Raw genomic sequence first — 121,896 nt, 5'->3', positions numbered from 1 at the left:
ACCACAGCTGCCAACTCCTTTAGCACTCTCGGAGGCAATGCATCCAGCCCCATGGACTTGTGCACGTCCAGCTTTTCTAAATAGTCTCGAACCACCTCTTTCTCCACAGAGGGCTGGCCACCTACTCCCCATGCTGTGTTGCCCAGCGCAGCAGTCTGGGAGCTGACCTTGTTTGTGAAGACAGAGGCAAAAAAAGCATTGAGTACATTAGCTTTTTGCACATCCTCTGTCACTAGGTTGCCTCCCTCATTCAGTAAGGGGCCCACACTTTCCTTGGCTTTCTTCTTGTTGCCAACATACCTGAAGAAACCCTTCTTGTTACTCTTATATAACACCAGCATCGATCCAGTATGTATGTTTCATTAAAAATGATGCAGCCATTTGTCCAATGTAACTGCTTGGTTTTGCTCTGTGCTAGAACATAGGGTTATAAGGTTAAGAACATTTTACATCCTCACAGTACAGCTAGCAGTGCATCCCCACTCGGTACTTTGAAAATCTATCCTTAGAATGCAAAAAAAAAAAAATAATTTTTTTTTTACCCCAACAAATATTGCTGAGTCCATGACATTGGCCAATAAGAGCCACCACTAGGAGTTTTCTAACTATTCAAATAGACAGGCAAGCTCACCTATGGTTAGGGGACACTTCCTTTCAATAAAGCCAATGGCAATCTTATGGATGTTTTTGTCCATGTCATATCAGCTATTTAATTAAGGGCAAACGTTAAGTAAATGAAAAATGCACTTGTTTTTCCTCCTGGCCCAAAATCAAAAGGCAGGAAATTCCCAGGGAAGAACAACCTTAGCTTGCTCCCCTTTACCTATATACAGCACTAGACTGGGTAAACATGTGAGAAGGGTCTGCATACTATCTTTATTCTGTACTTAGAATCAACAAAGTGAATTGAGGACAGGGTAGCAGTGAGTGAACAACAGATTCTGAGCTTTAACCTTAAATATCCTGGCTTGAATGCAGCCATGCAAAATTGCATCTTAAGGGGCCTTTGCCAAACGGTGGCAGATTTCAAAGTGCAATGGGCCTGAACCATGGAGTTCAGATTCAGATTTTCCAAAGTGTTCGGATTCAGGGCTCCTCGTCCAGGGGGACTGGACAGGGAACCAGTATTCACTGATACACAGGAATCTATGCAGAGATGGGAAAGGAAAGTACGAAACAAACTACACTCCAGCTTAATGGGGGTTTGGTCCAGCCTTAGTAATTTTAAAGTTTGCCTGAGAGTGGCCTGGACCCTTCAACTGCATTTTACTGTAAAGCAGTACATGTACTGTAACAAATTCCAGCTTCCCAGAACTTCAGGGTCGTCACTGTTACACTGTGGCCATTCGGAACTTCGGAAGGACAGAACTCTTGTCCACAGGGCCCTGTCATTTGAGTTAAGAAAGAATCTCCTTTAGCTGTTAGCAGTACAGGGACTACATACAAGCAACTGAACAATTCTGATTCTATCCAGCAGAGAGCTGTGGTACACACACGTGCACTGCAGTACATTACAACACATTCTTCTAACAAAAGCTCTATTGAAAGAATGATACGTGAAACAAACTGATGAAAGCAAGGAAAGGAACAATGACATGCACAGTTTCTTAGTGGAAAGGAGTGTGCGGGATGGGTGGTGTGGGTTAGAGCAGTGGTTCTCAATCTTTCCAGATTACTGTACCCCTTTCAGGAGTCTGATTTGCCTGGTGTATTCCCCAAGTTTCATCTCCCTTAAAAACTACTTGCTTACATAATCAGGCATAAAAATACAAGTGTCACAGCATGCTATTACTGAAAAATTGCTGATTTTCCATTTTTACCATATAATAATAAAATAAATCAATTGGAATATAAATATTGTACTTACATTTCAGTGTACAGTATATAGAGCAGTATAAACAAGTCATTGTCTGTATGAAATTTTAGTTTGTATTGACTTCACTAGTGCTTTTTATGTAGTCTGTTGTAAAACTAGACAAATATCTAGATGAGTTGATGTAGCCACTGGAAGACCTCTGCATACCCCCAGGGGTATGGGTACCCCTGTTTGAGAACCACTGGATGTTTGGAAATACAAAGCAGTGGTTCTCAACCTTTTTGGGCTTAGAACCCATTTGTCAATGTTTATGGCCTGTCACGACTCAGTAAATAGTCTGGGGGTGGAGGCCCTGGGGTGGTTTCAGCAGGTCCTGTCGCCCGAGTGGGTTGGGCACTCACCCCACAGTGGCAGCTCCTGTGCCGTGGGGCCGGCTGGGCTTGGCTCTCCACTCCAAGCATTGCAACCTCCAGGGTTGCAGCACTGCTCAGGATTGGCCCCACTCTCAGACTGGATCAGATTTGTCTGAGTGGAGTTTTGACCTGGCTCACGGGGTTGCAGTGCGATTCACTCAAATTTGGCCTACACAGACTCCTGTCATCATGACAGCTGGGCTAAACCTCAGTGGCACTGGGACCCCATAGGTTGCAGGGCCTGGAGTTGGGAGGCGAGCCCAGCCAGCCCTGTGGGACAGGAGTCACAGGAGCTGCCACGCCACCCTTTGAAACATTCTAGCAACCCAATTTTGGGTCCCGACCTACAGGTTAAGAAACCCGACATTAGAGCTTGCCAGGACTACTGACTTTATTGTGGGGGAAGGTGAATTGAAAACTGACTCACATAACTTGGGCCAGGGAGAGTAACACAGAAATGATCTATTATTCCTAGAAACTAGGGGCAGCTGCCATCCTTCTGCCAAGGTACACTCCAGTCCAGAACCTGTTAACTGCAGATTCCTTCCCCTGCTCCACCTTCCATTGTCAGGGCAACACTCCCCGGCGTTGACGTCAAAACTGCCTTTTGTTCGCTTGAACAGTCTTTCCCTTCTGCTGACTTGTCGGGCTGAGGCACAGAGACAGCTGTGTAGCAAACTCTAATTTGTATTTCCAAACACACCCCAGTGCTTGGGAGAAAAGTCTCCTTCCCATCCCAAGAATTTCAAGATTTCCAAATGAAAATTCAAAGTGTCTCTCCACCTGAATAAATGCTCTTCCACCGCTCCTTGCATCATTAATCATCTCCTTATGACCCCTTTCTGAATTCTTGCCCTGTATCTTATCTAGTGTTCATTTGTCTTGAATTATTTAGATGGCAAGATCAAGGGCAGGAACGGCCTCTCTTTCCTGGCGTGTGACATACAGCATAGACCTATTGCTATGTCAGGGATACTAGGAGAGAAAAAACCCTGCCTGCCTGCAGAAACAATGTTGCATTTGGGGATGGATCTCCACATGTGCCAGTGTAACTCTCAGTGATGCTGGAGAAGTGGGGGAGGGAGGAGATTAGGTGGTACTATGACACCTTTCCAACTCCTTCAACCTGGTGCAGCCAGGGGCCAAACTGGTTTAAGAGACTAAACTCAGCAGGACTGCTGTGCCACACAGGATCACAGCTGGGCACATTGTGCTTCACTCTTTCCCCTTTTGCTGTTCCCATACTCACCACCCCTGGAATGTTTCTTATTTTAGGGGAAACAGGGGTATGGGCTGGGCTGGCTATGTCAACTCGGGATAGCCTCAGTTTCTGCTTTAACTACGGCACTTGGGAGGGGGCCCAGTATCTGGCCCTTTAAGTTTAGGTTAGTGCAGGCAGAATAAGGCTGTAGACCAGGGGTAGGCAAGCTATGGCACGTGTGCCAAAGGTGGCACGTGAGCTGATGTCCAGTGGCACTCACACTGCCTGGGTCCTGGCCACTGGTCCGGGGAGCTCTGCATTTTAATTTAATTTTAAAGGAAGCTTCTTAAACATTTTAAAAGCCTTATTTACTTTATATACAACAATAGTTTAGTTATATATTATAGACTTATAGAAAGAGACCTTCTAAAAATGTTAAAATGTATTACTGGTGCGTGAAACCTTAAATTAGAGTAAATAAATGAAGACTCAGCACACCTCTTCTGAAACGTTGCTGACCCTTGCTGTAGACAGACATTACAAGCTGGAATCAAACCATCCATTGCAACTTCTAACTTTTGCCTTTAAATGCCCAAGGCTCAAAAAGGAATCAGAATAAAGTGCAATGACAGCGTCACATATGCATGTAGGGACTGACAGGATAACTAGCTGTTGAGAGCTCTCCCAGTTTGAGACGCCTACAGTCGCTGGCTGTTGGAATTAGAATCTGCCTACATTTTGAATTCCTGGCTTTTACAGCAATGCCCTGGGCACTTGCTATAGGGAATTCCCTCCCTTGCTGATGCTCCACTCTCAGGTGTACCACAATGATTCTTCTATTCTTGAAGTGGGACACAAGGCTCTGGGTTCCATTCTCCAAATATAGGAGTATATAAGACAGAAGTTGGGGGTGTCTTTACCCTTCTTAGGAATCTGAAATTAATATATGGCTTCATAGAGAATGACTCCCAAGGGCAGGGCTACTTTTGTTTGAACACTTCTGTGACAGCCCTGCTTACTTTGTAAAACCATAACTGGATGGAATGCAGGACAATTATCTCCATACTGAGACATGGGGTCATCACCACTGGCTAGTGGAGTTTTTGAGCTATTAGCAGTTACCAAGTCAGAGGAGAACACACTCCTGCTGGATGGCAAATAGCCCTTTCCTCTATCATCTCTGCTGCCAGAGTGGCAGAACACTATAACCTCACCCTAGGCCAAAGTCTACTCTGATTCCCAGTAACATGTAATCTGAAAGTTAGAATAGGACTGCCAGTACTTAAACTCACAGCTTGGTCACCACACTTAAATAGAGAAAGCTGAACTTCCTGGAAAACTAAACCAGGTCACTACTTATTACCTGGGTAGTGTGAGGAAATCTTTACTCAAGAACTTACTCTTCTGAGGCTGGGAAAAAAAAAAAAGTACTCAATGAAGACTCTGAATATAATGCTACTGCCTGCTCATGTTCTTCAGCCAACATACAAGCAAACTCACAAAAGAAGCAGCTGGGCATGTTGTTCATTCTCCAGCTCTTTCCTTAAGATCCTTCCAGTGTTCTCAGATAAGTACTGAATGTACTCCCTCCTGCTCTGTTAAGTTAGACTTTAACACATCAGAAAGGATGTTCCATTTTGCCAACTCTCTTATAATGAATTCTGAGACAGGAAGAACTGAACTACCCTGAGCCCTGGCTTCATGATGCAAAATTTACAAGAACACCTGGGGTGTGTCTATAGTGACAATGGTTGGGAAATCTCCCGCTACAGCCTATGCTATGATAGCAATAGTGGGAGTGCTATGCAGACAGGGCTTAGGAGATTTTATCATGTTTCATATATTCCAAGGCAAGGAGGGATGATTGTGCTCATCTAGTCTGACGTTCTGTATCGCACAGGCCGTAGAACTTCCCCACAATAACTCCTAGAGCAGACTTTTTAGAAAACTATCCAGTCTTGTTTTAAAAATTGACAGTGATGAAGAATCCACCATGAACCTTGGTAAATTATTCCAATGGTTAATTGCTCTAATTGCTAAAAACATGTGCCTTATTTCCAGCCTGAATTTGCCAGGCTTCTCAAAGCAAGTCTGGATAACATGATGGCAAAAACACCAGGGGCCTGCCTGTACTAGTGTTCCCACTGGTGGGAGATTCCATAAAACTGCCAGTGTAAACAATGTGTGTAGGCCCCACCCAGGTTCTTCCTGCAACACAAAGCCATCACACAGCCATGCCTACATTCTTTTCTCTGGTTTCAGAGACTAACCAATTTATTTGAGCATAAGCTTTCGTGAGCTACAGCTCACTTCATCCGATGAAGTGAGCTGTAGCTCACAAAAGCTTATGCTCAAATAAATTCTTTTCTCTGTAATCATAAGGGCTTGAAATATCTTTTTATATATATATATATATATATATAATAAAAATGAAAGCTGAGATTCTCACCTAATCACATGAGTCCAGGAGCTGGGGCTTTAAGAAAAATACCAAAGAGCGACAGCAACTCCAACAGACACTGCACCACTCACTGCTACAGAGTGATGCTCTGTGTCAATGCTAGGTACTTGCAGATGCTGTGTCAACAGAGGTAGCGGTGTAGGAAGGCACTCTTTACTGACCATCCATACAAGCCATTATTACCTGCTGAGAGGTGTGCGTGTGTCTGGCAAGAGCCTGGCTCAGTTTGCATGCCTGAGCCCCTGATATCACACCAAATGCAGTCCCTTGTGGAACCTGACCTTCTTTCTCCAGTTCCACTCATCATGCTATATCCAGATTATGCAGGATGATGACTCTGTTAATAAACTTCCTGTCCTAAAGTGTGTGCCTTTGTGTGCATTATAATTTTGGGGTGTGTACAGGGCTATTTCCGAGTAAAAAGAATAGGAGAAAATTTTCAGCTAGCTCCTGTTAGTTCCCATAGGCCGACCAACAATCTTTACTGCCTTCCACAACGTGCGATCAATGAACGGGTCTGTTGTGTACTGGCTCCCGGGGGACTGGTTCTCCACTTAAAATCAATGGGGACAAATAGGAGGATTTTAGTGGAGCCTGTTGGAATTTCCATTCTGGTTTAAAGCCCCAGCTGCCTTTACATCTCTGTCTCTGTTGTGCTTGCACTGGGGTATCTGGCTACAGAGATGTAAGAAAGCAGCACTCCTGTGAGAGGATGTGAGTCAAGGAACCTGCACTGTTTCAGGGGGAAGTGTGACTCAGTGCATGTAGTGCTAGTCTTGTTCTCCAAGGCCTTGCGGGAGGTGATAAGATTGTGTAATCCCCAAGACAGCTCACTGAACATCTTAATTCTGCTGATTCTCCCAGGGGAGGGGTGCCTCTACTGAGTACTGTATGTTAGCTGATTTCTTAGAATAAACGACCACAGCTCCTGGTGAGCTCATCAAGTGGGAGTCAGGATGCTGGGCTGCCTGCCATGCTGCCAGACGAACAAGGAGCAGCAGAAACATTGAATTTATCAAGAGCTCTGCAACTATTTGGCAGAAGCCTCTTGTTTAGTCTACTTGCTCCTTCTCGGTTGCACAGGGGACACAAGTGCAAAGGCCATAGTGAAAAGCAGTCAGAAGGGGGGTTAAGGGGAGAGAGCAGAGAGACTGCTGAAGGGTGGGAGAGAAAGGGAAAAGAGAGGGAACAAGAGACTATTCAAGGGGGTGAGGCATGAAAGGGATGAGAAGGAAAGACAGGGAGTAAGGGACATCCAGAGTGGCTGGGAGAGATGGGAGAGCAGGGAGACGAGGGGAACTGGGTCGGGGGGAGAGAGATGGGAAGCACTGAAGGGGTTGGTGGAAGAAGAAAACATTAGAGGGAGCAAGAGAAACTTTGGAGGGAAGCAGGGAGGGGATGAGGAGAGCCCAAAAGAGCAGGAGGGGAATGAGCGAAACTGAGGGTTTTGGAGGGTGGAGGGAAAATAGAAGAAATTGTCTGCTGAGGACAGGCAGAGAAAGAGCAGGAAGGGAGCAGGCAGCTGCCTGAGGGAGGACCCCTCTTCATTCTCAGCACAGCCCTAAAGCCAGGGATTTCTAGGTGTTGGGTTTCTAGGGTATTTACTATTTCATGCCTGTTCACCACAAAGTTGGGCACTGGGGGAATCTCACGTGGTATTATTAGCTCCAGCAAGATTCCCCACCTGGTCCAGAGCCAGTTCTCTGGGCTTGTGCTGCATTTGTGTAGCACCTACCACAGCAGGGTCCTGGCCCATGACTGGGGCTCCTGGGTGCTACAGTATTACTAATCTTACTACTACTAACTGCTGCAGGAAGCTTTCAGACATCTTCACAAGCTCAAAACTGGCAGACCATGTTTCCATCATTAAAAACAAAACAACAACCAACCAACCATCTCCCCCCACAAACTATTCTCCTCTGGGCCAAGACCAGGCCTGGAAAATTCCTGCCCCAAAGGAATCTGTGCAATGTCTGAGCGATTTGAAAAGAGAGATTGGTTGTGAAAATTGTCAAGTGCTCACTGCCCCTGAACACAGTAATATTCCTGTGCTGGTGAGAATGCAAGTATGTTTCTGCTGTTTCTCAGCAGGTCCCCCAAACCTGTCACGAGCACTTTTATAAAGGCACCTTTTATTCTCTCTTTCCCAGTTTATCTGTCTTAAAACCCACAGGAAAACCCATGATACAGTGGGAGGTGGGAAAATCCAGGCCTTGCTGCATGGAAAGTTAGCTTTTAATAGGTATATTTTCTAGAGAGGTCTTCCCAGAGAGCATGGCTTTGCTATAGATTTTCAAAGAGGGGTGTGCACAAGTGGTCTTTAGCTCAAGCTGTAGAAGGCTTGTGATTTTTGGAACTGGAGGGCTGAGTTCTAGTCCCACTTGCCCTGGAGTTCTGAGTGCTTGTGATATGCCGCTGAGCAGCTGTAGCAAAGACCGATGCCTGCAGATTTGCTACAATATTTATGCTTTGAGGTGGGAGGAGATGAATCTTCAGTTTCTGTGCTCTTTAGAAACCCACTCTAACTCTACATTGCGAGGTGGTGTTGATACTAAACTGGCTGGCTCCCTGGAGCCCTGGGTTCCAGTCCTGTTTCTGCCACTAGGCTGCTATATCACCTCAAGCAAATAGCTTCTCTGCTTTGGGCATGTCTTAGGGCTGTGGGGAGCAAATCTCCAAGCCTGAGGAGACAGGCTCAAGGTATTATGCTACAAATAGCAGCAGTGGATAGTTAACTGGAGTGACGGCTCAGGCTAACCACTGGTGCTCAGACCCACCTGTCCCCCTGGGTCTGAGGTCAGGTGGCTAGTCAGTGCTGTGATGGCCACACTGCTATTTTTAGCTCTTGTCTGTCTGCTTGGCTCCCAGCTGCAGAGTAGACATACCCCAACTGCCTTGTTTCCCCTCCCATCATTTCTCTTTCTTGCCTATTTGGAATGTAAGAGCTTTGGGCACAGTATGTGTCTATGTGCCCCAGTCTCTGTAGGGTACTCTAGGTGCTCCTCTAATATCAGTCATAATAAAAGCTCTCTGCTTGATATTTCTAAGATTCATTTCAAGGCAGTATGAAAGAGGCTCTTCTGGACTAGCGTTATGGGGCCATGCCTTCTATGAAAGAGAATACTGTAGCAGTGTTTTAGTCTCAGCAGGGAGCAACTGATTCCAGAGTTTCTATTAACAAAAAAACAAAAAAAGTTGATTTTAATCCACATACCCAACCACCCCTGAAAAATGAGAAATGACAACTCATTCAAAATTCTCTAGGCATTTCAGTTGGTTGGAATTCTTTGCTCGGCTTTGTGAACAGTGTCACTGGTTTAGCGGTGTGGTGAGTGTGTGTGTGCATGTTAAGCTCTCGCTAACTGGTAGAAGGGCAAGCAGAGGTCAGAGACTGTTACTCAGCAATAAGGAGCAGCAACATGTTGTTACCATAGGCAACATGTGAGATCACAGACCTGCAGGGAAATCCTAGTTAGTATGCTACTTTGGACAGGCACTGTCATGCTGCCCCCTACCTTCCCCTCCCCTTCCCATGGTGATGGCATCTGGATGAAGCTGCCTCTGGAGCGGAGTGTAGGGATGGGTGGATTTTTCTGAGTTAGCTGTTTTCTATGAGTTTGACTCAGCTGCCAGCACCTCTTCACCACACAGGATGTCTCAGCTCATCTTGCACTGCTCTGGTTTTCCCTTTGCAGCAACGTTTATAGGAACGCATCAAGTGGAAGTGTGCTTATTTTTCTGGTTAGTGTTTTTTCAAGCTGCTGCCTGGCCTGAGCCGATTCCAGGAATCGAGGCAGCCGAAGAGAGAAACTTGAAAGGCTCCTCAACACCACAGTCAGTGCTGTGTCAGGGTCCCAACGAAGCGCATCAAGAGCAAGAATTCACACAGACCCAGAGGAAGCTGCACGTAACAGGAGGGCTGAGCCATACAGTCAAAGAACAAACAGAGCCTGAGACGAAGCCCGGTCTGACATGGCACCTTCTCCGCTGCTCAGTGGAACCCAAGTATGGCAGCAACAGCAGACGTTTGAGGCTGTCAGCATCGTAATGCAAATGCCACCGGCTGGGCCATACACACATCCCCAGAGCACAGGGAAGGGCAAAAAGTTTGCTATTGCCCCAGCCCGCAGAGCCTGCTCTCTGGTAATGGGCCATACAGAGGGCAGAAGGAGAAAGGGGTATCCATGCAACTGGTTCTCTGTGTTCTGGGGAAGGGCTTCCAGAGCACAGAGAATGTTTGTTTGGTGCAGCTTTACACCATCAGGTTTGGGGACTGCTGAAAGTAAAGCCTTAACTTGAATGTCTGCAAGTTCCCATGTTGACAGTGTGTGGGGGGGGGGGGAGGGAGGGGAGGGGTGACGAAGTATTAAGCATATAAAATTAAACCAGAGTGGGTTTTCTCCCTCTTGAACACGGACCTTCCCATCAACTAATCCCGGAGTGAATGATATGGCAATACCTCCTAGGCTCTTCTTCTGCAGACCAAGGAAGGCAGCAATGAGAGTATTCACAGATGGTCCCTCATTCTACACCACAGCTAACCAAGCCAGGGTATCTGCCATAGTTTGCCCCAGAGCAATTTCCAGCCCATCAGTCCCCCAGCTGGCCTGAATGCCCCAGCTTAGATGTCTGGAAAGCCACACACTTCAGCAGGGCTCTCTCTGTCTTTCCTGTTCTTGGCTCTCCTTAACCTTCCATCGAAGACTAGCCTTCCCAAGAGAAGACAATTTTTTGTCTTTAGTCTGTCTCGGGGTTTTGTACTGCCCATCCATCACCGCAGTATCTGAGTGCCAGATTCTCCTGTCCATCAGGACTTGTTGCAGACTCGCTACCTTAGGAAAAATGTCCTCATACCCCAACTACTAGACCTGTTCCTGCCAGACTCTATTCCAGGAACTAAGGAATCTATTGCTCTAGCTTTAACTTCCTCACTGATCACTCATTTTAAAGCTTTCTCTGCCACCACTCTGTATTGAAGTTAAAAAGAGCATAGCACATCAGGGACAGAGTGTGAGACTGGACTGCAGATCCCTCACATGGCTGCTCAATTAGAGCACTGGGCTAGCCTGAAGAGAGAGCTCTTCTATCCCTGACTCTGAACTGAGCAGCCTCGCAGGGAGCACCTCCCAAGTGGCATAGTAATAATTTGTATTTCTATAGTTCTTTCCCTCTGAGGACCTTCCAGACATTAATAAAGCCTCACTGTCCCCCCTGCAAGGTAGTTCTGTATCATTATGCCCATTTTACAAATGGGGAAACTGAAGCAACAGGTGATGCTATGATTTGCCCAAGGTCACACAACAAGTCTGTGGCACAGTCAGGAAAAAAACCCAGGCCACATGACTCCCCAAACCATCCACCTATCTATGGGCCAAATTCAGACCTGATAGAAGTGATTATAACTTCATTTGATTCAATGGAGTTTGCAGTCAGTCACTCACACCAGGTCTGGATATGGCCCTAATAGCCTGGTATGAAGTAGCATTAATATCTTTTGTGTCCTCAAGTAGCATTAACATTTGAATACCCTCCTCTCCAGTATCCCCAGGGCATAGTCACAATGGAACTGTCTGTTACAAGACGAGTCCACCTCCTGGGGTAGTCACATTCGAATGGCCCCTTGCTCCACCTGTTCTGGGTTGCAAGGCAAGGTCTCTCTTCAAACACAGACTCTGTGGAATAGTTGGCTGATAGATCATGTGGACTGGCTGAATAGCTGATGTTACTTCAATTTGCTAAACAAAGAAAAAAATTGGCCCTGGTGGAACTCTACTGAACTTGCTGGAATTACACCAGAGATGAATTGGGTACATGATGTTACATTATAGTCTGAATATGCTAATTGCTCCCAAATTCCAGGCTTATGGGAGAGAGCCCTGTACATTTTTTGAGGACCCTGTGAACAACTATGTGGTCTCTTTTGATGCAGAGTTTTATACGTGCACTAGTGAGGCAGAAGGATTCAGAGTTGCTCGTTTTTTCTGTGCAAGCAGTTCCTGACAGCAGAGAATGCTCAGATCTCAGTTACTTCCAGGAACAATGAGCTAAACTCAGCTGCTCTTCCCAGCACCAGCTGAGGAGGCGGCAGGCAATGGAACACTGTGTTGTTCTTGGAAGGCAGAGGAAAATAAGGCGTTGGCAGGGCTGTATGAGCACTCCTTCCTTGCCAGCTCTGCAACTCCTTGCTCTAAAGCTGGGCTCGTTCCTTTTATCAAATAACTTCCTGGACATTGTAAGAAGCTCACAAGCAGAAAGAGGCTGAATTCATCAAACCACCAAAGATCAGATCACTGGGTGAGTGATCATTCCCTCCGTTTCCCCACCACCACCGCACGGCCTGTTCAGTTATAGTGTGACCTACTGTATTTTTTAAACTTTTCCCAGAAATAAATACAGAACCCTCCAACATCACCCAGCTTATGGAAGCTATTTTGGACTATTTTATCAACATGCAATACAAATTCCAAAAGCTGACTGGAAATTGGGCTCATTCCCAGCAGAGCTGTCCATGGAGGGAGTTTACAATAACCCTTACCCGGTAGTCTCCAGTGAAAACTTCTATAGAAAGGGACGTCTCCATTTTTAAAGGCAATAATCTGGTTCATAGGTGAAGTATGCTGAGAGTGACAAGGAGCAAGTGACTGCCCACGGTGCCACTCAGAGCAGAGACAAATAGCAGCGCTCAGCATACGAATGGGAGAGACACAAAGGGAAAATAAAAATCAGATTGAGTCTACTTTACTCTTCCGGGAGCTAGCTATGAAACTCAGGAGGGGTGGTAATGAGCCAAGACAAAAGGGAGCTCTGTTGGAGAGGCTAGTGTCTGGGCAGCTTGCCAGGATGAGGCATTACACAACCTTTCACCTTAAAGCCCTGGTTCAACCCCAACCTTGGCTAGCAGTGACTGCAAGTCATTATTGTCTGAAAGTTATTAGCCAAGGTGAACTGAGTGGGTGGGTCTCAACGGGGTTCCTAGTAGACCAGTGTCCTTCTTGAGAGTTTCAGCAGAGAGGCCAATGATTGAATGGTCTGTAGAGCACATCAGCCCTACAGGTGACCACCTGGTGAGGGCCAAGACAACTTTCTACTGAGAAAGATGTACAAGCAGCTTCCATTGCTGTTCCCTATGATGCAGAGTAACTGGTCAGTTGGCAAGTGAGAAGACTTCAGGTTCCAGGGCTATTGGTCCATCACAAGTGCTAGCCACATAAAATATTTCCTTAGCTCCAACGGAGCAGGATGTAAATGAGTCTGGTCATGAGGCTTCTGCAAAGTTCTCTGCACTGCCAGATCTGTCTCTCAGGTTTCACAGCTTGAGGGGAATATATTTTTATTACCTTTAGCTGGCTTCAGCATTGCTCTGTTGCAAAAAGGAGGACAGGACCTCCATCAGAGTGAGCAATGCAAAGTCGTCAGCAAACCACTGGGCTGGTTTGCATGTAAATAAGCATTTTCAACTCACCCAAGTTATGATTTCAGAGTTCTCAGACACCAAACGCGACCCAAAAGGTTTAATTGCCCTGCTGCTCCTTAGAGAGTTCTATTCCCCATTGACCTGAGGCATTATTCAGTATTGCCATCTTAACACTGGAATCAGGAACCGAAGAAGCTAGGCTTTTTGCAGCCACTCGGATCGCCATTGGACCAAATACGCACCTGGTGTAAATGCTGAGGTATATCAGGTGAGGATCTGGCCCATTAGCTTTAATTAGAGATGGGCCCAAGCAACAAAATTTAAATTTGGGCAAGGATCTCAAGCACCCCCATAACCCGGGATCTAGGGTTTTGATTTGGACTCATGTCTATATTTAGTATACTGTACTGTAACTGAAGCACTAAAAATAGATTAGTTTCCGAGCATTTAATCAAGGACCTATTCCTAGAATCACGGAGAGCTGAAATTAAGGCAACGGAATTCATGGTAATCAGCCTGATGGAAAGAGAAGGAACCTCACATCAGTTTAAACTGCAAACACCCATTCTGGTCAGCTAAACATATTTCAGTTTGAGCCAGATGTAGCTGCACCAGGGCCCAAAGATCTAGAATTGCATGAAACACTTGTGAGCTATCAGAAAGTAAACTCAGGAGGCTGCAGTTAATGCACAAGGAATTACTGAGCGTGGTCTAATTCCAAGAGGACTAACTGTACTTGGCAAACTTTCAATCAGTTTGAAGAACACTGATCCCCCCAGGCTCAGAGGCTGTGGTCACTTTGTCCCATAACTCCTTCCAGGTTTACTGGAACACTCCATGGACGGATTGTACTGTAAACTGGCAGGCACAGCATGTCCTTTGAATGTTATGTCATGGTAGTCAGCCATATTTTTGTGTATTTATAGCTAACACTCAGGCTTTCCCATCTGAGTGGGTCTCCTGAAATCCCAGGCCCTCTAGGTAATGATGCAGTTTCGATGCATGGATCTTCATTTTCTTTCCTAAACCTCTAGGTAACTATGAGCCACCAGCTCATGCCAAGGCCCCCAGGCCTCACTGAACACTGATAAAAGCATAGTGAGAAACCAGTTTGGCTCATCTGTGTGCTAGCATTGTTAACATAGATGTTAATTTGCTAAGAATGTGTTGAGTGTTTAGTCTTGATGAAATGCTTGTAGGATGCAGCATGTATTGATCTCACTTGGTATGGTTATGGTTGGACCATGGTATGAAGTTATATGGAGTGTTTGCTTTGTAAACCTCTGTAATCGTGTAACTCACCAAACAGGAAAGAAGTGTTAATTAATGTAAAGCATTGGTCCTGCACACAAGAAGGCCAACTGAAACCCCATAAGTCATAGCGAAACATCAAAGGACACTGGCAGTGAAGATCGCCCTCCCACGCCCCGCACACCCATGAAGAGGAGGCAGGCACCAATACTTGGTGCATCCATGTGAGCTCTGGGGGAAGGGAATAAAAGTCCCTGACCAGTCGGAACTGTACCACTGTGGAATTTGGAGAAGGCAATATTTCTAAGCATAAGCAAGGGATCCCAAAGCTGCTCAGCTTGGGTTAGCCATAAGGAACATATGGAGTTTGCATATTACAGCAGCTTCTATTGCCTTTTGAAACCTAAGACTGTAACTCATTTGTATGGGTATATATGTTTACCTGCTTTAACCTTGTAATTAACTCTCAATTTTTTTTCCTAGTTAACAAATCTTTAGTTGGTTTATTAGAGGATTAGCTACAGGTGCTGTCTTTGGGGAGAGATCTAAGGTACAACTGACCTGGGGTAAGTGACTGGGAGTAACCTGAATATTGTTATGATTTTTGGTATAAGAGACCATCTATCACAAAGGCAAGCTTGCGTAGGTGTCTAGATAGACCCGAGTGCCCAAAGGGACTGTCTGTGACTCCATGTTAATGGCTGTTGTAGTGCTTGAGGAGTTCATACTTGATACTTGGTTGATGAAATCTAAATATAGAACACACAACCATCTGGGATCTGTGCCCTGTTCCTTAACAGTCTGTGCTAAGCTTGGCACTCATGGTCATAAGCCACTCTAGTTAGCTTGACAGTAACGTTATTGTAATGTTTTTTCTAGCCCAATGGTGACTGTGTTCAGTGTTGGATAAAGTGATGTTTGTGAACATGTACAGAGCAAAGTTCTCTCCTGAGACTTGAGATCATGCCATGGCATTAACTATAGCTGTATGGACACTGTGGGTCAGACTGGAGCTCAGGCTCTGAAGCCCAGGGTGGGGGGTGGCATCCCTCACCATAGGCTTCAGAACCCAAGCTCCGCCTGAGCCACAATTTAAAAGCATTGTCTACACAGCTATTTTTAGCGCAAGCCTCAGTCTGTCGATCTAGACGTGGAGGCTCATGGTCACTGGCTGTGTAGACATACCCAGTGGGTACTCAGCACTTCTGAAAACTTAGTTGGGGGTAAAAATTTCCAAAGCACCGAACTGACTCAGGAGCTTATATCCCACTGAAAGGCTCCTAAGTCAGTTGGGCTCTTGGTGAATTTTACTCTAGGAGCCTAACTTTAAGCCTCTCTTTTTGAAAATCATGGCCAACTACCCCACATGATTCTCTGCAGCCTTCTCTCCCTCAACTTGTTACTCAGCCTCTTTAGAATGAGATGAAAGTTTCTCCTACACTGATACTATGGTGATGAGAACATATAAAAACCTAGATATACCGATTGGTATCAGCTGGGAGACTGTGCCAGCCACCTCTCTCTTTGCTTTGCACTGGATTCTCTGTTCTACCCCGTAACACAGGCAGCCCTCGAATTCTCTCCTCCATTGGGAACGTGACCCATTCTTAGCACTGCTCACAATCAAGGTGCCAAGGCTCTTTTTTAAACCTCCCACCTATGCAGGTATGAATCCAGTTGACTCAGATCACCATAAAAGACACTCAGCAAGAACGAGCACCAGGAGAGGTGTCTGTCTCAGCTGCTGCCAAGCTCTGTGCGTGCTTCACTGTTTGCTTTATGCAGCAGTCACAAAAAGCCTCAGTCTGTGCATATATGATTAGATATTTTACATCTTTCCCGCCTCTTTAATTTACGATGAAACACAACGAGACTTTCATGTAACAGAGCAGGGAGGGGGAGGACTGTGCTTACAGACCACATTTAGCGCAAGATCATTCCGTGTAAACACAGTGCTTGTGCTTCAGAGGGCTCCATGCAAAAAGCAAGAGTTCTGAAACAGCACACGCTTAACCCATTGGTCTGGAGCTATAAGCCCTTGCTTCTCTCCTCTCAGGAGCTACACTCAGCATGTTTCCAGGAGCACCCTGACCAGGTACTTTTCCTCCCAGAAGCTGCACCCAGAACCCATTCAGTTCCTGTTCTTCTCCAAACAGGATGGGTCATTTCAGAATAAATCACTTAATGCAAACACATTTGGAAAAAAAACTATTAAGCAGAAGAGAAATAGAGAGAAAAACTTAAAAACCTTAGTGATAAATTTAGCTCTGTCTTCCTTAACCAGCTTCAATTTAAATGTAAACCCTTGGAGATTTATACAGTACATGGTGCTGTAGCGTGCAGTCAAAGACTTATTAGCACAAATTTAGGATGGCTGCATTATTCACAAACATCAAAGCCACAAGAGAATGAGTTATGCAAATCATCCCAAATGAATGCTGAGACAACCTTTATCCCACTCTACTACGTTGTGTGCATATACCACATTTTACAAATGAGCTAGTTTAGAAATATTTGAGAGAGGTATTTTTGTTAAGACTGTTTTTTAACTCCCTCTGCATGTAAAGCTAAGGGGCTTTAATACCCCATGGGCAACTGTAGAGGGCTTGGAGGTAGAGGAAAAGGATAATTTTAGAAACCTGTAAAAATACCATTGGTGTGCGTATGTTGGTGGTGGTCTCACTGTATTTGTACTTGTACAGCTCCCTGGCATGAACAATAGCTGGAGAACGTAGGATTCTCCGGATGGCATGTGCTGGCAGAGAGTGGTCAACTGACCATTATGAATGTCCTGGAAAATTACGATGAAATGCCCAATCCTTCTTACTTCACTCATCAGCTTTACAGTCTGCTGCCTATCAGGGAGGCTGGATGAGTCTGGTTGATAGGTAATGAGTCACAGAGCACCACTCACTTGAAGGGCACCAGAACAAATCTGGCCTGAGTTTATGGTGACGACCTATCTGAAAGGAGCTGGTCTCAGCCCTAGAGTTAAAAAAGTTAAAAAAGCTCCCTTTTTCCAGGTGGCCAAACAGATTTTGAACAAGCTAAATGGGCCTGTTTGTCTTCCACTGAATTGTTCAATGGAAGCCAAATGAACAATTCAAAAAGAACCTTCTGGAATTTCCACTAGGGTATCCATTTTCTTGTGGACAGAAGCAGCATTACAAAAGTGCACCAGTCAAATAATTGTTGGCAAACTCAGTAGGAAGGCAGAGGACCGAATGGACTTGAAAAAGTGAATAACACTCTGTCTCCTAAAGCAGTGGTTCTCAACCAGGGGTACACGTACCCGTGGGGGTATGCAGAGGTCTTCCAGGGAATACATCAACTCATCTAGATATTTGCCTAGTTTTACAACAGGTGACATAAAAAGCACTACCGAAGTCAGTATAAACTAAAATTTCATACACACAATGACTTGTTTATACTGCTCTGTATACTATACCCTGAACTGTAAGTACAATATTTATATTCCAATTGATTTATTTTATAATTATATGGTAAAAATGAGAAAGTCGGCAAGTTTTCAGTAGTAGTGTGCTGTGATACTTTTGTATTTTTATGTCTGATTTTGTAAGCAAGTAATTTTTAAGGAAGGTGAAACTTGGAGTATGCAAGACAAATCAGACTCCTGAAAGGGGTATAGTAGTCTGGAAAGATTGAGAACCACTGCCCTAGAGAAGATTCCTGAAGGTTCAGGACACCTCAGCAACGTGGTGCAGACAAGCCTGGACTGTTGTTGCTCATGCTATACTTACTTTGCGGGGATAGACAAAGGGCTGCAGTCGCAAGAGCTGTTCATCCGGCACCTTCCACTTCATCTGCAAGAAGAAAAAGAAAAAGAAAAAAAAAGGGCTCAGAAATCCACATTCTAGCACAGATATATGTGGTATTATTTGCAATCTGTGTGGGATCCTCCTTCTGACCAGAATATGCTTAACTTGCAAATCCAGGACTATCATTCAAGAGAAAAAATATCAGTTTTTATTTGGACTCCATAGTACACACTGAATACGCTAGGGTGAATTTGGCACATTGCCTTGAAACCCTAACCCATATTTACTTTTACAGAGATTTTGTTTTTCCCGATACTCTCAGAACTGTTGAGTTTTTACATCTCTGCTGTAATTTGATCCAGCTCGTGCCTGTCATGTGACTGGCTCAATTTTTGTTATTTAAAGAACAAAAGACTAATATTTTCCACTCTCTCTTGTACCTCTTATTAGATAAAAAAATAGACTGGAGATCTTATCTTAACTAACCATTGCCACTCTGAAATGGGTAGTGGAGCACAGAGACTTTTAGCTCCTCTCTGAAGGATCTATTCCAGGGGTTCCCAAACTTCATTGCATTGCGGCCCCCTTCTGACAACAAAAATTACTACACAACCCCAGGAGGGGAGATGGAAGCCAAGCCTGTCCAAGCCCCGCCACCCCTGGTGTGGGGGGCCAAAGTCCACGCCCAAGAGCTCCATCCCTAGGCAGGGGGCCTGTAACCTGAGCCCTGCCACCCCAGCAAATTTAAAACAGCCCTGGTGACCCCATTAAAACAGGGTCATGACCCACTTTGGGGTCCCGACCCACAATTTGAGAACTGCTGATTTATTCTACAATAACTAACTCACATGTATTAGGTACTCATAGTGCCTAATATGCTGTTAGAGCGACACACAATTAATAATGAGGAGCAGAGCTATGAAATGAAAAATAGAAATGACCAAAATGAAAATTTTCAAATTTTCAGGGTTGTTTTTGTTTTTTTTTGGTTGATTTGTTTTCAGGTTTTTTGCAAGGGAAAAAATGGCATTTTTAACTTTGTCTAATAAGGATCTTACCTTCTTATATCTAACAAAATGAATATTTTTATATTACTTTGGGGTCAGACTTTTCAAAAGCAGTCAGTGTTGGTCTAACTTTGCTCCCATGGAAATGAAGGGCAGTTTTATCACTGATTTAATTGGGATTAGAGTTAAGCCAATGCTAAGTGCATTCAAAATCCCATTTTTAGCATACATCAGCCAGCAAGACTATTTTTATTGAACACATGATCTGAAGACAGACAAAGCAAAAAGTCTCCCATGCTGACACAGCCATCCTATCAAGATCATAGTATATTCATACATATTGACATAATAAAGCAGCAAGAAAAGTTGGATGTGGGGGGAAGTTATTTCTACACTTGTAGTGTTTCAGAATGTCGTGCAATTAACCACAACTGAAAAAAAGGAAGAAAATTATGCACTTTTCTACACTTTTCTCTCCCCTGCTCTTTATACATGATGGGAATACCATAGGAAGAATTAGGAATACAATTCAACAAACTTAATATAGCCCCTATTACCACCTGGCTCAGTCCATCTCTGTTTGGGTGGACACCAATCTGTGATGGCAACTGCTGAATCTCAAGTGCTGTTAGGTGACTGGTCACTATCCCTAGCTCTGGGTCTCTCAGGCAAACACCAGATACATAGCCCAGTGTCTGAGACCCTTCTTGGACAGTGGAACCCCACAGCCCAGCTGCCAAGATCCTGGAACCAGTGTCTCAGCCCTCCTCAGCCTCCAGTTGCTTAGGCACGTTCCTTCCAGTGCAGAATGGAGAAATGGAAACTTGATTGCATTTGGCTGTGAAGAAATGTGTCCAGTGAGGCCCTAGTCTGGCAGTGAGCCACAAAAGGCTGTACTGTGTTGTCTACACAGCAAAGATCTGAGTGGCAGATGATACCTGCCGTCGATGAAATTCTGACCCCTTGGGGGAGGGATAGCTCAGTGGTTTGAGCATTGGCTTGCTAAACCCAGGGTTGTGAGTTCAATCCTTGAGGGGGCCATTTAGGGATCTGGGGCAAAAATTGGAGATTAGCCCTGCTTTGAGCAGGGGGTTGGACTAGATGATCTCCTGAGGTCCCTGATAGTCTATGATTCTATGAAATAAATGGAAAAACTCCCACTGATTTCAATGGTGGCTAGGATTTCACTCCATGTACATGGGCAGCATAGGAAGGGTTAAAGACAGAGTGGCATCCCTGACTTGTGGGGTTTATCTCAGAATCTTACATTGTTTTAGTTGACTTCTGCTGGGCCTGATCTCCTGCCAGGCACCACCCTGTGCTCCAAACCCAGACCCTTCCTGGTTTCCACTGCCACGTCCCCTCCTTCCACTGTGCATCTATTTGTCAGTATAATTTTAGTGCAGTGAGAAGCCTGTGTCCTAGCTTTACTTGTCCTGAGACATTAAAAGGAAATCTGGTCATTTTGGGGACATTTCTGTTGCCAGCAGGGGCATCCATCCTCTTCACTGGTCTCCTGACACCAATCAGCAGTGCGCCTCTGCGGTAAGACAGCTTCTCCAGTCAATCCTTTGAAGAGCCAGACACAGGGGTAAGAGGCCACTCGGGGTCAAATCCAGTGCAAGTATCTTGTCTGGGCACTGGGACTGTCTGCTGGGGATGGTGGTTGTCAGAAGGTTTCCTCCAATCCATGTGGGAGAAGAGCAGGGTAACCTTAGTGGGCCTAGCACCCTTTACTCAGTTCATTTTGTCAGCTCACCCTCCCACCCCCTTTGTCTATTCTGTTCGCCTCTTGAGTCCAGTCGGACACCCTATGCTGTGAGCACTCCGGGGGTCCTGATTGAACTGATTCTGCTACCAACAGTCCTTCCACATCCAGCAAGCTATGGGCAGAATCTGCCCCTCCAGGCCAGACTCTGCTCCTAGCCATGGTGGAATCTGGCCGTCTGGTGAGAGCAAAAGGTGAAATGACTAAAGGATAGCATTACGTCACTTGATGCTGAGCCAAGCAAAAGGGATTGGGTCTGGGTGTTGCTGCGTTCCCTCCCCTGCAGGAGCAATAAAAGGGGTATTTATAACCTGTTGTGGCTGGCTCATCTTTCAGGGAAAGCTGCAAGATCCAGTCTGCTAGTCCTTTGAGTAGAGATCCAGTCTGCAAGGGAGGAGAGGAAGAGGAGAGGCACAAAGCTCCTTGTGCCTTCCTGATGATGGCAGAGCTCCTTTTCGGCCATAACCTTTTCTCCAGGACGGCAGGGTGCCTGGCTCTCTGCAAGCAATCACACTATAGTGATCTCCCTCTGAAAGTGGCCTCAGTTGCTAGGGCTGACAGAGGTGACATTCAGCAAATGCGAAGGGTTTTAGAATGATAGAAAGAGAGAAAGAGGGGTTCTCTTAAATCAATGTCCATTCAAACCTGGCTTCTCCTGTCCTGTCTATCAGGGGTTGCCCAGCACCACCTGGGGGACACAGCCTCTCCTGGGTGAAGAGAGGAATTCACTCTTCGGGATTACTCAACACAGGGATTCCCCTTGACTGTTCTTGAGGGGGTAGGACTGCACTTGTGTGTGGGAAAACTCATCTGTTGATTTAAAAAACCTCCTTATTTCTTTCAACATGACCATCTTGGTTAGCTACCCAACTAGCTTCCAGTTTCCTTTTATTGGAGAAAACTGATCGGGTAGCTCCGGGAACATTTATTCTTCCAACAGCTTGGTGGTGAGGGCTGGCCCCATGCCATCATGTCACTGGGACAGCTCCTGTGAACATGGTTGTGTGATTGATTGTGTTGCCACTTGCCTGCATTAGCCTACTCTGCACTGAGCATCTGAGGAACCCTGGGCACCACAAAGGAGAGGTTACCCATTTTTGTGACTATTTCATCAACCTAAAGTGGGAAAACAAAGCCACACAAGAATATGTTAATAGGAGACCTAGCTGAGCCCACTGCTGTGTCTCAGATGAAGTCTGGTCCTGCGGCTAAAGCATACGACCAGTAGCCAGAAGATGCGAGTTTTATTCCTGGCTCTGACACTGACTTTGGACATGACACTTGAGACTTTTTCCAAGTAGCTAATGATTTGGGAGAATTGTTGTGTTTGGTGCCCAATCTGAGCTCTACTGATCATGAGTTATAGGATTGCTGAGCACCTGCAAATTCCACTGGCTTCAAGTAGTAGCAGACTTGTAACTGTGGAAACTCAGCACGCGTGAAAAACAGCTGCATGGTGCTCAGACACTTTGCAGGAACTCATGCTGCAAAAGTGGGCACAGGGCTTAGGAAAAATAAAAAGGGAATGATACTTTTCCCTAAAGCTCATTTAAAGTTTCCTCTCAAAATATTGCCTATGGGTCGATCCTGTGCACCTCTGAAATTGACAGTGTTGCCGATTACTTAAATGGAAGCAGGGTCAGGTTTTCAGAGCCCCAAACATTCTGCCCGTTGTGGATTACTCTGAAGCAGTTTCTAAACCTTTATAAGGAGTGCATGAGGACAGAAGTGGAAACATCAGCTAAGTGCAAACTAAAAAACAACATTCAACATACTGGAAGGGCAAAGAGTGCCATACACATAGCCAAAGACAACCGACACTAACACGACAGACAAGTGGATCATGCGCCATGCTAGTTACTCCGTACCTGCTTCTCCTTTGCACAGATGTAAAGAACTGCCCAAGAGGCAGAGCAAAGGGGATGTGAAAAATGACCATTCTGATTGGGTGTAAATAGCTACACAAAGTGTAGGACAACTGAGAATTGGGCCTTCTGTCTTCACCATTGCTATTTGCTGGGTTACTGATCGAGATGCCAGGAAGATACGTAAGGGTTTGTCTACATACAGAAGTTTAACAATTTAACTAACAGAGTTTACAAACCAATTTGGTTGAATCAATATAAGGCACTCAAACTGATTTAACTTAAGCTGTCAGAGAGAGTGGAGTAGCAAAGGAAGAGAGAGAAATAGAAAGGTTAAGGGGATAGAGAGCTATAGAAGTGTGATTTCACTACTCCTTGGTACATGCTGTACAGCCTACACTGTGAAAGTTTGTAGAAGCTCTTAGAAGAGAGAGAATTTCTCCAGGTTACTTTTCTTACCTATGAGGAAAATGTTCTCTATTCAAAGTACTGAGTAGATCCTCTGCTCCCATTCACTTAAAGAGAGGATCTTGATCTTTCATATGGCATGTAAACTCATTGCTGCTCAGGCAGGTTTTCTAAACTACACTGGAACAGGGCTACTAGGCAGCATTTGGCCAAGTGGATGAGGGGGCAGCATCTTCTGATACAGAGGCAAACAAAATTAAATCATTCTCAGAGAGACCAAACTGTTCGCACCTTCCAAATGAAGCTAAAATGAAATCTCTGCTACCCAAGGATTACAGATCCAGGCCCTCCACACATGAATCTCAGCTGTGAACGTCTTGCAAGCAGACAGAAATGCACCCAGACTCCACACCTTGGCATCTTGGTATCTAGAATGCTTAGAACCCCAAACTACAAAGGTGAGATAATTATTCTCTCTTGACAAATTCAGAGCTGCTAGAGCTGACAGTCTCCAACTGGTGAGGAACACTCCTTGTCTTTCAGTAACTGTTAATACTGCTGGCCTTCAAGTGCTGGTGACAGGGCTGTGAAATGCAGAGCTGTGAAGGCTGCTCTCAATAGGCTGTGCTCATTGTACTCCTTGCTCATCTTTGTGTGTGTGTAAAATGAGACTTAGGCTTCAGTTCTGTCTCTTTGCCTTTACAGTATGTGGAAGAGGGCACTGGGGAGATCACAGAGAAACATGGGAGAATGTTTCTAAAAGCCTGGCAGCTGGAGAGGGTACTGCAAAGAGCCAGCCAGCAGGGGCAAGCAATGCTCTGGAAGGTACTGGAGCTCCTCACCAACGTCTAGCTTCCCCAGGTCACTCATGTACAACCACAGTAATACGATGGAGGGAAAAGAATTGCACTGAAACCAAAGGATCAAATCAATACCTGCCTTGAGAGTGAACTTTACTCCAACAGAGAGAAGTGCTCCAAGGTCTCTGGGCCCTAAGGTGTGTGCTTCCTGGGAGTGGAGGTAAGGGAGATGGACCATTGGTTGGGTTGAAGAGGACAGCAGTTTGTTAACTAGTGGAGCCTCTATCAGATCATGCTGGGCTCAGCCCGCAGGATTCCCCCGCACTGAAACTCTGATTCTAACAGAAAGAGCTTTTGAAAACATGGAGACAGTATGACTCAGGGAGGTGGCGAAAAGCAAGACTGACAAGGCCAGATTACCTTTCCCTCTGATACATTATTACCAGAATTCTTGAGTTCCACCCAAGCCTCCTGGGAGGTGTGGAATATTTCCCAGTCACTTTCTCCCTTAGCATCTCTCCCTCTGGCTTGTATCAGCCATTAATGGCAACTTTTAAGCTGCTTTGCTTATGCAATTTGTCTTACTGCCAAGCCAGTATCAGGCATGAGACCAAACAGCTTGTGTCTGCTCATGAGTCACAGAGAAAGCACGCAAGGAAGTGAAAATTAAGCAGAGCTGCATGATGGACATTTTAGCAGGATCCAAGAGAAAAGCAGATTGTTGCCAGATGAGCAACTTTTTCTCCAGCCTCCCTTGACATGCTCGTGATGCCCTCTGGGTCAACTCTTAGTTGCACATCCCTTTACAGTCCTCGGGGCCAGAATCCCCCCCACCCATCCACCCACCGAGAAAGAGGCTACTCCTGTGAGGTGCTGAGCATCCTCAACTCCAGTTGACTTCAGTGGGAGATGAGAGAAACTGAGCACTCTGCAGTAACTTGTACTCGGTACTTGGGGGAAATGGGAAGCAAAGTATTTGCCCTGGACACTAAAATTTGTCACTGGGAACTGAGGCAGCCACCTGCTCCATATACTGGTCCTTCCTCCACTGCCCATGTTCTTCTCCCAGTCACATACGGGGGCAGTGCTTCCTTTTTGCAACCCTTCTATTTCTGTGCTAATTCTGTCTCCTAACAAATTTGTTGGCATTCTCAGTAACACCTCTTTACCTTTTTGTACTGGGAGCTAGTTCTTCTGGCTTGGCTGTTCACATTTCCCTTCCATTTTCTGTCATCCAAAGGTTCAGATTATCCTACAGGAGAATGTTTGTGGCACTCAAAGCAACACCCAGGAACCCCCATATTCACCACTATCATATAATTATGATATGTTTTGTACACAGTATGCCTTGTGAGGTATCATTTTAAAAGTCCTGATCTGTTGAACATTAACATCCTGTTGGATTGAATGTGCTATCATTGTATGTGAGGTTATGAAATATTGCTGTATAAGTTACTGAAATACGTTGTGAGTTTGGGAACATCCACATCCAGCCTTTCAGGTACAACAGTGGAGTAGCCAGATGTACTGATGGCCCATTAAAGAGAATCCACTATCCCAGGAACTATATACAATGGAAACTTCTCAGGGAGAGCACGTAGACAATGGAGACTGCTTGACCAACCTCATAGCAAAACATCTTTCCAACAAACTGGAAGAAATTATAAAGAGGGGAAGCGACATCATGACTTGGCCTCATTCCCCCCATAACTCAACACCTGGAAAAACATCTGGAGGACAAAGACTGAACTGGAGTGGGTGGTCCCGGGCTGGAAGGCAGTTCCAGCCTGTGTATTGAAGATCAGCGACCTATTTATACCATCTATCAGGATGACACACTGCTTTATTCAAATCCTGTTTCATTTATAGAACTCAGACTGGAAATTTACTTTTATATCTTAGGTAACCAACTTGCATTTCTATGCTTACTACCTTTAATCACTTAAAATCTTTCTGTACTTAGTAAATCTGTTTTATAGTTTACCTAAATCAGTGCATTTTGGCTGAAGTGCAAAGGCTAATGTGTGTCCACTCCACACCAAAGGAGGGGCAGACTGGGTAATGAACTTACACTGGTCAGGCTTCTGACATTCCCAATGTCGCACTGCAGATCCTCACAAGAACAGAACAGAAACCAGGGGTGGAATCCTGGCCCCACTGAAGTCAGTGATGTAAGAGCATGAATGGGGGTGGAGGATTTCAATCGATCACAGTGACAAAACTCCCACGGACTACACTGGAGCCAGAGTTTTACCCCAGGTCTCCTGAATTTCAGTCCTATGTCCTCTGCACTTCACCTCCTCTGAGAATTGGTTTTCTACTGGTGTTTGAAACTTCTGCTTTTAGCCAAAACCCAAAGAAAAATGGCGCAATAATTAAATACATACATACAGTGGATGCTGCTTAACAGCAGTCCCAATATTAACACCTTTTATCAGGAACTGATCCCGTCCCACTGAATCTAATGTTAATGGGATCCACAATGATTTTTTGGAAGAAAGGTCCCAGCAGGAGGCAGGTTTGTGGGGCTGCCGCCAGGACAAGAAATGCTGGGACGTGCAGACCGAACAGGCCCCTGGGCTTTCTTCCCTGGCTGCAGCCTCACAAACATAACTTTCCCTTATTGGCAACTCTTCGATAATAGCAACTTTCTGCTGGGAACTGAAAATGTTGCTACTAAGTACAATCCACTGTAGTTTAAAGACAAGTGAAAACATTTTCCTGTTTGGATGTGGTTAAACTCTGAACAAAGGTCTGGGGAGAAAAAAATTCTTATATTATTCATACCCCAATTTGCTCTCATGAAAAAGGCAACAAAGAACACATGCTGTTTTGTGGAAAGTGAATCTGGTTGAGCACACTCCTGGGAATAGGTCTTGGGCTATTTTATTAGCATAGGTTCAGCAGCTGCTCCTATAGGCTGGCTCCCCCCATGCACTTCTCCCTGGTCCAGGCAGTGGAACCAGGTTTTTATGTTATAAGTATATACTAGCCTTGACTCAAACGCTGCCATCTTTTTCCTCCTCCTACGTGCCAGGTCCTGCTGTTACCAGGTCTTTAACTGGAGCTCATTCCTGTCTAGCTGTTGGCATTTCCATTCCTCCTTGTTGCAGGTCTTTGCCTGATGGATCAGCCCTCTCTCTAGCACAATAGAGTCCCCTATGCTAGTACCATTGAAAAAGCTTTTCACGTATTTATAGCATTGAGAAACTGGCAACCCTGGCTGGATAAGGCCAGGCCAGCACAAGCAGACACAATACAAGCTTCCCCAAGATTCTTTATAGCTTTAAAGCACTGGTGTGCTTATTGTGCAAAAGGAGATGAGAAATGGAATGGTTTTTCACTACAGAATCCTAGTCTGCCCAACCCTGCTGCCATCCCAGTCCTGAGCTGCACCATAGCACTGTCAAAGCACCCGCAGCTCCTTCAATATTTTAGTCGTGGTGCCAATGCACCTCACTCCAGACCTGCTGTTCCACCAGCTATTCCAGTCCTGGGCCTTTCTTGAATAAAAGTGATAATCACTGAAAGGTAACTTCATAAAGAGCTCCCACCATATCAGCAGCAAACAAGTGACACAATAGCGAAGTATCAAATTACAACACATTCACCCCAAGGCATGATGGGAAAGGAAACTCTTTGGTCTATCAATTACTGCAGCCTCCAAACCATGTGTGGCATCCCCAGCTTTCCGGCCACCCTTGTATTTTATTTTCTGGAATGCATTTGTCTTGCTTGTTTGGGCAGTACCTGTCAGTGGCCTGGAAAGAGAGGGACAGAATCTTCTAAGTTCTCTACCTTCCTGAGTTCTGAGATACCATGATTATGAAACCTGGGGGTGAGAGCACGCAGTCCCCTCTCCAAGTTAGGGGCACAAAGAATCTGAAGACCATGCTCCTGCCACAGGATAACAAGAGTTTATCTCACAGTAACCAATGCCAGGGAAGATATGAGACATTACAAGCAGCGCTAAAATACATTGTGGAGGGCAGAGGAAAGAGATGACCAATGCAGTGGATGAGTGCACTAGTCGTGCACTAGCCCTTCACTAGAACCCAGGCTTAAATCCTGACGCAGACCAGAAATGAAAATCAGACTGGTTGTCTAGGTCCGGTATGTTCATATCACAAACCCTCTGTGGCACCATTGTCAGTCCCTTTGCTGGAGGGGCCCAGGAGCTAGAATGACACTGGTTAGCAGTGAGGAGCACTGGCCGAACGTTTCTAAGGACACACGGCAGGAATTAATAAGTGATGCTGAGGATCAGGACTGAGGTATTTATGTAGGGATCCAAGACTTGAATACCAAGGGTTGTTACAGCGCAGGTAGAAGTGAATCAGCAGAGTGGATGGAGGAAGGGGGAGAAGTCAAGTACTGGACTAGCAGGGAACTACAGGTCAGGACTGAAGTGCATTAGAAGAGCCTTGTGGTAGGGGTGGGAGGAAGATTCCAGGACTAGAACAGCAGGTGGAGATGCTAGTCAAGATGGAGCTGCAATGGCAAAAGTGTGTGGCACTATGTCCATGTCAAAGCAGCACTGAGAGTGTCACACTTTCACAAGCACTAAAGTTACCCCCACATTAGCAGCAACTGGAGTAATTTGTAGCTATTGATGAGGGTAGGTTTTTGTGATAGTGGGGAGGTCACCCGGTGCACCCCCTTTCAGTCAGGCATGGCACTGCAGGTAAGCCCTGCCAACATTTCTCCTCACAGGAAGCCAATAACTCTACTTTGGGCCCTTTTGAGTCAATAATACCCTCCTTGGGGCTGGTATATTACAAAACCCCACATAAACAGTCCTGGAAAGTCCCAAATAAGCAAATGATCCTTGTGGCTTTCAGGGCTCCTCTGAAGCCTGCCTTCCGAGCTCTGTTCCCAGCCCTCTGTCTCTCCTTAGAGCAGGAGTCCCAGCCCTCCTGGAGCTCGGCAATTATCATCTCTCTCCTTAAACTACAAATCTCCAGCTCTCCTTCTGGAGTTGGACTGTAATTTCGCCCACTGTAGGGCTTTAGCCAGCTTCTCCCTAGCTGGCCCTTTCTTCCCCCATTAGTCCTCAAGGGTGCAAAGCAGGCCCATCTTCTCCTGCTGGTGTCTGCCTCGCTAAGAAGAAGGCAGCATTTATGCTGGTCCCTGTCTCCCAGCTCATCCCCAATTGGCTGGGGGAGAGGAGAACCTTGCCCCATGCTCTCTGCAAGGCTACTGGCCCCAGCTCCTTAAAGAAGCAGGAACAGAATTTTCCTTCTGAACACTTCTTACTCCCAGGACCACTTCCTCTCTCCCAATATTTCCCAGGTCTTTATATATGTAGTCGGACCATCGAGACTCTTAAAGGGCCATGCCACATGATGGAGTGGGCTGGCCATTAGGCTCCACCACCCTTAAGGGGCAGACTACCTCATCACAGTTTTATTCTGCCTTTCTCCCCTGCAGGCAAACCAGCAGCCTTCTCTGTTCTCGCAGCTACCACCAAAGCAGCAGCAACTCTAAGCTCCCTTTATACAGGAAAGGTCACACCCTTTGCGTGGGAGACTGAGCATTTCATCTGTCTCATGTGCCTGAAACTAAAATGTTAAATCCCACACACGCCTCTGCAGAACAGACCTATCCTCTTCAGGGGTGGGCAGGAATCCCTCCTCCTCCTCAACACACAGACAGTGCCTTTCCCCCTGATGATTTCCACCTGCCTTGCTCCTGTCTGGAACTTTAGGTATAGGCTATTAGCAATGGTAAATACCCAGGCAAAATCCAGAATTTACCCATGCAAAGCCTGGAGACCGGAAGCTCACACTGTAGGATCAGAGAAGGCCTTGAGTTCCAGTCTTGGATCAGGAACTAGAGGATGTTGTGCCCTTTTAATCCACTCCTTATCCCTGTCTCTCCCCTTGTAAGAGAGGGAAGAACTTACTACTGCCACAGGCCCTGGCTGGGAAGAAGGAAACCTTTCCGAAGAGAGGGAGTCTATTCTCCCCCTTTCTCCCACATTGGCTTCTATCTCCTATCACAGTCAGTCCAAATAGAGGGACATGCCCTGGGACAGTCAGTTCTGTTCTCCTGGCATTGCCATTACTGACCAACAAGTACGACATGCTCAAACAGTGTCTGAAATTACACAAGTTACAAAATAACAGCTTAAGGCACTACCCGAATTAAAACTGTGGACTTTGCTGGTACAAATAAACAAACACACAAACACAAAATCACTGACCTAGCAGTTGAAGCACAAGACCTGTTCGCAGCCTGAGGACCCCTGCCCACGTGGATGGATGGAAGAGATCTCATTCAAGCAAGATATGATCTTAATCTGCTATGTATGAGCATGAAGAGCATGAGTGCTGGTAAGCTGTTGGCAGCACAGCTCCAATCCCAGCAAGCCCCATCCCTAGCATAACCACATCAAGGGCAATGCAACGCTTTCTTTGGTAGAGCTTTTTGTACAAAACATATCCTCAAATTATCTAGGGTTAAGAGATACACTTATCCAGTCCAATCATAAACAGTGAGAGCAGGGGAGATATGAGAGGAGACACTGGCAAGGGAGAAATGACAAGTCTTCTCTGGAAACTTGAAGAAAGATGGAAGGCGAACAAAGAGGAGAGAGCTAGGAAGGCAATTCCAGATGTCAGGAGCCGCAGAGAAGGGTCTTACAACAGCAGCAGGAAACAGGCTGTCAAAAGGGAGAGATAATGTCTGTGAGGTCAGCTGGGGCAAGTCCGCAGACGTGTTCTAAAACAAGAGCAGGGTGGTTACTTCATCCTGCTGTGGGCCAAATTCAAATGTGGAGCAGGAAGATGCAGCTCCACTGAAGGCAATGGAGTTGCACCCACTTATACCCGCTCTGAATTTGGTCCTGGAACATCAAAGGCATCATGCAAACATCGCTAATTAACCATAACTCAAATGATAGCTGGGAATGTTGCAATTTCTGCCAACATCTCTATACACCAGAGTTAGGCAACAACACCAACAGCCTTGTTGATGGCACTCAGACAAACCTCAGTAACAGACACTGAGAAGCTACAGTGGGGAAGCCGGTCTTCTGTTGGTTATCATTATTTACTATTTCTATGATGGCTGAGCCTGAGGATCCCAGCACAGGAACGAGGCCCCATTGTACTAGGCACGATGCAAACAAACCACCACACAGAGAGGCTGTGCCCCAGAGAGCTCACAATATAGCTTTTAGACAGTCATAAGTGGTGCAGAAACTGACAAAGGGAGTGTAGAGGGAGGAAACAAAGTAACCTAAGGACAGGTGTGTTTGCATAAGATTTAGTAAGCATAGCAGCCTGCCAGGAGAAGATTGCTTAAGACACCACATCATTAAGTACAAGGTGGTCCCTGCTGAGGAAAGGTTATCTGCTGAATCTCATACAGCCTGCCAAGAACCAATGCCAACAATGCAATAGCTGCTTACAGAAATGAAACACAGTGCTCCCATGCCTTCGCTGATCCCAGGGGAACAGATGACACCAACCCCCATGATGTTGTGCTGTGTCTGCCATGGGGCTCTCTTCCTGTTTAAAACCTAGGCCAAGTTGCCAGTCTAACAGGACGAGGGGACTGGTTCCCTCCTTTGCACATCGTTCACCATAAGGGGTTAATGGGGTGGGGCACTCATCTCCAATATGTGGTCTTCAGTTTGTGGGACCCAAAGCCCTCCCTGCATCATCTCTGGGAAGCAGAGAAGGAATACATTCTAAGGTTGCCAATTTTGGTTGGACGTATTCCTGGGGGTTTCATCACATGACAGTCCTGGAGGGTTGGCAACCCTAAATACATTAGAGTGGGAAACCTCTTCCAAACCCCTAATACATCACAAATGCCAGCATTTCCTAAAGCGGCTTGGCCTTCTCCGTAGTGATCATGTGCCTTGTTCTTACCACCAGTTCCTTTCCCCTTCTATCATGTGACAAAATGAGGAAACCTGCTCTTCCCATTTTTGTCTGTTTAGATCCGGGGGCATTTGGCAGTGGCTCTCATAGCAATCCATGCTGCAAAAGGCATTCTTATAACAAATACTGAGAGCAAGGGATGCGATGATACTCGACATGTCTTTGAGTGATAAATTCTCCCATTTTCCTTAAATAAAGAGGAGTAAGAATGAGATTCTCCTGCTTCCACAGCACTATCATCCTCCCAAAATAGCAGGTCCCGGGTGACAAATGGCAAGGAATACCCAAATGCACTGCTTTAACAAAGGACTTGAAAATAGCATAGAAGACGATCCAGTAGGTAGGGCACTAAACTGGTAGTGCTCTGTTCCGAGCCATGAACCTCTTGGGTGACTTTGGGTCACTTCCTTTGTAGTGTCATCCCACTCTTTGTTTGTCTTATCTATTTAGATTGTACAACTCTTTAGGTCAGGGATCACCTCTAATTACATGTTTGTACAGTGCCTAGAGCAGCTGGGCTTGGAACCTTCAGGCACTATTCTAGACCACACAATAATGAGGCATCAAACCTTCATGACAGTATTTACACACTATAAAGCGCACATGAACGCCTGTATGTGGCTGTATATTGATTTGCTTACGCCAGATCTAATTTCCTGCATACAAGTCAGGTGACAGATATTCTAATTGACAGTGAGGCAAATCCAAACCTGGGATCTGACGATCCCCCTGGTTTGTCAGTCTCTTATATCCTCACAAATAATGCAGTTTGTGGAACTGGAATTCAGCTGATGCTTTTGTTGATTACAATGTGTGAGGCAGAATAGACTCTAGCTCATTGTCCCATTACAGGGCTGTAAGGCACCGTTTTGTAGGTAAACAGGGAGACACTCAGAGTCAGAAGGTACCACTTTAACATTGTTACTTTTCTGACTATAACCACACACGAGTGCTAGACAGACCACACTGTGTACCAGTACTTCTCTTAACTGTTATTTATACCAATGAGATATTAGACAAACGGGTTTATGTACTGTAAAAACACCACTGTTTTTGTGAACAGGATGTAGGCTCAACTTTCTCAGCACTAGGCAGTAGGCTGGTTTATGTCTGCATGTCGTGTTCTCATGCACTTACAGAAAGATAATTGCTTTAGAAAAGCAAGCGGTGACAAGACAACTTGCTCCCACAGCCTTTGGTTTTGCATTGGCATACAAAACATTTCTTGGAGTTAGCACAGCAATGATGTACCATTCATGACCCCATCTCTGCAGCTGGGCATGCATAGGACACTGGTCAGCACAAGAGACTTATTTATTTAACGAGGGTTAGATTATGCCCAGGCCTGTATGGACATGCAGTAAGGGAGGATGGTTAATAGGTACGGTCAAGGCCCTTTTGGTCTGTCTATATAAGGTACTTATGTGCCCCTCGTTATCGTAGCAGCTGACCGCTTTCCAATCTTTAATGTACTAAAACAACATCACAACATCCCTGTATGGAAGGGCAGAGCTATTATTCCCACAGTACAGATGGGGAAACTGAGGCAAAGAAAGGCTAAGTGACTTGTCCAAAGTCACACAGGAAGTCTCTGGAGAAGCAAGCAACTGAGCCCAGGTTTGCTGAGTGCCAGGCTAGCACACTAACCATCATCCCTCTCACTTTGATCTCACCTCCTGAGGTCTGTCAAGTCTAGGGCAGATAGCAGAGTTAAACTTCACAAGAGAAACAAAGAAGGGCCAGTGGTCATGCCTCCCTTCTGCACCATCTGGCGGGATCGGGGAGTGCAAGCTACACTCTGTTACTGGTTGGAGCAAGGCCCACTCAGGCACAAGTTGCTCATGTCAGGGAGCTGCTGCCAGTGGGTAATGGCTTAAAGCCACAGTCTTTTCTCCAGCATATTACTTGTCTGAGCACTGAAACACAGCAATACGTGCTGAACTGTAAAACAAACTGCCACTTAGAAAAAGACTGGCCTTTTTAAAAAAGGCTCAGAACTAGCAGTCACCAGGATGAAACTTTAAGCTAGGCATTTAAATGGGACAGGTTACCTGCCTCATTACAAACACTGACACTTAACATTCTTTAACCAGACCTTCTCTTCTCTGACACTTACCTGATTGGGATAGCATGTGTTTTGGTCCACATCTTTCAGGTACACATTATTTTTGTAATCCAATATTGTTGATATGTTGTCATTTACGTAGAAGAACAAGTCAAGAGCTAATAGAATGGCATGAAATAAATTAATAAACCACCAATTAAAAATTCAGCAACTGGCATGTGCTATTCTAGCCCCTTCTGAATGCAACTCAGGTGATCACAATTTGTCAGTCACACATAGAAGCTACTCAACATAGACATTTTTAAATAGACAAGGTGGGTGATGTAAACATTTTTAAATCAGCGGGTCCAGATAGCTTGCATCCAAGAGTTTTAAAAGACCTGGCTGAGGAGTTCGCTGGACCATTAATGTTGATTTTCAATAAGAAAGCTAAAGTTGTGCCAATTTTTGAAAAGAGTAAGCTGGGTGACTCGGGTAATTATAGGCCTGTCAGCCTGACATTGATCCCAGGCAAGATAATGGAGGGGCTGACAGAGCACTCGATTAATAGAACTAAGAAGAACTAATGGAGGGTAAAGTAATTAATGCAAATCAACATGGATTTATGGAAAATACATCCTGTCAAACTAACTTGATATCTTTGTTTGATGAGATTACAAGCTTGGCTGATAAAGATAATAGTATTGACACAACATACTTAGACTTCTGTAAGGTGTCTGACTTAGTACCACACAACATTTTGATTAAAAAACTAGAATGATATAAAAGTAAACATGCCACACATTAAATGGATTAAAAAGTGGCTAACTGATAGATCTCAAAACATAGCTGTAAATGGACAATCATCCATCAAATAGGTGTATTTCCAGTGTGGTCCTGGAAGGATAGGTTTTTGGCCCTATGCTACTTAACATTTTTATTAATGATCTGGAAGAAAACATAAAATCATCAACGATAAAGTTTGCAGACGACACAAAAACTGGGGAAGTGGTAAATAATGAAGAGGTCAAGTTACTGATTCTGCGCCATCTAGATTGCTTGGTAAACTGGGCATAAGCAAACAATGTGTGTTTTAATATGGCTAAATGTAAATGTATATATCTAGGAACAAAGAACGCAGGCCATACTTAGAAGATGGGGGACCCGTTCCTGGGAAGCAGTGACTCTGAAAAAGATATGGGGGCAAATAATCAGCTGAACAGGAGCTCCCAGTGTGACACTGTGGCAATCCTGGGAGACATAAACAGGGGAATCTCAAGTAGGTGTAGAGAGGTTATTTTATGTGTGTCTTTGGCACTAGTGCGATCGCTGCCAGAATACTGTGTCTGGTTCTGGTGCTCACAATTCAAGAAGGATGTTGATAAATTGGAGAGGGTTCAGAGAAGAACCACGAGACCAGTTAAAGGATTAGAAAACCTGCCTTATAGTGATAGACTCAAGGCGCTCAATCTGCATTTCTTAACAAAGAGAAGGTTAAGGGATGACTTGATTGTAGTCTTTAAGTACCTACATGGGGAACAAATATTTAATAATAGGCTCTTCAGTCTAGCAGAGAAATGTATAACATGATTAATGGCTAGAAGTTGAAGCTAGACAAATTCAGACTGGAAACAAAGTGTAAATTTTTAATGGTGAGAGTGACAAACATTGGAACAACTTACCAAGAGTCGTGGTGGATTCTCTGTCACTGACAATGTTTAAAACAAGACTGGATGTTCTTCTAAAGGCTCTACTCTAGGGATTATTTTGGAGAAGTTCTCTGGCCAGTGCTATGCAGGAGGTCAGACTAGATGATCACAATGGTGTCTTCGGGCCTTGGAATCTAGGAATCTGTGTGTTCTCAGGGCACAGCAGCAGCCAGCACATCAAGAGCAGTGACCTGTGACGTTATTGACTTGAACTGGGACCGCATAGATCATTGTTGCAACCAAGGTCCCATAGTGGCACCAAATATTGTACAAAGGTTGTTGTGTGAGGTGTCTATGGGAAAGTTATGATTGGCTGGTTATAATTATGCTATCTGTGTATGTGTATCATTTTGTAGTTGAAGTTATGAATATTGTCTCTATGCTGTCTGTATTTCAAACTTATGCTATGCTTCTGGGTGACACCCCCGACAAGTTGGTGTCAGCTCTGCCTAGCCTGTTTTGATGGCCCACTAAGGACCACCAGTTATGCAACTGACCCACTGAGAGAAGGCACACACATCTTGTGACTCAGCAAGGTATGCAGGGACATGCCTATGGACAGAACTCTGAGGTTTTTCCATGTCATGTGATGGGCAGCTTGTCTTTGGAACAAAGAAAGACAGACCAGATGGCAAGAGAATATAAAAAGCTGCTGCAGCTCCTCCATCTTGTCTTCAATCCTGCTTCATACCTCTGGGGGGACTTTGCTACACTGAAGCTTTGAACCAAGGACTGAAAGACCCATCCCAGCGGTGGATGTACTCCAGAGACTTAATTTGAACCTGCAGTTTATTCCATCACTGCTACAAGCCTGAACCAAGAACTTTGCCATTACTATATGTAATTGATTCCATGTAACCAATTCTAGCTCTCATCTATATCTTTTTCCTTTTATGAATAAACCTTTAGATTTTAGATTCCAAAGAATTGGCATCAGCGTGATTTGTGGGTAAGATCTGATTTGTATATTGACCTGGGTCTGGGGCTTGGTCCTCTGGGATTGAGAGAATCTTTTTTTTCTTTTACTGGGGTATTAGTTTTCATAACCATTCGTCCCCATAATGAGTGGCACTGGTGGTGATACTGGGAAACTGGAGTGTCTAAGGCAATTGCTTGTGTGACTTGTGGTTAGCCAGTGAGGTAAAACCAAAGTCCTCTCTGTCTGGCTGGTTTGGTTTGCCCTAGAGGTGGAAAAACCCCAGCCTTGGGCTGTAACTGCCCTGCTTTAAGCAATTTGTCCTGAATTGGAACTCTCAGTTGGGTCCCACCAGAACCAGCATCGTTACACCTGTAAACCACTCTCTCGCCACCAGCAGGTGCAGATGAAAGAGACAAGCCTCTGACAAAGGGCAAACCTCAAAGAGGTTTGAAGACCCAGATTCTCTGCTATAGCCAAAATCTGCTTGGTATAGTTAGGGATTCAGGGATGGGGCATGGGGCAGCTGGTTATTGTTCCTTGGGTCCCTACCTGGCTTCATCCCAGCCACAGCACATGCTAGAGTGCCCTGGAGGTCACCGCAGCCCCTGGCAAGCCTCAGAAGGACAGCCTCTCAGCTGGGGACAGCTTGTACACAGCATGTTCTGGCCATGTTCCCAACACTTGGGCTGCAAGAGGCAGGTGTTGTAAGAGCAGCTATGCTGGCCCTAAACCCTCTGGGGACTCCTCCAAGCTGGGGAGATGCAGGCAGTTTCAACTGTAAGGGACTGGAGCAGGACTGTACCTCTGGCCCTCCCCTCAGGTTGCAGAAGCATCTGAAAGTCCAGATGCCCATCCAAAGAGCATCTGAACCTCTCTGAAAGAGACATTGGGCTGGACAGATCAGACTTTCTTGAGATTTCCAGCACTCTCTGGTTTGGGCACCCAAGGAAAGCTAACCTCACTGTATTTCAGTATCCCAGCCTCTGGACGCAGGCTGGAGCACAAGCAGGGCACAGAAATGGTCTTTTAAACAAAATTAAACCCAACTTTTCAAACCTCAAAGAGAAAGCAGTTTGGGGTTGGCTCTTACTGTTCACGAAATGGCTCATCCCTAAGGCTAAGATTTTGTCATGGTTATTTTTAGTAAAAGTCACAGACAGGTCACTGGCAATAAATAAAAATTCACAGAAACCTGTGACCTGTCCCTGACTTTTACTAAAAATAACTGTGACAAAATAGGGAAGGAGGAGGGTCCAGCAGCCACCGCAGCTAGGGCTCCGGGGTCCCCCCTGATGCTCACGGTGGCTGAGAGTCCTGGATTAATGACTATCAGGTACTCAAATAGCCCTCATCACTGTAGTATCTAGATTAGAATGCTATAAACAAAGATAGTGTCTGTATTTCAGAACAGACTTTTCAGAAAACATGGTGACTCTGAAACAAATAACAATGCATCCGATGAAGCGAGCTGTAGTTCATGAAAGCTTATGCTCAAATAAATTTGTTAGTCTCTAAGGTGCCACAACTACTCCTTTTCTTTTAACAATCCTGTAGTGAGGGTTGCCAATGTTGATTGGATGCATTCCTGGAGGTTTCATCACATGGCATATCCTTTAATTAAATAATCTTTAATTCCTGGAGACTCCAGGACAATCCTGGAAGATTGGCAACCATACCTGTAACCAGAATGGTTCTCCCTCTACATCTGTATCTTCCTGCTTAAGAGCAGTCACCAACACCAATGCAGGATCACAGCGCCACCTACTGGGCCATGCAGTTTGCAGCCCCTATTCCAGGAAATGGTCCCAGCAGATACGTCAACAGCCCCTAAAAAAAGAACCTCCAACCCCCACAGAAAAAAAAAAAAACAAACCTCTGCAAATGTTGTTTCAGAAAAACAAGCCACCTCCTTGATAAGACTCCATGGAATTAAAGCATGTGCCAAGTAACTGAGAATGAGCCCCAATAAGTTACTTGATTGTGTAAAATGTAAGCAGAAATGTTAGCCTTCTTGCAGCTTCATTAATCAATTGCAAACTTCTCAGAGAGCTAATCTCAAACCCTAAAGTTTACATGTTAGCATCATCCCTCTCTGGGTGGATAACTGCCCAGCCCTCTAGGAAAGCAAGAATTCTGGGAGTGTCAGTGGCTCCTTCACAGCTGTCACAGCCGTTTTGAAAAGTTTCTGCACCAAAAAGAGTTTGGCCAAAGGAGTATCAAGCACTGTGGAACACACTAGACAAACACGTTCCCTGAGCTGGGACATGCTGGCCAGTAAACCCAGCCACATCAGGGATAGAACAGGATTTCTCCCCACTCCTGTCCTTAAGAGAAGATCAGCAGTGTCACATGAACTTCTGTACCACAGAATCACAATACAATGGCTGTGATGTAATCAGTTTTCTAAAAAAGAGAGACAAATGTTGGAAGATAGTAGTTGCCCTGCTGGATTAGACCATGACCCTGCCTAGTACAGTGTCCTGTTCTTGGCTGAGGCCAGTAATCAATGATTCAGAGGAAAATAACGCTCCTTGCCACCCGTTCATTTATCTGCACAGGGGCAGCTTGTTCTGGACTGCTGCAGGTGACCACTTACGCCTAGAAGAATGCGGTATGATGATATTGAAGCCTCATCTAGTCATTAAATCACCCAGTCATTAAATCATGCTTTTAAAAATCCTGCTGGAGTGAGTTATAGGTTGTCTATATGCTCCATAAATAAGTACCATCTAGTGGCTGCACCCATTGCTGAGTCTGAGAACTCCATTGAAACTCAGTTTAAAAAGACAGTTTTAGGTCTCCATTTAGGTGGAAGTGGTTTTTTTGTTGTTTTTTTAAACAGCTTGGTCTCTCCCTCACTGGGCTGCAAAACTGCTAAGAATCATCTCAGCTGGAATGGGGGTAAAACTAAGACAAAACATGGTTCCCCAACTCACAAACCCTGGGTGAGCATCACTGCAGATGCAGCCCTGCTGCTCTTTCGTTAAATTTCTCTTAGCATGTTCACATTAAGTAGGGTCCTTTTCTATTTTGAAGGCTTTTGGATACCGGATGCACTTTTGGGGGAAAGAAGGGGCAGGGACATGATTGTGCAATAGGCAACAGCGGGACCGAGGTAAAGGCTGGGTTGTGAGTGATGGTGGGGTGGCTCTGGCTGGGATCCAGGCTGGGGTTTGGGCATTGGCACATCAGTCAGGATTGAGGTGACTTGCAAAGTTGCGTGCAAGACTCCAGAGGGAAAATGAGAATGAAGGAGCGGGCAAGAGTGAAAGAGTGATTATGAAAGCAGCAGAGAGAGAGAGGGAGGATGAGAGTGTGCTGCTGTTTAGTAAAGTCCTTGGAATCTGGTGGTGCTTTCTAAACAGCCTCACACGTATTTGCTGAGGCTTGATGTAGGCAGCACTGACGCAGGTCCCAACTAAGTGTCTGGGAAGGCACTCACAGCCCAGCCTTGGAGGATATCCCAGCAGCATGTCCTCCTGTGCTCAGAGACCGCAGAGGTCATCAGCTGGATATTTCCATCCCATGAGTGTGCGGTCCATTCTGATGACCTCTAGGAGCTTTCCTCTGAGACCAGCTCAGACTCCTTGACTTGGCTATTCCTTCCTGCTGGCCAGGAAAGGAGCTACTGACTGCGAAACAAGAAAGCAACTTGGCTTTAAATCCTTCCATTACTTATAACAGACTGCTCTGGCTCTCCACTCCAGTGAATTCTTCCCCTGCTCTTTCAGGCATCTCTACTGCTTGAGTCACTTCCCCTGATAGAACAAGAAAATAAACCTTCGCTATTCCAGCTGCACTGCTTGAGGAGCCAGGAGACCTGGCTGCTATTCCAGGCTAAGCCACTGGCCTGTTGCATGACCTTGGGCAAATCACTTCTCCCTGTGACTAAGTTTCCCCACCTGTAAAATGGGGATAATGCTTGTGACCTCCTTGGTAAAGTGCTTTGAGATCTATGGGTAAAACATGCTACATTGGAGCTAGGTATTATCATCTGATGGGGAGTGTGGATGAGGGTTTTGATTCGGGCCCACTGCAATACGTAAAAGAATTATTTTACTCTTTACCAGCAATTCTTGTGTGTGATGGTTTGAACTGAGGCTCATTTCCATCTACAGAACATGCAGCACTGGTTTTATTAGGTTTTTATATTTGTTACCTGTAACATTCACAATGTGCTAGGTGTTATATAAACAGAAAGCTCAAACTGAATATCGGAAGCTTTTCTCCCAGTCCTCTAGAGCAGTGGTTCTCAAAGCTGGTCCGCCACTTGTTCAGGGAAGGGAGGCCAGCACGCCCCTTGGCCCGCAGCCCCCACTGGTCTGGAGCAGCGAACCGCGGCCAGTGGAAGCTGCGATTGGCCGAACCTGCGGACACGGCAGGTAAACAAACTGATCCAACCCGCCAGGGGCTTTTCCTAGAGCAGTGGTCACCAACCAGTCGATCACAATCGACTGGTCGATCCTAGAGGAACTCCCAGTCGATTGCAATCTCCGGCAGCAGTGCAGTGTGGCTGCCGCTAAGGCAGATTCCCTGCCTACCCCGGTCCCACAGAAGCTCCCAGAAGCGGCCACTGCAGCCCCACGGCCCTGGGGTCTCCCTCCACGCGCTGCTCCTGCCTGCAAGCATCGCCCCTGCAGCTCCCATTGGTAAAGCTGCGGGGACGGTGCTTGCAGAGAGAGGCAGCATGTGGAGCCACGTGCCCCTCCACCTCCCGCACCCCAGGGGCCACAGAGGCATGTTGGCCCCTTCCAGGAGTGGTGTGGAGCCAGGGTAGGCAGGGAGCCTGCCTTAGCCTTGCTGCACCTGCCACCAACCAGGAGCTACTGGAAGTAAGTGCTGACTGGCGGGAAGCCACACCCCAACCCCCATCCCTGAGCCCCCTCCTGGAGCCAGCACCCCATACCCCCTCCGGTACCCCAAGCCCCATCCCTGACCCCCCTCCCCGAGCCAGCACCCCATACCCCCTCCTGCACCCCAACTCCCGCCTCAGCCCTGACCCCCCTTCCAGAGCTGGCACCCTGTACCTCCTCCTGCACCCCAACACTCTGCCCAAGCCCGGAGCCCCATCCTGCACCCAAACTCCCTCCTAGAGCTTGCACCCTCACCCCCTTCTACACCCCAACCTCCTGCCCCACACTCCGTCCAGAGCCCCCTCTCACACTGTGAATCCCTCGACCCCAGCCCAGAGCCCGCACCCCCTTCTGAACCCCAACCCCTTGCCCCAGTGAAAGTGAGTGAGGGTGGGAGAGTGAGTAGAGCAGGTCTCTGGGGCCTCGGGGAAGGGGCGGGGTAGATCCTGGGTTGCCCTTAGATTCAAAAAGTGATCTTTGGAGTAAAAAGGTTGGAGACCACTGCTCTAGAGCTAAAATAACAGGACCTAAAGTAACAGGACTCTGGAAATAAACCAAGGATGGCAGAAAGAGCTACTCTTTCTAAAGTATCAGGGGGTAGCCATGTTAGTCTGTATCCACAAAAACAACAAGGAGTCCGGTGGCACCTTAAAGACTAAACAGATTTATTTGAGCATAAGCTTTCGTAGGTAAAAACCCCACTTCTTCAGATGCATGGAGTGAAAATTACAGATGCAGACATAAATATACTGACACACGAAGAGAAGGGAGTTACCTCACAACTGGAGAATCAGTGTTGACAGGGCCAATTCGATCAGGGTGGATGTAGTCCACTCCCAGCAATAGATGAGGAGGTGTAATGAGCCAGCCACTCCCAGTCCCTATTCAAGCCCAAATTAATGGTGTTAAATTTGCATATTAATTTTATTTCTGCTGTTTCTCTTTAAGTCTGTTTCTGAAGTTTTTTTATTCAAGTATAGCTACTTTCACGTCTGTTATAGAATGTCCAGGAAGATTGAAGTGTTCTCTCACTGGCTTTTGTATGTTACCATTCTTGATGTCCAATGTGTGTTCATTTATTATTTTACATAGGGACTGTCCGGTTTGGCCAATGTACATGGCAGAGGGGCATTGCTAGCACATGATGGCATATATCATATTAGTAGATGTGCAAGTGAATGAGCCTCTGATGGTGTGGCTGATGTGGCTGGGTCCTCTGATGGTGTCGCTGGAGTAGATATGGGGACACAGTAGGCAACGAGGTTTGCTACAGGGATTGGTTCCTGGGTTAGTGTTTCTGTGGTGTGGTGTGTAGTTGCTGGTGAGTATTTGCTTCAGGTTGCGGGTTTGTCTGTAAGCGAGGACTGGCCTGTCTCCCAAGGTCTGTGAGAGTGAGGATCATTTTCCAGGATAGGTTGTAGATCGTTGATAATGTGCTGGAGAGGTTTGTGCTGGGGGCTTTACGTGATGGCCAGTGGTGTTCTGTTATTTTCCTTGTGGGGCCTGTCCCGTAGTAGGTGATTTCTGGGTACCCGTCTCGCTCTGTCAGTCTGTTTCCCCACTTCCCCAGGTGGGCACTGTAGTTTTAAGGATGCTTGATAAAGGTCTTGTAGGTGTTTGTCTCTGTCTGAGGGATTGGAGCAAATTCAGTTGTATCTTAGGGCTTGGCTGTAGACAATGGATTGTGTGATGTGTCCTGGATGAAAGCAAGAAGCATGCAGGTAAGTATAGCAGTCAGTAGGTTTCTGGTATAGGATGGTGTTTATGTGACCATCACTTATTTGCACTGTATGTCCAGGAAGTGGATCTCTTGTGTGGACTGGTCCAGGCTGAGGTTGATGGTGGGGTTGAAACTGTTGAAATCCAGGTGGAATTCTTCAAGGGCCTCCTTCCCATGGGTCCATGTGATGAAGATGTCATCAATGTAGCACAAGTAGAAGAGGGGCGGTAGGGGACGAGAGCTGAGGAAGCGTTGTTCTAAGTCAGCCATGAAAATGTTGGCATACTATGGGGCCATGCGGGTACCCATAGCAGTGCCACTTACTTGAAGGTATAAGTTGTCCCCAAATCTGAAATGGTTGTGGGTGAGGACAAAGTCACAAAGCTCAGCCACCAGGTGTGCCATGGCCTCATCAGGGATACTATTCTTTACAGCTTGTAGTCCATTCTCATGTGGAATATTGGTATAAAGAGCTTCTACATCCATGGTGGCCAGGATGGTGTTTTCGGGAAGATTACCAATGCATTGTAGTTTTCTCAGAAAGTCGGTGGTGTCTCGAAGATAGCTAGGAGTGCTGGTAGCATAGAGTCTGAGGAGAGAGTCCAAATAGCCAGATAATCTTGATGTAAGAGTGCCAATGCCTGAGATGATGGGGTGTCCAGTCCTCAAGTCTTCAGATACAAGGCCTTCCCCTTCCTGTCTAAAACAAGATTTGCCAAAGAAAGGAGTCTATTACCACTAAATTCTGGTTTAAACCCATCCCACATCCTCCTCACAAAGCATTCCATTATGGATCCCATTGTCTGAGATGAAAAATACTGCCTGTTTGGGAATAATGGCTGCACATGTGCTGGTTTGTTACTGAAAGGTCACTCCGGAGGGCAAGACTGTGCATGCTGGCTTGTTGTTGGAGGGCTGCTCAGAAGCAACAGGCTGCACTCGGTGCTTTGTCATGGTAAGATCACTCAGGAACAACAGGGGTTGCTGGGACAGAACTAAATCTGAAGCATTCGTTCTGGAATCTCCGAGCATACCCGCCAAAAAAATTCATAGGCTTTGAAAGTGGAGGTTTAAAAAAAAATAATTAAAAAGAAGCAGACCTACCAACAACCTTAAGTTCTTTTTCCAGAGCAAGACCTAAGCTGTTCATTATGAACTAAAAGTGCCATCCGATGCATGGAGAAGTTGTATTTTTATCATATGTATTTGCAGCATCAACAAAAATGAGATGCTTGGAATTGAGATTCCCTCTATGCTAGGTTCTCATACTTATTTCTTGCTTTAGCTGACTGAGCTAATAATCGGTGTCGGACCATCCATGGGAGCTGAAACACCTCTGCAGACTCAGACCTCTGCCCCACCTCCTTTCTAGTGCCCCACCTCCTTTCAAGTAAAATCCTCTGTCAGCAATGGATGCACCAGTGACCATCTGCAGAGATCGGAATGCTGGGAAATGCAGTGGAGGGTCCGGTTCCTATTGCTGTGCAGGGATCCCATAGACGACTCAGCAAAAAACTCAAGGGAGATGAACACTGGATCAAGCAAAGCTGTTCTTGTTGATGCAGTCACCTGCTTTATGCTTTTGGATGTGTAGGAACCTCGGCCTGTTGGGAACAAGAATGAACATGGCATTGCATTTTGTCAGGGAGAATATGAATCCACACCCACCATATAAAGCCACAATTTTCCATGAACGGTAATCCCATCAGATAATGTCAACACTAAGATATGTCAGGAATGCTTGGCAGTGCCCCCACTTCAAGGTAAACTAGAAGTTTGCGGAGTTCAAAGAATGCAGGTGTTTAGGAAGGGGGTGCACTAAGTTGGTGACTGAGTCCCTCTGAGTTTAACCTCAAGACACGAGGATGCAGAGGGCAACTGTACCCAGGGCTGGATGCAATTGCATAAAGTTGAAGGGAACAGTCGGTGAAAGAGAAAACACTTACTTGCCAAAGAAATCCTTGTGGATGGCAGAGACAGAAAGAGACAGGTCAGGGTGACTCTGCAGCCAGTTCTCCACCATCTCTGGGTGTCTGGGATCAACTTCTAGAAACACACTCCTGAAAACATGTGTGTGGGGATGTGGAGGGGAAACAAACACATTTTGTTTGACCAGCTTGGAAATATAGACTCTCTCTATAAAGACACCAGACTCTCTTTCCTAGGATGGTCCAGATGTCTTCATAACTCAGCCTGATAGAATCACCCTCATAAAATGACCAATTATAAGAACACACGAACGGCCATACTGGGTCAGACCAAAGATCCATCGAGCCCAGTATCCTGTCTTCCGACAGTGGCCAATGCCAGGTGCTTCAGAGGGAATGAACAGAGGAGGTAATCATCAAGTGATCCATCCCCTGTCGCCCATTCCCAGCTTCTGGCAAACCGCGGCTAGGGACACCATACGTGCCCACCCTAGCTAATAGCCACTGATGGATCTATTCTCCAAGAATTAATCTAGTTCTTTTTTTAACCCTGTTATAGTCTTGGCCTTCACAACATCCTCTGGCAAAGAGTTCTACAGGTTGAACACATAGCAGGGGATCGTACAAAGGAGAGAGGGGGACAGGGAAAGGATCTAGATAGGAGGAAGGATGGTCTAGGGGTTAGGCCGCTAGCCTGGGACTTGGGAGACTGCGGAAAATTCCCTTTTTTGCCATGGACTCTGTGTGACATTGGGCAAGTCTCTCTGGGCAAGTCTCTCAGTCCCCCTTCTCTAAAAAGGGGATGGGAGTCCTGCCCCGCCTCACTAGCACTCGGATACTATGGTAATGGGGACCATCTAAGTACCTAACAGACAGAGATGAGGCTAAAAGGGAGCGCGTGATGATGGAGGCCACTGCAGTATGAACGACTGTGATCCTGAAGCACTAGCATGAGTGGAGAGGGCTGGCCAGACCTGAGGTACACAGGTGTCTGAGTCCCCTCTCACAGCACCTTCACACCAGGGTAGCAACACTGAGGGAAATGGTGTCACACCACCAGTGTGACAGGAGCCTATATCTCCAGGCTGCTTGTCTGAATCTGGTCACCTGACAAGTGGTGCTCTACGCATGATGTGGTGTTGGTCTCAGTCCAGTTCCTATTGGACAGGGACCCAACTCAAAAAAGCCACCACCTCGCCAGATGGCCCCCTTGCCGGATGTCTCAGCAGAGAGGCCAAAGACTAGCTGGGCCTGGACTCTATACTCTACATTGCATCCATTGATGTAGGTGCTGCAGGTTGCACATGACTCACATCAGCAGGGAATGACACTGCAGGTTTGTGCTGCTGCTGCTCATACTGTTCCAGCTTGGTGAATACTTAGGGCACATCAGTTTCCAGAACTGTCAACCCAGCAGCTTTCAGCAGCTGTAAATTCACTCCAGTATCAAACTAGGGACCTAGGAATATATAGCTTTCCATGTACACAGGTAGTGCTATCACTGAACTATCTGAATTCACCCCTAGTCTTCTGGAACTGATTACAGCTTTTGGCAGTTTCGTAGGCTATACCAAACTGCAAAAAAAGAGCCAAACCCCAACCATATGCTCCTCTGAAAATCCCCAAACCTTCCCACACTGAACACTTTCTTTACCTCAGCCAAATTAATTACATGCCTGGATTTGGATCTCATTCCTGACCTTAAAAACTCCCATCAACATTGGCTCTACCTTAAAATACAAAATAAGCACTCTACAGAGCTTAATCCTGTGAAACTCTGAAGAGGATTTTGTGCTTTAGTGGTCACATCAAAGCTCTAAGAATGAATATGGCTCCATGTCTGCACCCCTATAGCACAATGACACTGAATATTCCTGTTCCAACATTGCACAACAGGATATTTTCAATGAATTCTCTTGGGCTGGTGAAAAGTCAGGACTGACACAGAAGACACTTAGAATGTCCTGGCTAAGTGGAGGGCTACAGTGCTGATCTCTAGTATCTCATGAGGGACATCACAAGGTAGTGAATGGAAGCAGGAAATCTCCTTGTCATTTATCATGGAGAAGATTAATCCCTCAAGAAACAACCCCTGGGATCAGAGTAGCAGCCGTGTTAGTCTGTATCCGCAAAAAGAAAAGAAGTACTTGTGGCACTTTAGAGACTAACAAATTTATCTGAGCATAAGCTTTCGTGACCTACAGCTCACTGCATCCGATGAAGTGAGCTATAGCTCACAAAAGCTTACGCTCAAATAAATTTGTTAGTCTCTAAGGTAACACAAGTACTCCTTTTCTTTTAACCCCTGGGATGTTTTTTTCCCCCTCCTGGGGTGTTTTATAAGATATCTTACCACAGTCCATAAATATCAGTGACCCAGGGGTGTCTATAGTGCTTGTCTCTCCAGATATCTCTCCGCTTAACCGTTTTCTTCTTTTCTGCTCTCCCTTTTCATCTCTTCCCCTGCTATTCTCTTCTCTCTGCTTTTCCTCACTTCTTTAAGTTTCAGGTACCCACTTAAATAATGACCAAGCAACAATACCAAGCAGATGGGGTCACCAGCATGGTGCATAATCCCCTGGCTGATTGTATTAATATCAGTAATTCTTTACTAATGCACGTGACATTCTTATGTTAAGAGGGAATGGCTTTTTTCCCTCTTTTCTTATGTGCATTTGACTCCCCCTCGTATTTGCTTATATTTCTGATCATAAAAAAGTGTGAGGTGGGAACAGGCAGAAGATATGAAAAGTCAAATGTAGACAGGCATTAGGATTTTAGTTATGTATCAGCGCTTACCCATGATCCTTCAGGATACAAGGAGCCAGAGCCAGAATTTTTTTGATCACTGTCATCCCATCATTTCCCCCATCCAGGGCACCAAGGTCCTCATAGCTGGAGGTTGAAGACAAGGGATGAAATCTCTCCATTACCCATCATTACACACAGCAGTAAAATGTGTTGTTAGTAGCATCTCCCACTGGGAACAAGCACTAGAGGGGTCTCTGGGCACATGGCACATGAAAGCGATCGCTTGTGGGGCTGCGTCCCAGTGGAAAAGTCACAGTAACTTTGGAATCTGTAAAGAGGGAAGATTGTAAGACCCCTCTGGTGACTCAGATGGGTGGTATGTGTAATAGAGGAAGTTATTCAGAGATTGCTACCGTGACTAGGCTGAGAGAGTCTTGGGGCAAACATCATCAGGCATTCCTGATCTCCTGTTGACAGCTATAGCACTGCTCCTGCCGGTCACGTTTAATAACAACAGTAGCAGTAATTCTTAGCTTTGGCACAGGCCTTTTCCTCTCAGAGTGCTTCACAAAGGTGGATAAATGTTTTACTCCCATTTTACTTTGAGTAAACTGAGGGGGGAAGAGGTTAAATGATTTGTTTCAGGTGCCACAGCATATTCAGGGCGGAACGTGGACTAGAAACCAGGTCTCCTCACTTGCCATCTGGTGCCCACCACGCTGCCTCCTCAGCTTAAGGGCGCTCACCAGAACTGCAACTCACTTGGCCAGTAAGTGGCATTATTATTATTCAGTGCTTCAATTGGGCTGCTAGGTGCAATTATATCAATCCATACTTCTCATTGGTGCCAGTTGGAAGGGAAAAGTGGGTGGGTGAGTAGGCAGCAGGGCAACGTATCACTTTTTCCCCAGGCTCAAGCACTGCCAACAGCCAAGTTGAGCTGCCATCTAACCTAACACACTGTGGTACAATACAGAAGGATCTACTTAGTTCAGAAAAGTTTGAATTTGCACATCATTATGACAGGAAGTTTCCACCTTTCAGGGATGGGGGTGATTTGTTTTTGTTATGGGGGGGGAGGGAATACCTGGCATCATGCCAGACGTTGGGCTCAGGAACCAGTTCTAACCTCCAGTTAAATAAATTTTGTGGGAAACAGGCAAAGAGGAAGGTGATGTATCGCATCACATCATAGGTCCAGCTACTGTCCCCAAATGGCCTTACTCAGAGCTTTTTCATTAGACAAAAGCCTTGTAACAGATGGTGGCTCTTGTTATAGCTATCAGTGGAAAGCAAGTCAGTTCTAAGCTCTTGCCCCTCTGAGCTGCAGCCTGATTACTACAACTGGTCCACTGAACCCTGAGGGGAACACTACCCAGGAGACATTAGGGAGTGTACTACGGTGAGTTAGCACGGGAATTTGCCAGGCATTCAACACCACTCCTGCTCTCCCAGAAACAAGGGAAAGTGTTTCCAGCTCACAGACCCTTTCTCTAAGTCATGTAGCGTTTTCACATGTCTTCTGCCCAATTCCTCACAGTATCAGAAAGAGGCAAGCTCACCAGGGAACAAATGGGCCAAGAGGGAATCTCTGAACTAGGTCTGAAGGAGAGAAAATACCAAGATCCTCAGTTTGTGCAGGAATTAAAGGGACGGGCTTCCAAATAAGTGTATAGGCAGGTGGTTGCCCTTCTTGGACTGCATTCCGCCACTCCCCATCCCCGACGGATATCTCCTAACTTGTTAGTACTAGATACCTGAAACTTCTCTACAGAGAACAGAAGAGGGTGAAATAATGCATGGGAAAGAGAAAGATAGAAAGGTCTTATCTGACCACCTGAGGATCTCTTCAGCCAGGTGAGTCATGTCTCCATGGAAGACATAAGGTGGGTTACTGACTATAGTGTCCACAGGACCCCAGGGGAGGAGCTGCTCCCAGGAACCTAGAGCAGAAAAAGAATGAAAACCAAATCTCAGCCATAACTATGTACCTTCAAAACTCATCACTCAAGTAAGATCTTGATAACAGTGACTCTATAGGCACAGGTTTGTCTCTCTCTCTATGGACAGGATTTAATTTCACATTTTTGTTAGACTAACCTGAATTGGTCCACCTTCCCACCTTAATTTAAAGGGCATGTCTACATTGCAATCCCAGGTGATGGCATCTTGGGTAGACAAGTCTGTGCTTGCTTCATCTATGTTAGCATTGCTAAAAATAGAAGTGTAGACATGGTGGCATGGGCTTCAGTGCAGGCTAGCAATGAGAGTATGTCCCCAAGGTCCTGGGTGGGATTGCACAACCTATGCTGAAGCCCATGCCACCATGTCTGGCCTGCTATTTTTAGCAATGCTAGAGTAGGTCTGTCCACCCAAGCTGTAAATGCACCATAGGCTGCTGTGTAGACATACCCACAGAATACGATAACAGAGAGCTAAGCACATGGAAAGAACCAATCATTCACACAAACAATGTGCTGCAACACAATGCCTTGATGTAGTCAAGATATCAAATCCATCTGGATCCAGAGTGAAGAATACCATACTCATCTGGATAGGATGCAAATGTTAAGCGCACAGTTGTGCACACATTCTCCTCTGTACACCGGTGCCTCTGCAAACTGAAAGTACGGCCAGGAGAGCTTTGAAGATACAAGCTTGTACTGAAGAGGCTGACTCTCAGTTCTCACAATATGTTTCCTCTGCTACTTCAATACTGTACTGACACCTGACATTCCACAGCAGCATAGGGACCTGTGCCCCTCTCAGGTGCACAGTGTGTTACCAGCTTGCAGTCAGCCATATGCAGGCGTGAAAGTAACTTAAAGGATTTACCAGTACGCTGGAGTCCTGAGCAGGGGGCGTGGCCTCAACCGGAAGAGGTGGGGCCTCAACCAGAAGAGGAAGGGCCTTTACATTCCCTGGCCCTTTAAATCACCGCTGGAGCCCTCTCGCCGCTATTCCAGGGCTCTGGCAGCGGGGCTCAGGCAGTGATTTAAAGGGCCCGGGGTTCCCCACAGCGGTCGGAGCCCCGGGCCCCTTAAATCACCGCTGGAGCCCTGCCACCGCTATCCCAGGGCTCTGGCAGCAGGGCTCGGACGGTGATTTAAAGGGCCTGGGACTCCGGCCACTGTAGGGAGCCCCGGGTCCTTTAAATTGCTGGCCTGGGGAAGCTGGTCCGGTCTGGCACTGTGTACTGGCTCTTGTCGGTATGCCGTACCATACCGGCTTACTTTCACTTCTGGCCATATGCACATAATGTGAGATGAGATCTAAGCGTAGCAACAACCAGAAACATGTACATGCCAGAGCTGTCTCCTGTCTCCTACCCATCAGCCAGGATTTGGTCATTCCTGCCCCAGTTGCCTATTGTTTTCTTGTCCACCTCCCCTCAGTAAAATAAAATGGAGAAAACATCAGGGGAGGTAGAAATATGAAAAGAAATTACCGGAGGAGACATTGTAGCGGAGAATTCTTATCCTGTCCTGTAGCTGCAACCTGCAGGCTCAAGAACAGAGAAAGTAAGAGATACACTCAGGCCATTCAATGGCACACAATTAAGGCTAAGATTTTGTCACAGAAATTTTTAGTAAAAGTCAGGGACAGGTCATGGGCTTTCGAGAATTTTTCTTTATTGCCCGTGACCTGTCCCTGACTTTTACTAAAAATATCCCTGACAAAATAGGGAGCCGAGCTGTGGGCTCCCCACACTGCCTGCAGAGGTTGGGCAGCTGCAGGGGCCGCTCTGAACTCTGGGGCTTTGAAGGACCCCCAGCAGCTCAGAACACGGGGGCCTGGCTCAGAACTCCGGGAAACCTCTACCATCTGCGGCAGCTGGAACCTTTGGGGTACGCCCGCAGAGCTACCGGGGCTCCCGCTGCTCGCAGTGGCTGGGAGCTGTGAGAGGCCCACACGGCCCGAGGCAGTCAGGAGCAGCAGCTCTGCCGTCCCGGCCAGCCAGGAGCTCTGAGGGGCCCCCACTGCTCGTGTTTGCTGGGAGCTGCGGGAGGGGGGCCCCGCAATGCTCGCAGCGTCCCCACGGCAGCTGGGAACTCCGGAGGGCCCCTGGCACCTGTAGCCATGAGGAGCTGTGGGGTCCCCCTGCTACAAAGGGGGGACCCGGAAGCTCCCGACCGACAGGGTTGAATTCATGGAGGTCACTGGAAGTCACCGATTCTGTGACTTCTGCAACCTCCATGAAAAAATCATAGCCTTACACATAATTAAATACAGGATATCACACCTACCCATGCAAACCCCAGCCACAATCTGCAGCACTATTACCTAGCACAAAATCTGAGGGAAGTCATGGGTCTGTTCTTTGCTTGCAAAGCAATTAGGTGCAAGTATTCAAAGCAAGGCACAACCTGTGCACCCAGAAAGACCTCTGTGCGCAAGCCCACTGTGCACCTCAAAATTTCCTTTCAAACCCCTGTGCATATCCTTTTGTGATAAAGTGGGATTTTTTTGTAATATTTGTGTGACCCCTATGCATGCCTCAGTTTCCCCTATATGTTGTACTTTTACACAGTGGCGGGGGAAAGGACTGTTGGTTTGGAGACACAAGTGTGTGTGCTGCCTAGCTGTCTGAGCCTGAATGGGTCATTACAAAAGGACTGGCCAAGGCTGACTCCAGTTAAAATGACCCAGAGGTAGATGCATTTCCCCACTTCTCAGCAGGGAAGCTAAGGAGGGACCCCAGCTTGAGAACAAAGGACTGGGAAGGTGTGAGGTGGGGGATAAGAGTTGGCTCTGGAAGGAGTCAGCGCTCTCACCTGGGAACTGACCAAGGAGGTCAGACAGCTTGAGGCAGACAGAGCCTGAACATGGGGTTCACTTTCACTCCAGCTTGGCCGGGCTTTGGCTAACCAGACTAGACTATATGTTAACCTTCAATTCTCTATGCTAAAATAAGGACTTCCTGTGCTGTGTTCCAGCTGACTAATAAACTCTACTGTTCTGATAACGCTGCCTGAGTGGTGCTGTAAATACTTGGCGACGTGCGTTAATCCCCAAAATATTTATGTCTCTACCAGGAGTCTACTTCAGTTGGACTCTCTGAACAGTGGGGTGGGGGGAGAGAAAACCTTTTGTAGTAATAAACACCCATTTTTTCATGGTTTGTGTGTATAAAAACATCTTCTGTATTTTCCACAGTATGCATCCGATGAAGTGAGCTGTAGCTCACGAAAGCTTATGCTCAAATAAATTGGTTAGTCTCTAAGGTGCCACAAGTACTCCTTTTCTTTTTGCGAATAGAGACTAACACGGCTGTTACTCTGAAACCTCTCCGAACAGAGCTCATGGTGTGAAGCAGGAGCATTGAAGCCCCAGAGGTTCAGTCCAGGAGGTAGTGAGGCTGCATGGCCTATTCTGGAGGAAGGGTGAGACCCCTTGGGAGTCTGGCACATTGAAGGGGTTCCTCCTAGAGACTGTTGCAAAGCTGAGGTTGTAGCACCAATCCTGTGGATCCGTGACACCTTTATAGCCTCATCCTCTCCTTTTGCATGCTGTGACAAAGTTCCTCCTCTGCCTTGGTGGGTCCTGCACTTATTGGCAGATTTGCTTGCTTCAGAGATTCATGGCAGCCCTCAGTTTGGCCACTTTTGCTAGTGGCTCAAACCTGTCATTCACTCAGCTAACCTCATCACTGGCCAGCATGGGGAAAAGGAAGGAGAACAATCCCCGTAGTCTCTGCTGATCCACCTAGTGGGTCAGGGGACAGGCCAGGGACCTTCCCCTCTGGTGGGACCCACAGTCCAGGTCAACTCCTCCTGTATCCAATAGGAAGTTAGGGGGACAGGGGGAACCCAGTCCCACCCTCTACTCCGGGTTCCAGCCCAGGGCTGTGTGGATTGCAGCTGTCTACAGTGTTTCGTGTAACACCTGAGTGACAGCTACAACTCCCTGGGCTACTTCCCCATAGCCTCCTCCCAACACCTTCTTTATCCTCACCACAGGACCTTCCTCCTGATGCCAGATAGTGTTTGTACTCCTCAATCCTCCAGCAGCACTCCCTCTCACTCTCTGTTCCTTGCATGCCCCTCACTGACTGAAGTGAGGTCCTTTTTAAACCAGGTTACCTGATTAGCTTGCCTGTCTTAATGGATTCTAGCAGCCTCTTGATTGTTCTGGAACCGCCCCTGTTACCTCACCCAGGGAAAAGGGACCTGCTTAATCTGGGGCTAATACAGCTGCTTTCTATCACTCTCCTATAGCCATCTGGCCCGACCCTGTCACAATGCATACACATACATATTCACCTAGTGCACTCGCCACCCCACCTCATCTGTACATTAATTATGCCTGCAAAACCTCCTACGTGCGAACCCACCACACCTGCAAAAAACAAACAAAAAACCCCCAACAACCCTCAATTGCTGGCTTCAGACATGCAAAAATGGGGTTCTGTGAGTGCGAGGGGCACGCGCACGTTTTTCTACATGCCTCTTCTACCCTGCTTTGAAAACCTGGCCCTTGCAAGAGTTGTGAAATGTGAATGTATTTGGCTCTAATGCCACAGTGACATTTAGGTGTTTGCATCTAACATGCAGTGTCATGGTGACATGATAATATCATGTGCTCATGTGAGGCAGGGAGTGAAAACGAAAGCATCACAATGCAGCTGATTCACCAGGCAGAACACATACTAAAAGGGTGGGACTTATTTAGGATTAGGTCCATTATGGCGCAATGCTACAGAAAGAGGCTTTAGGGCTTCTCAGGTACAATATCCTTACATGGGCTCTCCCTCCACCCCTGGCACCTCTAAGAGAACACACAGCCGTAGCGGTGCCTCTCAGCTTGAACCGTACCTCACTGAACTCTCTGCACTACTTAGATTCCCTAGGGACTCAGGAGATGTGGGCACTTCTCTCTTGCTGGTGAAGAACAAGACAGTAAGCACATGGCCCTGAGAGGCCCAGGTGACTTTCTGACATATTTCTGAACCCTCTGATCCTCAAGGCTGCCAGAGGCCAGACCACCCCCTTAGCTGCTGCAAGTCAGAGGGGCAAGCCTTGGGGCTGCCAGGGGATGTGAAGGGCATTATGCTCTAGTCCCACCCTGTCACAGTCCTGCCATACCCACTCCAAAGCTGCTCCATAATGTCCCACATCCTAGGGGGCAGGGGCCAGATGAGGATTCCTCTTAACTAGGGGAACTCTTACCTGTAGCCCTCATAACCACTGTAAATCCCCTTGGTGCTGCTGGGGTGGAGCACAGTGGGTCCAGGCATGGGAAAGCTATGATTAAATTAACCTGCTACATTGGCAGTAATCCCATTTCACAAATGGGGCCACTGAGGCACAGTGCAATGAAGTGACAAGCTCCAGGTTGCACAGTGAAGCCAGGTCTACCCTACAGATTTCTGCCAGCTTAGCTCTGTCTGTCAGGGGCATGAGATGGGATCCCTGACTGACAGAACTGGGCTAGCAAAAGAGCAAGTGTAGATGCAGTTATACCAGAAAAACTGATTTTACCAGTCTAGCTTATTTTGTTTGGGGGGGTTGGATGGTGGTGCTGGAAAATAAGCTATACCAGCAAAAGCACAGCTTTGCCAGGTTAAGCTGCGTCCACACTAGGAGCGCTTTGTGGGTATAGTATACTGGTACGGCTATCCCTGGAAAAGCGCTCCTATAGTGTAGACGTGGCCTGAGACATTGGCAGTAAGGAATAGAACCCAGCAGTCCTGATGCCCCCTGGCTGTCTGCCTTAATCACAAAATCACCTTTCTCTTCTGAACACCAGATGATCACTTCTTTGCAAAGCCACAGGATTTTTCAGGGTTTGCTGAAGGAATGAGACCCAGGCAAGAGGTGACATCCAGGTCAGCATGTTACTGAGAGCATTCTGTGAGGATTCCAAAAACGCTTCCCATTTCCCTACACTGTATTTATACACTGAATTAGAGGCAGCTTTTCAAAAACCATCCAGCTCCTCCCAGTACACACTCTCCCTCCATGCAGAATAACTCACGTAGCAGACTAAAACCCAGTCAAGGGAGTACAGCATCCAGGATTTTCCTCACCAACTTTTCTATCCAATGCACTAGTGTATTTGGGACACATAGGGGGCCTCATGCTCCACGGGGCGAGAAAGAGTCCTGTTCCATTCCTAGACCCCACCTTGTGCTCCCTAAGGGAGCAAGCACAGAGGGTGCTGTAAGACCAGCACACATTGGCAGTGGGGAAGAAACAGTGTGATGGATGTAGCAGGACAGACTCAGTCCTGTGCTCTATACTAACTCTATCAGCATGTAAGGGCCAAACTGTATTGCAAGGAGCTGGGGCAGAATTCCCCATTGCATAGGGCCACTTAAGCAGCCCTATGTTGCACCCCTCCCCCCGCTTTGTAAGTCTTTGCGCAAACAGTGTGTAGGGGCAGGACGGGTGGGTGGGACAGGGAGCACATAGAGGGTAGAAAGGGGAATCGCCACAGTGCACACCACTACGAAGATTTGGGACTGCTCCGGACTGTGGAACAGCCCTCTGGGAATTCTCAGGAAGCTGCTGTAAATTAGAGCACCTTTGAGGCTGCTCTAATCTACACCAGTGGCCATTTCAGCCCCTAGAGCAGCCCAGAATCCTGGGGATGGACGGGTATGATCAAGCCACCTGTCCTCCTCTTCCTGCAGGTGCAGCACAGGATAGGTCCCAGGATGCAGAGACACGGAAGGAAGCCAGATTCTGGTGTCAGTTACAACTCGTATTAACTCACATGGAGCCATGCTGGATTTCCACTGGTGTAACAGAGAGCAGAGTTGGCACAGGGAGCTGACGGGTAAATGAGACGGTGTAATTCTGACACCAGCACTGTCCTGGCCATGATTTCACTGTCAAGTGACAGTTATGGCAGAGTGCATTGTGGCATTAGACAGCTGCAGAGTAGAGCTGATTCTGAAGCTCTTAAAACTGAGCCACAGCACAGGTGGCTGCTGTGGATTGTAGTTCATTTGGTTACAAGTCAGTGATAGCGACAGCCCAGAAAGGAAGAAGGATCCTGTGGGACACCACACCAGCACACCCAGAAGTCTAGGTGCTGCCTGAGGAGCAAGATAAAATCTAGACGTAAGAAAAGAAGCAAGGCCTGAAAAGGGAGTTGTCATAAATATAAAGGGAAGGGTAACCACCTTTCTGTATTCAGTGCTATAAAATCCTTCCTGGCCAGAGGCAACATCCTGTTACCTGTAAAGGGTTAAGAAGCTCAGCTAACCTGGCTGGCACCTGACCCAAAGGACCAATAAAGGGACAAGATATTTTCAAATCTTTGGGGAGGGGGCGGGGGATGGGGGTGGAAGGCTTTTTTGTTTGTGCTCTTTGTTTACGTGGTTGTTCTCTCTTGGGACTTAGAGAGGCCAGACAGAAATCCATCTTCTCCAACCCATCCTAGTCCAAGTCTCCAATATTGCAATCAGTATAGGTAAGCCAGGCAAGGCGGATTAGTTTATCTTTTGTTTTATGTGAATTTTCTCTGTGTTAAGAGGGAAGTTTATTCCTGTTTTCTGTAACTTTAAGGTTTTGCCCAGAGGGGGATCCTCTGTGTTTTGAATCTGAATACCCTGTAAAGTATTTTCCATCCTGATTTTACAGAGATGATTTTACCTTTCTTTCTTTTTTTTTTTTTTAAATAAAATCCTTCTTTTAAGAACCTGACTGATTTTTCCATTGTTCCAAGATCCAGGGGTTTGGGTCTTTGATGATTTTGTAACAAATTGGTTAGGATATTATTCTCAAGCCTCCCCAGGAAAGAGGGTGTGTAGGGCTTGGGGGGATATTTTGTGGGAAAGACGTCTCCAAGTGGTCTCTTTCCCTGTTCTTTGTTTATGTAACCCTTCTGCCCGTCAGAGTTGGCAGCAACAAGGGCCGGGTTCAATATCTAGGGGATCCATTCCAATAACACAATGCAAACCGGCTCGAGCCCCCACCCAGTGACCTGGGACAAATATATACCACCCCCGCTGGGCACCTCCAAGAGGCAATACTTCCCCTCTCGCAAGCACATAGTCTGAGTGTAGCAAAAGCCTTTTAATAACAGAGAGAAACAATGTGGCATTATGTTGGGGAAACACCACCAACAGGATTCATAACACAACCCATGAGCAAAAAAAAACCCACCCCAGGCAAATTGGGGCATGCCCTTTTCCCTTTGGTTCTTGAGTCCAGCAACCCCAAATCACCCAAAGTCCCAAAAGTCCAATGCCCCAAAAGTCTCTGTCCCTGGTCAGGGCAGCCCCAGAGTTCGAAAGTTTATCTGCGGAGCTTTACCTCCCAACCTGGGTGGAAATGGGACGGGGGTAAGAGGCACCTTACATGATCTGAAGCTGACCGCCCCATAGCTCCATAGCGGCGCTCCGCTCCGCCAGCCGCCCCACAAACTCCTTCGCTCCGCTGCGCTCCGCTCCGCCAGCCGCCCCACAAACTCCTTCGCTCCGCTGCGCTCCGCTCCGCCAGCCGCCCCACAAACTCCTTCGCTCCGCTGCGCTCCGCTCCGCCAGCCGCCCCACAAACTCCTTCGCTCAGCTCCACGATCCACAAGCAGCTCCTGCCATCCACACACTGCTCCGCGTCGAACTGCTTCACCAGCCCTCCCGCAAACTGCTCCACAACATATCTTCAGGCTCCCCCACTACTTAACACAACACTCAGTGATTTCAGCTCTTAGGTGAATTCAGCTTGTAGCAGGGGAGCCCCAGTGCTTGTGCACTGTCAGCCCAAAGTGAGCTCAGCAGCCTATAACTAGACTTCTAATGAAATCAAAATTAGCTCTGATATTCCACAGTGGAGAGAGGAGGAAGTGCAATTAGCATGTAAGGCCCTCACCAAGGGGCCCATGCCACCAAGTATTAATACTTGTCCCCAGCCTCTCTCTATTCACACAGTTTTGGAACCCATGACCCTTGCCTAGCGAGTGCTACTTAGTTGATGGTGAATCGCTCCATCATAACAAAAGGCCACATACAGTTCCAAGCACAGTTCCCATAATCAGGGTAATAACAATTTATTCTTCCTGCCCCAATAACAGAGACGCTGGGGATCCCACAGCAGCCAAAGTGACCATTTGAGCAGCTATGGTCTCATTCTAGGCGTGGTGGGTGTGCCTATGCAAATGACATCGGCCCCTGAAGTTCTTTTCCACAACTTGCCACACCTCACCACCAGATGTCAGGGTGGAGCTCATCCTGACACTGCTTACATCCTCCCCCCAGCCGAGACTTTGTCATCCCGACAAATCACACTCCCTTTATACCAACTCATTGGTTTCCTCCAAAGGGCCTCAGGAAGCCCACTTTAGCTTCCACAAGCCTGTGCGCTAAATGTATTGGCTCCTCACTAGTCACCCCAGGTGCATCATAAGTTAACCGTTTCACTGGTCTTATCACCCTGTCTCGTCTATTGAGAATCTCTGTTGCCGAGGTAGGGGGAACATCCTCTTGAGTGACGGATGGAGAGGCTTCCCTGGAAGGTCCCTCGGCTACTGGCGTAGGCCCCTGCACTCCTAGTTCTAACGCTGGAGGGTCCAAGGTGCCCAGGACATCCTCTACCTGTCTGTCCCCATTGTCCAGTAACCTGTGTGTGTCATCACAGGGGGGTCTCATCAGCAGCACCGGGGTATCAGAAAGGGGCCTAAATAGTTCCACCATTGGGTTTAGGGCGGAAGAGGGAAAACTCTCGTTTGGTTCAGCTGATCGAGACTGAAATCTTGTCTCCATCCCAGGATACACCAGGGTTGTGTCTTCCTCCTCAGACTCACTCTCAGATGTGCAGAATACGGGTAAGTTAGCTGCAGGGGGCCCACTGTCTGTGTTGGATGGCGGCTTTGGTCTAGCACCTCTGTTCTGCCCGGCGGCCCTGCCGTGGCCCATCTCATAAGGGGTGCTTACCAATTCCCCCACAGGGAGCAAAAGGTTTCTATGCACCGTCTTTATTTGCCCTGGACCGTCTTCAGGTTTGATCTTGTAGACCGGCAGATCTCCCAGCTTTTCCATCACCAGGTAAGGTATTGCCTTCCATCTGTCAGCTATCTTGTGTTTGCCAGCAATACCCAAATTTCGCAGCAGGACTCTGTCCCCCGGCTGGAGCTCCTGCGAACGCACTCTAGCATCATATCGATATTTGTTGCGGTCTGCGTTCTTCCGAGCCGCAGCGGTAGCTAAGCGATAAGCATCCCGCAGCTTTTCTCTTAGTCGGGATACATATTGCTGATGAGTTTCATAGCTATCTCCATCCTCTGATACACCAAAGCACAAGTCTATGGGTAATCTTGGTTCTCGCCCAAACATCAAGAGATATGGGGTGACTCCCGTAGCATCGTTCTTTGTGGCATTGTAGGCATGCACCAGAAATGCGACATGCTGGCTCCAGGTTGCCTTCTGCTCTGGTCGCAAAGTTCCCAACATATCTAATAGGGTTCGATTGAACCTCTCTGGCTGAGGATCACCTTGGGGGTGATAAGGCGTTGTCCTAGACTTTTTAATTCCTGCTATCTTCAGCACCTCCTTCAGAAGGTGACTCTCAAAATCCCGCCCCTGATCAGAGTGTATCCGAGCCGGGAATTCATAGACTGAGAAATATTTGTCCCACAATACTCGAGCAACGGTGGTGGCCCTCTGATCACGTGTGGGATATGCTTGTGCATACCGTGTAAAATGGTCAGTCACTACTAGAATGTTTCCAACATTCCTCTTGTCTACCTCTACAGACAAGAAATCAATGCATACCAACTCCAAAGGTTTGTTGCTGGTGATGTTCTTGAGATATGCAGCCCTCGTGGGCAGGGTTTTCCTTTGAACACATCGAGCGCAAGTCGCACATTTCCTGCGAACATCTTCAGCCATTCGGGGCCAATAGAACCTACTACGAATAAGTTCCAGGGTCCTCTCCATCCCTAAATGCCCAAAGTCATCATGCAGGGCCCTCATGGCCAGGGCTCTGTACTTTTTTGGCAGTACTAGTTGTGCTCGTTGTTTTTGTAAAGGGTCAGTGGTCATTCGGTGTAGCACTCCCTGAATCAGTTTTAGTTTGGTCCATTCTCTCAATAGTAGTTTACCCTCCGGGTTAGGTGGGACAACCGCAGCTGGGCTTCGCCCCTCCCTTTTGGCAAGTAGTGTATCACGAATGTCAATATCTTGCCGCTGGGCTTCTTGCCAGTCAGCCGCATTGAGCATGGGCAAAGGAGATTGGTCTAATGCAATATAGTTCACTGAAGCAGAAGGCATGCATTCAGGGGGCAGGCCCAAAGCTTCTGCAACACATCCCTGAAAGCCCTCACGGGCCTCTGGCTCTCGGCGACTCACACTGCAAATAGCTCTCACTCCATCTGTGGGTATCACAGCAACTTCTGGAGCCTGCGGACGCCTGGACAATGCATCTGCATCTACATTGCTTCTCCCTGATCGGTACTGAATGCTGAACTCATAGCTAGCCAAGGCGGCCACCCATCTCTGCCCTGTAGCATCCAGCTTAGCACTTGTTAACACATAAGTCAGTGGATTGTTGTCTGTCCACACCTGGAACTGAGCACCATACAAGTAGTCTCGAAATTTCTCAGTGATGGCCCATTTCAAGGCCAAAAATTCCAGCTTGTGGGTGGGATAGCGAGTTTCACTATCAGACAATCCTCGGCTGGCAAAGGCTACAGGTTTACATTTGCCTTCCACTTCCTGGTACAGGACTGCTCCCAGACCCTCCAAACTGGCATCAGTATGCAGGATAAATGGTTTGCTTGGGTCAGCAAAAACTAGGACTGGAGCATGAGTTAGGCAAGTAATGATTTCTCGAAAAGCCCTTTCACATCTCTCATCCCACCGTGGCCCAAATGGTGCAAAGGGGCCATTGTGTCTCTGCACAGGAGGCTTTGGGGACCTCCCCTTATTCTTGGACTTAGATTTGTTCTTGCTGGACTGATGTCCCCTGGTAAGATCATTCAGAGACTTTACAATCGTAGCATAGTTTTTCACAAATCTGCGGTAGTAGCCACTAAATCCAAGAAAGGTCTTGAGTTCTCTGTAGTTACTTGGACGTGGCCATGTAGTGAGTGCTTCTATTTTATCAGGATCAGTACTCACACCTTCTTGGGACACAATGTGACCCACATACTTCACTGAGGTTCTGCAGAACTGGCATTTGTCAATTGAAAGCTTCAGACCATAATCCTCCAACCTATCAAGCACTTTAAGAAGTCTTTCTTCATGCTCCTCTAAGGTTCTTCCAAACACAATCAGGTCATCCAAATAAACTAACACTTGCAGTAAATTCATGTCTCCCACAACTTTCTCCATGAGACGTTGAAAGGTGGCAGGTGCTCCAGAAATCCCTTGGGGCATGCGTTCGAACTGATAAAACCCTAATGGGCAGATGAAGGCTGTCTTCTCCTTATCTTCTTCTCCCAGAGGGATCTGGTAGTATCCACTTCGAAGATCCAACACAGAGAACCACTGGCTTCCCAGCAAACAGTCTAAGGCATCTTGCACTCGAGGCATAGTGTACTGGTCGACCACAGTACGGCTGTTTAGGGTGCGGTAGTCAATACACATCCGGATTTTCCCATTCTTTTTGCGGACTACCACAATGGGTGAGGCGTATGGGCTGCGGGACTCTGTAATGATGCCATTCGCAGCCAGCTCCTGAAGATGATGTCGCACATCTTCCATCTCAGAGAGAGCAATCTTCCTAGATCTCTCCCTGAAAGGTCGAGAGTCACGTAGTCTGATATTGTGCTCTACTCCTTTTGCACATCCCACATCCCACTCATGCAGTGAGAACACCTTGGATCTTTCACAAAAAGTTTCTTCCTCAGGCGATCTTTCCAGTCCTCGGACACTGGTGAATCTCCAAAGTCAAACTTTGCTGGGTCTATTGTCGGAACTTGAGTTTCACACTGGGGTTTTACAATCGACTCAGGCTCAAAGAGGTCTGCTATCTTTTGTCCTTGCTTCACAACAACATCACGACTCGTTTCATTAGCAATCAGTATAGTCACCCTTTCCTGGGCTTCAGCAGGTAGGGTTATGACTCCACTGGGGACCAACACTCCTTCAGGGAGCTCTCCTCCCATCGGCTGCTCTATCATTGCTAACGTCCCTTTACTACCTTTCAGCCAGGTACTCATGACCAGCACTTCTTGCTCCGTCCTTGCAGGCACTACTAAGGGGGTTGTGCCTGTGTACTTCAGTGCCCCAAGTGGTAGCTCAGATGTGTCCCTTTTAGCGCTCTCAATTTTCCTATAGGCTTCAGCACAAAGCGTATGGATCATCAGGGTATTCAGGTATTGGTCCCCAGCCCGCCTTCTGCAGTAATCCGCGAGTACCTTGAAGAGACTGGAGTTGGTCCCTATCAGCACAGACACATCAGAAGTCCCTTTAGGGTCAGGGCATATTAAGGCAGCTGTGTCTACCTCTTCTCTTACCCCAGCAACCTCCTCTGGGAATTCCAGGTGCACTATGACATACCCTTGATAGGGGTATTCATCCATGCTGAGGCCACACAGGCCAAGGCCAGTCAGTGGCTGTATAGGCAGGTGCCTAAGCATCTGTTGGTAGAATGACTGAAATATAATAGTCACTTGAGATCCAGTGTCAAGCACTGCTTTACACTCCACCCCTTCAATCCTCACCATGACCTCTGCTCGAGGCCCTATCAGTCCTGCAGGGATCCCAGCTGGACAGTCTTTTCTGGGGGAATCTTCAAATCCTGCAGACCTGGGGGGTCCCCGTCCCCAGACCCTCTGGCAGCTACCGGATCTCTCCCAACTGATCCTCACCTTTCCATACACTAAGGAGGGGTTTTCTTCATTACGGCACTTGGCAGCACTGTGTCCATCCTGACCACATCGGTAGCAGAAGAATTGACCTTTTCCCCTTCGCCTGGGGGGGATGATGGCTCTAAGTGCGGGCTTCTCAATCGCCACAGTTTGAGGCTTCTTATTCCTGGAAGTCTTAACTCGGTCAACGGTACTTTGCAGCTCAGCTATCCGTTCCGTCAGGACCTGCATTTGTTGGGCAAGTTCCTCTCTGGTGCTCACCATCAGTACACTGGCCGTTTGCAGTGGTGTTGTGCTGCCTGGCTCCGATGTTTGGGCTTCCCAAAACTCACTGGCAGCCTGCCTTTCTTCCTCCTCTCGGACCTCTTTTATCAGCTGGGAGTAACTTGGGGGATGTTCCCGTCGTTCTCTTAGCTGGAGATGAAGTAGAATTGGGTTCTGATACTGAGTTCCTCTTACAATTTGAGCCAGTCTGGTCTGATCCATCTGCTCAGCAGTCACTGCTCCCCTCATGACAGCTTTCTGAAGCAGTCTCTCCAGTCTCTGTATGTAGGCTGAAGCCTTCTCGCCCTTTTGTTGTCGGGAATTAAGGAACTTACAGTAGCTGTCTTCAGGGCCCTCTACGCTCCCAAAGTTGTGTTCAAGGGCCTCTAGGCAGTCCTTCACACTGACCCCAGGGTCAATGAGCTTCAGGGTGCGAATCACATCTAATGCTGGGCCGCCAAGGCTCTCTATAAGGCATCTTCGCTTTTCTGCATCTGGTACGGCCCACTCTTGCAGCATTTCAGTGGTATGCTCTAACCAGGGTTCAAACTCCTCCTCCCCAGCAAATAATCTTAACTTACGACAAGAGTCTGACTCAGCATGGGGCAGCACAACCTTTTCCAATATTTGCCCCAGAGCTTTTGTCCAATCATCAGCCGAGGCTGCAGCCCCTGAGCTAGAAGCTGCTGAGCCAGGGCCCAACAAACCTGACATATTAGCCATTATACAAACAGTAATTTCCTCAAAATATAAGCACAAACAAAACAAAAAATATATATAAATTGTTTCCCAATGTAGTGGATCACTCAACAGGTGCTTGCGAGGGGTACTGACCCAGGCTATCCCGGACGAGCCCCCAAAAATGTAACCCTTCTGCCCGTCAGAGTTGGCAGCAACAAGGGCCGGGTTCAATATCTAGGGGATCCATTCCAATAACACAATGCAAACCGGCTCGAGCCCCCACCCAGTGACCTGGGACAAATATATACCACCCCCGCTGGGCGCCTCCAAGAGGCAATACTTCCCCTCTCGCAAGCACATAGTCTGAGTGTAGCAAAAGCCTTTTAATAACAGAGAGAAACAATGTGGCATTATGTTGGGGAAACACCACCAACAGGATTCATAACACAACCCATGAGCAAAAAAAAACCCACCCCAGGCAAATTGGGGCATGCCCTTTTCCCTTTGGTTCTTGAGTCCAGCAACCCCAAATCACCCAAAGTCCCAAAAGTCCAATGCCCCAAAAGTCTCTGTCCCTGGTCAGGGCAGCCCCAGAGTTCGAAAGTTTATCTGCGGAGCTTTACCTCCCAACCTGGGTGGAAATGGGACGGGGGTAAGAGGCACCTTACATGATCTGAAGCTGACCGCCCCATAGCTCCATAGCGGCGCTCCGCTCCGCCAGCCGCCCCACAAACTCCTTCGCTCCGCTGCGCTCCGCTCCGCCAGCCGCCCCACAAACTCCTTCGCTCCGCTGCGCTCCGCTCCGCCAGCCGCCCCACAAACTCCTTCGCTCCGCTGCGCTCCGCTCCGCCAGCCGCCCCACAAACTCCTTCGCTCCGCTGCGCTCCGCTCCGCCAGCCGCCCCACAAACTCCTTCGCTCAGCTCCACGACCCACAAGCAGCTCCTGCCATCCACACACTGCTCCGCGTCGAACTGCTTCACCAGCCCTCCCGCAAACTGCTCCACAACATATCTTCAGGCTCCCCACTACTTAACACAACACTCAGTGATTTCAGCTCTTAGGTGAATTCAGCTTGTACCAGGGGAGCCCCAGTGCTTGTGCACTGTCAGCCCAAAGTGAGCCAGCAGCCTATAACTAGACTTCTAATGAAATCAAAATTAGCTCTGATATTCCACAGTGGAGAGAGGAGGAAGTGCAATTAGCATGTAAGGCCCTCACCAAGGGGCCCATGCCACCAAGTATTAATACTTGTCCCCAGCCTCTCTCTATTCACACAGTTTTGGAACCCATGACCCTTGCCTAGCGAGTGCTACTTAGTTGATGGTGAATCCCTCCATCATAACAAAAGGCCACATACAGTTCCAAGCACAGTTCCCATAATCAGGGTAATAACAATTTATTCTTCCTGCCCCAATAACAGAGACGCTGGGGATCCCACAGCAGCCAAAGTGACCATTTGAGCAGCTATGGTCTCATTCTAGGCGTGGTGGGTGTGCCTATGCAAATGACATCGGCCCCTGAAGTTCTTTTCCACAACTTGCCACACCTCACCACCAGATGTCAGGGTGGAGCTCATCCTGACACTGCTTACATTTAAAACGCTTGGTGGTGGCAGCATACTGTTCAAGGACAAGGCAAAGTTTGTACCCTGGGGAAGTTTTTAACCTAAGCTGGTAAGAATAAGCTTAGGGGATCTTTCATGCGGGTCCCCACATCTGTACCCTAGAGTTCAGAGTGGGGAAGGAACCCTGACAGGAGTCAATATGGTGTAGTGAGGCAGAAGGAGCCAGGCATTCTGGATTCTGCTATTGGCTTTGTCACTGACTCACTTTCTGACATAATGTGACCAAGTGCCAATTTTCTGTAATATTTTTATTATGCCTTTGTGTGCCTCAGTTTCCCCATGTACTTTACATTGCTACCCAATGGTTGCAAAAAGGGTTAGAATGTGGCTTTTGGGGCAGAGCGGGGGACATGAGGTGCTGTGTCACTTCATTGTCTGGGAATGAATGGATTGTTAGAGGACTGGCTGTAAGTGACCCATATCAATGAAGCCTCCAGAAAGACAAAGGAAGCTGCACCGAACCGAACGACTGACATTGTCCCGGGAACATATGAACTCAGCATGGGTCAGCAGGAAGGGGATAAGTCTGGGTTCTTGGAGGGACTCTGCAGCTCTCTCTAAGGACTGACAGAGAGCCTGAAATGGAGTCCATGGCAGCTTGGCTGGCTGACTGGCTTGGCCAGTATGGACCATGTCTTAACCCGAGATTCTCTACACTCACCTCAGGACTAGCCGTTGCTGTGTTCCAGTCAACTAATAAACCCTGTGCTGTTTTAGAAAAGGCTGCATGGTGTCACTGCAAATCCTCACAGACAGCCCTGAATGGTTACAGTACACGCCTCCTGCAGGAGTCCTGCTTGGCTAGACTTGCTGCAGGGAGCCACAGAAGGAGAAAGGGTTCTCTGGTGCCCGAAGACCCAGTTTCGGTGTCTCAGAGGCTGCAGCCCTGCCCTGTGGAATTGTGTGGGTCCTTGGGGCCCAGAACACTAAAAAGGTCACTCTCAAGGCACTGGTAATAGCCTGTGGCATGGACCAGAGTCTGGTCTCACTAGGTCTCAGTTTTCCCATTAACAAAACAGGGACAAGTCTACTGACCCAAAGTACTTTGGTCTCCTTGCAAGAAAGGTGCAACGTAAGTACAAAACATCGCTATTATGCCATTTCCTTCCCAGCTGGTGGTCTGGCAAAGGGGATTCACAGGTCAGAAAAAGGGTATTTTTAACCAAAATAAAAATTCAGGGAAAATTTGTTCCAAAAATTTCTAATTTTCTCAGGATTTTCCAGAGGTTCAAAGCGTTTAACGCACCCTGGCACCTGATGGTGATGAACATGATATCCAGCCTGTGGCTGAGACACTGGGCATATTTGAGAATCATAAGCCAGGACTTTGGTGGCTATTCACTTGTCTCAGGGGATCAGTGTGAGGGGTCCTAGGAAGCAATGGGCACTCACAGAGAGAAAAAATGAGCAATGCATATGTTCCTACCTCTGAGCATTCTCTCTGGTGAGATTCACAGCAGCTTCCTCTTTATCCACAGCTATCACCCGGCTCTGGCACAGAAGGAAACAAAATACACATTATATCACCAACATTACTGCTGTTAGCTGATGACTGGACATACAGGCTGTGGCAAAAGGGGCAAATGAGACAGATGATGCCAATATAATGTCTTGGAAAAGGTCTCTCTGTCTTTCTAACACCAAAATCAGATATAGCCCCTGAAGAATCCATCTTAGGACTTCCACGGAAGCAGGATACTTTGGGGTTGTGTAGTCACACAGGGCTGACCTTACCATGAGGCGAACTGAGGCAGCCGCCTCAGGTGGCAGACTGTGTGGGGGTGGGGGTGGGGGCCACTAGGACCCAGAGTGTAGAATATTGTGTCTGCTGCTGGTGCATATGTATTCTCTCTGCTCTAGATGCACAGAGATGGTGGAGTGCTGTGCTGGAGGAAGGAGGGCACAAGAGACATAACAGGCAGGCAGGCGAAAAGGTGAGAGGGAACAGCAGAAAGCAGCAGGAGCTGCAGGGAGAGAGAAGAGGAGGAGCCTCTTATGTACCTCTCTAGCACCCACAGGAGCCTGGACTGATTAACACCAGCTTCTCAAGGAGCTTCCTGTTTCTGCTACTTCCCTGTACCCACTGGAGGAGAACAGGCAGTCAACTGAAGTAGTAGGAGCCCTTAAGACGCTGATATCCTCCCTCACTCAGGCCTGGCTACCAGCCTGCTTATTTGTCCCCTTCAATTGAGTGTTGAGAGCCACTATAGCTGGCACAGAACAGCAGTCATCAGTGAAAGAAGAAAACGCCCCTCTGGGGCAGCATTCAGAAAAAGAAAGAAAGCAAAGGAAGCTTTTCTATCGAAGCAGGAAGGAGCTCTCCTGAGATACATAGACACAAATGTTCATGGTGAGCCTTCTGGCCCCAGTGAGGATGTGAGTGGTGAGGAGATGCCTGATCTTCCAGTTAGTCAGAGTGCAGGTGACCTGGCAGCTTACTGCAGCATCCATATCTTCATCTCAAATGGATGTAACCATGCACATTCCTGAAGAAAAGTGTAGATCACAGAAGACTGCGGTGGAGGTGCAAGCAACAGCTGCTGAGTTCCTTAAGTCTAGATGATCCAGGACTGTGGACCCACTTGAGCAGTAGCATGGGGGACTTCCTTGTACTGCATGGGCCACAGCAAGTGAAAAACTTCATGTTCTCCAAAGACAATGAAAATAGAAGTTTCCATCCAACACATTACTGGCGTGGAATCCCCAATGGTGACAAAGTGGAGAGGCCATGGCTTATGTATTCAAAAACCCAGATTGCTGCATACTGTTTTTGTTGCAAACTCTTCCAGTCTAACGTTCCAGCCACATTGGGTTTGACAGGAACAAAGGACTGGAAAAATCTGGATAGAAATCTGGCATGCCACAAGAAGGCAGCAAATCACCAGAGAGCATTCCATAGGTGGAAAGAGCTTGAGATGAGACTAAGGTTAAAGGCCACCATAGATGATCAGCATCAAGAGAAGATTGCATCAGAGTCTCTTTTCTGGCAACATGTTCTGAAAAGGCTCATTGCCCTTGTGAGAATGCTTGCAACTCAAAACCTAGCACGGCCTGGCACTTCAGATCAGCTGTATGTGCCAAACTAGGGAAACTTCCTTAAAATTGTGGAGCTGATGGCTGAGTTTGATGCTGTACTCCAGGAGCATCTAAGAAGAGTCACCACCCAAGAAATGTACACACACCATTACCATGGAAAAACAATTCAAAATGAAATAATACAGTTATTGGCAACAAAAGTCGAACAGAAGATTGTGGCAGATCTGAAGTCAGCAAGATAATACGCTGTTATTCTGGACTGCACACCTGACATCAGCCATATGGAACGAATGACTTTAATGGTGCGTTTTGTAACAACAACAGAACCTAGTCCCTGCAATGGTGACTGTCAGAGAGTATTTTCTAGAATTTATTGACATTGATGATACTAAAGGGGCTGGTATGACAAATGTGCTTCTTAAAAAGCTGGAAGACACAGGAATTGCGATAGCTGACATGAGAGGTCAGGGCTACGATAGTGGTGCCAACATGAGAGGAAAGAACAGAGGAGTGCAGACACGGATCAGAGAGTTAAACCCTCGAGCTTTTTTTGTCCCATGCCGTTCTCATTCATTGAACTTGGTGGTCAGTGATGCAGCATCAGCTTCTAGCACGGCTACTGAATTTTTTAATGTAATTCAAAACATCTATGTATTTTTCTCTGCATCAACTCATCAATTGCAAATTTTGAAGCAACATCTGGGAACATCCTCTCTGACACTGTAACCACTGAGTGCCACACGATGGGAAAGTCAAGAGGAGATGATAAAGCCTATCAAACACCAAATACGGAAGATAGCTGATGCCATAGTTGACATTATGGAGGAAAATGCTATGACAGGAACTGTTTGTGGGAGAACAGTGGCAGAGGGAAACGGAATCACCAGAAACATACATAACTTCAAATTCCTGTGTGGCTTAGTGTTGTGGCATGACTTACTGTTTGAAATAAATGTTGTAAGCAAGAGACTCCAAGGTACTGACCTTGATATATCTGGAGCGATGAACAACTGGACAAAGCAAAGTCATACCTACAGTCTTACCAGTCAGATAAGGGATTTCAAAACGTTCTGAAGAGTGCACAGAAGTTGGCAGAGGAACTTGACACTGAAGCTATTTTCCCATCCATTCAAGAATACACGAGTCACCGAAGAAGACGACATTTTGATTACAAGGCACGAAATAATCCCATAAGAGACCCCAAACAACAATTCAAAGTTGAATTCTTTAACCAGCTGCTAGATTGTGCAATTCAGTCAGTTGAAGAACGTTTCATGCAGCTCAAGGAACAAAGCAGTATATTTGGGATGCTGTATGCTTATTCCATAACTCCTCACTATACCTGAAGAAAACCTACACAAGCAATGCAGGGCACTAGAGACAGTGTTGACACATGATGACATGCACAATATTGATGCGAGTGATTTAAGTGATGAACTGAAAGCTCTTTCAAGATACATTTCAGCAGGATCAACTCCAAAGGCTGTTCTGGAATATATGTGCACAAATAAGATTACCACCCTCTTTCCAAATGCTTTTGTTGCTCTGCGCATACTTCTAACACTTCCTGTAACAGTTGCCAGTGGAGAACGCAACTTCTCCAAGCTGAAGTTAATAAAAACACATCTACGCTCCACAATGACACAGGAGAGGCTGGTCAACCTTGCAACCATCTCAGTAGAGCATGAGCTGGCCCAGACTGTGGACCTTCAGGAAGCAGTTCAAAACTTTGCAACCAAGAAGGCACGGAAAGCACCACTTTGATTATTCAATGCCAGTGTTTACTATGCAGACAAGAAAAGTTACATTTGCTGTTCAGGGGTTTGAAAGTTAAGTGTTCCTTAACATTTTTGAACAAGGCATTTTAAGTTATTAGTACTCCTTTATTGGGGTAGGTAGCAGAGCAGTACCATGAGAGGAGTAGAACAGGAAGAAGGCAGAATTGAGACCTTTCAAAGTTTTGGCCCAAGCGAGGGGGCATGGGGGCGTCATTTGAGCTCCCCGCCTCAGGTGCCAAAACGTTGTGAGCCGGCCCTGTGCTTGTAGCTAGGCCTTCAGCATGACTGAATATTTTCATTACCATTGCTAGCATTTTACCTTAATAAAAAGTCTTAGGGCCAGACCTTCTGCTGGTGTGAATCAGATGGAGTCAGAGGAGCTACACTGATTTGCATCAGCTAACGACCTAGTCCTAAATATATCTGTGATTCTGGCAGGCCAGGTGCCAGCTCATGCCAAGGCCCCTAGGCCACACTGAATATTGACAAATGCATAGCTGGAAACCAATCTGGCTCACCTGTGTGTTAGCATTGTTAAAACAGATGTTAAGTTTTTATAAATGTATTGAGTGTTTGGACTTAATAAAATGCTTATGACTTGCTGCCTGCATTAATCTCACTTATAATAGCTATTATTGGGAGATGGTAATAGTTAAGTGTTTGCTATGAAACTGGAAACCCCCACTGTCAGGAGAGAAGCATTACCAAGTGTGAGATACCAGTTTACCACAAGAGGTGAGATCTCCTACCCAACAAAAGAAGGCCTATAGACACCAGATGAACCATTGTGGAACGTCCGCAGACAAAAAGACTTTCCTGATTGCTCCCCCCGACACCCAGGAAGAGGGGACATGCACAAACCCTCATCCCATAACAGTTTGAAATCTGGGAAAGGGAATAAAAATCTCTGATCAGAAGGCTCTGTGTCCCTATGCTGTTTGAACTTCAGTGAGGAGGCAAGACTTCTAAGCATAAGCAAGGGATCCCCAGCTGTTTAGTTTGGGTTAGCCCTAAAGGACATCTAGAGCTTGCAAATTACAGCAGCTTCTATTGCCTTTCGAAACCTAAGACTGTAACTCAAGTGTGTGTTTACCTGCTTTAATCTTGTAAATAACTCATTTATTTTTCCTAGTTAATAAATCTTTAGTTAGTTTATCACAGGACTGGCTACAAGCACTGTCTTTGGGGAGAGTTCTAAGGTACAATTAACCTGAGGTAAGTGTCTGGGACCAGAAGTAACCTGAATATTATTATGATTTTTGGTGTAAGAGACCATCTGTCACAACGGCAGACTTGTCTGGGAGGCAAAAGTGCCCAAGGGGACAGTCTGTGACTCCAGAATAAGGCTGTTCTAGTGCTTTAGGAGTTCACAGTTGATATTCTGTTGGCAAAATCTAATTATACAACATGTAACCAGTTTGGGATTTGTGCTCCAATTTGTAAGGCTGCCTTGAGGCTGGCACCCATGTTTGTGAGCCACTCCAGACAGCTTGACAGTATCAACTGGTAAACTGGGACAGAGCAGCCCAGCAGAACAGAGAGTGAGGGGTAGAGAGGGAAGAGCTTCATAGGTTCCTCATGTCTGATGCAGAAAGAATCCATGCCCTAAGGAATCCACTCCAGATTTAAAAGGAGATACACTGTATGCTGGGACAGGTGACCTGGGGTACACAGACTGTTCTGCGGAGAGCTCTATCCTTGATATAACCATACATGACAAGTTGCTAGTTCTTTATCTTAATGCAGCACTTTAGGGCCAAATTCTGTCTTGATGTTCATGTCATAGACATTAGTATGGTTGTGTGGTGCGTAAGCCTGCACAGATCTAAGCTGGTGTATTCACTCAAGGCTCATGTATGTTGGCCATTTGGGGAAGGGCTGACGTAACATATAAGGACAGACTGACACAGTCATTTATGTCTGAAAGGCAAGGAGAGCAGCGTGGTGCTTGAGTAGGGAAACCAGAGCAATTTATAATTTGGCCTAGTGAAAACTAAACATCAGCCCAACAGGCCACCTGGCAAAGGGACTTGAGCTACAGGAATGACCTTCCATAGACCTTACAAACTAACCCTCGATGCTTCTTCTCAGTGGTGTGCCAGGACAGTTTTATTAAGGCATGCAACAACTCACTGGCACACCTTAGGCATCCAAAATAGTGTCATCCATGCCACGTGACCTCGCACGTACCATATGGGCCAAGGTGATGCTGTTTGGAGGTGTAGTGGGGTGGTCACCCGCTCCGTCCTTGAAGGGCTTAAAACAACCAGGAGAGGGCTGTGGCTAGGAGCAAGCAGTTCCCAGGCTGATTGGGGAAGCAGGCTCACCTGTGGCCATGCCCCAATCAGGGCTCAGCTGTCCCTTATAAGAGGGCAGTGGGCCAAGAGCAGACAGAGTTTCCTCTAGCTGTGGAGGGAGATCGGCCTGGCTGCTGGGGAGTGTACCAGGGTATCTGAGGTGAAGCAGAGCTGGGGAAGGCCAGAGGAGCTGGGAGACTCCGGACTAGAAAAGCCCCTGGCTGTAGGCTTGGCAGACGGCCTAGGGTAGGTACTGGGATTGCAGGGGGCAGCCCAAAGGTAGGCAGAGGCAGCAGGTCCAAACCCCCCTTGCCTGTGATGATTGGTTTATACACTGCAGTCCGCCCCAGTGTGCAGGGGCTCAGTGGTCACTGGCAGTAGCCAAAGACTGAGGCGAGGTGGGGATAGTGAGTGAGGGATCCCTAGGGAAGGGAGACCCAGGGACTGTGGGGGTACTGCCAGCGGGCAGCACCCTGGGTAAAAGGGACACCGGGGTCCAGGAGGGACACGGGGGCCAGCAGCAAGAGGGACACCGGCCTGCAGAGGGCGCTCTGGAGGCTGGAAGAGCTAATTCCCTGAGAGACCAGCAGGAGGCACCGCAGGGGTGAGTCTTGCACCGTTACAGGAGGACACGATTTTGTTCTACCAAATGGTGTCCTCCATCATGAGAGCTGGATGGAGTTATTCTGCGGACCGGATGCGGCCCACGGGCCACCAGTTGGACAACACACTGTTGGTCAGCATGCAAAGTGTGCCTTGCATACATAAACGGCATACCACTGATTCTTCTTCAAGGATGATAATCAGCCTGGATGGGTCTGAGGGATGAACTGATGACCAGATCTGGAGCAAGGGAAGGCCTTTTTCTCTCCACAGCATGTGGGTGGGGTCATTCTTTCCCTCCTGGAGCACTGAGCAGGGATTATCCACTGTGGTCTGGGTTGGGGTGGGATATATCCCAAGTGATTGATAACCTGAGACTGAAGGGGGCTTTAGTCACTTATAGATCCCAGTCCTTCCCGTGACTTTGTCTCCTCCTTGACCGGTGAGGAATTATGTTACTGGGGAAGGGACAGGCACCAAAATGGGCTCTTGGCAGTGATCAGGTAGCTGGTGAACTGTGACTACTGCTCATCGCATTGCTCATAAATGCCTCATTCTTTCCTTGTGCTCTTTTGTCTGTCTGTATCCACCTGTTATCTCTTGTCTTATACCTAGACTGTCAGCTCTTTGGGGGCAGGGACCATCTTTTTGCTACTTGTCAGTACAACACCTGGTGCAATGGGACTCAGTGCTACCATAATACAAAGGATGAAAAGCTCACCCACCGTGGGCAGTTTGCTCAGTAAACTCAGTGCAATGGCCCCTGAGCCACAGCCGATTTCCAGGATCACCGGGTGAGAGACAACAGTGGGGCACTGGTGACCCACATTAACTGCAGGGCTCCCGTTCCTCTGGATTTCTTCTTCCAACACCAAGGAGACAAGATCCTAGCAGAAAAGGAAAAGTGAGCTGTTTCTGTGGGAGTCTGATGATGACTCAAACTAACACCCAAGAGCTGGGGAAAAGGAGGGTGAAAGAGCCCCATTTCTTACCTTTGCAAACAAATCAAATGCATCTTTGTATTTTAAAAAAAGCAACACATGCCAGCAGCAGGACTGAGATCCCAGAAACAACTTCAGCTCCACATAGTGTTTTGACTGTAACCAAATCTGCAGGTGCCCTACAGATCCTTTGATATCTTTTAGGACATTTGAAAAGAATAAGCAGCAGGAACACACACACATTGCCTGTCCCCCATTTCTTTTGCCACAATCATTAACTTTTATCTCTGAAAGCCTCACTACTCACCAGTCTTAGCCTAGCCATGTCCGAAACTTTACTCATGGTTTCAAATCCCTTAAGACCAACCCCTAAAGCACTAAGCCAACCAGCAAATCAACAAGAAATACAGTAAATGGCCCAATCAAGTAGGCTTCCTGTTTTGGCTTGCATTGCACAACTACAAATGCTGATTTGTTATTGCAGGGTCACACTCAGGAATGGCTGGTTGTTAGCATGGATTTTTATTTTATTTTGACAAGTCAGCACTAGGATCTTTATTGTGAATCACATATAAAAACTCACAACAAAGAACTGTATGGATTTTGCCAACAGGTATATGAGCAGAAAGATGCTCCAGGGTAAATTACAGGCCTCCCATTCTAACTAGCAGCATTTTATGTCAATCCAGTGTGACAAAGTTCCTCCTCTACCTTGGTGGGTCTTGCGCTTATTGGTTGCTCGACCATCTGGCCAGACCCTGTCACACCATAAAGTAACAATGAGTGACTGGTGGGAAGGTCAAAGTCCTTTATGTAAAATGCTAGATTTTTCTCAGGAGCCAGCACTGAGCTGCCTGCAGAGTGAACCCTATTTGCATGGACATCCCAGCATTTTCCCACACCCTGCTCTGGAAATCAGGCCTAAAGTGGATTAGAGAGCACAGGAGGCCTCAAGCAAAACTGCTTGGTTCATCTGCCTTTGCTGGTTATTCCACACCACAGACCAGTTTGTTGCATCACAGCAAGCTGGTGTGGAAACAGCTAAGATGTTGCAAACAGGTGAAGAAATAAGTAGCTGTGGCAGACGAGCCCTTAAGAAACAAAGATCCTATTTCCATGCAGCAAGCTATCCCTAGCAATAAAGGAAGACGAGCAGGTGAAATACCTGGGAGAGGTCAGTTGCCTTCCTAAGAAACCTCCAGAAACATTTTTGTACAATGCATGAGCTGCTCTTCAACCCATTAAAGAAAAAATCCACATACACTGTGTCCCAAGCGAGAACTGGAGCTTGTAGCTGATGAGCAGCCTGGCTTGTTTCAATGTTCCCCTGACCTGGACCTGACTGTGGGAAAGGCAGTTTGACTGTCCCATTTTTAAAGGGAGCTCCTTGTCTGTGGATTCCTCCTGCAACAGGGTAAGATCACATGCAGGTGTACTCAGGACGCAGTGTATGGGGGTCTAGCATGCCTCTGGCCAGGTCTACACTACAAAGTGGCATAACTACATTGGTCAGCAGTGTGAAAAAACTGCCCCCCAGCCAACAGGAAAACCCCCCAGTGTAGATGCAACTTGGCTGATATCTTGGCTCCTGTCAACCTAGCTAACGTCATTCAGGGAGGTGGTGTAAATACGCTGCCAGAAAAACTTCTGTCGGCATAAGGTGCACCTTCATTAGCGGACTCTGCCAATATACCTATTCCAGCAAAGCATGTGTTGTGCAGACAAGACCCCTCTCTTGGAGCAGAATCAGCTGGTTTTGGGGAGGCTGGCTGCAGACGTGAAGCAGCACCCTTCCTCGTATCCTCAGAAGGGGTTAGTACCCAGAAAGCTTGGTCAGCAAGAGTGCCCTTGCATGCTGGCCGTCTCTGATCACTTACGAAAGGGCTATGCTTACAGGAACACTCCAGTGTGACAAAGAGGAGACAATCACAGGGAGTGAGTACAGAGCAGTAGTTCCTTCTTATCCTATGCCTCAATGATCTCGTATTGCCAGAGTATTTCCTCATGAAGCTCTTCCAGGTCTCTCTCAAACAACAAATGCTGTTGCTCACTGTTTTCTTCTTTTGCCCTCAGGCGGGCATATTCCTGGTCCAGTTTTATGGATTGAGCCAAGACACTGTCCCTGGAGGAATGTATCTCTTCCAACTTGGCCTACAAATCCGTCTGGACTTGGCTGACCTGAAGACTTATTTCCTTGAGCCGGCTGTTCACTATCTCATTGTTTCTCTGCTTCTCCATCGGCACCACTTCTTCTCTAGATCCAGCGCTCCTTGATCCCAGGTACTAGCAGTTCCCACTATCAGACCATCTATGTTGTACAGTGCCTGGCATTTGCCATATTTATGAGCTGCTAGTTTCTCCTGCATTTGGATCATCTCAGCATTCATCTGCGCATGCAGATGCTGGTGCTGCTTCTTTAACTGCAGGGCTTCATGGAGGCAAACCCAGATTTTTCTCTGAAGAATGACATACTTGTTTTCCAGTGTGTTGATTCACAGCCACAACCAAGTGGCTTCTCTCCTTCTCTGCAACCAGCTCTTTTTGCCTGTCTTCTAGTAGCTAGATTTGTTCGGCCAGTTTCAATAAGAACCCAGCATCTAGGACTGCAATATCACCTAGGACTGTTTCAATATCACCATCTGAACCCTAATGACACCCACTTCCCGGGACCTTTGACTGCCTCTAAGTCTTTGCCCTGGTTCTCCCAGTCTGGGAACCCCGCTGTCCTTTGGAGTAACTAACTGTGTCTTTTTCAGGCTCCTATATCAGGTTACTCAAGATCCTACCACCCTCATGCTGTGAGGATGACAAATAAGTCAAAGCATCCTCGGCAAGTTAGAAATAATCTGAAACCCATGGCTGACCTCTGTCCCTGAAGCTTGCCCCCCAGGCTTGCCCACAACTTCAGTATCTTTTCTTCGGTGAGAGCCCCCTGGTCCAAAGTTCTTAGAGGGCAGCATCTTCTAACAGGCCCCTTTCCCCCCACACTTATTTACAAGTTACCCCCAGGTTATCACTCTTCCTTACCCCAAGCTGTGTCCCCTCAGTCCTTTGTTCAGTTTCTGCAGATGTCTGGGTCCCAATATCCTTAATAGTCCAGACCGGCCCAGGTGCCTCATGTCTCCTCCCCTTTCAGCTTTTAGGACGGGCCAGCCTGTCCAATCACTACCCTTGCTGAACCTACCACCTCCCCCCACACCATGCCAGGGACCAGAAGGTCTGGGGTCATCACTGTTTTCTGTCCCCCAGCCTGGGAGGTTGGACGTCTCACAACCAGGGCGAGCACAGGCACCTCTCTGCATTCTCATCCCTCCTTGATGGCAGGGCATTTTCAAGTCCATATCCAAGCACCATAAGTAAAAGTATGGGCTGTCCCTACAGGCTCCCTTGTGGCGCAGCCCGGTGCTGCAGATGTGCCCCACCTTGACTCCTCCTGATTGGGATGTCAATAGATTCACTTGAACAGCCCAAGATGGGGTGGGAGCTGGGAAAAGGAGAGGCCAACACACTAACAAAAAAGCAAGTTATCTTTACATAAGGCTTCAAGGCAGGAACAATTACAATAAACAAGTCATAAAGCCCTCACCTCAGAGCCCTGCTTATGCTCCCAAACTTAATGTGCACAATCAAAGACTCTAGTTAGGTCAATTTCCTAGAGCCTGAGCAGAAACAACCCCACTGCCCTCCTGAAGCCTGTATGGCTTCTGTTCCTCTCTCTTGCTCTGCTTCCTCTTCCTGTTAACATAGCCCAGCCCTAGGGTGGGGAAAAGCCTCCTGGATTACCTCCAGGCTGCCCTAGCTGTAGGCTCCAGACCGTCCCTCAAAGGCGTAGTATTCTCCTTCACAGACCCCATCCCAGGGCAAGCGCCCTGGTATTTAATTTGGGAAATATGCTCACCTGGGAGAAATCAGCTCTCATGTGAATACACAGCCAGGAGACTAAGGGTTTGTCTACACAGGGAAATTGATCAGCGTTGCTATAGCAGAATAAGGGTATGCCTACATGACAATTAAACATGTGTGGCTGACGCATGTCAGCTGACTCAGGCTCACTAGGCTCAGGCTACAGGGCTGTACAATTGCAACAGAGATGTTTTGGCTCGGGCTGAAGCCCGAGCTTTAGGACCCCACGAGTGGGGAGGGTCCAGAGCTTGGACTCCAGTCCAAGTCTGAATATCTACACTGCAATTTTAAAGCCCCACAGCCTGAGCCCTGCGAGTCCGTGTCAGCTGACACAGGCCAGTGATGGCAGTTGCATTGCAGTGTAGCCTAATGTTGCTCTAAAGTTGTGTCAATATAACACCCCGCCGAGGACACAATTCCAGAATAAAAGTGACTTTATTCTAGAATTCCAGAATAGAGTGTCCACAAATGGGAGTTATACCGGGTTAGCTATAGCAGGATATTCCTCTACAGCTGTGCCAGTCAATTTCCCTAAACAGACAAACCCTTGGCAAATAGGCTTGTATTCAGATGGAAATTTCATTTCCCAGATCCTACTCTACATCATCAGACTGGAGCTTCCGGCTGGGAAGTAGCATTAAAATGGAAGTATTAGAGACGCCAGCACTTGACATAGAGAAACTGAGCACAAACCTCACCACCTTGCACTCCAAGTACAAGATACATTTCTTTGACCTTACATTCCCTAACATAAATATACAGCCATATGTATACTAACCCCTTCCCTCCTAAACACTATCAGAACCCCTCTCCACTGCACATGCTGCTCCCCCTTGGGAGAGGCTGAGAAAACAAACATGTGACAGGTTTTAGGTTGCTTAAGGAAATACTGGAAAGTGCTCAAATACTTTGGTGATGAGCACGCTATAAGAAATATAGATTAGAAATAGAGGTTTCTAAAATGGCTTTACATATTAATTATACAATATATAGTATATAGTCTCATATTGAGAGTATTCACTGAGCTAATTACTGCTATAGAATGCAGATTTCCTTTCAGTCATCTCAATCCACTAATCTAGCAGACAAAGGCATAACAAGATCCAAGGGCTGGAAGATGAAATTATGAAAATTCTAATTGGAAATCACAGGAAACATTTTAATAGTCAAAGTAATTAACCTTTGGAACAGATCATCAAGGGATATGGTGAATTCTCCATCACTTGCTGTCTTTAAACTAATTACATTGGATGCCCTTCTAAAACATATGCTCTAGTTCAGACACAATTTGTTGGGCTCAGTAGTGCCAATTACATAAAAAGGAATAGTAATTCCCCCTACTGCAGGAACTACATGCAGTACGTTAGACCAAATAATCATACTGCTCTTAAAAATCTACAAAAATTGAATATCTAGTCATCCTACTTAGCTTAGACATTTGTATGTCCCCATTAACTACAGTATGGTGAGCACCTATCCCTATTTAAAGTATTTATCCACACAACACCCCGTGAGGTAAAGAAGTGCTATTATCCCCATTGTAAAGATAGCAAACTGAGGCAGAGAGAGACTGAGGCCATGTCTACACTATGGGCGGTAGAGTGGCACAGTTGTAGCTATACTCCGGTAGCGCCATAGCATAGATACTTCCTATATTGATGGATATGGTTTTTCCATCAATGTAGGTAATCCACCGCCCTAAGCGGTAGTAGGTAGATCAATGGAAGAATGCTTCTATTCTGGGGGCTAGGCCAGCGTAACTAAGCAAATGAGCAACACTGCTTGGCTGATCTAAATTTAAGTGTAGGCCAGGCCTGAGTGACTTGTCTGAGGTCACACAAGAAGGCTGTGGCAAAACAGGGAAGTGGCCTAGCCTGGGGCATGGGAGACCCAAGTTCATTTTTTCCCTTTTGGCATAGCTCTGAAAACTTGTGCTGAGTGTCTCCCTCTCAGGCAGCTGGGAAAAGTGAAGAACAGAAAGGTCAGAATCAGATGGTGCAGATCATGTCAACACAGTGCTTGGTTACCGCCAAACTATTTTTTTGTTTTCCTTTTACTGCTGCATATTAAAAACCTAAGACACACATTAACAATTCACCTTAGAAATTCGACCCAGTTAGATATTTATCGCTGGGCACTGGAGAGGTGTGTTATCCACTTGATGGAGAAATGCTCAATTACGGGGCTATTAAAATGCAAATTATTGCTTACAATAAATGTCAGAGCCAGTGTACATGCAGCTCACACGCTCAAAATCCTGCTGACCTGAGTCACTGCCACAGATAGTGGCAGAGCTGCTGGATTTATATCCTTTCTATGCAACTGAGTGTGTGTGAGGAAAGGTTGTTTAAAAGAAAATTCCCCATCTAATCCCAAGAATAACCCCTACCAGCACCTTTGCTCTGGCATGCAGTAGTCTTTAGGGGGAGAGGGAACAGGGGGAGAGGGGACGGACTGTGAGATCCTCCTCTCCTTTTGCCAGTGGAAATGGGACCCAGGCACCCTTTGGCATGACCCACAAAGCCATTAACAGCCTTCAAGGAGAGATTGTACATTTCTCCCAGAGGCTGGATACCTCAAGGTGATCCACAGCAGAAGGAAAGGCTGCAGAAAGGAGGGAGAGAAGAGGATGGTGACCCTAGAGTGTAGCAGATGGAGTGAGGCAAGGACAGAATACTGACCCCAGGAGGGAAAGAGTGACAAGGGGATAGAGTAGAGATGATCGACTTGACCAGTGATGCATTTAATGTGGGAGTTTCACTACCAGATGAAAGCTTGGAATTTCCCTCCCCAGACGAGGCGGCCAGTTTCCTCCAGTCCCACCTAGGGGGGCAGGGGCAGAGATTATTGCCCCACATCTGCAGCGCTCCTATCCTTACCCACATAAGGAGTGCCCATCTGCTGCACTCTAAGTCCAGCAAGCAGGGGCATGGCCCACCTTCGTGCTGTCTATTGTCCAGCACAGCTTTGCTCTATTGCCTTTGGTTAGCCCGCGAAGGATGGATGGTGCTGCAGCAGGGCTCCAGGCTGAGACTCAGGAGACCACGGGTTAATTCCTAGCTCTGCCACAGAATGAGAAAGTCATGTTCTTTCTTTGTTCCTCAGGCTCCCACCTGTACAGTGGGGACAATGATAATTCCTCATCTCACAGGGGCAGTGTGGGGATAAATCCACAAATATAATAGCCCCATCCATGGTGATCCATACATAATACCTGTGATCCATACACTGTGTAATCATCTATAGGATGTTGGGCTGGGGATGTAGGAAGAGGGTAAAGGGTTGCTATGTGTGGGGATCCAAGTTTGGCACCCCCATTGAACCAGGCTGGGAGAACTTCAGAGGCCGTGGGCTCCATGAGTACATTGCTTTAGTGACCCTCTTTGGCAGACAAATGGGGTGCTGTTCGCAGCCTCTGGAAGCAGTGATTTCCAGCCCCTGTTTATCTTTGACACAGGGAGGGAATTTAAGAAGAGACTGGAAAAGGAATGGAGCAGGGCATCCTTGGAGTTGGTGGGGGGGAGAGGGGGAAGAGCTTTCCAAACAATCTCCTTTACCAAGCAAAAAAAAAAAAAAAAAAAAAAGTGTATCCACTGTTGCTTGATTCCCATCATTCCGAGGTTCTCAAACTTTCGCCTGCCTTAACAAAGCAACCCACCGAGCCCTCAGCCGCTTTTCCAAAGTGACTTGTTTGACTTCACTGTCTGAATCCAGCTAAATTCATGCTATGGTTTATTTTTTCCACTTCCCGAGCTAATTGTGAAATAAATGTGTACATTTGCAAACACTCCCAGTTCCCCATGAACCCTAACTCCACCCCTCCAGCAGACACATTCTCACAGGTTCTCGGTATTAGCTCCCCCCACCCTGTGGCCGGGTCTCTCGTTCACTGTGTTTCTTGGAACTGCAGCTGCACAAAGAGAAAGTCAGGGCACCGCTCGCCAGAACCCAAACCACAAGCTCTCCACCTATGCAGCTCCATCCGGCAGATAGTATATGGCCAGGCAGCTTGCAATGCAAAGATGGGGAGGTGGAAATACACTTGAGAGTCTCATGACTAGAGCTGAGCAAATACCTATAAAAATCACCTTACCCTGTTTGTTACTATTAGCGAGAATCAAAATGCTGAATCTGAACTGGCCAGGTTCACACCCCTTTCCATTGTCTTCTAGAGAGACGCTTACATATGCCCCGGGATATCTAACCTCCTTGCAGTCATTAATAGGTTTATTCTCACCACCCTCCTGTAAGAAACTCTACCCCCATGTTACAGAGAGGAAACCAAAGGACAGGAAATCTGTGGCTGAACCCAGATCTCCATTGTCCCAGTCCCCCGTCCCATTCACCGAATGTCCTTCCTCTATTCACTTTCCAACAACAAAAATATTCAAGTAAACAGCAAATCTAAGATTCAAAGTACAAGCATCCACCTCGGAAACTTGATTCCTAGGCCTGGACTACACTTAAAATGTTGAGTAACCTAGCTACATCGCTCAGGGGCATGAAAAATTCACACCCGAGTGTTGTAGCTCTGCTGACCTAACCCCCCCACCAGAGTACAGGCTGATAGGTCAATGGAAGAATGCTTCTGTCAACCTAGCTTCAGCCACTCAGGGAGGTGGATTACTTACACTGATGGAAGAAAGCCTTCCGTTGCTGTAGGAAGCACCTACACTATGATGCTAAACGGCTGTAGCTGTGCCAGTGTAACACCCAGAGTGAGTCAAGCCCTAAGAGTTAATGGTCATCCACTCTGGGAACAAAAACCGCAGGGTGTGATGCATGTTTCCAATCAAAATGAACCAATGTTTCACATGTACGGAAGATCACAATGAACTGTTCGCTAATGTTTCGAGGGCCATGATTGTTCAGGAAAATTATCTGACAGATTAATAGAATTTTGCAAGCCATTCACAGGAAATTTGTGAATTAAATTTAAAAAAGTCAATTTCATGGAATAAGTTATTCATCACAAACTATTCACTGTGTCCCCAATTCACAGGCTCATTACAAGAACAAATCATTTGAAAAACATCTTCCTTAAGAAACTAGTTAAATGCTGAAAAGCCCCTATGTAATTAACCTCTTCACCCCAACCACTTCTCTGCGGCTCAGGATGGAACACAGTGCGAACTTTGGTCAAGCACTGCTTTGCAGATGTCATCCTACGTCCCATTTGCATTAGGAGACTGCAGTGCGAAAGCTGTCAGCAGAGGTATAGCAAGCGATTCAGCTTAGAGTTTGGTGGGGGGCTCATGCAATCTCTTATGGGTACAAGCTAAAAGAACCTGCTGATATCTAGTCATCCTCCAGTGGCTGTATAACAGTACCACAGAAACCCTGCACAGTTTGGTGCTGCTGGCAGCCTCTGTGCTTAACAGTCTTAGGACGGGGTGCTGCAGTTCAATACTGTGCATACTGGAAGGTAGGACAGGTACCACAGGGTGGGCTGTAGGCCAGGGCTGAGGTGCAGTGGCAGAGCAGTGTGTGGGCCCAGCAATGGGATGATAGAGTATTATAGGTTGGAAGCTCATTGGAACAGGGACTGCCTTTTTGTTCTGTGTCTGTACAGCGCCTAGCACAATCGGTTCCTGGTCTATGACTGGGGCTCCTAGAGGCTATGATAGCATAGATAATAAATATTAATAATCAGTACTGTCAGAAAAACTGGAGAGTAACCCCATGTTTTTCTTTCACAAAACACAAAATTAACAGCTGCAGGGGCAGGGAGATAGCATGTTAACCCTCTTAGCACCCCAAACACTTCCTACAGGCTGACTCTGATGCTTCTCAGCACTCCCTGGGAGCATCCCTTTGAGTCATGCCATTCCTGGCTCAAGTGTCCTGAGGCAGCAGGGACAATGAGGTTTGAGGGTCAACATTCAGGGTGGTGTTCTGCCTATGAATCTCTCAGGTTAGAGTTGGGAAGCAGGGGGAGACAGTGAGCGATACAGAAGGCTGGGTGTACACCCCTGTCCAAATACCCAGAGACTCACACTCTCGCTTCCTGGGAATGTTTTTACATGTGTTTTTTTTCCCCCAGAAACTGCACTTTCCAGAATCCAGGACTCCCTGCAGAGCCTAATCTGATCGCCCCCTTCCTGTCTGTTTGTCCATTGGCTCCCAATCGATCTGCAACAGGGCACACGGAGGCCAAGCAGGAAACGTGAGCATATGGAAGCCATGGAAATTCCCCCCTGACCCCTTTTAAACACAAGGCCTCCAGGCCAGCTCCATATTCAGATGGCAGCACAGCTCACAGCAATCCCAGTTCATCCCCTGGCCGGCAGTGTGGGGAAAGGGACACACCTCACAAGCCTCCCACACAGACCCTAGACAACTCCATACCAATGGGGTGCTGAGGCAGCCACGCTAGTGCTTTCGGAGCAGCAGCCCAACACAAGGCCACTGAGGGGGGCCTTTGATCCTATACGGACCAGGAGGCAGCTACATGGATGCCTCCAGCGTTAATCTTCATCCCCTCATAGCTGCCCCTGAACATTTGCAAAATGCCAGCTTCCTCTGAAGCTGCGGGTGCCACTGTCAAAGACAGGATCCCAGACAACATGAACCACTCAGCTCATCCTGTCTGGCAGGATTCTGTGTTCTTAAAACCCCATTTAGGCTAATGTTGGTGAGGGACAAAGGAAATGGGTTGTGGATTCTGTGCAAGCTAATCTGCAGGCTTTATTCAAATAACTCTTCCCAATTACTTTTCTGCGGTAGTTTCACACAGCTCTAGTCCTGACTTCCCACCCTGTACTTTAACTGCTAAATCACACTGCCTCTCAGCTAAGGACCTGAAAAACATGGACCTGAGATCGCAATCTCAAACAGAATAGGATTCCAAAGGAGCAGAGGCTTGGAAGGCAGGAAAGTAAGAGTCCATGTGTGGTATGAGGGCTGAGAGATACAGGGAACAACTAGTATGGTGGAGGGGTGATACCCAGAGCATGCATTAAGTCAATCCATTCCAAGCATGTCCAGGTCCAGGTGTGTCCCTAAAGGAAAGCTGCCTCCTCTCTGCCCAGCACCGAGGGGAGCAAATTGTGTTTGCAAAGGAAGGTTGGGGATTTTTAATTAAAAATTGACATTTCTGAGTCTCTTTTGGCACTCTCCAGCTGCCCTAGCATAGCTCCTTTTATCAAAGGATCCCAAAGCCCTTTCCAAAGGTGGGCAAGCATTGGCATCTCCACCTCACACACAGGGAAGTCAGAGGCACAAAGGCGGGAAGTGATTTGCCATGGGTCACACAGCAGCTCACTGGTAAAACTGGGAAGAGAATTCAAGTCTCCTGACTCCCAGTCCATGGCTCTAACCACTAGACTACATGTCTTCTGCACTTGCTGAAAAGTGATGCAATTTGTGGCATTAACAAGGAGTCTGAGGAATAAAAACAGAGGCTTCGATCCATCCAGCATCAATACTGGCTTCTCAAGCAGATGAACATAATGCCGCTTACACATAAAACAGTGGAGAAATCCCCCACTTTGCAATCTGTCTATTTAAAATACACAGATTAACGAGTCCAGATCTTTCTCGTTCTTCTCCCTTTTGTATGGCTCTGAAGAAATTAAAAAGTTCATAATTAAGGTTAACTAAAAGTTCAGTTATAATCCATGAAAGCCCTCAATGAGTCCAATTTTGATCACATGCTTGTAGAACATATTTCAACACAAACAAAATGTCACTCAGGCAAAGCCTACACTTGAAGGTAGGGGTATGATCCCCAGCTTGCAGAGCCATACTTACACTAGCTCGATGGCTGTAGTCACAGTAACATGGGCAGCGGTGAGCAGTGGCACAGGCTAGTTACCATGAGTACAAACCCGCCTGAACCCTGTGGGTACGTAAATCAGGGCAGCTGGATAAGGATACCATTCCCCAGGCTTCTGTGGCTACACTACTCTTTTGAGCTAATGTGAGTCTCTCTCTGCAATCTAGGAATCACACCCCTAGCTGAAGGGGGCAAGTAGACAGCAGTGGTTTTAGTGCATACTCCCATTCAAGAACATCAGAGTTATAAATAAAACACAATACCCCTGCTCTTGCCAGAACAAAAACAAAAAACAAACAAACAAAAAAAGGAGTCAGAAACCTAAGAAATGCACAACTAAGGATGCACGTTCCCCAAAAAAACCTTAACTCTGCCCCACAGCAATGATAACCAGCCAGCCATCCCTCTTCCTGTCTTTGCACACGGAGTATCGGAAATGTGCATCATAGAATATGGGGTTTACGATTCATACACACACACGCACACATCTCTCATGCTGAATGTGCCTCTTAGTCCTGACTCCATCCTTTCCTCTATACAGGTCAGTGATCTATTTCTATGATCTAGCCCCCACAACTAATCTAAGACAGCTTGTCTGGGGTTAAAAAGCCTCCTACAGCTCTGAAATGGTGCTGCTATCCCAGCCAGCCACAGGGCTGTGGAGGTGTCAAAGGTTGTCATGATGAATCCCCTAAGGCTCAAGTGGGGCGGTGGGCCCTGACAAGGCCTAAGAGGAGGGTCAGAGGTAGTGCTAATTAACCATTCTGTGGCTTAGGGGGCAAAGCCTCCTAAGGATAACTGGAAGTTGTCCCTTCCTGTGGCTCTCCATTCAGCAAGTCCACAGGAAGGAGTTTCAGAAGGTTCTGGATGGAAGCAACTATCCCTGTCTGGCAGGAAAGCCATCTCCAGGGGAGAGGGATTTAGAGGGAGACAATGTTTACTTCTAAAAGCAAGCCTTAATTTGCCTAAAAATACAGCCTCACCAGTCAGGGAGGAAAACAGACACCGGAAACTCTGTTAATCATCAGCTACAGGAAAATAATTCCTGGACGTCAAATGAACCTAGAGAGCGAATCTGAGCCTGGAGTGCCCTCTAGAGGTGAGACGTGTGTTACCAAAATAATCTAGGAGGTAAATAATAGGATCAAATTAACAGGTTTCAGAGTTACAGCCGTGTTAGTCTGTATTCGCAAAAAGAAAAGGAGTACTTGTGGCACCTTAGAGACTAACCAATTTATTTGAGCATGAGCTTTCGTGAGCTACAGCTCACTTCATCGGATGCATACTGTGGAAACTGCAGCAGACTTTATATATACACAGAGAATATGAAACAATACCTCCTCCCACCCCACTGTCCTGCTGGTAATAGCTTATCTAAAGTAATCATCAGGTTAGGCCATTTCCAGCACAAATCCAGGTTTTCTCACCCTCCACCCCCCCCCCACAAATTCACTCTCCTGCTGGTGATAGCCCATCCAAAGTGACAACTCTTTACACAATGTGCATGATAATCAAGTTAGGCCATTTCCTGCACAAATCCAGGTTCTCTCACTCCCTCACCCCCCTCCAAAAACCCACCCCCATACACACACAAACTCACTCTCCTGCTGGTAATAGCTCATCCAAACTGACCACTCTCCAAGTTTAAATCCAAGTTAAACCAGAACATCTTGGGGGGGGGGTAGGAAAAAACAAGAGGAAATAGGCTACCTTGCATAATGACTTAGCCACTCCCAGTCTCTATTTAAGCCTAAATTAATAGTATCCAATTTGCAAATGAATTCCAATTCAGCAGTTTCTCGCTGGAGTCTGGATTTGAAGTTTTTTTGTTTTAAGATAGCGACCTTCATGTCTGTGATTGCGTGACCAGAGAGATTGACGTGTTCTCCGACTGGTTTATGAATGGATCAAATTAAAAACTCATATACGTGAAATTATGAGGAGGCTTAATTTAGCCTGTGCTTACACAGGTAAGATAATATATGGTTTGCCTCTGGCTTGAGGCATCCTTCACATTATTTTGTTTTTCTCTATTGCATAAGAGGCTAAAACACCTGTACATTATGCAGAAGAACAGCACACAATCTAGCCTGGGAATCTGTGGAAGGTGTTTCCCCAAAAGACCAAGGACCCATTGTGAAATTATACTCTATCTAGACTATAAATTCTTTGGGCTAGGGACGGTCGTTTTGTGTTTCTACAGCACCTAGGACAATGGGGTCCTGGTCCATGCTGGAGACTACTAGGCACCACTTCAATCCAAAAAATAAGATACATAACAGTACATCAAAAGTAGAGAAAAGCCAACCTTTGGCAAGAAAATCTCCACTCATGCAAACTGCTGATATAGGTAAATCTGGGATGTAAACACAGAAATAAAGCCAACCATCTTGCTTACAAAAGGTTTTTGGTGTCTTGAGCCTTTCACTTTGATTCTCAGAAATCTTAGGCAGCCCTTGAATAGGCAGAAATTTTCTGAGACAGAGTTTAGTATCAGTTTCTTAAAGAAATCTGGCAAGGATCTGAACTGAATGAGCACTCATGGACTCAAAGCCAATTATTAGAGCTTAAAAGAACTCTGGTTTCACATGGAATTTCAGCTTCACCATGATGGGTTTCAAAGGAATCCAAATGCTAATGTAAAATACAAGAAAGGGTGTGAAACCATATAAGCTGAAATGAATGCAAAAAAATGTGGGTTGAGAGTTTACACACCATGGAGATGGGTGCAGCGTAAGAACTTGAATAGAGTAGAAAGTGATGAATTTCAAACAGGTGAAAAAGAAAACCAGAAAAAGGTGTTTATTTTTCATTTATATATTTGCTCATACAATCAAATATTATTCTGCTGGTTTCACACCCCTTACGTGTCTGTTTCCTTATTCTTTTTTGTATTAATGTAGCACCTTGGGGCCCCAATCAAGAACCAGGACCCCATTGTACTAAGTGCTCTACAAATGTGTAATAAAGACAGCCCCTTCTCCTAGCTTGTGTCCATGTTTACAGGCAGGAACATTTGTGGAAGCAGCCAAGTTTCACCAAGTAGCAACAGGAAGCACATTTTGTACTTGTCAATATATCTGCATCAGAGTCTCAATAGTAAGAGTTACACTCAGCCAATCAGGGAACAGAAACATGCCAGATGACTTGCGTGCAAACAGAATGAACCAGTTCAAATATGGGATAACAATTACTGGCAGTGAGCTGCCTGTGCCTGATCTACAGACCAAGAATTATTCAGACGTTATCTGGTGAATGATTTCTAACCACCAATCGCTATGAGAACATTGCAAGCTGCTTGCAGACAAATCACAAGCAGGAAGACAGCTCAAATGTACTGACTACATTATTTGCTCAAAAAATAAATCAGAGATTTTCCTGTTGCATTTTTAAAATAAAATGGAATTCCTGAAAAGTTACATTGGCAACATATGCAAACCAACATTCACCCCTGAAACACACCACACAGAGTTCAATGTCTGAAGCAGCAGAGTGAAAGGAGCTGAACATCCACTCAGCTTGTGCAACAGATTATACACAGTACGTGGTGCTTGGAAAGAGTACATGCACAAAGCATCACCCAGCTGGATGGTGCTCAATATCTGGACCTGTCCCTACCCACTTCCTATCCAACTATCCTCCCCCAAAGCTGGCCCAGGAGTGCTCCCACCTAGTGTCAATGGCCTGTCAACTGGGCCACATGTTTGTTGTGATTGTGATGTAAATGGTCTTGCCCACACACCTTCTCGAGACAACAAACAACTGAGTTCCCAATGTTTTTGTTAGCTTGACATTAAACTAGAGGGCACGGCTGGGAACGGTGACAGTGTAGGATGGGATTAAGGCCAGACAAAAAACACACAAATCTTCAGCCGTATCTTTCTGCATCAGATACCAGAAGTGGCTGGCTCAAAATACAGCAGCTTCATCTGAGCCAGCAGCAGGTGCTCCCATTATTTAATGTAGGATCAACAGAATCAGACCTGAGCAATACACAGACTTACACAGCAGCAAGAGTGAAGCTCAGCATACCTCACCATCTCTTGCCATGCCACTGCTGACCAGCATATGACATTATAGAAATGATGATGAGACAACAGAAAGCCAAGAAACAGCAACAGCTAAAAGAGAAGCAACAGCAGCCTGGGGTATATGCTGCTGCTGCTGCGCTTTCTGAGTATGACAGATACTTACTCTGCCACAGGGTAGGTTCCCCTCTAACCCCTACTCATCAGCACCCTCCCACTACTCCTCCCTATCACCCTCACTCATCACATCCTTTGCTATTTCCTCTTATATTTCCAGATGAAATGATACATAGGACAACTCCTCTGTCCTCCCAAACTCAGCAGCAGCACAGACCACCTGCCTGCCAGCCTCTGGCCTCTCACAAGTGCCTGCCTGATTGCTTCCTCCTTCCAGTTAGGCTTGGCAAATTAGATGTAAATTAGTGGGTGGCAAGACATGCCACGTCTCTCTGCAAAGGAATTCGCTGACATAAGAAACACTCCCAGGAACCTCAACAAAGGGGAAATTTAAAGCCTTTTGAATCTCTAGGATTGTGCCAACAAAGGGTTTGGCACCCATGTGCAGGACAGGGGTGACCCTGAGGAGATTTCAGCTGGGATCCATCGGGTGGAATGAAGGAATGTGGCTGCATTTTGTTGGTTAAAAAGGCACTGTGGCTAGGATATCTATGCCCTTGTCTGCATGGAAAAGATTTTTTGTTATAACCTAAGGTGGGCAAACTATGACCCGTGGGCCACATCCAGCCCACGGGACCTTCCTGCCAGGCCCTTGAGCTCCTGACCAGGGAGGCTAGCCCCTGGCCCCTCCCCTGCTGTCGCCCCTTCCCCGCAGCCACGCCACTGTGCGCGGAGTGTGGCTGGCTCTGGCCGGGCAGCGCGGCTGCCTGTCCTGCCACTCTGAGCGGCATGGTAAGGGGGTGGGGAGCGAGGGCACTGGATAAGGGGCAGGGGTTCCCGGGGGGGCAGTCAGGGGGTGGTTGGATGGGGCAGAGGTTCTGGGGTGGGGCGGTTAGGGGACGGGGAGATTGGATAGGTGTGGGAGTCCCGGGGGGAGGGGAGGGGGCCTGTCAGGGGGCGGGGGTGTGCATAGGGGTCGAGGCAGTCAGAGGACAGGGAGCAGGGGGGGTTGGATAGGGGGTGGAGTCCCGGGGGGGGGGGGCGGTTAGTGGTGGGAGCTTCCGCAGGGGGAGGGGGAGTGGTCGGGGGCAAGGAGCAGGGGAGGTGGCGGGGACCAGGCTGTTTGGGGAGGCACAGCCTTCCCTACCCGGCCCTCCATACAGTTTTGCAACCCTGATGTGGCCTTCGGGCCAAAAAATTTGCCCATCTCGACCTAAGGTGTGAACCACTGTAGTTATACCAGGATCAACTCCTATGTGGGCAGTCTTATTCCAGTTTACAGAGACCTCCTTTAGGTTTAATTTATGTCACTTGTGAAGGGATTCAAGCTAAACAAAAAAAAAGCCACTCTTATACTGGAATAGGAGTGTCCACACAGTGGGTTAGAGTCGTCTAACTGATAAGACTTTCCCTTGTAGACATGGCTTCAGTTAGCTTTTCACACTGGGTTCCTGCCTGCGCTGAACACCTTTAAATGCAGCATGTTCCAGCACACTGCATTGTAATTTGGGCCAGTGGAGATGTATTTACCAAACAATGCAAGCACATGGGCACAACCAGCAATACTCTCTTGCATTGGCAATCATGGCCTGCTCTGTATGCAATAGGCCTTTAAGGACTGGCGGGGCTGGTGCTGCATGGAAAGAATTGGAGCACAGCACCTAAGGAAGCCTCATCAGCAGATGTTTTGACTTTCAGAACATACAAGCTCCCTCTGGCATTTGTGCCAACATTGCAGCGCTGAATTAGAAGAGGGTCAGAGGCTGGAAATGCTCTCTGAAGTTGAGAAGAACAGGACTACCTATGCAACACAGCTGCTAGAAACTGTCCTTTTTGGCGGTTGATTTTGGATGTAGCTGTTGAGGGGCAGCTTTCTAACTAAGCAAACAATAATTCAGGGCCCCTGCTCCAAACTGAATAACCATAACCAGCAAGATAAAAGCAAGGCATCAGACAGAACTCGGGCAGTCTCCACTCTTGGATGCGAGCACTACATTTAGAGAAAGCAATCTTGGTGCAATTTTGCCTAGTAGGTAGAACTCTGCATGGATAAAAAATTTGTATCTGCATCCAATCCACAATCTGCAAATATGGTTCATGGATGCAGATAGCCACAGATTTCCAGGGCTCTATTAATAGGAAACTAATGAGGTTGCGCTGATGTCACAGTCCTGAATGGGACTCCAGCGCTGAACATTCATACTGTCACTGTACAAGCAAGGGTAATGGGATTCTTCACCGAGGGCCTGCTCGTCCTCCCATTAAAATCAATGGGAGCTTTGCCATTGACTTCAGGAAGAGCTGGATCGGGACCCAATTCTCTTGCCTAACCAAATAATAGAAATGTTTTTTTCCCAAATATTTTATTTTTGGTTAATGAAAGAAGCAGGATGAAAAACCCTGGGACTGGAGGTCTTCTCTTTATCTACAGATCAAGTACAGTATATCTAGGTGCTTTCCACACAGTCTCTCTCCCCGCCTCAACATGGCTCACCCCTGAGGTAGCAGATCAGTCCTATATGGGTGAGGTATTTCAGTCTCCATGACTCACTGCCTTTGGCACCTCTAAGACTGTCAGCAAGGGGGCTAATTGTATCGGTCATTTTTGTGACGTGGGCACCTGCCTAGGAGGAACTGAGCAGTGACGCACCAATTTAGTTCGTAATGGCCACCAAGCTGTAGTCAAATGGTAAAAGTACTTATTTACTAACCAGCAGGGAGCAGATCTGAGCCAGAGAGCTAGAGGTGAAAAGCTCCATGGCCAATCCTCTTAGCCATCCAGTTTCCTTACTTTCTCATCAGTCCGGGCAGATGAGGAAAACATGGTGACTCAAGGGGTCGGTGATGAGATATGGACCCCACCATGTCTAGGACACTGGTTCAAATCCAGCCCATGCCAGAAATGACCGGTTTGGTGGCCTAGGGAATGAGTCAGTGATCTGAGTCCTGTTTCTTCAGTGCCTGTCCTGCAGAAGCTACCCAAAGGGACCAGCTTCCATCCCCTACTAACTCAGGCTCAATCTGAACCACCAAAGACACAAATACCCACTACCAATATCCTGAGATTTCAAGAAGAGTGACTGCTACCTCCAACCACAGGCTGATTTTGTTAACATAAACTCTGAATAGCTGCAGGCTTCTTATTCTGGTATCAAAGTACCAAGCCATTAGGCTCCATTAACAATGTCCTTAGGGTATGGAGAAAGCCATTACATAGCAGAAAAAAAGGAAAACGCTCCAACTACTTCCACTTGGGGTTTCCTTGTGACTGGCCTAGGTGAAATAGAATCGCTAACAAAACCTGCCCTAGTGTGGGACTGGGAGAAACACAACCTCTCCCCCAACAGCATGGGCCAGGAAGCAAAGTTCACCTACAATAGTCTCATATCTCCTTTTTTGCCTCCTCCCGCACCCGACCCCGAAGGAAGAGTGAGATGGTCAGTCTGGGCAGCTCATCACCTATTAGACTCTCATAAAGTACAGAGCACATCTGTAGCAACGCAGTGCATGGAAGAGCAGCTTAAACACCTCCTTTCCAAGGTCTTACCTCCGTCTCAGGCCGAGGAATGAAGACTGGGGGTCTCATCTTGAGGGTCAGTTCCCAGAAATCCCACTCACCAAGGACGTACTGCACAGGCATCCTGCAACAGGAGGGGGTGGGTTACACATCACATTAGGACTAGACTCCCCTGTTACAGACAAGCCCTCAATCACCTTCTTATCAACCTCCAAGCCATGGGCACTGTCATTGCCAGCAACTTCACTTCAGGGGATGGAGGGCAATGCCTAGCACTGTTAAAGATCCTTGGATGTGGAACTGAAGGGGTCTAATAAGATGACCCATGAACACATGGGCAGTGAGGGGATAATACATGAAGCCCAGCATCCACTACTGACACATGATGCCTCTTCTAGAATCCCCAACAGACTCCTCTGTCATGCATCGCATTGCTAACCCTCACTGCAGGACACAAGCATGTTCCACAACCACCAGCCACATGGATAATTGGGAGGATGTATGTCTGCAGTATCCAAAGGGTTAGGTTTTTTTCCATATCTCCTCTAGGCTCACTCCAGATGCCTTCTGGAGGTCTCAGTTTTCTCAATGATCCAAGTCCCTAAGCATTTCCTCTCCTCACAGACTGCCACACCATCTCCAATTCCAGGTGACTTGCAGACATTGGCCAAATTCACCCCTGTACTGAGAGATCCTGGGGGGGAGGGAGGGGAATACTGGGTTTTGCCAACTCTACAACAGCCAGAGAGACCCCAGCATCAGGAAAATTCCCCAGAGGCTGGATCTGCCATCTCTGGGGTGGAACGTGACAGCTATTTAACACTGCACAGCAACACTGCACAACAGTTGAGGTCAGGGAGCCAAGAAGAGGAGAGTGAAGAGAAGAGCCAGTGGAAACTGACAGGGGAGTGGAAGCACGAGGCACTACTGATAGTTTCTCTAATGGACCCAGAGCCAACATCCAGCTGGGCCTGGCCTCTTTTGTAAAGTTCCACCCGATGCAGCCTCCTTGCTCCAATGGCAGACTCCTATTACCGCCACTCCCTGGTCATTCAGCGACAACACAGCGCTAGCGTCTGCTCTAGCCCATTGAATATGACACAACCCTCCTCGCTCTGTTTGTTTCCTCCATGCTACTTCCTTCCCACGGGAAGGAAAAGATGGTGGGATGGTTTTAAAAGGGGACGTTCCTACCTTTGTAGCCGCTTCGTACTCAGCTTCTGGATCTGCTGCTGCTGCTCCAATGTGAGCGGGGTGGAGAGGCTGCCAGCACCCAAGCTGTGAAACTGAAGAGGAAATAGCTTTAATACCTGCCCAACTGTGCAGCTTGCTCACCTCCTTCTCCTGTCCCTGAACAGCACCTTTAAAGGGTATTGGAACATTCACCAATAAATAACACCCCAGACTTTTTGAGATCCCAAATCAATAGCAGAATCTACATAGAGACTTAGAAGTGACTTACTCAAACAGTTCCTCTGCATTTACCTGCTAAGTTCTGGGGTTCAGGAGAGTGGGCCAAATTCAAGGCCACATAGCCATAGGTCCGGGCACAATCTGGGTGCCTGTTTCCCATGCTATAACCAGTGCTAACTCTGGCAGACCCCTGTATAGAAATCATTAGAGGAAGGCAAAATGCTTTACAAACATTAATGAATTTAGCCTCACCCCAATCCCCGTATGAGACAGGGAAGTGTCAGTCTCCCAATTTCATAGCTACGGAAACAGAGGCACAGAGAGATTCAACAATCTAGTCAAGATCACCAAGTCCGCTGATGAATCAGGAGTGCTGTGACTACACAACCATAATCCTTTCTGCACCACTTAACTGTCTTTGCTCCCAGGACGTAGGAAACAATATATTCGCTGGATTCCTGTGCTTCAGGGATCCCGTTTGCCTCAAACACACCTCGCCAGTAGCTGACCAGCTCAGTGGCTGTCATTTTAGCACTGAAATTCTGCTTCCGAAGCAGGCGGTGAGGGTTTAGGACACAGCATTTGGCAGGACTCCCTCCCTTTCCTTCATAGAGATTCAGGAGGCCCAACAGCATCCGGCGCAATGGGCTGGTGAGGAGCCTCATCTCGTCAGATGCCACTTCTAGTTTCCAAGATGCCACGTGTGTCCTTCCTTCCCAGGCCACCTTCACCAGACCTAGTCAATCTCAAGCCTCAGCAGGCCGGGGACATGGTCTCCTCACCACCTGACACTCCCACATCACAGCTGCTAAACGCCCACCAGACACTCGGCCACTGCGGGAGTCTTCTCATGCCCACAGGCGTTGAGAAAGGCATCCTGTGGGCATCTCCTCACATCAAGGCACCAGCTCAGGGCATCATTCCTCTGCTGAGAGAGAGAGAGAGAGCACATGTAGCTTATGGGCTAGTGAGTCAAAGGGAATCCATCCACCAGAGAGCAGGGTGCTTTCCTCACTCCCAGCCAGACAGTTTTCACTGTCCACAGGAAAACACAAACAATCATTCATGCTATCACAAAACGCATCTATGTTTAAAGGGTTGAGATTAAACAGCAGGGAACTAGTAGAGGCAGGACACTGGGAATGGGGAACGGGGCTTTTCGCCTGTCACCAGCTCCATTTCGCCTTGGACAGTAGCAACTGAGAGTTACAGTGCAAAGGGTGACTCCTATGTGAAATGAGTCCATAGTCTCAGCCCCCTGCCCTGTCCACACACCAAACCACTGCCATAACTGGCTCGACGTGCTCCCCATCCTCTTGCTGGCATTACAGAAAAGGCAGCGAATAGATGCAGAATCCAGACTCCCCTGTCACTCCTATAGGTGGTCCTTGCAGGGTTGAAGTACGTTGCTGGAGCAGCCTGTAGGGACCATGGCATGCTGTTGCTTGTGCTGTGGATAAACAGACTCCAGGCTTCGGCACCTCTCCTCAGTACCAAAACCTGCTTGCAAAGTGTAAAATAATTCCACAAACACAATGACTCATGAAATCTAACTGGGGGCATATTAGTCTCTCACCTAGAGAGTGCTGCCTCTGGAGTCCATATCATAGCAACGCTGCTCAGCTTTGCAGGCCTGTCCCTCTAAGGATGGGCCAGTCACCACATTTGGTCTGGGAGAAGCCAGTACACAGCTATGGCTAAACAGCCACCACTTCTTGGCCTGGGACCTTTTGTCCCACAATGCACCTGAGGTGGCTGCATTGGACGGTGTGTCCTGCTGCCTTGGTTCTATTCTCCCCAATTCACCATCTCTGTATCCTGCCACCCTGGTTCTATTTCCAGTCTGTCCCAAATTCTCCATCTTAATGTGAGCTCATGACATTCACCCACTCTTGGAGTGAAAGAGTGAGAGCCTTGCAAATTCACTGCCAGTCACCCTCCAAAACACTCATCAGCTGCATTGGAGAGTGAGCAGGAGCTGGGCTCCAGTCTCCATGCAAAGAGGTTGGGCATGGGAAAGGAGAGAGGACAGACAGGTTGGGAAGAGGGGATGGAAGGTAGATTGGCTCATGAAGGGTAGGAATGAGGGGGAGAGAAACATGCTAATGTGGAGAAAGCCCAGGTCAGGACAGGAAAATCTGCTAGAGGGAAGCCCTGGGCATCTTGGGGAGAGAAGAACAGCTGCATCCATGCATGGAAGGAAGAGAAATAAACAGGAAGTCCAGGAGGGAAAAGAGAAAGGGAGCCAGAACTCTATGAAACAGTTGTTCAACACCGCACTTTGGAGCTGTGATTTAATGGAAAACACAAGCCAAAACTTTCCCCAGTTTTGCTCTGTGAGGGGATGCTCTCCCTTTTCAGTCCCTGCTCCCTGCAGTTGCTATGGCTTCTCCTTACCCCCACATTTTCTTTTTGGGAGGCTGATGGGGTGCTGCTTAACAACCCTGCGAGATGCCTGTCCCCAGTGCATAGAGAGCCATTGTGAAAAACAAAATAACCTTTCCCAGCTGCAATATGGTCTGGAACAGAACGGCAAAGGTTTTCCTATGAGGAAGAACACGGGAGAGAGCCAATCAGGTGAGAATTAAAGGGACCGAGTCAACCCACCTCTGTCCAAAATATTGGGTTTTGTAACCTCCCCGTTCGCCGGAAGTTTTACTAATTTTACTAGGGGAAATGTTCGCGCCTTGGTTTGTTTTTAAACTAGACTAGTGGGAACAGTGGCTTTTAACGACACACACTGCCACATCCCCCCTCCCTGCAGCATTTGCATTCCCAGCGCGGCAACAGACCAGAGGGGAACTGACTAGAAGCAAAAAGAGCCAGACGGACTCCGCGGATTTTATCCTGCTGTGCTGAGGGAAACGCAAAAAAATAAAATAAAAACCAACCCCAGAAACAACCAGCCAGAGGGAGGAGGGGAGTTATTTGGGGTTTCCCTCCTGTTTCGGAGCCTAGGTGCTGGGACAGCAAATCCACCGGGTTATTTACAACATACCAGCGACCCAGACCTCCTGGCAGCCCCAGCTGCCTTTTCCCCTGTCCGGCCCCGAGCCCGCCGGCGGGTTTGAGTCAGGGACTCCCCGGGAAAAGCCGGAGCCTGCAGCGCGCGCAGCAGCAGCACGTTCTATCGACGAGCACTCCGAGCACTTCCTGGTGGGGCTGCAGGCAGCGCAATCCAGCGTGCAACCGCGGCCTCCGTGCACGGGTTCCCTCCGCTGCACTGTTCCCCCGCCAGCAGGACTCCAGGGAGAGCGGCTGCTTCGGGGAGAAGAGGGAGAGCTCAGGGCAGCAGCAGCCGCTCCAACAGCCCTGCCACGCAGCTGGGAGGAAACCGGGGAGGGGGCTGCTTCCCCACCCTTGCGCCCTGGAAAAAAGGTCCCAGTGCAGAGGTGGGTGACAAGGGAGCGTCCCCGAACAGTGCCACTTGCACTGTAGTGACTGCCACGTCCCGGCTGGGGTAATTTTCAGGAGTTCAGACCAGATATTCCCCAGTTTCATTAAACCTCATTATGCAATCAACAGTGCCCTTCGTTGGAAGACTCAGGCAGTCACCTTTGAAGACTGGACCCAATGCCTCGTGATCCAGACATGGGATCTAATGCACCAGAATCTGTTCTACTTAGACTGGAAGACCTTTGGGGGCAAGGACTGATTTTTGGTTGTTACACCTGTGCACAATTCCAATCCTCAGCCCCCCATGAAACCTCTAGGGGCAGCCACAGTGTAAACAATAAACAATAATTCAGGGGACTGGTTTCAGCCACTAACACAAGGGTCTCGTCTCAGGAACCTGGAAAGTTTCTCTCTCTCACCAGCAGAAGTTAATCCAATAAAATATTTAAATTGTTTTGTTAAAGCTAATGTTAAAATTATCAAATACACAGGTTAAGGAAAGAGTGACTATACATCTGGGTGTAATGCTTGAATTGTTCCAAAAGTACAAAGTTAGGTTTAAAAGTCATAAAATATATATAGTACACAATCTGCAACATCCCAAATTCAGGTTAATAAATTTAACAAAAAAGTTTAGATATTAGCATCCAGATATTCAGGTACATCACTCATAAAAGGTTATACTAAAGGTTAGCTTGTGGAAAGCAAATATAGTAATAAGTTTAGATTGTCCCTCAGTAATTGAGAATTTAGGATGAATTGTATTTACTGAGGGACTGTATGACTGGATTGTATTTACTGAGAAGTATTTCAGTTACTTTCCTGACTTCGCTTTTCAAAGACACTCCAGCTTCTCCCTCCTGGTATTGCCGATGTCCGGGGATGTTTTCTAAATAGACAGGTGAGCAGTGTGCATCTGATGCCGATGCTGCTTCCACTTAGAGCAGGTTGATTTTCTGCTGGTGAAATGTCATAAAGCTGATCCTGAGTGACCCCAGTGTAAAGGAGCTTGATTTCCACTGCCTCTATCTTCCAAATTCCTTCCCACAGAAAGGTTTCAGAGTAGCAGCCCTGTTAGTCTGTATTAGCCAAAAAAAAAAAAAAAAAAAGAAAAGAAAAGGAGTACTTGTGGCACCTTAGAGACTAACAAATTTATTTGAGCATAAGCTTTCGTGAGTGAGCTGTAGCTCAGGAAAGCTTATGCTCAAATAAATTTGTTAGTCTCTAAGGTGCCACAAGTACTCCTTTTCTTTTTCCCACAGACAGAGGCTGAAACTACAAGATTGGATTGGAGGCGCCAGTTAAAGTTATACTTCAGTTAATATATATATACAGAGAGAGAGCGCCCGCTTTGAGATCCTCAGATACAAGATGCAAGACGCAGGGGTGCTGGAACTAGGGATAGCACCCCCTCGCTTGATGGAGTAATAACAAAATATGTGGTTTCTGATTTCAACACCCCCACTATAAAAATTGTTCCAGCACCCTGGCAAGACAAGAGAGCAAAGTACCAAGTGTCATGACCATCACTGACAGGGACCTGAGGCAATTGCACTGGGTAAAAGGCACAGTGGTTATGGGTGGGGACAAATGCCCTCTTGGTGGATTTCCCCTGGGAAGACTTGGGCAAGGCTGGAATTCCGTATAACCAAGCCCGATGGCAGCACTGCAAAGCGAAACACAATCCTAAAGGTTATACAGGAGCTAAAATCTCCCAGCCCCCGCGCCCCCGCCAATTCTGTGGGGGCAATGGCATGTGGCATCCTTCCAGGCTGAGAGTGCATGGTGCTACAAATCCCAGTTTCCCACTGTTTAACCTCAATCTCCCTGCAGCAGCAAAAGCTCATGAGTGACAAACAGGCTGGCCAACCCTGAGCCAGAACCCCGTCCTCTCCCTGCCAATCCCCGGCAAAAAGGAGATCAAAGCAGGAGATCAGAGAAAGGGGAGGAGGGGTGGGCAGCTCCTGGCATCTTGGAAAATACAATGGCAAGCAGCGCACTAACAGCAGCCGCGGGTCCTCTATCTCCGGTACAAGCAATCTGAGTTCCACTGCCCAAGGCGGCTCGTCAGCCCTGTCTCCACCAAACCAAGAATTATCCATCTGCTAAGGTCGCTCTCTGCTGTCCATTGGAAGCAGCTTTCTGTATGAGAGGGCAATTTGTTCCTATCCCCTAGCGTGCACGCACTCACACACACATCACCCAACGTTTTGCACTTCTGCTCTTGTCCCAGTTGTGGTATGAGACGACGAGGTTAGACAGACAGACAGCAGCTCTCCGGGGACAAGGCCAGCGGCTACTGTTTCTGTGTGGGCTGTGGGTACTCCCCCTGCCTGCCGGCTCGGGAGGCTTGGCCTGGGCTACTCTTCCAGTCTGAGACGGACGACTGGAACCAGAAGGGGACTCGATTCCTCATCTGGGAGGAATTAAGTAAGTGCTGATGTCACGGTTTTGTTCAGGCGGTTAGGGAGGAGGGAGCATGCACCAGCTTGTTACACTGAAAGTAAGTGGGAAGGGGATGAATCCAGAGCAGGCCACTGGGACTGAAAGCTGATGTGAGAAGCAGTAGCATCAGCCTGGCCCTAAACAATGAAAGCATATTGCTGTGTGAATATGCATCACCCAGCAAGGACATGCAGCTACTTCTGGGGTGGAATTTGGCGGCCATCCTGTAACAGCAGTACTGTAAAAAGATATTTTTAGAAGAGGGGGTGAAGAGTAACTTTAATTGGAAATGCAGGGGGTTCAGGCTATTTTATATAGAAGTGATGGAGCTGGAATTTGGCCAGGACATTGGGGTTAATACAGGCAGGCAATGAATTTCCCCCACCCATTCCCCTTATTCTAGTATGTCAAATCCCACCCAAGACTGAATGAAACCAAGAGTGAAAGGAGAGCTCTGCAGATGTTCCATGCCTCAATTTCCTCCTCTGAAGGTCCCCTCAGCCTTCCCCACATAGGGTGGAGTTAGTGATGTGGCTTAGCCCTCCATCCAAGTCACTAGCCAAAACTTAACCTGGGTAACAAGAGTCTGTACAAACAAAAAGTTCTTCTGCTCCTCTTGGACTCCTCTCCAGTCTGTCCTCTGGGCTCAGTTCCCAGTCCCTTCTGGGCTCTTTTTAAATCTCTCTGCAATGAAGCCCTGACTCCCTTGCTTCTTCTAGCCCCTACTTCAGGCCCTTCCATGGGCACCCAACCTTTTCCCTATGGTTCCTCCTCTAAACTGCATTCTCTGCCCTTAGAAGCCCTTGTATTCATAAGATTGTCATTTGACCCCAGTTAATCCTCTCTTCTTCAGCGGGGAGGTAGCTAATTATGACATAGGCAGGGCTGGTCCCATTGCCCTTGTGACACGCTCTCATACAGCAGGCAGACTTGTCTTCAGGGACAGGTTTGAAATTCAGCAGTCATGGATAATCCTGATAGAAATGCAATGTTGAGTAACAGTCTCTCCTCCAGAAGAGACATGTCCCAGCCTCTGCTCAAGAGAATCTCTCAAGGCCCCAAAATGGTTCAGGCTGGGAAGGCTTGGCTCATTGGAAAAGTCTGAAGGGACACTTCCCAGTGCTGGGGGAAGTGACTGTCCATGAAGCTAAATCCCTGAAACCCTCTCTGCTCAGACCCCAGCACCTTGCTGTGACAGGCAACTCTGCAGAATTCAGTTGTCTCCTCTAGTCCTTGAAATGGACTTGGGATGGCATCTGCCCAAACCCCACTCTGCAAAGGCTCACAAAAGTTGGATAATTGATTGGTCTGGGAGACGCTGTGGAGCCAGCCACCACCTTCTAAGTGAGATCCTGTTATACTGTACCTAAGGACAGATAGTGAGCAAATAGTAACCCCAGGGCAGTCCCTCTCCTGCCCCACACATAATGGGGAAAGATGTCAAGGTGAATTTTCTCAACAAGATGCAATGAACATTCCTGAGAGTAGTGGATGAAAGAGCAGACAACATGGCAGTCCTGGAATAGAGGAGTAGGAGGAGGGGTAGGATGGAAGTCTGCTCAATGGATGGCCTCTCTCTCTCTCTCTCTCTCTCTCTGTGGAAAGATGATAACCAGAGCGGCAAGGGGCCTGTGGGAGTCAGGCTGTGCCACAGAGGACTACATAGGAGGCTGAGGGCCATCCACCTACAGGGTGGAAACCTGGAGGAAAGGAGGAAACCTCAAGGTCTCACTCTGAAAACCCACATCCCATGAGGCTGCAATGACCAAATACCACTTGTTAGAGATGGTGGTTGATATTGAATATACTTCTCTTGGGTGATAGGTCCAGCCATAGTAATAATGTACATCCTAATAATTCCTTGTCCTTTTTATCCAGACATCCAAAGCCTTTCGGTAAATATCAGTGCCCTGCCATACAGATGGGGAACTAAGCATAGAGATATTAAAACTAAACTTGTCAAACCTGCATAGGCGCTGACTCTGTGGGTGCTCTGGGGCTGAAGCACCCATGGAAAAAAATAGTGAGTGCTCAGCACCCAGGAGCCAAATCTTGAGTGTGGAATGTGATACAAAATTACTCAAGATTGCAGTCTGCTTTGGACTTAAGAGTTAGGAAGGGATCTCTCAAAACTGGGTGATTTGGCAACAACATGGCAGATGAAATTCAATGTTAAATGCAAAGTAATGCACATGGCAAAATATAATCCCAACTACACACAAAATGATGGTGCCTAAATTAGCTGTTACCCATCAAGAAAGAGAGCTTGGAGTCATTTGCAGTACTCTAGAAGCACTATGTTTCCAGAGTACTACAAATTTATAAGAATCTTTTTCACTGTGCCTGGATTACCCTGAACTCATTCTCCAGCTTGAGAAGATTTAAAAATCATCTCCAGTCATCAATGGGACAGTCAACTGAATAATGTAGCTGGCCTTAATGTGCATCAAGGCAATACCAGGGAACTAGATGTAAATAAGATTGCTGGCAGTTTCATCTTGAAAGCTACAGTGAGACATAATGTCTTTAAACTGGGAGGTTAGCAGTGGTGCAAGTAGAAATAATTTCTTGCTGGTACTACACTCATGGGAGAGACACAGGGGGGCATGTGACCTCCCCACATGACCCTCCATGTGACTCCTCCCCGCCCTCAGTCTGGGACCCCCACGCTCTCCCCATCCCCTCTGACACTCCACTTTGTATATACAATCATCAACATGCTTAACTACTCACTTTCCCCCCAAATATGTAGTATTTCAGTCTGTTTGTATGGAATATGGGAGTTGGGTGAGGAGCTCTTTCAGCATATGTATGACTTATTAAAAGATAAATTTTAAGTAGAACTGTATACTAAACTGCTTTATGGTATTGTATCCAAATATGGCATTTCAATCGGGGATTCAACTTCCTTTATAGGAGCAGACTCCTAAAACTCTTACCATTCCACAAAAGTGGTCAATAGTCATGCAAATAGTCCCATTGTGTTCAGTGGGATTGATCAAATGATTAAGGGTTACAGGATTAAGTTCCAAGTTTGTAAATTGTTCTGGATGAAACTGACAATGCCTGAGCTGTCAGATCAGAAGGAATTTCATTCAAATAAAGGTGGGCATATGTGTGATAAGTCTTAGCTCTGTTGCTAAGATGAGGAACATATTTTCAGCAAAATTCTTGGCAGATTCCTGAGGTAGCTGGTTTAAGGCGGTCAGTGTCTGCCATTATAATCTTCACTTATAGTTCTCTCACCCACAAAGCTGAAAAATGAGGCATTTGTTTTCACTGTTTTGCTGTTCCACTTCTAGTTAACAAAATGCATGTTAGACTAGTTTGGCTGCAAAGAAGAATTCTGTGTACACTGGGGACAACACCTGATTCCTGTAAGGCTGCAGAATTGGGCTGACATCAGTATCCACACATCCTCTGGTCAGTGCAAGCAGAGGAATTCCTCTAATGATTTGGACTTTATGTGATGTAATATGGATGTCATGGATAATTCAGACCAATGGGGAAAACAAAATAAAAAACACTGTTTAAACACCTTCCGTCCCTCCCACCCCTCCCCTCTTGAGGACTCCTGACCAACCAACAAACTTAAACAAAGCCTTTGCTTAAGTTTGTTAGCATATGTATTGTGCTGTTAATGCCATTTAAAGATTGAATGCCCTCCCTAGCCACGTTCTGCTCCTTTAAGCAGAGGGGGGAGCTAGTTCCAAGTCTTTCTGGTATCCTGTACCCGCTAAAAATCTCTTGCTGGTACTGTGTACTGGAGGGTAGTGCCCTATTTTCACTCCTGGAGGTTAGTGAAGACAGCTTGTAGGTGATTGCAATTATTTTAATATACTTTAATTTATGAAAATGTAATTATGTAGTTCATAGCCATTTAATCGTTATTAAAATAGTAAAGATACCAATATAGATGCATTCAATAACTAGAATATGAAATAAGTATTGAATATGCTGAAAATAGCCTCCCCCCCAAAACTGGCAGTCACATACACCTCCTCAAAAGTACCCACCAGCAAAAACAAAAGTCAGCACCTATGCAAATCTGGGTGTCTGAAATTAGGCACGTAAATCAGTAGTCTGATTTTTAGAGGTGCTGATCACCCACAGATCCCACTAACCTCAACTGGAGTTGGAGGCACTCAGCATCTCTGAAAAGTCAGCCACTTTCCATCTCAGGTTGAGCACCCAAAAATACTCTCTAAGCCTCCCCTATCCCCCACAATTATATCTAATCTATCTCATACTCAGAATCAGTTGCCATTTCAGAAAATGTTGGTCATGTATCTTTAGGACTGTCACCTTGTGCATCTGTGACTCATAAAGCTTCTGCTTGTCTCTCTCAAACACAGGGAGAAGCAACAGGATTCCCTCAAAGAAGGGCCAACAAGGACGATGTTGCACAACAGTGCTCACAGGAGCGCCCTTGACATAAGGAGAGACCCTATGACTTTGTAGCAGAAATCGAAGAGTCCCGAGTGGGTGGAGACAGTTCAGTAAGAGAGGACGTGGGGCTCTTGTCCAGGATGAGTTATAGCATGCCCTCTGTACACGATTTGTACCGCAGCACCACTACCACCTCTGTGCCAGACCCAGGGTCAACCATGGACAGGGCTCTACCAGAAACTGCTACCGTAAGCCCTGAAACCACCAGCTTTAACAGCACCAAAATCCCAGATGTGGTCAGCAGTGGGCCCAGCCTGAGCACAATGCTTCTCTCATTTGGAATCATTACTATGATTGGATTGGCTGTAGCAATGGTAAGAGAGACCCACTCCATCCAGCATTCTAAATACTTTTCTTTCTAAAGTAGGGAGGGTGGGTGTGATTTATCAACACGAGTTTTAGTCCCAGTAACTTGATTGAACCAAGAAAGAGCCACCACACCGGAGAACCATACAAAAGTTTTGGGCACCGAAAGTGTCGGAGATTGTCTTTAACTGTCTTTATCCAGTGCTCAGAAAGAGCCAAGTCTGGGAGGTGTGTGTAGGCTCCCAGTAGGAACCCAAATCGCAGCACAATGATCAGTGCTTCTGGGATCTCCCAGGACTTCAGTCCAGGCAGGGTGCCCAGTAGTTTTGAGGATGCCAGGAACCAGTTCCCATATGTGGTATGAGCATTTTTTAAAATAACTTTGAGTTTATTTAAAAGAAAATGGGGCAGATTCTGCTCTGAGTTGTAAATCTGGGTTACAGAGTAACAGCCGTGTTAGTCTGTATTCGCAAAAAGAAAAGGAGTACTTGTGGCACCTTAGAGACTAACCAATTTATTTGAGCATGAGCTTTCGTGAGCTACTCTACTCTGTCCTATGTAGGTTTTTATACCGTGCTTATCACTGTGGCATCTAAACACCTTCTAGTAGTGCATTAAGCCATATGACTATCCATCTGTTGTTTATGCTCTCATCCTCCCCCCAGAGGAACATGCATGTGCAGTGGAAAGTCTTGGTCTGGTAGGGTGTCTTTTTTTAATAAAAATATACCTATTACTAAAAGTGTGTTAGAAGAGACAAGGTCAGAGAAATGTGCCTTGCACTTGGAGCAGATAGTGAGGTTTGTGATGGCTCTTAGTTCCTGGGGAAGTTCATTCCACAGTCTCTGCCCCTGCAGAAAGTTCTGTCTCCCTTGACTGAGGTGGAGTTGGGGGGGGGGGGGGCTGTCTAGCTTCCTGTGATACGGACACAGCAGAAGTAGGTCAGCACTTTAGATTACATGAGGTGATGCACTGTTAAGCAGTGAAATATTAAGAGGGGAATGATCTCCCCTCCCCTTCTTCCCCCATTGTCATGTTTCCTTTCAAAGCCAGCTCCTGAGTAGATCCCTTGGCAATTTGGAAGTAAAAAGACTTCTGAATGTGTGGTAGGTTTCCTACATAACACCTAACCCATCTCCCATATGGAGAGTTAAAGAAAAAAGGAAGGTTCTGTGATTGTACAAAGAAGCTGTTATCCAAATAACAACTGGCATGTCTAATGATGTGTGGTGTGGAGTCCGTCACACTCTTCCCGCGGGATATTGAACAAATTCCCCGAGCTGCTCCACAGAGCCAGCCCTTCCATCTCCACTATAGGTAGTGGCTTTCTAAACCTTTCTTCTCACTTAGTCCTAAATGCGTGTTGCTCATAAAGAAGGCAGCGCAAAGGGCTGGGGTCCTTCTCTAGTAGAATAAGCTAGTTTACCTTTCAGAAGATGATGGGTGTTAACAACAAAAATCAGTTCCTAGGGTCAGCTTCCCTTACAAACTGCAACAAGTTAATTTGTGGAACTTGCTGCTGCAGAATTTTCTTGCAGACTTTCGATAAAGTTTTCAAAGACAAAAGCAAGTCAACCTAGACCAGTGGCTCTCAACCTTTCCAGACTACTGTACCCCTTCCCTTTCAGGAGTCTGATTTGTTTTTTGTATCCCTAATTTCACCTCAAAAACTACTTGCTTACAAAATCAGATATAAAAATACAAAATTGTCACAGCACCTTACTGCTGAAAAATTGCTACTTTCTCATTTTTACCATATAATTATAAAATAAATCAATTGGAATATAAATATTACACTAAATTTCAGTGTATAGTATATAGAACAGTATAAACAAGTCACTGTATGAACTTTTTGCTTCTACTGATTTCACTGGTGCTTTTTACGTAGGCTTTTGTAAAACTAGGCAGATATCTAGGTGAGTTGACGTACCCCCAGAAGACCTCTGCGTTCCCCCATGGGTACATGTACCCCTGGTTGAGAACCCCTGACCTAGACCATCCCTGTCAGGTGTTGTTCCAACCTTCTCTTTAAAACCTCTAGTGATGGGGATTCCACAACCTCCCTCGGAAACCTATTCCAGAACTTAACACCTGTTATAGTTAGAAAGTTTTTCCTAATATCTAACCAATCTCTCTTGCTGCAGATTAAGCCCATTACTTCTTGTCCCACCTTCAGTTAACATGGAGAATAGTTGATCACCATCCTCTTTATAACAATCCTTAACATATTTGAAGACTTATCAGGTCCTCCCCAGTTTTCTTTTCTCATGACTAAACATGCGCAGTTTTTTGTAGTTTTTTTAAACTTTCCTCACTGGTCAGGTTTTCTAAACCTTTCATTATTTTTGTTGCTCTTGGCTGGACTCTCTCCAGTTTGTCCACATCTTTTCTTAAAGTGTGGCACCCAGAACTGGACCCAATACTCCAGCGAAGGCCTCACCAATGCTTAATAGAGCGAGACAGTTACCTCCCATGTTTTACATACAACACTCCTGTTAATACACCACAGGATGATAGCTTTTTTGCAACTACTTCTCATTGCTGACTCATTCCATTTGTGATCCACGATAGCCCCCAGATCCTTTTCAGCAGTGTTAACACCTAGCCAGGTATTCTCCATTTTGTAGCTGTGAATTTGATTTTTTTTCTTCCTAAGTGAAGTACTTTGCACTTGTCTTTACGGAAGTTCATCTTGTTCAATTCAGACCAATCCTCTAATTTGTTAAGGTTGTTTTGAATTCTAATTCTGTCCTCTAAAGTGCTTGCAACCCCTCTCAGCTTGGTATCACCTGCAGGTTGTATAAGCACACTCTCTACTCCATTATCCAAGTCATTAATGAAAATACTGCTTAGTACCAGCCCCAGGACAGACCCCTGCAGGCCCCTCGAGGTACTCCTTCCCAGCTTGATAGCAAACCATAACTCCTCTGAGTATAGTCTTTCAACCTGTTGTAAACCCACCTGAGAGTAATTTCATCTAGACCCAAATTCCCTAGTCTGCTTATGAGACTATCACCTGGGAGTGTGTCAAAAGCCTTACTAAATTGAAATATACCACATCTACTATTTCACCCATCCGCTCGGCCAGTAACCCTGTTAAAAGAAGGAAATTAGTTTGGCTTGGTGTAGTTTGTTCTTGACAAATCCATGTTGGCTATTCCTTGTAACCCTATTATCCTCTATGTGCTTACAAATTGATTGTTTAGTAATTTGATCCAGTATTTTTCCAGGACTGGTCTGTAATTCCCCAGGTCCTCCTTGTTCCCCTTTTTAAAGATAGGCACAATCTCCTGCTCCTCTCCTCACTGGAACTATTTTAATGGTGTTTCTCTTTCTCCTCTAGGTTCTCTATATCAGGAAGAGGAAGAGGTAAGTGCAGTCTGCTTTTGGGGAATCTTAATGCATCAAAGCTAAGGCAAAGACCAGGTAATCTCTAGCAGACAGAGAGGCCAGGGGAAGGGAGTCAGATGGGAATGCAGAGTTCCCTCCCTTTCTCCCCCCCGTTGTAGATTTCCTTTTCAAAGCCAGCTCCTTGCCATTAGGGAAGCCAAAAGTCCTCTGAATGTGTGGTAGGTTTCCTACACAACACCTAACTTATCTCACATAGGGAGGGATAAAGAGAGGGAGAAGGTTCTGTGTTTGTATAAAGAAGCAGTTATCCATATAACAGGCATGTCCTATCAGCGGTGGAGTCTGTCACATTTTAGCCCATCTCAAATGCTACGCTTACAGGCAGGGCTCCTCTGCTCCAGCTGCCTTATGTAATGAAGTTTGCCTGGCAAGGCTACATGTGCCAGACCCCAGTTCTCCAAAGCTTCGGCTTAGCTTGGCAAGGGCTGTGGGCCTACCTTTCCCCCTGCTTTCCTCTGTTTATGGCAGTGCTGCTGGGCGGAATGATGGACTCCACATTTCCCCTGGATCCAGTTTTGCAAGACACTAAGTTTCCTAGCTTAAGATTTAGTGGTCTCCCCCTCACCCACCCATTAAGCTTGCTGCTGAAAATCAGGAGAAGGATGGCAAGCAGGGAAAGACATCTCTCCTTGGTTCTCCTGCTATTTCCAAATGGACACAGACATTGGTGAATTTCTGTGCCATGGACGGTGCCTCACTTAGTGACTGCAGTGGGCAATGCTAGGCTACACACAGCCTGCAGGATACATTGCTACTAGCCAGAAAACTTACAAGCTGGTTCCCAAAGCAGGGACTTGAGAGAAACAGAAGCAGCTAATGGCAGTGCTGAAACATTTAGCCTGTAGACATACTGATGGTTTAGTGGGCACAACCCAGCCAGAAGCAGGCAAGGGTCATGTGGAGAACGTCATCTGAGCCTGGGCCAAAAGGGATATTTGTGGTGGTGAACAGTTCAGGAATCCCTGCCTCCCCACAAAGTGACACCCACAGCATATGCCGGGGCTTTGACAGCTACACACAAGTATGCCTGTGTGATGGGGTCAGCAGTCCCTCTCATCACTGCTTTGTCTAGGCCAGCATGAAGGGAGACTCTTTGTGGGGTCAGGCTACATTGTTAGTGTGAGAACAGGTAAGCCACACAGAACTACAAAGTGTTTGTGTGTCCATCAGCTCCCTCAAGAGCTCCTTTTAGATTTTACGTACCAATCCCGCCTTCCTCCTTCCCAGGTTGTTGGCAGAGACTGAACTCAGAACCAGACACAGGCCTCTACCACTTGAGCTGAAGATGTAATTCTGCCAGCAGTAGGAGGTTTTTATCCAACATGTGGACTAGCCACTGTGGTTGGGAGGCGGGGGGGGGGGGGTGTACAGCACACTGAGCCAGCGTGGTACGTGCTTCCCCCTGCCACATAAAGCTTATCCTGAGATTCTAGGTCAGTTTAAATCCCCACATGAGCCCCTGCTGTGCAGCCACAGGTTACCGGGAGTAACTGAACCATGCACATTCAGTACCGGCCTCTTCCACTTTGTCTAACAAAACAACCTGGTTAGCTGGTAGCAGCAGTTGGATCTTATCCTTGCCCCTGGACGGGGACATGACACTTAGTGAGTTACAGCCAAATCCTCTCTTAACAGCAAGAAGCACCCTAAAATATAAAATATACCCCTACACACAGATCCATACACAAGTTTCAGCAGCTGCCCAGCAACAGAGTGGGGAGGGAAGACTAACCAGTCTATTTCACTCTCCCTCTTTCCTCAGCCACAGGTTTCGATGCTGCACTTTGCTCTTCTTTCCTTTGGCAGGTTAGAGAAGCTGCGGCACCAGCTCATGCCCATGTACAATTTCGACCCCACAGAAGAACAGGACGAGCTGGAACAAGAGCTGCTGGAGCATGGGAGAGATGCTGCATCTTCCCAGGCCACCCAGAGCAAGGTAGTAGTTGCCTTCCACAGTCACATCACCCTTCTTTCTACCCAGCCCACTCAGAGACATGCAGGCCTGTTATTACTGAGCCTGGCAAATGCATTGGAGTTAGTCTTGTAATGAACGCCGTGTGTGGCATAAGCCACACAGAGCCTCTGGGGTCTTCATTAACCACGTGGTACAGGCTGGGGTAGAAGGCCAGAGCAGCTTGGAAGGGAACAGGGAAAGGGGAAGGTCACAGGGTTGTCATTACAGAGAGATGGTGGGAGGGAAAATGCAAAATTTGGCAAACTAGAAGAGGGGAAAGGGAGGGTTTCAGCAATTAGGGGATAGGTTTCCTATAGCTAATCTCTCAACATGCTGCAAGGGCCTAGCAGAGCATCAAATGGAGTTGGAGCCGGTACGTGCTGGTAGTGGGAGCTGACAAACAGAGCCCAGCACACGCATGGCCAAGTGTGCAGCCCTTGCACAGGCCATGGAGAAGGGCATCTTCACCTCATGAGCACCCCTTCCTCTCTAGTGATAGCATTGCATGGGGTCCTGGTCTCTAGCATTCCTCCTTCTGGGCTCTCCCTGGGGCTGCAATGGCCTATCTCAGGCCACATCTTCCCCTGACTCTCTCTCTGTGGTTCTGCAGGTTGGTCATCTAGCCAAACCAGATAGAGTCTAAACCCCCTCCGCAGGAGCACAAACTAACCATCTAAATAAAAGTCCAAATCAATCTTCACACTAATAGCGCTTCTGCCCCCTCAGGCTTCAGTGTAGTTCCCTTATTTTCCTCTGCCTCAGAGGTTCCCTTGTAGGAACCTAACCTGCCCCTCTAGCCTAGAGTTCTTTCACCATTGTTTCCTGCCTATTAAACCCTGTCCCAGAGCATCTCTCCACCAGTATCTGCCACCTCAGCAATCTCTCCCAAACTGAGCTCCACAGACCAGCTCTGCCTCCTCTGGTCAGGAGGCAATTAGTAAGTCTCCCCTCCAGGTGCAGAGCATGCCTAGTTGCAGTTCTGTCTCTTGCTTTGCAGCTGGTGGGGGTTAAGCCCCATCAAAGGGAGTAACCAATTTCTCATCTGCATGAAGGAATCTAACCCTCTGGCTGGCCCATAAGGCAGCTGTGGAGAAGTGTGTCTCAGCAAGGGCCTTGCTGTGGAGGGTAGGGGTGCAGCCTCCTCTGAGTTTCCAATCATTGCAGTTAGCACACATTGCATTTCCAAGTAGAGGAGTGATGGTGAAGCATGCATGGACTTGGCTAAGCAGGTTACTTGAGTGCTACTGCATACAAGGCTTTAGAAGAAAGACCGGGAGGCAAGTTTCTGCTTTAGCTCAAGTGGGACGGGCTTTTGCAGCAGAAGCGCCCAGGCTCTAGGTTTGACAGCTGCTGCAGACCTCTGAATGGCCACGGCATGCACCATAATGACAACTGCAAAGTCCCACAATGCTGCCGATTTGCTACACTAGAGTGATTTGAGAAGAGGCTCTCCACTAGTGGTTTTCAATTGCTATTGGTATAGTCTTTGCAGTATCTCAGCCAACATGTTAGCTCTGTGCCAATTTGCCCAGGGCACCAGGTTGTGGGAGGAGCAGGGAAAGGAGCTACTTACCACTCTCAGCCAGTTTCACAATCTTCTTTGTTTTCATTGTGGGGGGAAAAAGTTCTTATGAAATGCAGAGGCATCAGGGATAGCTGGAACAGGTACGTCTTGGAGCAAGTGATGTGAGGGTGCAGCCCCTCTGTAGAGTAAACAGCTCCCCTTCCTTAGATTTCTTTTCAGCTGTACCAACCAGCCCACATATTCCTTTCCATTTCCTATGGAGCTTTTCCTTAGGGGTGGAAAGTGCTCTTGTTTTCACACACATACTTCATTTTATATAGTTAACTAATTGGCAGCAGATTAATGGAGGTGAGCGTGGGAGAGGAAAAATACGTAGAAGTTGTAACTGTAAAGCCTTTTTCCCCAAAGGAACCTCCCCTATGCCTAAGCACACATGTAAAAATGTAGTAGCAAACTGTCATGTGGGCAGGTAGAGACACCTGAGGTAGCAAGTAAATAATGGCAGCTTTTGCTTCTGTATCTTCTCCTTCACAAAGTCACCATCTTAAAATTCTGCTTCCAGAACTAACAGTATGCATCCGATGAAGTGAGCTATAGCTCACGAAAGCTTATGCTCAGATAAACTGATTAGTCTCTAAGGTGCCACAAGTACTCCTTTTCTTTTTGAGAACTAACAAAGCGTCCCTGAGAATACACACTGCTGCGCTTGACATGGGCACAAACTACAAAACTTTGATCTGCAGGCTGACTGCCCTGAAATTCACAGGGCTTTTGGATAAGGGGTTTTGATAGTTCCATTGTCAGAATAAAGGCCAGTGGCCAAATTTGGACCCAAATCTGGATTTAGATTCCAGTTGCCTGCCCCAAAATGTGGGCTGTTTCTTCAAACCCAACTCTACTAGACAGGATAGAGCAGGGAGTTGGGTTACTGCATTTTAGGTGACCGGTTCTTCTGGGATCACTTACCCCTTGTATCACTGCTTGTGTGTATGTTTTGGAGGGATTGTTGGTGGCAGAGGGTTGTGTGTTTAACATGTTGATTTTTGAAAAGTAGAGGAATAATATATAAAGTAGGGATTCTGACTAAAATGCGACTAGGAAGAAATACAGGATGCATAAGGAAGAGCTCATTCAGGTAATGAAGTGGGTGAGGGAGGGAAACAATGGCACAGTAGCAATGCCAAAGGCAACTGATTAGGACAGGACTGTGCTGCTGGACTCCTCAGATCCGCCTGGGGCCTGCTGCCTCACAGCTGCCTCTGATGATAAATGGCAATTGTAAAGGTTCGAAAGAGTAAGAGAGAACATCCAAAATGGAGCCACTGTATAGCATGTGGCAGGTTTCATAGGTTCCATGGTGCAAGAGCCATAGGGCTGCAACAGTTTGGAAGTGACTGCCTTGTACATACAAATATTGATAAAGAGATAAGCCATCCAAATGATGCAGGGAGAAAGAAAGTGTTACATGTTGTTTATCCATGCAGCCTGGATAAACTACATCTAATGATCCCCATTGTCTGATGGTGTAAATTGGCTTGCCTCCATTGACTTCAATATCTGGCCTAATATATATTTGGGTCACATATTTGTTAAGCCCAGTGTTTTCTAATCAGACTAATCCTGGTGATGAATGTAGGCATAGGCGTGCGTACAGGGTGTACCCAGGCACACCCTAATGCAGGGCTGGGTAAGCTCGTCCTGCCCGGCCCACCCCGAGCTCCCGGCCAGGGAGGCTCTCCATCTTCCGCCGGCGCCTCAGCGCGCTGCATCCGGGAGCGGGCCTGGACAGCGCGGCTGCAGCGGGGCCTGAGCTCCCGCCGCTCGGAGCCGTGTGGTGAGGGGCGGGGCTGCGAGCGTAGGTCCCGCCGCTGCAGCGCTGTCCAGGGCCGCTCCCGGACGCGGCGCGCTGAGGCGCCGGGGAGAGGTGGGGCTAAGCAGTACGGTAAGGGGGCCGGGAGTCCTGGGGACAATCAGGGGCTGGCTGGGGCAGAGGCTCTGGCGGTCAGGGGACGGGGAACGGGGGTTGGAGCGTGGGAGTTCCGGGGGTCTGTCAGGAGGCGGGGGCGTGGATAGGGGTCGGGGCAGTCAGGAGACAGGGGGGTCCCGGGGTGGTGGTTGCGGGGGGCGGTCAGGGAGCAGGATGGGTCGGGGATTCCGAGGGGGGCAGGAAGTGCGGGGGCGGGGGTCGGAGGCGGGGAGGGGCCAGGCTGTTTGGGGAGGCACAGCCTTTCCTACCTGGCCCTTCATACAATTTTTGAACCTCGATGTGGCCCTCGGGCCAAAAAGTTTGCCCGCTCCTGCCCTAATGTCTCCATACAAAAAAAGAAGAAGACGGCTTTGCCTTTTAATGTAACCGCATGATGCGCTCGGCATGGAAAGCCCACAGTCGCTCCAGCGTGCGTCCCCACGGCTGCGGCGCCGCATTACCATTGGCCCTCCCCTCCCCTCCGACCACTAGTCTAGAAAATTCTTTGATCTCTATGAGGGGTCGGCAACCTATGGTAGGCGAGCCGGACACGGGCAGACAGCAGCGTGCCACCAAAAATCCGGCCCGGCCCGGCCCGCTCTTTTCCGCCCCCCGCCCTCTCCTTGCACGGCAGGCAAGCTTCCCCCTCCCCCGCCTCTTCCCCCGGCCTGCTGGGTTCCTGCTCCTCCCCCTCTCCCTCCCTGCCGCAGATCAGCGGACGGCCCTAGGGAGGGAGGGGGAGAGGGAAAAGCAGAGCCACAGTTCGCTCTCTGCTCCGGGGACCTTGGGGCAGGGGGTGGAGTCAGGGGATATCCCCTCCAGCCCACTGCTGTGAACCGCTCAGGGCAGGGGGCTGGGAGCACCCCCATGACCCCCAGCCCTCTGCCCTGACCCCTGCACTCCCTCACACACCCCTAGCCCCCCCTGCCCTGACTCCTGCACCCTCCTCACACACCCCCTGCCCTGACTCCTGCACCCCCCACACATACCCAGCCTCCCCATGCCCTGACTCTTGCACCCCCACTCCCACCCTGAGCACTAAACGGGAGCTCCTGCACACACACACACATTCCCACCTGCACCCCTCGTACCAAGTGGGAGCTGCCCAGGTAAGCGCTCCACACCCAAACCTCCTGCCCCAACCCTGAGCCCCATCCCTCATTCTAGCTCCTGGCCAGACCCTGCACCCCAACCCCCAGCCTGCTCCTTCACCCCCAGCCCTATTCTCAGCACACTCCCACCCTCATCTCAGTGCAGAGAGAGGAAGAGAATGGGCTAGAACCAGGGAGAAGGTAGGTACCTACTCTATGCAGACGGGGCCGGGACTCCAGACCAGCAGTGGGCTGAGTGGGACTGGCAGCCGGCACCCTGGCTGGCAGGAGCCAGCAGACGGAACCCCAGACCGACAGGGGGCTAAGCGGCAGTGGGCTGAGCTGCTCAGCTCACTGCCAGTCTGGGGTCCCGGTCACCAGCCCCGCTCAGCCCACTGCCAGTCTGGGGTTCTGGCTGCCGGCCTAGGTGAACGGAACCCCAGGCCGGCAATGGGCTGAGCGGGCCAGCGGCGTAAGATCAGCATTTTAATTTAATTTTAAATTAAGCTTCTTAAACATTTTGAAAACGTTGTTTACATACAACAATAGTTTAGTTAGGTAATATATAGACTTACAGAGAGAGACCTTCTAAAAAACGCTAAAATGTATTATTGGCACGCAAAACCTTAAAGTGAATAAATGGAGACTCGGCACACCACTTCTAAAAGGTTGCAGACCCCTGACCTATATGAACGGCTGCGTCAGGCATGCCCAGCGCAGTGTCTACAGTGTTTGTAAGCTTTGTCACGTGTACTCTGCTGAAATAGCCTAACAAGCCTGTGGCTTTACGTTTTAATTCAATCGTATGACACCCCCTTTTAATTTTAAAATATGGATCGGTTCATTGTTAAGATAAGAAAAGGAGCAGACAAGCTGTTCATGTGAAAGAGCCTTTTCGAAACTAGCACATGTAAAAAACAATCTAAGAAGTACAGTGTCCCAACAGCGCCTCGACTCACTCATGATTTTGTACATTGAACAAGAATTGGTTTCGTCAGTTAATTATAACGATGTGATTGAGGAATTTAAGTCCATAACACCTGGTGAGCGAAGTCTCACTCTCTAGGACAGGAAGATGAAGAAACCTTAATCTGTTTTGGTCGGTTTGGGTTAGCTCATTATCTGGTTAAAGATAAAGATCATGAAAATTTACTATCTTTGTATACGCCTGGTTATCACTACAGCAAAACTTTGGTATTTTGTGCCTCATATTTTAAGTAAAGTTTAGTTGTTAATTTAAAAACATTAAGTTAAGTTTTAGTTTATTTAGTTTGTTTGATGAATAAAAATAATGTCCTTTATGACTGAGTAATTCAATAAATGTTTGCCTTTTAAAAAAATTCCCTGGGTGCACATCCTAATGAAATGTGCTGCGCAGGCCTGTGAATGTAGGTAAGACACAGTGTGTAAGTTTATGAACAGACATGTGGGTTTGCATATATCTCTGCAGATCCTTGCCTTGTCTTATCTCTCATTGCTTCATTTTTGCAGATCCTCCTGATAAGCCAGGGAACCGTCCAGAGACCCAGCCGCCTTGTGTTCACAGACGTCGCTAACGCTATCAATGCGTGAACGACACCTGCCCCTGCTTTGGATCACGCTGAGATCGGGGAGGATGGAGCCAACCAGTTACATACCACAAGCATGGATGAGGATACCGAGCTTACCGACCACCCCATCAGTTTGTGCTGTGACTGAGGAGCAGTTCTGGGCATTTACACACTTCAGGCAGCAAATGCTTGGTGGTGGCTGGCTGCAGCAACTTTTGGTGCGTCCGTCGCTACCAAAGGGCCCTGAGCTGCCATGCTCAGATTTCAGGAGCGATCCTGGTTAGTGCCGTCTTACCAAGCTGTGCAGGGATGAAGATAAACTGTCTTGAAGCTAAATCGGTCAGAACACAGGACCCTACCAAGTCGTGGGATCGTGGCAGGGGTGGGAGCACTTGTTTTGAAGGGCTTTCCCAGTGGTTTTATACCATAACATCTCATGGTTGGAGTCCTGCAGTGTAATCTAATGGTTTCCACGGAGCTTTAGCGGGTGCCTGGAGGCAACTTAAGCCCCCTTGAGCTGGAAGGCAGTGCACATGATATTATCCCAAAGGCAAGCTCATCTGTCTTGCCTCTTGTGCTGCCTGGATTGTTCATAAACACACTCACGGGGTAGCACTCAAAGATTCCTTGTGGTCTTCCATTGGGTTTCGGTAGCACTGGAGTTTCACTAGTTTTAAAGGTGAACCAAAGAGCTTTGGAAAAATAAATTGATTACATAAATCTAAAGAGAGGAAATGGTTGAATGTCCCAGATCAGTGATGTAATAAGAATGTAAGGACAAGGAATTCAGCTCGTAGAAGCTGGGACCTCTCATCTCCCTCTGTAGAGCTCCCTCTGGCTTAGCTAGGAGTGGCAGTGATTGGTGACCGGATACCACAGTGGTAGAATTAATATAATAATAATAAATAAATGGGATTGGATGTAGTCCCATCCACTCCTGTGCTTTGGCCAAGGAAGATGGTTCTTACAGAGCAAAGTTTTCTGAGGGAAGAACAACACTTTGAGGAAGTCTGTGTGTGTGAGAGAGAGAGAGTGAGAAAATATAGGACAAATAAATTTCAGTACATAATAGTCAAAAGTGTGATCCTTACTTATTTACGTGCCAGAACCTGGATTCAGGGTTCTTTGCTTCTCCTGCTGAAATAGATGACCCCATCTAAAGCAGTGTACAGCGTATAAGAAAACGCTCTGCTTTATGTCTCAGTCACATCAGCCAGCAATGCAGAAGAAATGCAAAATCTTGAACTTGGGTCTTGGTAGGTAAAAACAAATCCTTTTGGTTCACCTTTATCACTGGTGCCCTTCTCTCTCAGCTGTGTCATTAACTGATAGGGCGAGTGCTGAAGAGGAAGCTCCTGGGCAAGAGTGGTGTTATGGTGCCTGCCAGGCCCCCACTGCAACTGGCCAACTTCGTACACTGCAGTATGGAGCTGGCACTGTAATAAGCAGAGCTTTCTGGCAGTCACCAAGAGGAAGTGCAATATGGCCAGGCACTGCAGGGAGAACATCAAAAGCAAGTAGCAGGACCTAAGCAATGATAGTAGGAAAGTGTAAAAACAGGCTGTCTGTAAGTTTCCCTTCACCCATGTCCCCCAGCACAGCCAGATCATAAGACAATTGCAATACCAGGTGATGGGTCTGTACCTATGGATCTATATAGATATAGTCAAGAGATCCAGCTGTCCCACCAATAAGTTTGAGACCTGATGTATGCAGCACATGCATGTGTCCATCACAGTTGATGCACTGATTATTGATTTTCCTTCAGCACATGCATTTGTCAAACAGAACTGCCTTCTGCCCAGGTGCTCCAGTGCAGAGAGAGCCAACTACATGACTCTCAAAGTAAAGAGCTCTCTTTAAATTGGCAGCCAAAATCTGAATGCATACCTATATTTAGAAAGTGGGCATTATGCAAAGAGGCAGGTGACTGGCTGTCAGAGTGTCCAGTAGTTTGGGTATTCATCGAACTGCACAAGTCAGGACTTGCTGGTCAGCGTACCCGCCCTCAAATCATTTTCTGACAAATTTCCCCCTTTCATATGTGCACATACCTTTCCTGCTTATGGGCCCGATCCTGCAACCCCTTCTCATGCAACTTGTCCTTACCCAGCAGAGTATTCACTGACTACTCACCTGCATAAGACTTTGCAGGACTGAGCCTTTTGGGGGGTTTATTTTTTTTAAACTTCCCCTCCCTGTTAAAAGCTTGAGGATTCTTGGAACCTGTTTGATCCTGGAGTCTGTAGCTGCCTTTGGGAAAATGGCCCTCAGCACATAGCCAGAAGAAAACTGGAATCTACGAAAAGGCATCCCAGCACCTTAGCTACAGGCTGCCATTAGTGTTCCCACTCCAAAAGGATTGCTTACAAGAGGGTGAGGTGTATGGAAATAAGCTTGATCCTCAGCTGGTGTAATACAGCCTATCTCCGCTGGGTTTGGTGGACATTGTCAATGGCCCAGATCCATAAACGTATTTAGGTGTCTAATTTAATGGGAGTTAGGTGCTAATACCTTTGAGGTTCTGAGCCCTGGAGGCTTCAATGCAGCTACACTGATTTTACCCCAGATGAGAATCTGAACCAAACACATCACACACTTTACTCTGCTTTGGGAGAACCATCATCTCTTTCTATTGGTTCAGAAATGGCTGCCAGCAACTGAGTTGTCAGATTTCTCCCTTGTAGATTTCAGCTGTTGCTGTAAGGCCCACTGGGGCTTTGCAGGCCTTAGGGCTTCTGAACTATTTGAAAACTAAACAACATTGGCTTTTTTCTTTTTAGGGGAACATTTTTCAAGACTCCTTATCACTGACGTGAATTTTTTTAATTCTTTGATTCAATACACAAAACGGTAACAGGAAGTATTTCCTAAAAGCAACAATATGCTTTGCAAAGCGCTGTGAACCCCTTCCTTGCATTTCTCAGGCAGTTGCTGAGTGATGCACTTGCTGTGTATCCAGAATGAAACCCATACCTTGTCATGTATTAGGGGTAAGACCTATATTATATAATAAATGGACAGAATTCCACTCAGATTCAAACAGTTCTCTTATATAAGGGGGCTCTGTCCTGTGCTGGGGGCCGTTGAATCAATGTAATACAGATAACAAGACTAAAAGTATATTTCCACTATTGGCTGGGCTTTAGCATTCTTTTAGTGTAATAGCACCTCCTTACAGGGTACTGGACATATACATATAATTTAGTAGATGTGTTAAGGTGTAATTTAACTCAAGTTTTAAGCATTCAGATGTAATTAAAGTATTTACATGAAATCTGGCATGATTTTTAGTCTTTTTTTCTTTTCATTTTTCAGGAAAAATGGCTGAGCACATATACCCAATGCATGCTGAATCAGCATGTTCCAAGCACAGTACTAAACACTGAATACTTGAGCAGAAACACTCCCCCTCCATGAGAAAAAATATCAACAGGTTGAGATCGACAAAATCGGGCTTGCAGAGTTTCTGCTGAACGCTTCTCTCTGGGGAGAGCAAACTGGGGTGAGACAACCCACATTGCAGATCACAAGGATGCATGATCAAGGAGTATAGAAGCCAGGGCTTCTGTGGTTGGAACTTGTGCTCTGGCAGCCCAGTTTCTGGACAAGCCACATTCTCATGGACATCCCCACTCATACCAATAATAATCCTTCTGAGATTGCAAAAGAAGTGGGGATGAATACTACTTGAAGAAGCCCTGAGAGTCCCTTGCTGATATACACTAGACTATCTACCAGGATTGCAGAGACAATAGGAATTGTAGAAAATTGATAAGGGAGGCAAAAGGACACAAGCAAACCCTACAGCCAGCAAAGTTAAGGACAACAAGGAGGTTTCTTAATATATTGGTCTATTACTAGATGGAAATGATAGACTTATCAACAACATAGACAAGGCAGAAGTGTTTAATAAATATTTCTGTTCTGTATTTGGGGAAAAAACAGATTGGCATGTCATCTGATGATGACATTCTTTCCATTCTATCTCATGGGGATATTAAACAGCAGTTACTAAAGTTAAATTTTTTTGAAATGAGCAAGTCCAGCTAACTTTCATTCAA

General features: G+C 47.1%; 2 protein-coding genes across 7 annotated transcripts; one reads left to right on the top strand and one right to left on the bottom strand.

Annotated features, from left to right (window-relative positions):
* Nucleotides 1–930: 930 nt before the first annotated feature.
* On the bottom strand, nucleotides 931–98,868 carry HEMK1 (HemK methyltransferase 1, mitochondrial release factors N(5)-glutamine). Of its 6 annotated transcripts, XM_077822349.1 has the most exons (14): nucleotides 98,738–98,868; nucleotides 96,153–96,667; nucleotides 95,521–95,612; nucleotides 94,357–94,450; nucleotides 74,769–74,930; nucleotides 67,756–67,820; nucleotides 51,448–51,497; nucleotides 49,837–49,942; nucleotides 48,048–48,143; nucleotides 45,267–45,380; nucleotides 44,701–44,924; nucleotides 42,376–44,020; nucleotides 18,318–18,380; nucleotides 931–1,385 (listed from the first exon to the last, which is right to left on the bottom strand). In XM_077822349.1, exons 2-11 carry the CDS (start codon nucleotides 96,402–96,404, stop codon nucleotides 44,858–44,860), a joined length of 1,098 nt encoding a protein of 365 aa, XP_077678475.1. In that variant the 5' UTR covers nucleotides 96,405–96,667; nucleotides 98,738–98,868; the 3' UTR covers nucleotides 931–1,385; nucleotides 18,318–18,380; nucleotides 42,376–44,020; nucleotides 44,701–44,857. The 6 variants fall into 6 exon arrangements, with proteins under 6 accessions (XP_077678475.1, XP_077678472.1, XP_077678471.1 ...); XM_077822346.1 differs by lacking the exons at nucleotides 931–1,385; nucleotides 18,318–18,380 and adding an exon at nucleotides 98,137–98,283 and having other exon boundaries at nucleotides 42,250–44,020; nucleotides 98,738–98,851; XM_077822345.1 differs by lacking the exons at nucleotides 931–1,385; nucleotides 18,318–18,380 and having other exon boundaries at nucleotides 42,250–44,020.
* Nucleotides 98,869–106,109: 7,241 nt separating this feature from the next.
* Nucleotides 106,110–118,314, top strand: C7H3orf18 (chromosome 7 C3orf18 homolog). Its single transcript, XM_077822385.1, has 4 exons — nucleotides 106,110–106,343; nucleotides 109,679–109,704; nucleotides 111,553–111,682; nucleotides 117,774–118,314. The coding sequence occupies exons 1-4, from the start codon at nucleotides 106,110–106,112 to the stop codon at nucleotides 117,852–117,854; spliced, it is 471 nt and encodes a 156-aa protein (XP_077678511.1). The 3' UTR covers nucleotides 117,855–118,314.
* Nucleotides 118,315–121,896: the final 3,582 nt, after the last annotated feature.

This window comes from Eretmochelys imbricata, chromosome 7 (assembly GCF_965152235.1).
Source record: "Eretmochelys imbricata isolate rEreImb1 chromosome 7, rEreImb1.hap1, whole genome shotgun sequence".
In the NCBI taxonomy this organism is placed as follows: domain Eukaryota; kingdom Metazoa; phylum Chordata; order Testudines; family Cheloniidae; genus Eretmochelys; species Eretmochelys imbricata.
This window is presented reverse-complemented; position numbering and strand designations above follow the sequence as displayed.

Coding starts and splice junctions, on each gene's coding strand:
- HEMK1 (XM_077822349.1), bottom strand. CDS start 96,404: ATGAGGCTCCTCACCAGCCCATTGCGCCGGATGCTGTTGGGCCTCCTG. Junction 74,931..94,356: donor TTCCTCGGCCTGAGACGGAG/GTAAGACCTTGG, acceptor CTTTTCTGCTAG/GATCTTGTCTCCTTGGTGTT. Junction 44,925..45,266: donor CACAAGGATTTCTTTGGCAA/GTAAGTGTTTTC, acceptor TGTTCCCAACAG/GCCGAGGTTCCTACACATCC.
- C7H3orf18 (XM_077822385.1), top strand. CDS start 106,110: ATGAGTTATAGCATGCCCTCTGTACACGATTTGTACCGCAGCACCACT. Junction 106,344..109,678: donor TTGGATTGGCTGTAGCAATG/GTAAGAGAGACC, acceptor TTTCTCCTCTAG/GTTCTCTATATCAGGAAGAG. Junction 111,683..117,773: donor CCCAGGCCACCCAGAGCAAG/GTAGTAGTTGCC, acceptor TCATTTTTGCAG/ATCCTCCTGATAAGCCAGGG.